At 41.3% G+C, this 133,964-nt stretch overlaps 35 protein-coding genes across 35 annotated transcripts; 19 read left to right on the top strand and 16 right to left on the bottom strand.

The window, feature by feature from the left end:
* Nucleotides 1-32,747: 32,747 nt before the first annotated feature.
* BO87DRAFT_398561 (solute carrier family 25 member 42) lies at nucleotides 32,748-35,678 on the top strand (the record flags this gene model as incomplete). Its single annotated transcript, XM_025625379.1, has 9 exons — nucleotides 32,748-32,780; nucleotides 32,841-33,161; nucleotides 33,286-33,564; nucleotides 33,619-33,755; nucleotides 33,824-34,025; nucleotides 34,653-34,656; nucleotides 35,004-35,108; nucleotides 35,180-35,547; nucleotides 35,601-35,678. The coding sequence occupies 9 exons, from the start codon at nucleotides 32,748-32,750 to the stop codon at nucleotides 35,676-35,678; spliced, it is 1,527 nt and encodes a 508-aa protein (XP_025477786.1).
* A 65-nt stretch (nucleotides 35,679-35,743) lies between these two features.
* On the bottom strand, nucleotides 35,744-37,387 carry BO87DRAFT_440314 (glutamate-5-semialdehyde dehydrogenase; the record flags this gene model as incomplete). The annotated part of the gene is made up of 2 exons (XM_025627959.1): nucleotides 35,744-37,039; nucleotides 37,087-37,387. 2 exons carry the CDS (start codon nucleotides 37,385-37,387, stop codon nucleotides 35,919-35,921), a joined length of 1,422 nt encoding a protein of 473 aa, XP_025477787.1. The 3' UTR covers nucleotides 35,744-35,918.
* A 754-nt stretch (nucleotides 37,388-38,141) lies between these two features.
* On the top strand, nucleotides 38,142-40,299 carry BO87DRAFT_378189 (putative COP9 subunit 3). Its single transcript, XM_025623745.1, has 5 exons — nucleotides 38,142-38,370; nucleotides 38,481-38,717; nucleotides 38,777-39,229; nucleotides 39,292-39,444; nucleotides 39,503-40,299. Exons 1-5 carry the CDS (start codon nucleotides 38,218-38,220, stop codon nucleotides 39,992-39,994), a joined length of 1,488 nt encoding a protein of 495 aa, XP_025477788.1. The 5' UTR covers nucleotides 38,142-38,217; the 3' UTR covers nucleotides 39,995-40,299.
* A 67-nt stretch (nucleotides 40,300-40,366) lies between these two features.
* On the bottom strand, nucleotides 40,367-43,998 carry BO87DRAFT_378190 (DDHD family phospholipase). Its single transcript, XM_025623746.1, has 5 exons — nucleotides 43,735-43,998; nucleotides 42,862-43,598; nucleotides 42,093-42,810; nucleotides 40,738-41,955; nucleotides 40,367-40,663 (listed from the first exon to the last, which is right to left on the bottom strand). The coding sequence occupies exons 2-5, from the start codon at nucleotides 43,529-43,531 to the stop codon at nucleotides 40,540-40,542; spliced, it is 2,730 nt and encodes a 909-aa protein (XP_025477789.1). The 5' UTR covers nucleotides 43,532-43,598; nucleotides 43,735-43,998; the 3' UTR covers nucleotides 40,367-40,539.
* A 307-nt stretch (nucleotides 43,999-44,305) lies between these two features.
* Nucleotides 44,306-47,117, top strand: sac6 (fimbrin). Its single transcript, XM_025623747.1, has 5 exons — nucleotides 44,306-44,713; nucleotides 44,787-44,997; nucleotides 45,071-45,753; nucleotides 45,846-46,828; nucleotides 46,892-47,117. The coding sequence occupies exons 1-5, from the start codon at nucleotides 44,691-44,693 to the stop codon at nucleotides 46,924-46,926; spliced, it is 1,935 nt and encodes a 644-aa protein (XP_025477790.1). The 5' UTR covers nucleotides 44,306-44,690; the 3' UTR covers nucleotides 46,927-47,117.
* An 897-nt stretch (nucleotides 47,118-48,014) lies between these two features.
* BO87DRAFT_427706 (RNA-binding protein) lies at nucleotides 48,015-49,105 on the bottom strand (the record flags this gene model as incomplete). Its single annotated transcript, XM_025627421.1, has 5 exons — nucleotides 48,015-48,067; nucleotides 48,123-48,498; nucleotides 48,546-48,645; nucleotides 48,698-48,754; nucleotides 49,023-49,105. 5 exons carry the CDS (start codon nucleotides 49,103-49,105, stop codon nucleotides 48,015-48,017), a joined length of 669 nt encoding a protein of 222 aa, XP_025477791.1.
* A 673-nt stretch (nucleotides 49,106-49,778) lies between these two features.
* On the top strand, nucleotides 49,779-50,216 carry BO87DRAFT_313019 (PaaI family thioesterase; the record flags this gene model as incomplete). The annotated part of the gene is made up of 1 exon (XM_025619601.1): nucleotides 49,779-50,216. One exon carries the CDS (start codon nucleotides 49,779-49,781, stop codon nucleotides 50,214-50,216), a length of 438 nt encoding a protein of 145 aa, XP_025477792.1.
* A 1,059-nt stretch (nucleotides 50,217-51,275) lies between these two features.
* On the top strand, nucleotides 51,276-55,247 carry BO87DRAFT_388316 (PX domain protein; the record flags this gene model as incomplete). Its single annotated transcript, XM_025624852.1, has 4 exons — nucleotides 51,276-51,832; nucleotides 51,884-54,277; nucleotides 54,699-54,966; nucleotides 55,092-55,247. 4 exons carry the CDS (start codon nucleotides 51,276-51,278, stop codon nucleotides 55,245-55,247), a joined length of 3,375 nt encoding a protein of 1,124 aa, XP_025477793.1.
* Nucleotides 55,248-57,328: 2,081 nt separating this feature from the next.
* BO87DRAFT_106761 (uncharacterized protein) lies at nucleotides 57,329-61,517 on the top strand. Its single transcript, XM_025617828.1, has 4 exons — nucleotides 57,329-57,356; nucleotides 57,424-58,669; nucleotides 58,729-61,177; nucleotides 61,235-61,517. Exons 2-4 carry the CDS (start codon nucleotides 57,794-57,796, stop codon nucleotides 61,420-61,422), a joined length of 3,513 nt encoding a protein of 1,170 aa, XP_025477794.1. The 5' UTR covers nucleotides 57,329-57,356; nucleotides 57,424-57,793; the 3' UTR covers nucleotides 61,423-61,517.
* An 8-nt stretch (nucleotides 61,518-61,525) lies between these two features.
* On the bottom strand, nucleotides 61,526-64,142 carry BO87DRAFT_460595 (putative C6 finger domain protein). The gene is made up of 2 exons (XM_025629022.1): nucleotides 63,744-64,142; nucleotides 61,526-63,636 (listed from the first exon to the last, which is right to left on the bottom strand). Exons 1-2 carry the CDS (start codon nucleotides 63,849-63,851, stop codon nucleotides 61,879-61,881), a joined length of 1,866 nt encoding a protein of 621 aa, XP_025477795.1. The 5' UTR covers nucleotides 63,852-64,142; the 3' UTR covers nucleotides 61,526-61,878.
* A 208-nt stretch (nucleotides 64,143-64,350) lies between these two features.
* BO87DRAFT_378200 (uncharacterized protein) lies at nucleotides 64,351-65,750 on the bottom strand. The gene has a single exon (XM_025623748.1). It carries the CDS (start codon nucleotides 65,693-65,695, stop codon nucleotides 64,454-64,456), a length of 1,242 nt encoding a protein of 413 aa, XP_025477796.1. The 5' UTR covers nucleotides 65,696-65,750; the 3' UTR covers nucleotides 64,351-64,453.
* An 852-nt stretch (nucleotides 65,751-66,602) lies between these two features.
* Nucleotides 66,603-68,495, top strand: BO87DRAFT_378201 (uncharacterized protein). The gene has a single exon (XM_025623749.1). It carries the CDS (start codon nucleotides 66,984-66,986, stop codon nucleotides 68,475-68,477), a length of 1,494 nt encoding a protein of 497 aa, XP_025477797.1. The 5' UTR covers nucleotides 66,603-66,983; the 3' UTR covers nucleotides 68,478-68,495.
* Nucleotides 68,496-68,602: 107 nt separating this feature from the next.
* Nucleotides 68,603-70,284, top strand: BO87DRAFT_106833 (aminopeptidase P family protein). Its single transcript, XM_025617830.1, has 3 exons — nucleotides 68,603-68,893; nucleotides 68,986-70,018; nucleotides 70,070-70,284. The coding sequence occupies exons 1-3, from the start codon at nucleotides 68,727-68,729 to the stop codon at nucleotides 70,268-70,270; spliced, it is 1,401 nt and encodes a 466-aa protein (XP_025477798.1). The 5' UTR covers nucleotides 68,603-68,726; the 3' UTR covers nucleotides 70,271-70,284.
* On the bottom strand, nucleotides 70,179-70,677 carry BO87DRAFT_106827 (uncharacterized protein). Its single transcript, XM_025617829.1, has one exon. The coding sequence runs from the start codon at nucleotides 70,560-70,562 to the stop codon at nucleotides 70,299-70,301; it is 264 nt and encodes an 87-aa protein (XP_025477799.1). The 5' UTR covers nucleotides 70,563-70,677; the 3' UTR covers nucleotides 70,179-70,298.
* On the bottom strand, nucleotides 70,352-72,031 carry BO87DRAFT_338502 (uncharacterized protein). The gene is made up of 3 exons (XM_025620592.1): nucleotides 71,607-72,031; nucleotides 71,375-71,510; nucleotides 70,352-71,319 (listed from the first exon to the last, which is right to left on the bottom strand). Exons 1-3 carry the CDS (start codon nucleotides 71,849-71,851, stop codon nucleotides 70,792-70,794), a joined length of 909 nt encoding a protein of 302 aa, XP_025477800.1. The 5' UTR covers nucleotides 71,852-72,031; the 3' UTR covers nucleotides 70,352-70,791.
* A 1,019-nt stretch (nucleotides 72,032-73,050) lies between these two features.
* Nucleotides 73,051-75,869, top strand: BO87DRAFT_378204 (bifunctional aminopeptidase/epoxide hydrolase). Its single transcript, XM_025623750.1, has 10 exons — nucleotides 73,051-73,618; nucleotides 73,688-73,772; nucleotides 73,876-74,098; nucleotides 74,158-74,275; nucleotides 74,321-74,440; nucleotides 74,502-74,627; nucleotides 74,701-74,714; nucleotides 74,767-74,995; nucleotides 75,054-75,541; nucleotides 75,594-75,869. The coding sequence occupies exons 1-10, from the start codon at nucleotides 73,154-73,156 to the stop codon at nucleotides 75,718-75,720; spliced, it is 1,995 nt and encodes a 664-aa protein (XP_025477801.1). The 5' UTR covers nucleotides 73,051-73,153; the 3' UTR covers nucleotides 75,721-75,869.
* A 25-nt stretch (nucleotides 75,870-75,894) lies between these two features.
* BO87DRAFT_417378 (uncharacterized protein) lies at nucleotides 75,895-77,171 on the bottom strand. Its single transcript, XM_025626808.1, has 3 exons — nucleotides 76,992-77,171; nucleotides 76,589-76,925; nucleotides 75,895-76,504 (listed from the first exon to the last, which is right to left on the bottom strand). The coding sequence occupies exons 1-3, from the start codon at nucleotides 77,058-77,060 to the stop codon at nucleotides 75,987-75,989; spliced, it is 924 nt and encodes a 307-aa protein (XP_025477802.1). The 5' UTR covers nucleotides 77,061-77,171; the 3' UTR covers nucleotides 75,895-75,986.
* Nucleotides 77,172-77,846: 675 nt separating this feature from the next.
* On the bottom strand, nucleotides 77,847-78,787 carry BO87DRAFT_312806 (TIP41 family protein; the record flags this gene model as incomplete). Its single annotated transcript, XM_025619596.1, has 3 exons — nucleotides 77,847-77,960; nucleotides 78,035-78,425; nucleotides 78,492-78,787. The coding sequence occupies 3 exons, from the start codon at nucleotides 78,785-78,787 to the stop codon at nucleotides 77,847-77,849; spliced, it is 801 nt and encodes a 266-aa protein (XP_025477803.1).
* A 317-nt stretch (nucleotides 78,788-79,104) lies between these two features.
* BO87DRAFT_106997 (aurora family serine/threonine-protein kinase) lies at nucleotides 79,105-80,744 on the top strand. Its single transcript, XM_025617831.1, has 3 exons — nucleotides 79,105-79,372; nucleotides 79,430-80,386; nucleotides 80,437-80,744. Exons 1-3 carry the CDS (start codon nucleotides 79,277-79,279, stop codon nucleotides 80,575-80,577), a joined length of 1,194 nt encoding a protein of 397 aa, XP_025477804.1. The 5' UTR covers nucleotides 79,105-79,276; the 3' UTR covers nucleotides 80,578-80,744.
* Nucleotides 80,745-80,835: 91 nt separating this feature from the next.
* Nucleotides 80,836-81,697, bottom strand: BO87DRAFT_312727 (mitochondrial inner membrane protease ATP23; the record flags this gene model as incomplete). The annotated part of the gene is made up of 3 exons (XM_025619591.1): nucleotides 80,836-81,063; nucleotides 81,128-81,387; nucleotides 81,472-81,697. 3 exons carry the CDS (start codon nucleotides 81,695-81,697, stop codon nucleotides 80,836-80,838), a joined length of 714 nt encoding a protein of 237 aa, XP_025477805.1.
* A 178-nt stretch (nucleotides 81,698-81,875) lies between these two features.
* On the top strand, nucleotides 81,876-83,646 carry BO87DRAFT_338516 (glutamate 5-kinase). Its single transcript, XM_025620593.1, has 5 exons — nucleotides 81,876-82,061; nucleotides 82,136-82,323; nucleotides 82,385-82,495; nucleotides 82,550-82,645; nucleotides 82,707-83,646. The coding sequence occupies exons 1-5, from the start codon at nucleotides 82,025-82,027 to the stop codon at nucleotides 83,523-83,525; spliced, it is 1,251 nt and encodes a 416-aa protein (XP_025477806.1). The 5' UTR covers nucleotides 81,876-82,024; the 3' UTR covers nucleotides 83,526-83,646.
* A 330-nt stretch (nucleotides 83,647-83,976) lies between these two features.
* BO87DRAFT_312768 (putative beta-1,6-glucan biosynthesis protein (Knh1)) lies at nucleotides 83,977-85,007 on the bottom strand (the record flags this gene model as incomplete). The annotated part of the gene is made up of 3 exons (XM_025619593.1): nucleotides 83,977-84,042; nucleotides 84,136-84,544; nucleotides 84,622-85,007. The coding sequence occupies 3 exons, from the start codon at nucleotides 85,005-85,007 to the stop codon at nucleotides 83,977-83,979; spliced, it is 861 nt and encodes a 286-aa protein (XP_025477807.1).
* Nucleotides 85,008-85,336: 329 nt separating this feature from the next.
* On the top strand, nucleotides 85,337-87,186 carry BO87DRAFT_378209 (signal recognition particle receptor subunit beta). Its single transcript, XM_025623751.1, has 2 exons — nucleotides 85,337-85,841; nucleotides 85,942-87,186. The coding sequence occupies exons 1-2, from the start codon at nucleotides 85,629-85,631 to the stop codon at nucleotides 86,689-86,691; spliced, it is 963 nt and encodes a 320-aa protein (XP_025477808.1). The 5' UTR covers nucleotides 85,337-85,628; the 3' UTR covers nucleotides 86,692-87,186.
* On the bottom strand, nucleotides 86,947-88,352 carry BO87DRAFT_312801 (putative short chain dehydrogenase/reductase; the record flags this gene model as incomplete). Its single annotated transcript, XM_025619595.1, has 5 exons — nucleotides 86,947-87,006; nucleotides 87,074-87,696; nucleotides 87,802-88,038; nucleotides 88,142-88,166; nucleotides 88,275-88,352. The coding sequence occupies 5 exons, from the start codon at nucleotides 88,350-88,352 to the stop codon at nucleotides 86,947-86,949; spliced, it is 1,023 nt and encodes a 340-aa protein (XP_025477809.1).
* Nucleotides 88,353-88,691: 339 nt separating this feature from the next.
* On the bottom strand, nucleotides 88,692-90,711 carry BO87DRAFT_362820 (cystathionine beta-synthase CYS4). The gene is made up of 4 exons (XM_025621652.1): nucleotides 90,325-90,711; nucleotides 90,215-90,249; nucleotides 89,474-90,150; nucleotides 88,692-89,418 (listed from the first exon to the last, which is right to left on the bottom strand). The coding sequence occupies exons 1-4, from the start codon at nucleotides 90,582-90,584 to the stop codon at nucleotides 88,792-88,794; spliced, it is 1,599 nt and encodes a 532-aa protein (XP_025477810.1). The 5' UTR covers nucleotides 90,585-90,711; the 3' UTR covers nucleotides 88,692-88,791.
* Nucleotides 90,712-93,797: 3,086 nt separating this feature from the next.
* On the top strand, nucleotides 93,798-97,047 carry BO87DRAFT_398584 (hydrogen/calcium exchanger domain-containing protein; the record flags this gene model as incomplete). Its single annotated transcript, XM_025625380.1, has 7 exons — nucleotides 93,798-94,258; nucleotides 94,315-94,611; nucleotides 94,664-94,957; nucleotides 95,300-95,479; nucleotides 95,543-95,794; nucleotides 95,883-96,360; nucleotides 96,415-97,047. 7 exons carry the CDS (start codon nucleotides 93,798-93,800, stop codon nucleotides 97,045-97,047), a joined length of 2,595 nt encoding a protein of 864 aa, XP_025477811.1.
* A 102-nt stretch (nucleotides 97,048-97,149) lies between these two features.
* On the top strand, nucleotides 97,150-97,616 carry BO87DRAFT_107217 (uncharacterized protein). The gene has a single exon (XM_025617836.1). The coding sequence runs from the start codon at nucleotides 97,252-97,254 to the stop codon at nucleotides 97,492-97,494; it is 243 nt and encodes an 80-aa protein (XP_025477812.1). The 5' UTR covers nucleotides 97,150-97,251; the 3' UTR covers nucleotides 97,495-97,616.
* Nucleotide 97,617: 1 nt separating this feature from the next.
* BO87DRAFT_107216 (putative cyclin-dependent protein kinase complex component) lies at nucleotides 97,618-98,721 on the top strand. The gene has a single exon (XM_025617835.1). It carries the CDS (start codon nucleotides 97,888-97,890, stop codon nucleotides 98,635-98,637), a length of 750 nt encoding a protein of 249 aa, XP_025477813.1. The 5' UTR covers nucleotides 97,618-97,887; the 3' UTR covers nucleotides 98,638-98,721.
* Nucleotides 98,722-99,035, top strand: BO87DRAFT_107110 (uncharacterized protein). Its single transcript, XM_025617832.1, has one exon. It carries the CDS (start codon nucleotides 98,806-98,808, stop codon nucleotides 98,971-98,973), a length of 168 nt encoding a protein of 55 aa, XP_025477814.1. The 5' UTR covers nucleotides 98,722-98,805; the 3' UTR covers nucleotides 98,974-99,035.
* A 1,987-nt stretch (nucleotides 99,036-101,022) lies between these two features.
* BO87DRAFT_107188 (DHHC family palmitoyltransferase) lies at nucleotides 101,023-102,496 on the top strand. The gene is made up of 3 exons (XM_025617833.1): nucleotides 101,023-101,340; nucleotides 101,396-101,508; nucleotides 101,561-102,496. Exons 1-3 carry the CDS (start codon nucleotides 101,156-101,158, stop codon nucleotides 102,208-102,210), a joined length of 948 nt encoding a protein of 315 aa, XP_025477815.1. The 5' UTR covers nucleotides 101,023-101,155; the 3' UTR covers nucleotides 102,211-102,496.
* Nucleotides 102,497-106,402: 3,906 nt separating this feature from the next.
* On the bottom strand, nucleotides 106,403-108,618 carry BO87DRAFT_408180 (lysine N(6)-hydroxylase/L-ornithine N(5)-oxygenase family protein). The gene is made up of 2 exons (XM_025626131.1): nucleotides 107,411-108,618; nucleotides 106,403-107,353 (listed from the first exon to the last, which is right to left on the bottom strand). Exons 1-2 carry the CDS (start codon nucleotides 108,274-108,276, stop codon nucleotides 106,720-106,722), a joined length of 1,500 nt encoding a protein of 499 aa, XP_025477816.1. The 5' UTR covers nucleotides 108,277-108,618; the 3' UTR covers nucleotides 106,403-106,719.
* An 8,873-nt stretch (nucleotides 108,619-117,491) lies between these two features.
* BO87DRAFT_107287 (tyrosine protein kinase SWE1) lies at nucleotides 117,492-121,187 on the top strand. Its single transcript, XM_025617837.1, has 2 exons — nucleotides 117,492-120,101; nucleotides 120,173-121,187. Exons 1-2 carry the CDS (start codon nucleotides 117,642-117,644, stop codon nucleotides 120,902-120,904), a joined length of 3,192 nt encoding a protein of 1,063 aa, XP_025477817.1. The 5' UTR covers nucleotides 117,492-117,641; the 3' UTR covers nucleotides 120,905-121,187.
* A 4,599-nt stretch (nucleotides 121,188-125,786) lies between these two features.
* On the top strand, nucleotides 125,787-126,782 carry BO87DRAFT_378218 (cytochrome b5-like heme/steroid binding domain-containing protein). The gene is made up of 2 exons (XM_025623752.1): nucleotides 125,787-126,268; nucleotides 126,488-126,782. The coding sequence occupies exons 1-2, from the start codon at nucleotides 126,092-126,094 to the stop codon at nucleotides 126,563-126,565; spliced, it is 255 nt and encodes an 84-aa protein (XP_025477818.1). The 5' UTR covers nucleotides 125,787-126,091; the 3' UTR covers nucleotides 126,566-126,782.
* BO87DRAFT_107335 (putative nuclear migration protein) lies at nucleotides 126,708-131,249 on the bottom strand. Its single transcript, XM_025617838.1, has 3 exons — nucleotides 131,151-131,249; nucleotides 127,797-131,033; nucleotides 126,708-127,735 (listed from the first exon to the last, which is right to left on the bottom strand). The coding sequence occupies exons 2-3, from the start codon at nucleotides 130,807-130,809 to the stop codon at nucleotides 126,918-126,920; spliced, it is 3,831 nt and encodes a 1,276-aa protein (XP_025477819.1). The 5' UTR covers nucleotides 130,810-131,033; nucleotides 131,151-131,249; the 3' UTR covers nucleotides 126,708-126,917.
* A 41-nt stretch (nucleotides 131,250-131,290) lies between these two features.
* On the bottom strand, nucleotides 131,291-132,372 carry BO87DRAFT_107374 (uncharacterized protein). The gene is made up of 2 exons (XM_025617840.1): nucleotides 131,706-132,372; nucleotides 131,291-131,615 (listed from the first exon to the last, which is right to left on the bottom strand). The coding sequence occupies exon 1, from the start codon at nucleotides 132,285-132,287 to the stop codon at nucleotides 131,745-131,747; it is 543 nt and encodes a 180-aa protein (XP_025477820.1). The 5' UTR covers nucleotides 132,288-132,372; the 3' UTR covers nucleotides 131,291-131,615; nucleotides 131,706-131,744.
* Between the last annotated feature and the right edge of the window lie 1,592 nt (nucleotides 132,373-133,964).

Below are 133,964 nucleotides of genomic sequence, written 5' to 3' on the forward strand. Positions count from 1 at the left end.
GATAAGAAATTAATTATTAAATATAATAAATTTATTTAATAATAATAAAGATAGCCTATATCTATAAGATAAACTAATTCTTAGGGAATTAGTAATTCCCTGCAGAGGAATTAGTATCTTATAGATATTGATAAGATATAGAATTATTATTAATGATCTCATAATTTCTAGGACTATTATAATATGTCATCCCGATGCCCAAGGCTCCGACAGCTGGGTTATTCTATCACAATTTAATATAGGATTTGAATACAAGGCCGCACGGAATATGATATAAGATAGTAATTACTAGTTAATTAATAATATAATATTAAGTTAATAAGATAATTCTGAATAAAATATTAGATAGGCAGCTACAAGAAACATACAATAAGAATAATAAGATTAATAAGATTAATAAGATATTTAAAATCTTGTAAATATATATATTAGATAAAAAATACTAAGATAATTATATACTACTACTGCTGTCTGTATAGTTTCTTTATATAAAAAAGATTAAGATAGCTACTACTATATCTGAACAAATCAGGTAGGGTCATGTGATCTAGCTAGGATCTCCGGCGTAGCCTGCAAGACACTGGAATAAAGTAAGGAATAAAACAAACAAACAAACAAATAAATAAACAAACACATGTCTTAGTCACATGGCTCGCCATCACACTCATATTATATAAGGATGAATATAATGAGATAGTATGAAGAGTATGCCTTATTCGCGAATATAAATGTGATAGAACAGATCGGTGAACCGGCTGACTGCAGCCAAAGGCATTAGAATAATGTATTATAGGGGTCATCAGGATCATAAGATTATTAATAATAATTTTTAAATATTCTATTCAATATATAATAGTAATCTTTATTAATCTACTACTAATTTCTAAGAAATCAGTCTACTCTGTGGATATAGACTATCTTATTATTATTTTATAAATCTATATTATTTTATAGTAGATTTCTTACCTGGTTAACAGGCTTTTTATTCTAATAAATAAATTCTATTATATTCTAATCTTTTCTACTTCAATTATCTAAAAAAAATATTATCTTTTAAAAATAACTCCGAACCAGAGATAAACCATAAGTAAACTAATCTTAAATAATTCCCTGTTACTATTCTTATTATTAAAAAAATATAGTTATTTTAAAACCAGATCTACTAATTTAAAAAGATAAATATCCTAAAACAGAAAATTATTTATTTATAAAGAAATTAATCTCTTACTAAATTATTTATAAAATCTTTTTAATTATTATCTGAATTATTCTCGAAATAAGATAAGAGCAAGATTAAATTTAAAGATATTTCTTAATTTATTCTATATTTTAATCTTCAGAAGTACTAGAAATAAATTATTAATCTAGAATATTTATTTCAGGATACTTCCAAGAAATATACTACTAAGAAATAGAAAATAATTATTATTATTATATATATAAATTAATCCTGTAGACAGAGATAGTATTAATATATTAATAAAAAGATATTTAAAAAAAAGTAAAATTCTAAGACTTTATAATCTAGATTTATTAAATAAATTCTTAGTTTTATTAAGAATACTGCTACCCTGCAGTCTAATATTATAATTTAAATAAAATATATTTATCAGTAATATAGTTAAGATCTATAAAAATTTTATATTTATCTTAATATATTAGAGTAATATTTTTCCTGTTAAAAAAAGAAGAAATAGACTTTACTTTATTTTATTAAATTATCTTTTAATTTTAATTAATATATTTATAAATATATCTTCCACCTCCCTGAATAACAAGATAATATAATAATATTAATTATATATTATTATAAATTCTAGAAAAATTAGAAACAGAAATAAAGTGATATTTTTTCTACTAAGTTATTTTTTAAATAATTAAATAAAAATTAATATCTTCTGCTACAGGAGAAAATATTATTAAATTAATTTTAAAATTTTATTAAAAAAGAAAGGAACTTATTATAATACTTTATATATAATAATATTAAATATCTTGTAAATTAATACTTCTGGAAAAAAATTAAAAGATTCAATTAATAAAAATATCTTAATACTCTATTAATCTAAAGAAAAAAATAAAAGAATTAAAATAATTTCTATAACTTTAATTTTATTATCTGAAGTAGAAATTATATATTATTTTTATATTTTTATTTATATTTAAGAAGCCCTCAAAACCTTTATAAATTTTAATAATTATATAGAAATAGATATTATTAGCTATTAATTTATTAAGATTTATTATTTTTAATATACGCCTGTCATAGCTTCCAGGATTAAAATTATTAATTAAATTTTTATTCTTATTTATAAAGTATAGAAGATATCTATTACTACTATAAATTTATAGAATATTATTTGTATCTTTAAATACTATTATATAGAAATTAATAGAGATCTGAGACTTCAGAATAATTCTATATTATTATTAATAATTATTATCTGAGATCTGTATATTAATTTATTATTATAAAATTATTAATAATAATTTTATATACTTTTTATCTCTTTTTTTTTAGTTATTTAATTTACTAAGAAATCTTGTAACTATGTATAAGTATATATTATAATTAAATTTTCTAAAAATATCTAATTACTAGAAAAAAAATAATAATAAGTCTCTTGAACCTGATATAATCTTTATTAAATTATAATTATTCTAAAATATATTCTTTATAGATTTCTTATAATAACTTTTTTTTAAGAACCAGTAAATTATGTTATTAATCTTAAATCTAAAGAATTATTTTTATATAATCTAATTTATTCTCTTTCCTTAAAGAATATATTAATAAAAATCTTTATTTAAATTATATCAGATTTTTAAGAGCCCTGCAGGTATATCTATTTTTTTTATATTTAAAAAAAATAATAATTTATGTCTCTGTATAAATTATTAAAAATTTAATAAGATTTTTATTAAAAATTATTATTTTTGATTTTTTATTTTAAAGATATTAAATTAAGTATCTGGGGCTAAATACTTCTCTAAGATTAATATTAAAGATAGATATTATTATATTTATATTAAAAAGAAGATAAATAGAAGACAGCTTTTTATATTTAATATAGTTATTTTAAATATATAATTATATTTTTTAAACTTACTAATACTCCAGTTATATTTTAAAATTATATTTATATAATATTATAGGAACTTCTTAATAACTTTTATATAGCTTATTTTAATAATATCTTTATTTTTTATTAAATTAAGATTTTTATATCTATTATATTCAACAGGTATTAGAGAGATTCTAGAATATTTAATTTTATATTAAATTCTTTAAATACTTCTTCTACCAGTCTCAGGTTAAATTTTTAGATTATATTATTAATATTTAAGATATTTCCATGGACTCCTAGTAAATAAATAATATTATTTTATAAATTTTATCTAGAAGTTATTATAATATCTAAGTCTTTTTTAAATTCTGTAATTTCTATTAAAGATTTATTTAAAATTATTTTTATATAATTTTATTTTTTATATCTCTACTTCACAGAGCAGTTAATAGATAAAAATTAGATATTTTATAATTAAATCTTACTAAAAAAATAGTATTTCACAAGTTTATTATTATATTTTAATAAGTATTTCTATTAGTTTATTTTAATTCTATTAAATCTTACTATTTTAAAATTAATATCTTAAATAAAAATATAAGCAGGATCTTATTTTAATCTGATATAAAAAATATATTCTATTCTATTATTTTTTAGTTTTATAAATTCTCTAGTACTGAGCTAAATTATAATACTTTAAATTAAAAATTTTTTATTATTATTTATTTTTTTAAATAATAGCGACAGTATCTTAAAGAGTTTTTATAAATAATTAAGATTTTTTCTGATTATTCTAATTTATAATTATTTATATAATAAATTAAGATTAATAGAAGATAAGTCAGATAGCTTATTCTTTTTATTTTATTTAATTTTATTATTAAATATCAGACAGGAAAGTCTAATTCTATAAATAAATCTTTAAGAAAATCTTTAAAAATTTAAATTAAATTAATTTAAAAAAAAGCTTTTAATCCTGATTTAAGAATATTTTATAGATATATTATCTTTTCAAATAAGAGATTTTACAAAATTCTAGTTTAAACTTTATGATGTACAGGGATATTCTGGATTTATTATTTATATAATATTAAGTTTAAAGAATTTTAATAATTAAGTTAATATAAAAACAGTTAACTAAATTATCTAGAAAATTTTATTTAAAGAAATATTTATTCTCCAGTCTACAGTAATATGAGTATATATTATAGAAATTTTATATTTAAAAAATAATAATTCTAAGTTATAAGAGATAATTTTATAATTATAAATTAAAGATCTAGAGATATAAAAATAAAAAACAGTTATTAAATAAAAGTTATTTAAAAAATAAGTATTAGAATATTATTTTTTCTGAGTACTTATATTTTAAAAATTATTTATATATTCTCTTCTCTGAATTATTAAAATAATAACTTATTAGACTATATTATAATAATGTTTTAATAAAATATTTTAGAAAGACTTATACAGAGAAATTATTATAAAAAAAGTTTTACTAAAGTAGATTACAGTAAAATATTATTAAATATATTAAAACCTGTTTAATCTATCAGGGAAATACTGTTTTAAAATATTAATTATATAGAATTTTTTAATTATTATTAATTTTATCTTATTATTTTTAATTATTATTAATAGATTTTATTATAGGATTATTATCTGTTTTATAATATAGAATAAAAGTTAATAATATTCTAATTATTATTAACTGATTCTTAAAATAATATTTTTTTTACTGTTCTGTCTATAATTAATATTTTAAATTTAATAGAATTATTTTATTATAAAGTTAAACTTATTTTCAGATCTCTAAAAGAAATTATATTTAATTAAGATTTAATCTTTATTAATAAATTCTAGTCTATCTTAGCATATAATAATTATATAATCTTGAAATTATTAATTATATTTTATTTATAAACTGATGGCTAAATGCAACGTGCAAATCAAATTCTAAAATATTATTTAAAATATTATTTATATAAATTTAATATAAACTAGCCTATAATATTACTATTCACTTAATTTATTTATAGTAATATAAATAATATAATTACTGGATAAAATCTTAATAATATTCTATATAAATATTCTCTAGACTTCTATATTAGAATTAAAAATAATTTTCTAGAAAAAAAGATTCTAGCTATATAAGATAGGCTATTCTAATTTTAAAGAATCTGAAAATAACTATAGAATATCTAGTAAAAAACTATAGAAAGATAATAGAAATATTATAATAAATATTATAAACTATTTTATTTTAATAAAAAAGATTTAGTAAAGTTATTAATCTAGAATTTATAATTTAAGAAATTAAGAAAGCTAGTCCCAAAGTTTATAAAACTTTTTTAAATTTTTAAATATATCAGATTTTAAGTATATTAACTATAATTATCTAAGAAATATAAATAGATTTATAATATTTTTTATATTTTTTTTTAGAATTATAGAATACAAGTGGAAATAGTTAATAAATATTACTAATATTTAATCTTAAGAATAAGAATAAATAGAAAATTAAAGAGATTAAAGATTATTAATAATATAAGAACACGGATTATTATCTGATTAAATAAAAGAATTAACTAAGTAAATATAACCAATAAATTTCTAGTATAGATACGTTTAATATATCTGAATTTATTACAAATTATTAAAAAAATATAAAAAGCTGTATACAGCCAGAATATAATATTAAAATACTAAAAAATAATTATAATTATATTATTTATTATCTTTAGATTTATTTAATTATATTAAACATCGTGAATTCCTATTATCTATAATTAAATATATTAAAAAATATATTGAAAAGCCCTGTTATAAGATAATAAATAATATTTATATATATTTAATTAATATTTTTTTAATATATTCTTAAAATATTCTTAAAATATTATTAAAACCCAGGTATCTATCACAGATCTGGAAAATAGATAAAAAAAAGATTTTAATAAAAAACTTAAAAATCTATATTTAATTCTTTATTATTATTTTTATTATCTAAATTCTCTATAACTTATATATCAGGATATTAGATATATACTCTAGTCTTAATAATATTAATAAAGTTATAAAAAACTAAGATCTAACTAATATATTTAATATCTTTAGAAAGAAAATATAAAAGTAATTCTATCTTATATTATTATTATATTTTAATAGAAATATTTAAACCAGGATAAGGAACTGACTGGACTAAAAAAGTATAATATAATATAAAAAACTTAATATACTCAGTAATATATTTTTATAGAATCTTAAATAATTAATTATTATATTTTATAAATTCTTATCAGATCTTATAATTTATATATTTAATAATCTTAGAATTTTTTAGATTAAACTTATAAGTATAGACCCTCTCTATATTATTAAATATAATAAATAAGGTAAGAATTATTTTAAAATTATTAATTTTATATTCTTATTCTAATACTCCTGTTCTAATATATTAACTATTTATTTAATAATTATTATTAAATTATAAATATTTTCTAGGATTCCTGCTATTGCCTAAATATATTAACTAATAATTTCTTAAATAATTATATAAAATATACAGATTTATATAACTTCTTTATATTAAAATAAAAATAATATAAGATAAAGATCTGCACGTTTATAAAACAGCTAATATTATAAATTATATCTTTAATTAAATTAAAGTTTTCATTAATATATCAGAGATAATGCATGCAGAAATTATAATAAGTTTTAATAAATATATATTATATTAAACAGTAGAATCTACCAGGCATCTCAATTAAAATATAATAGAAATTAATAATAATAAAGAAGTATTAACAAAAATTAAATTATAATTATAAAATATTAATAAAAATAAAAAAAATATAATAGTAGAATAAACAATATAATAAATAAAAAAAGAAAATAGGATATAGAAAAAGAAGATAAAAAAAGATAAAAAAAAGATAATATATAAAAAAGTTCTTATTTATATTATAAGATAAATAAATAATATAAATCCTAATATAAACTAGATTAATATTACTAATATATACAGACTCTGATATATTTTATATTAATATTATATTAATTTTATAAGTTTTCTATCCTAGTTATCTTACTATTTGATAATTCCCTGTTATTATTATCTTATCTAGTAATTATAAAATTATTTTTATTTATACTAATTTAGATAGTTCAGCTCAGCAAGAGAAATATTATTTATAATAAAATAAATTAATAAACCAGCTAACTACAGCCAAAGGTATTAGAATAATATATTATAAGAATTATTAGAATTATAAGATTATTAATAATGATTCTTAAATATTCTGTTCAGTATTGTGATAGGATCTACTTGTCAGGGTAGAAGGCCTGTCAACTAGGTAAGGAATTAACCACTAAACACAATGGAATTGTCTAGTAATGACAAAGATAATCTATATTCACGAGATAAACTGATCCTTGAGGGATCAGTAGTCTCTTATAAAAGAATTAATATTTTTTAGATATTAATAAAATACAGAACTATTATTAATAATCTCATGACTCTCATGATTATTTTAATATATTATTTTAATGTCTTTGACTGCGGTTACTGGTTTATTAACTTATTTTATTATAAATAATATTTCTCTTGCTGAGCTGAACTATCTGGATTAGTATATATAGAAATAATCTTATAATTATCTGATAAGATAATAATAACAGAGAGTTATTAAGTAACAGGATAATTAAAATAGAAGATTTATAGAACTAGTATAATATTAATATAAGATATTATAGAATCTGTATATATTAGTAATATTAATTTAATTTATATTAGAATCTATATTATTTATTTATTTTATAATATAAACAAGAACTTCTTTTATATATTATCTCTTCTTTCTCTTTATTTTATTTTTTATTTATATTTTATTACTTTTTTTTATTTATTGTGTCATTCATTCTATCTTTATATTTTCTTTTATGGTGCTACCAGTGCGAATGATGAACAAATTGTAGTATTGTATTTCCTTAGTTGTCTCGTTATTCTAAACTATCAGCAGGGAGATTGGCCTTCCTCGTAAGGTGGTTGCTGGTAGCAGAACCATACAGCAGAATCTAGCAGGTTTATCTAAGTTATTGATAGCCAGTACTAATAATTTCCTCTTTATCAGAAATAAAAGGAAAAGACAGGATTCATGCAGTTAATTTATTAATAACTGTTTATCTAGATAAAGCAGCTTTATTTAATATAGTCTAGCTGTTTACTTAATTTAATAAAGCATATATTAATAATTTCAAACAGGTCTAGAAATTATATAGTTATATTATCCTGGACAGGCTGTTATAGTTTAATATTATTAATAAATGCTTAAATTATAATGATATTAGTAATAAGATATAATTTAATAATAATATTATAAGCAGTAGTCAAGTCTCCCGTGGTATCTGTCTAGTAGATAATTTATTATAAATAATATATAATACAGTCTATAATAGATATCTTATATTATTTACTTAGGTTAGTAGTATATTTTGTAAAAGAATTAATATCTTTAATAATAGATTTAATCTTAATATTATCTTTGATAGCAGGTTTAATCTTAATATATAATATAGTAGATTAAGTGATAAGCAGCTTAATAATTAGTCCAGTAATAGATTTAATAACTAGTTCTGTAATAGATTAAGTAGTAAATAGTTTAACAGTAAATAGTTTAATAATTAATTTCTTATTCTTAGAGTAATTAATCAAATCTAAGAATATAATATTAGATATATTATATATAGAGGCAAAATCCTGGATTAAGATAATAGAATTAGATAAGAATTAATCTAGTAAGGCAGCTTGTCCAGTAACAATATTAATTATTATAAAATTTATAGTAGAGTATCTGATAAAATATTAAAAACTATTTTTTACAAACAGAGAATTATTATTTAATAAACAGGATAATATAATAAATAAAAATATTAGACTAAGATCAGAGAGAGAACTATGAATTAATATAAGAATTAGACTAAGATTATAAGATAATCAATAATTAATATTAATTAACTAATAGATTATAAGATAAGTGAATATAATATACAGTTTATCTTTATAAGTATTATTAATTTTAATTAATTAATAAATTATAGGCTTGGTAAGAGACCGACATAGTTTATTTTTATTAGTTTTATTAGTATTATTATTGATTTTATTTTTATTATCTATGTCTGTGTTATTTTCAGAGATAAGAATATTATTCTAAATTATAAGTTATAATTCTATATTAATTCTTATAATAATAGATCTTGCTTTATTAATCTTGAAAAATAGTATAATTATTATTAATCTCTTATACCATATATAATTTAAGGATTAAAGAGGATATTTATTATATATAATTTTTAAATATTAATATAAATAATTCTATACATCGTGTTTAATATTTATTATAATAATTATAAGTATATCTTTATTAATAATCCTTAGCTTACGGATTAGGTTAAACTTCTATATAATCTATTTATATTAGAAGTTGTGTATCAAGTTTTTTATATAAGTTTAAATATTAAATAACTGAATAAGATAAATAATAAAATTATTTTTAATAAACTGGAGCTTTGCTTCTCTGCTTATATATTTTATTATTAATTAAATTATTAATTCAGTAATTATTTATCTATTAATTATAGTGAATTTCTACAGACTATTACTTATTTCAGACTTTAAATCAACAGGCTTGAAGGCTTATATAATAATAATATCTGTATTTATTAATATCTTTAAAAATAGATTTATTATTTATTTAATTTAGATAGATTTATTTTTTATCTTTATTTCTTTAAATATTTTTAAAGTAACTAGCTTAGTATTCTAGAACTAGTTTTATATATATACATGCTAATTCAGTTATATATAAATTAGTATATACAGAAAACAGAAGATCTTATTCTTCTTAATATTATAATCTATTATATCTAGTTTATTTAATATTAGTTCAGGTATGGCCTTGTAATAATATTTAGATTCTAGAAAAAAAATATATTTATATATTATTAATTATAATATCTTATCTTTATTAAGATATCTATAGGCTTTGCTTTTAGTATTTCATAGATTTTACAGAATATTAAGATATCTACTCTATATTTTCTCTTAAATTACTAGACTACTATTTAAAGCTCTTATGGAGTGTTGTAGTAGTATTTATATAATATATAATAAAAATTATTAATATATTATTTAAAAGCTTGAATATACATAGCAAGATTTAAAGTATTATTTAATATTTTATTTAATATGATCTTTTCAGCTTCCTATTCAGGGATATCAGTATTAATACTTATAAATATAATATTAAAAAAACAGTGTAGTGATTATAAGATAATAAGATATTAAATACTAAGAAGATTATATTATAAATTAATAAAGTTATCAGATAAGAAATTAAGATGGATATAGTTATTATTTATTAGAAAAGAGAGATTTATATAAATAATAAGATTATTGAGTATAGTAATATTAATAATAAAATAAAAGAAAAAAAAATATAGAAGCACGTCGGTAGGCATGATAAAGATAAATAGATAACTAAGATAAGAAATATAGATTAGATAATAGAAAGTATTAAAAAGATTATTAGTAAATAGTCTACTATTTATAATCTTATAAACAATACTTTGACTGAAAAAGATATTTTTAATTAAAGTTATAAATTAGATTTATCATATTATAAAGTTAGTTTAATAGATATTATTAGTTATACTAGCTATTATAGTTTTTTTATTTAATAAGATAGAGATATTTTTCTTAATCTGCTTTTATTATAGTAGTTTTCCTATTAAGCAGTATTTTAATCTTATATAATTTAAATTTATCTGTGTTGTCTTTAATGTAGATTAATCCTAGTTTTTTTAATTTTTTATTAAATAGATTAATCCCGGGATAAGATTCAAGGTAAGTTACTGAGGTAATAAAATATAATTTTTAGTCTAATAGAAAATTAAGTTTATATACCAGTTATCTGATCTGCTTAATAATTTTAAATAGTCTGGTATACTGGTTATTTAATTCATAAATAAGAATAGTTTCTATAATATATTCTTTATATAGCTTAAGCATGACCAGATTATTTTTAGTAAAGATAATAAATTTATATTTTATATTATAAACCCTTTTTATAAATATTACTGTAATTTATAAAATATTATAGATAATAGCATGGGATAGTATATCTTTATTAGAATTATCTAGTAATATAAGATTAGAGATTATAGATAATTAAATACTATATATTAATTTATAAGATAAAGTATTAATGGACATATTTTAACTACTGTTAAGAATTAACTGAATATATAATAATAATAAATATTATTTAAAGAGATCTTGCAAGCCAGCAATCTGGTAATATAGATAAATCTCTATAAATTAATTAGTTATCTTACTCTGGCTGTCTGTTTAGCTATAATAAATTATAAAATATCAGAATTTTATTTCTAGATTTATTTAAATAATATATTAGAGTTTCTTTAGTTATTTAGAATTTCAGTTACTGATAATAACATGGAGTATACTCCAGTCATTTATTATTAAATAATTTAAAAATATTTAAGTTTATTAGATTATTATCCAGTCTTTACTACCAGGAATAAACATTATTTATTTAATAAACTTATCTGTGATTAAATATACTATATTATATTATCTATCTGATAAAGCAAGAATAATATTAATTATTATTATATAGAACAGTACTAATAGAGATATAATTAATTAAAGAGAACTATAAATAAGATAGTAGTAAGTATATTTTTTAATATATTCTGAATAATAGTAAATATATATTTTTATCTAATATCTAGTATAGTTAAAGATAAGATCTCAGAGTTAATCTAGAATATATTCTAGATCTAGATATTTTTATTAATTATATACCAGCTTAAGAATCTCATAGAGTAGTATATATAGTATATAAAGACTGTTATCAGAATTATATAATAAATTATTTATTTTATAGAATAGTAAGATAAGTAAATTAATAATATTTTTATTTTTATATAGAATCTACAGAATAGCTGACTACTATTTATCAGTTTTATATTTTTTTTGACTTTTTATTTAAAGTCCGGGTGTAGCTGGACTGTACAGATTATATAATTATTATAATAAATAATAATCAATTTATTTCCTGGATTAATCTCAGTTCCAAAGAGTACTTCTAGAGAGTAAGATTCTGGTTTATTCTTATAATATAATGGAAGATAGAAAAATATATCTAGAATCAGATAGATTTTACCAGGCTTGTAATAGATTTCTAACTGAAATAACTATAGATATTATAATATATATATTAAGCTTAGATTTAACTTCTCCAGAGAGATTATTATTATTAACCAGGTTTATTTAATTATATTAATTATTCTAGTATAGTTTATGTAGATTACTACTTGACAGATAGCTTTAATATAATATTAAACTTTGCAGATAATTTATATAAGACTAAAAATCTCCAGTTTAATCAGCCAGTAGTTTTATTCAGCTAGTATTAGCTATTAAAATAGAAAAAATATTAATTAAATAATATCTTAATCCAGCGGGTTTTTTAGATTCTAATCTTTATTATATAACTTATTATTAGAAGTATTAAGAGTCATGTAAAAGAGTATACCATTATAATCTTTTTTCTTTAAAGAATTAATATTAATATACAGGATACATGACTTATTAAAATAAATTAATAAAAAAAAGTCAGTAAATAATTTCTGAATTATTTAAAAAGTCTTTTTTTTTATTAGAGATGGTTATATTACTAATATAATTCTTATTTATTATTTATAAGCTTCTTTAGTAATGCCAGCAGGTATTATCATAATAAATAATATTTTATAAACTTATAATAATTTAATAATAATAATATATATTAGAATATATATACTCAATCATTAAATAAGTCTGATATAATAGTTAAGATCAGATAAATTAATAAGAAATATTATATTAAAAATAATTTTTAATTTCTCTTCTGTAATAATTATTTCTAGACTATTAATATTTTAGCTAAGTAGCTGGATTATTAGAAAAGTAATATAAAACTTTTTTAGTACTAAGATAATCTGTATTTTATTATATTTATAAAATAATTATTTAAAATATATAATATAGTTATTAAATGACTTGCTATAGCAGAGGAAATTATTAATATAAATATATAGAAAGATATATATATACTAAAATATATTATTAACTTGATATTAGATATATAATATACTATTAAAAAAGTCTATTAATATAATTTTAAGAAATTCTTGACCGTGATGGGTAATAATACTAGTATATTTTCAGGGTAATAAATATATTAATTATTAGTAAAATATAAATATTATATCTATGATAAAAAAATATATATTTCTAGTTATTTTAATAATAATCTCCTGTTAGAATGGCATGGGGTATATATTAGATATAATATTATTATTAAGATTATAGATATTAATTACAGGTCAGAATTTAACTTTAAATTAATCTTTATAATATATAGTCTTGATTATTATAAATACTGGGATATCTATACAGTAGAAGTTTTTTAAGTAATTTATATAATTAAGATAAATTAATTTATTAAATATTTTATTAACTGTATCACAGTATAATTTATTAAGATTATAAATCTTAGACTATCTTCTCAAACAGTCTTTCTAGCCAGATTTTATATAGATCTTAAGTTATTTATTTATAAATATTTTAATAATATCTTTATTTATCTAGATATCAGGATACAGGTTATATACTTATTTAAAACAGTCCTGTTTAGTGGGGGTACTATAAATAATAATATTATTTAAAAATTATTTATATATCTTAAGATCAGCTTTTAATAATTATAATAATCTATTTTCTACAGGCCAGACTGCTGTAAGAATTATCAGATTCTTTTTAAGATTTATATTAAATATATAATAGATATTAATAGCTTTAAATTTAATAATATTATCTAATTATATATAGCAGTTGATTGTAACAGGATTAGCTGTATTATTATATACTATTATATAAGAAAAATAAATATTAACTATATATATAAATAATATAATATTATAAGATTATTTTTTTAATTTAAATAAATAGTCTTTATTAATAGATAAGTCCTGGTACTGTTAGATAAGAATTATAGTTTTTAAATATAATTTAATTATAAAATATTTACTAGCAAACACCGGTCACAGTTAGAAGTAATAATTTAATTTAAAGATAATAATAATAAGAATTATTATATAGTTACAGCTAATAATAATTGCTTTCTATTAGTTATAATTAATAATAAAATCTTTTAATTCTAGTATATTAGACTTGATTAACAGATTTATCCTTAGATTATCTATCAAGTAAATCTTTAATATAATCTTTATAAGAATTAGTTTATTTTATTATCAGATAATAAAGTAAATATTAAATAATATATATTCAGTACTTGTAAAGCTGTCTGTAATATTATAAATTAATATTAGTATATATTTAAGAATATTTAGATTTAGAACTGATTTTCTTATGAATTATCAGTCCATGATGTTTATTATATAATTAATATCTAAATAAATTAATTAGATATTATCTGATATAGAGATAAAAACTATTTTTATAATAATATATTACCAGTTCTTAAAGAAACAGCTGTTAGTCAGATTTAATAGATAATTAATATTAGACTTAATAATATACATGAAAGAGTTAGTATAATATATTTATATTTTTTCTAAATAATCTTTAAGATAGGTGTGCATGGCATTATTTAATAGGAAATTTTCTGTATAATAATAATATTGGATATTATCTTAATTATTTCTATTATTAACTAATTCAGGTTCTCAGCCTGATTTATTATTATTTTAATAATTCTTATTATATTTATCTGGCCAGTAACTATTATTATTATAATATTATTATTCTATATCTATTTCTTTCTTAGTCTTATTATAATAATTATCTTTTTTGTAATCTTCCATGTCCGCGTTATAATATACTCTCTGGTATTATTAATAATAGTTATTATTATTATTATTATTATTAATAATATTCTTATTACAGTTGTTTTCTTGAGAGCAGAAGTAGTTTACAGTATTATAATTTTATTAATTATAATTATTATCTTAGAATAATATATTATTTTACTGATTTTATATACTTCTCTAATTATCTTATTAATTTTTATAATTTTACTGGTTCCTGTTTCATTGGTTATAATCCTATTATATATTATTCTATTATTAAGAATACTAATTATTATTATTCTGTTAATTATCATTATTTTACTAGTTTCTTTAATTACTATAGCTTTAGTTTATAGTATATAAACAGCGGTTATTATAATTGATAGAATTAATATTATTATTATTCTAGAAATAATAATTATTCTGGAGATAATAAAATATAAAATTCTATTTATTCTTCCAGTTTGTTAATTTATTAGTAAAAAACTAGATGAACTCCGGGATAGTTATTAGAGTAAAGAATTTATTAATTAATTTTTAAAATTAGATATTTATATATCACCAGACATGTAGAACCAGGGAATAAGAATTATTATTATTATATTAATAAATAAGCTTTATTAATTAAAAAATATAAGCAGAAGAGGGGTAATTTATTTAAATATTATTAATTATATAATAATAATTTTCTAATTACTGTTAAATATAATTAAATAATAAATAAAATCTGTCTTCTAGCTGTTTATAAAGTAAGTTGATATTATTTAATTAAAGTAAGATTTATTAAATATCTGGATTTAATTTATTTAACCACCAGCTGAGAGCTTCGCCATGGAAATATATATTAATATTCTGAATAATTTTCTAAAGGTTCTTTGTGATTGCTAATTATTATAGATATTTAATAAATATATAGACTGATTTATACTAGATCTTATTATTCTTATTAATAATATCTCTATATTTCTAGTTTATAAATATATTAGAATAAAAATAACTAATATCAGCTATATATTAATGGTTAGATCTTTAGCTGTTATTATATTTATTACTATTATTATTATTATTTCTGTCATTATAATTATAACTATATTAATTAGAATATCCATTATTCTGACAATTATTAATCTGGTATAATTTATAAAAATAAGTTTAATATTAATTATAAGAACAGAGTGCCGGATATTAGTAAGATTAATAGAATTAATAAAGTAGTATATAATAAGATATATTATAAATATTCTCTGGTTATATACAGGGATCAGGTATAGTATCAGATCTAATTATTAATTTATATAATAAATATAATTATCTTTACACGCGAGCCAGGATATCAATAACTACTCTAGTTATTATCTGCTCTAGATACTAAATCTAAGCTAGTATAAAATCTTTATATTTATAATCAAGAACCTGTATTTATATAAAAAATAGATTTAATAAAGAATTATTCTGATTTTACTGTAGGAGTTGTGGAACAGCTGGTATTTAGATTTTTATTATATTTATAAAAGTTATAATATAAGTATTTAAATAATTATTACTTATAGTTAAATGATCAAAGTCAAATAAGAGATTTAAAATTAATATTAATAAAATAGACTCTGTTAATAATTTTTCAGAGGAATAGTAAGATTAAAAAAGTATTCTGATTTATTATTAAATAAAATCTAATAGTTCAGCCAGGTTATCTTATTTAACAGTATTTTCTAATTTAATATAATTATCTGATTAAATAAGATTTTAAGATTAGATAGTATTCAGGCTCTGATATTACTGATTCTCTTATAATCTTTTTTAAGAAAATAAATTTATTTCTTAGATATAGAATTTATTAAATAGTCATTTTTTTTATTATATAAATACTGGTTGTAATCCTGGTACTACAGTAAATATATTTACTAATATTATTAATTATTTAAATAGATGTTTTCCAGGAGCTGTATTTTATAGTAGTTTAGTTAATAATTTTTATAGTATATTTTATAATAGTAATATATCTATATATCTTACAGGTGTAGTAGTTAATATTATTTAAATATACTTTCTAATTATAGTATTAAATATTCTTTTTAAATATATCTAATTATTTAGATATAATATAAAGTTCAAGAGAAGAAGATATTATTATAATATTTTATTCAAATAAAGAGCAAGATTAGACAGCTACTATTTTATAAAACTGTATTTAATATTAATAAAAATTTATAGTTAATAGGCTAGGAGAATAGTATTTAGATTTATTAAATTATACTAAATAGATTATTAAATAAGAGATTAATCATGGTTATTCCGCTCCGTTTAATTTTTTTATGCGGATGGATAGTTTCTGGATCAAAAACTAGAACATGCTATTATATTAATATTACCAGTGTGAATAATGAATAAATTATAGTATTATATTTCCTTAGTTATCTTGTTATTTTAAACTATTGGCGGGGAGGTTGGTCTTCCTTGCAAGGCGGCCGCTGGTGGCAGAACCACGCAGCGGAACCTAGCAGGTTCGCCCAAGTCGTTGGTGGCCAGCACCAACATTTTATTTCTGTTAATATTTTGTAATTATAATCTTATTCTTATTAATATCTCTTTATTATTATCAGTTTTTATTATTTTTTAAATAAGATATCTAGAGAAGTCTGCTGCCTGACATAATATATATTTATTAAAGTCTATTATAATTTCTGTATATATTATCTTTAATATATTAATAATAACTTTAATCTAATTAAAGATATAGTCTATAATATCAACTGTTTTATAAATATATAAATCTTTATCTTATATTACTTCTATTCTGATATTAAGAAATTATATAAACCTGTATATTTTCTATAATTAATTAAGAAATTAATAATTAATATATTTAGATAATAGCAGGAGTCCTGGAAAATACTTATAATTTAATAATAATTATTAAATAAATAATCAGTATATTAGAACAGGAGTATTAAAATAAAAATATAAAATTAATAATTTAAAAGAAAGTTTTTATCTTATTTATCATGTTTAATAATATAGAGAAAGTCTATATTTATAAATTTTATATAAAGAATTCCAAGACCGCCAGACATATAAATTATGAAATTTTAATAAGAATATATAGAATATAATAACTGATTATTTAGAATACTATAGAAATATATTACTAAATATAATAAGTTTCTTATATTATATTATTCTCTTCTAGCTTAATCAATTTTTTATTTTAATTTAAATATTTTTATTAAGATATAGCAGTAATATAAGACAGAATTACTTTTATATTTTCTTTCTGGTAATATTAATTATATTAATTAAATTTTAGTCTTTTATAATTTTATTAATATTATTAAGATTATAATATATATCTAGTATTCTAATATACAAGCTATAGAAGACTCAGATAATAAGAATAGTAATAAAAAATTAAATATAAATTCTTAAATTTTTTATCTTAAGATCTTCTTCTTTATTTATATTCTAGATTTATAATGGATGCCTGGATCCTAGTAATATTTTAAAAATATATTAAAAAAAATATTAGTTAGATATATATAAATACTACCTATTATTTTATAATAGAAAGACTTTTTAATATATTTTTTAGTATATTTAGTTATAGTTAATAGAAATATATAAAGTTTAATATAATTAAACAGGTCTGAGAATAGTAAATAATATAATTATAATTATTTTTTAATATTTTAATGTTATATCCTGGCTATATATAATTTTTTATACTTTTTCTAATAATTTTTTATAAATTCAGATATATTAAATATATTTATACTAGAGATCTATTAATTATATTTATTTAACTAGTCTTTCTATTTAATCAGATAATAATCTTAATTATTATAATATTAATAATCTTTAATTTTCTTAATCTCCTATTTATCTTTATTATCTAATTCTAATATTAAAAATAATTCTTTATATTATCTTCCAGTATTCCACAGCTCTAATAAAAAAATATAAAATATATTATAAATTTATTTATATTTCTTAGATAGACATAAGTGATACACCTGGAATCTAATATATTTAAAAATTTAAAAGAATTTTATAAACTTTAGAACTAACTTTCTTGACTCTTTAAATTATAAATTCTAGATTAATAATTTTATTAAATCTCTTTTTTAAAGAAGAATAGCCTTCTATATTTATTATAATATTTTTTTTATTTTTTTATAGCTATTTACTATATTTTTTATAGTTATTTTCTTATTTTTCTAAGCTTTTTAATCTTATTCTGTACGGCTGGGACCTTTTACTATTAAAAATTATTCTTAATTCTAAGATAAAAGTCTGGTAAATAACTATATAAGATATTATAAAATAATAAATCTATAGTTATATTATTTATATTATTATAAATGAATTAAGTAATTAATAATATAGCAGGCCAGTTAATATTAAATTAATTAGAATAATATCAAAGATAATATTTAAGAATCTGATTTATCTGTTCTATTTAATTATTAGTTTATAGATAGAATACTGTTAAAAGCTTTAAGATTATATAATTATTATAAATTAAATTTAATTAAAATTTATTAATAAAAATTAATTATTGATCAGATATAATGCCTGTTAAAAATCTGAAAACTAATTTAATCTATTTATAAAATAATTTAATAAGATCTAGAGCAGTTATTATAAATAGAATAATAAAAAAAACAGTATTTCAAGAATTAATTAATAATAATAAGAATAGTATTAACAGTTTTCCTATATTAAATAATTAAAGATAATTCTGTAATAAAGTCTATTATTAATTTAATGAAAAGATAAGATAAAATTAATAATAATTTAAAACTGCTATATAGTTAATACTTTAAAGTAATATTATCTTAATATATTAAATAAATCTAAATATAATCAGCTATATTATAATATAATTTATTTTAATAGAATTTTTTTTATAATAATATTTCTATTTATATTTTCTTAAAATATCCTGCTAACAGGTTGTCATAATATAAATAAATAAATATTTAATATAATATCTTAGATAAAGAAATATAATAACAGTTTTTAAAATAGAAATAATCTATAGTTTTGATTATCCAGTACTTCTAGTCTAATTATTTTTACTAAATAATAAATTTTTACTGTTATATCTCTAGATCTTTATTTTATAAATATAAGATTATTTTTTAAAACTCAGAATTATATATATCTGAGTACAGAACTTCTATAATATATATTTATAATATTATAGATTAGAGAATAAATCTCTTTTAAAATAAATTTTTCTAAATAGTCTAGTCAGCTGTTTCTATACTGGCTTAATTATTAAAATTATTTAAACTTAATATAATACAGGTATTGAATCCAGAATAATTCTGTATATTTTAATATTTAAACTAAGATTTCTTTTTAATTAATTTTTTTATTATCAGGGATAATACATCTATAAATTATTCTTAAATTAAGATTAATAATTCTTCTTAAAAAACAGGCTTTATTTAGAATTTAAAAAGTATTCTAGAGAATCTATTCACTGGATTTAATTTTTCTATTTTATATTTAATAATAAAATTATAAAAAATTAGACTTATGAATTATTGGACTTATCTTTTATTAATTTTAGTTTAATATATAAAAAATTATAAGTTAGAATAATTAAATAAAATTTTAATAATTTAGAAAGTATCTTCAAAATACTATTACTATTGTTTAAAGAAATAAATAATAATAAATAATTCTTGATCTGAAATATTATAATTTAATTTAATATTAAAGAATTTACAAGACTAGAAAGTAATTAGATAAAATATATTTTTATTATTAAATTAAAATAAGATACTACTCATCTCTTTCTTTGTTATATCAGTTTCTAAATATTAGGATTTTATAAAATTAAAGTATATTAATAAAGATACTTATTAAAAAATAATAATTAAATAATAAAAGATAAGCTGCTCCTGTAGATTTAAACAGATTTTTCTAGATTTTTAATTATTCATTATTCTATAAAGTAAAGAGATAAAAGATAAGATAATTTATAAATAATTTTAAATAAATTAATAGTAAAAGTTACAGAATTCTAGAAAGACCTGGATATTATAATAACTTTCAAGAATTAATTATAAAATAATATTATTTATTTATTAAGAATCCAAGAATACTCTATCAGTATTAATAATATATTCTAGAAATTTGACTTAGGATTAGTAAAATAAATACTTAAATAATTTTATATAAAATTAAACTTTTAAAATCTTTCTAGTACTTAATAAATATATCTTATATAAAATTCTTTATTTAGTAAAAAGATAAAAATATTATTTAAATATATTATATAAAAGTCATTAAGAAGTCCACAAAGTATTATATATATATAGTTTTAGAATATTATAAAAATATTAATTAGCTTAAATAGTTTTAGAATATTATAAAAATATTAATTAGCTTAAATAATATAATAATATATTTAAAATTAAAATAATTATATTAAGTATAAAATACTATTTTTTATTTATTATTTTTCTTAATACAGATTTGGTAGTAAGCATTCTTAATATTAATTTTTAAAAAATATTTATTATCTAAGACTTTATTAAGAATCTCTAAAATAAGAAATAAAAAATAATAATTTTTAATAAAAACTTTATTAAGATCTCTGTAGTTTATATAAAAATATAAATTATTATTTTTCTTAAATATAAAGAGAATAGAGACTCCTGTAAAACTTTTTAAAGATTAAATTTAATTTAATTTCAAGTTCTTTTTAATATATTCTTATAAAATCTTAAGTTCAGTCTCTGATAGAGAGTAGAGAGTATATAAGATTATAAGAAAATATTTCATTAGATTTAATATTAATAGTATAGTCCGCAGGACTATAAAAAGAAAGTTATTAAAAAAAATTTATAAAGAATATATCTTAGAATCTCTAGAATTTAATTAGAATTATCTTTAGATTTAGAGATAAATCAGAAAATCTTTTTTTTAATAGCTAAATATCTTTAAAGAGCTTAATAATAATATATATCTTTACTAAATTCCAGATTACTTTATTAAATTAGATAATAAAAAAAAGAAAAATAAATAATATATTAAACTACTATTATTGATTCCATGTTGATAGATTAATATAAAGATCTTGAAATATAATTATTAATAATAGAATCAGGCTATTTTCTAAGTAAGAATCTTAGTTAATCTTTATATAATATTATTTAAAAGTACGGGTGCTTCCCCGTGAATTAATAATAATAATAAAGATTTTTTATATATTATAAATAAAAGTAATAATTTAATTTATAATTTTAATTCTAGATACAGTGACTAGAGTATATTAGAAATAATATATCTTAGTAAATTAATAGCTAATAATATCTACTTTAGTATAATTATCTAAATTTGTAAATATTTTAAGACTGTTTTAAATATAAATAAAGATATAAAAATAATAGATAATTTCTATTATAAATAAAAAAGTTAAAATTATAAGATTTATTTTAATTTCTTTATTTTTCTCTCAGAATCTGATAAATATTAGCAGGTTTTAATAGATTAAATCTTTTTACTTTTAATAAAATATTAGTTTATAAGATACTAAGTATTATTATATATAAAATATTATAATTAATTATTATCTTTTCCAGTAGAATTTTTCTTATGGTTTAATGTATCTTCTTTAATTAGTTTATTAAAATAATCTTGAAAATATTTATATAGTTTATAAATATTAAATTAATTATTTTTTTACTTATATTTCTGTTTATTATTCTATAATTTATAATAATAAATAATAATAGCTATTATTTTATTCTATTTTTCTAGTAAATAAAGAATATGCTCTTGAATATAATAATTAAAATTAAATAATAATTTAATAAAATATAATAAAATTCTTTCTTTTTCTATTTAATAAAGAAAGTATTACTCTAAAATATTAAGATAAATATAAAATTCTTTTAGATCTTGACTGTATTACTAATAAGTCTATTTAAATTAAATTATAATATTAGATTAGAAAATAATAATATTCTAGATTAAAATAAGAATTTAATTCTTGAACTAAGATTATAATTTCTTAAAAAATTATTTTACTTTTAGATTTTTATTATTAATAAAATAAAATTATCTTTATTTATATATAAGATCTATATAATTAATAATAGCAAGAATCTTGTATTCTTTTAAAGAATATTTTTCAAAAGTCTCTTAAAATATATATTCTAGATTAATAATTTATTCTTGATATTTTTAAAGATTAAAGTTTAATATAAAGTAGGAAATATCTTTAAACTTAATCTTTTTCTTATCTTTTTCTGATTTGGAAGAGGATTGATAATATCTAAAAAAAATCTTATTTAAAAAATTATTTCTCTGGAAATAAGTTATTCTTTTCTATAAATTAATAATTTATTTTAATTAATAAATATAATCTTCTAACTATTAGATTTCCTCAGTAGTAGGAACAGTATTTAATAATAATTTTAGATTAATATAATTATTAAATATCTTTCTTTCTTTACTGTCTTCAAGGGGTGGCATCTTCCTTAGATAATTAAAATAAAAAAAATCAGAATATAATAAAATCTACTTATCAGGGTAGAAGGCCTATTAATTAGATAAGGAATTAACCACTAAATATAATAAAATTATCTAGTAATAATAAAGATAGCTTATATTCATGAAATAGACTAATCCTTGAGAAATCAGTAATTCCTTACAGAGGAATCAATATCTTTTAGATATTAATAGAATATAGAACCACTATCAATGACCTCATGACTCTCATGATCACTTTAATACGTCATTCCAATGCCTTTGGCTGCGGTCACCGGTTTACCGACCTGTTCTATCACAAGTATATAGTAGTAATTCTTATTAATTTATTACTTATCTTTAAGAGATCAGTCTACTCCGTAAATATAGACTATCTTGTTATTATTCTATGAATCTATAGTATTTTATAACAGATTCCTTACCTGGTTAACAGGTTTTCTACCCTGACAAGTAGATCATATCACAATAAATATAGAATTAATTTTTTTAAAGTATTATTATTAACTATCTTCTTCTCTATCCGTGAATAGTAGAATATTCAAGGGTAGCCTGTGGGTCACGTGATGAATACTAGCTAAGTTTTATAGTAGAATTATTATTAGTATAAATATTCTTTATAATTAAATTATCGCGAGAATTATAAGAATTTATATTCTTATAATTATCTTTTTTTTGTAAGGCCTTGGCCCCCAAGACCATGAGTACTAATAATAATTATAATATTATTTTCTTCTAGATATACTTCGTGATAGCCGGTAGTATATAATACTGTTTATAATAGATTAAATGCTATTAAAATCTCTATTTATAAATTTTTACAGGAAAAATTAAATAAAAAAAATTATCTACTCTTTCTATCTTATAGTATTCTTTATAAGAATTTCTTATATTTATTATTTATAGAATTTTTCTGTAAGTCCTTGTTTATCAGATCTTTTTATAAAATATATAAAATATTATTTTTTATATACAGAGCTTTAAATTCACTGTAAAGTTTTTTTTAAATTCCATATATATATTAATAGTAAATTTATTTTTAAATAGAAATTAGAATTCAGGGCTCAGGATTTCTAATAAAGTTTTTTATAAATTTTTTCTTACTTAAGATCTGATTCCTTTTTCTTTTATATTTCTTTTTTTTTTCTCTGTCTCTTTTTTTTTCTTATAAAAAAATAAGTAATTTTTTTATAGATAATTATCACAGCTTATATAGTATAATATTCTTATATAATACTTTTTTCTTTATTATTATATATTAATATATTATTATTATTATTAAACAGGTTTATCTCATAGCTACTGTTATAGTTTTATCTTCTATTAATTTATTTTTATTATCCGCGATTTTCTTTTCTAATCTTCTAATTATAGTAAACTCAGGTCTTTTTATAAGTATAATTAAATTTATAGTTAATTATAGTAATTATTTATTATTACTACTATTATTAATATAATTTTTTCTATTTCTTTAATAACTTTATCTACAGTTTCTGTGTTTTCTATTACAGTAAATTATTTTATTCTTACAGATATCCGCGTGTGTATATAAATATTAATTTATAATAATTTATATTTTCTATAAATATATCTGGTACTGCCTAGTCTTTTATAATATCTATTATTAATAGCTTTTATTAAGAAAAAATCCGCGGTAAATAATATATCTTAACTAATATATTAACAGCTTTAATTATAAGAAATTCTTATATTTATAAACTATCTTTATTTCCCGCGGGTATTTCTAGGCTTATTTAAGACTGGTTAATCCCGCAGGTAGTAAAGCTTATAATTTAATTATTATATTAATTTATAAAACAATCTATAGTATTCTAATTTATTAAAATATTTATAATATATTTAGTTATTCTGTCTGGTCTTTCTTCCTGGAAAAAATAAAAAACTTTTTCTAGCTAGAAATATTACATATCTATTCTCTGTTTTATACTTTTTATTAGATATATTTTATAAAAGTAATTAGAAAAGTATACCCAGTTCTATAAAATTATTCTTTAAAATAAAAACCAGATTATAAAAATTTTAATTAAATAAAAAAAATATTCTAATAAAGATAATATATAAAAACCTGCTATAAATCTATATTATTTATAATTATATAAAAGATTTATGGCCAGGGGACAGTCTTTATTATTAAAATAAAAAAATAATAAAAATTATACCGCGAAGATAAAAGAAAAATAATTATTTAATTTTTTATAAATTCTAATTACTGGATATTTTTATATTATATATAAATAATGTACTGCCATGAGACTAGAAATAGATTATATTAGTTTTATAATATATATATTTTAATTAGTAGAATAAGTATATCTAGTAACTAATATAAAAGTAGTTATTATATTTCTAATTATAATTATTATTAATATATATTATAAAAGCCAGGGTACTGTCCCGGTTCTTATAATATATATTATATTTTTAATTAGAAAAAATAATATTCTAATTTTAATTATTAAGATAAATAATATCTCTGGATAATACTTACAGGTTTTTTTTATAAATAAAAATATTTCTATAAATTTTTTTAATCTATTTTATAGTAATTATAAACTAAAAATATATAAAATATATTATAAATTTAAATATTTATAGATAATTCCTGTCTGTAAGCTTATATATTTATTTTTTTTAATATATAATATAATCTTTTATTCTGCGGGCCTAGTTTCTTACTAGTTTATTTTTATAAAAAAATATTTTATAAATAATTAAATTTTTTAGTTTACTGTGAAGCTCTTAAACTATTTTATATAATTATAAAACTTTTTCTATTTTTTCTAAGTAGTAGTCAGATTCTTTTTAACTTTTTTATAAATATTTTTAATTCTTTTAAATCTTATAGAAATGTCTGTCTTCTTCTGGATTTCTGTATAAAAATCTAGTCTGATTATTTATAAATATAATATAAAATAATATTTTCTTAATTAAGACCTGTGAGAAGTTATTATATATAAATACTATAAATAATAAGAAAACTACTTAATTATCTTACTTAAAATTTATATAATTTTATATGTATTATTTAAGAATATTATTCAAGTATTCTATTTAACTGTTTATTTATAAATGATAAATTATATTTAATTCTTACTTTATTATAAAAATATATATAAAGTTTAATTAAAATTTCTTTATAAATATACTACTTTAATCTGTAATAATCTTTACAGATATTTTATATAATTAAAAAATCTTTTTCAGAAAGATTCTTGCAAGATTCTTTTCTATTAAACTTTTTTATAAGAAAATAAAGTAGGCTATTTTATTATATTTATTTATTATTATTAAAATATTATTAAAGATTTCTTATAAGTTTTTTATAGTACTAGTACTTATAGATAAATTAATAATAAAATCTATTATAATTTTCTTTTATAGCTTCGCGGGTATTATAAAGAGTTCTAATAAATTTTATTATTTCCTGTGAATTATTCTACTTTTTTAGTATATTTTATAGATTTTATAATATTTTTATATAAAATTTCTAATTCCTGTCTACTAGAATCTTTATAAAACTAGTATTATTATCTTTCTACTTATAAAATAACTTGTAATAGAATTATTGTATAATTTTATAAATATTTATAGTTTTAATTTTTATTTATTCAGAATATATAACTTTCCAGATTTCCAGAGAAGATTATTATAATTCTTTTATTTAATAGATTTATTTATTTTCTTATTCCTCGCAAGTCTGAAGCTTATAGAATCTCTTAATTTTTAATAAATTTTCTAGGCCTGTTTATCTTGAATTAATATTTATAATATTTTTTTAAATAACTCTGCAGATGGATCTTTATAGTAAAATATTTTTATAAAAATAATATTTTTTACTTTTACTTTCTCCGTGAATTATTCTTAGATTAGGATATTTCTATAGATCAGGATTTATTCAATTATTATAAATTCTCTTTTTCTATAATATATCTCTAATAAGTTAAAGAACTGTTATAATATTACTTTTTTTAATTTCTTATAATCTTCTGTGAGTTGTTCTTAGATTAAGATATTTCTATAAATTATAATTTATTTAATTATCACGGATTTCTTCTTTCTGTAGTATAGTTCTAATAAATTAGAAAATTATTATAGTATTACTTTTTCTAACTTCTTATAATCTTCCGTGAGTTATTTTTAGATTAAGATATTTTTATAAATTATGATCTGTCTGATTATCATAGTTTTCTTTCTTTTAATAATATATCTTTCATAAATTAGAAAACTATCATAGTATTACTTTTTCTAATTTCTTATAATCTTCCATGGATACTTTTTTTTATAATCTAGATATTATAAAAGAATATTTACAGGATTCTAAATCTCTGGGCAGTGTATAATATAAAATCTAAATATTATAAAATATTATATCTATTATATTTATCTCTGCAATAATTTTTTATTAATTATAAAATATTTTAGAATTTTATAGTCTATTATAATCTCTACTATAAAGTCTGCTTTTTATAGCTAATATTTTTATTTTTTAAAGAATTTAATTATTACAAGTAATTCCTGGTCCAGAATTCTATAATTTTATTTTATTATAATTATCTTTTATAAATAAAATATAACTGGTGTTTACTTAATATTCTTATTTTTCTATAATAATATTTTACTAATTATAAATATTGATGTATTAGTCTTGATATATATTTATTTTTTTCTTAGAAATAAATTATAATAATATTCTCTGTGAATATATCTTTTAATTTATAGAAATTTTTATAAATTTTTTATTAGAAAATCTAGATTTAACTTTCTTTTCTCTTTTTTATAGAATTTCTTAGTCAAGTCAGTGAGTAGACTAGATAATTATAAATACTTCTATATAAATTAATGATATTAACTTATAAAATCTATAAATTATAAAATCTTTTTTATATTCTGTAACTCTGATTATTTATAAATTATTTTAATTTATTCTGATTCTATTTATATATCTTTATAGTTAATAATAAAATCTAGAAAATTAATCTCTGATTTTATAAAGTAATATTTATTTTATTTTATATATAATTTTATTTTTTTTAGAATCTGTAGTATCTCATAGACCTATTTCTTATATATTTTAAAAACTTATAAATATATTGTAATATTATTTAAGTAAATAATAATAAAATAGTTCAGGTACTCTGTAAATAATAAATTTATTAAATTCTAGAATTCTGCGGGTATATTAATTAATTTAAAAAATATAATTATATATTTAAACAGCCTGTATTTTATATAGAATACTGTTTTTTATTTATAATTTCTTATAATTTTTATTTTATAGTAAGTCTCGCGGAGATCAAGCTAAGTAAATTATAATATTTTTATAATATATTTAATATACTTATTAATTTACAGTAATAGATACTTATTTTTAATAATCTATTTATTTAATTTATAATAATTAATATATATTCTTAGACTTTTATTCTTCTTCTTTATGAATAGAACTGGGATATTTATAAATAATTTTAAATTTCAGATTTATTTTTTTATAAGATATTTTTATAAATATTTTTACAGGGTCTTCTATTCTACAGAGAATATTTTATAAATTATATTAATTTTAAATTTATAATTCTCCGCGAGCTTGATTTCTAAGTTAATTTCTGGCTATAAGAATAAATATAATATAATTTTTATAATTACTTAGACAGTTCTTTTTTCTAATTCTCATGAATTTTTTAGATTACTGTAATATATATTTATTTTATATTTTTTTATAAGAAACTTTTTTATGGATACTTAGTTTATCTAAATTATCTAGATTTTATAGAACTTTAGATAATAATAATTAAATTTTATAAAGGATTTTATGGAATAGATTCAAGATATTTCTAGTATAATATTTTTATATTATATATTATAATTATAATATCTTAATAGTTCTTACAGTTTCTTTTTATTTCTTTAAGATTTATTACGAAGATTACTGTCTTTTTTAAGTAAATATTATTTTTATTCAAAGATTTTATAAATATCTTTATAAATACTAATTTCTAATTTATAGTCTTTATAAATATTATAGAAATTAAATTTACTTCTGTTTTTATATTTATTAGTATTTCTATTTTATAAAATATATTAGAATTTTTTTTATAAGTAATTTTCTACATATCTATAAGCTAGAATATATTATAAAAAATATTTTTTCTAATTTTTTGTACTCTGTATAAGTAACTAGTTATTTTTCTATAATAATTTTTTTTTACTGTATAATAATCCACTGTAAAATAATTTTATTTTTATATTTAAAATAAATTACTATTTTAAAAGCTGTCACGGGTTTAATTATTAATATTTATAAAATTATATTTTAGTTTTCTTTTTTTTACAGATAGTAATTCTATAAGTTTCTTTTTTATAAAATATATTTCTGGGATTATTTTCCCCTGTTTATAAAAATAATAATTCTTTTTATAAATAATTAGATTTCTTACTTTACTAGTTAAGACTTAGCTATATTTTTATAAGAAATATTATTAAATTCTGCTTACTTATAGAAAATTTTATTTATTTATAAATCTTATATTTTATTATTATAGAAAATAATTCAAAGAATAAATAAAGCTATATTATATCTAGTTTCTAGATTTTATAGCTAAATTTTATTTTTATATTTTTTATTATTAAAAATATATAAAGTTCTTTTCTTCTTTACAAAATATAGTTTTAAAAACTTATAATTAAATTTTCTATCTTTTATTATTAAAATTTTCTAGTTAGAATTCTAGAAACTTATAGAGACTTTTTTATTTATAATTATAATAGATACTTACAGTTTCTTTTTTTTAGAGATTACTAAGTATATAGTCTAGATATATTATTATAATATATATTTTTAATTTTTATTTTAGTTATTTACTCCCGCGGTTAACTTTTACTAAGTAATAAATAATTAATAGATAGTATAATTATAGGTATTATCATATTTACTATTTTATAAAAATAAATATAAATAATAAAGTATTTAAAACCTGTAATAGAATTTTTAGAGTTACTTAGATTTTTATAGATTTTCTTTAGTCTTGTAGTAATTCCCAGTTTTAACTTTAGATTTATAATTTATTTAAGTAGATTAAGCTGTTTATAAAGATTATTTAACAGAATTTATATTTCTCTGGATTATTTTATAATTATTTCAATATTAGTCTCATAAACTAGTAAATTAGAAAATTCAGGAGACTTCTTATAAAAGCAGTTTCTAGTATTTTATATAAATATAATTTAATAAATTATCTCGCGGGGTTTGAGTAACAAGATTATAAGAATAAATATAGTAAAATAGTATAAAGAGTATGCCTTATTCACAAATATAAATATAGAATTAATTTTTTAAAAATATTATTATTAACTATCTTCTTCTCTATCCGCGAATAGTAGAATATTCGCGGGTAGCCTGTAGATTATGTAATAAATACTAGCCAAGTCTCACAGCAGGACTGTTATCAGTATGGATATTCCTTGTGATTAAGTTATTGCAAGGGTTATAAGGATTTACATCCTTACATATTATAGATATTAGAATCTTTTTTCAAGATACTTTTATTTCAGGTTTTTGATTAGTCCTCTAAATAATTACACAATAAAAACTTTTCTTTCTAAGGAATACTTAAGATATTTATTTATATAATAATGTACTTTACCATAATCTATTCTAAACATTTTTGATGATATGTGATAGAATAACCCAGCTATCAGGAATAAGATCATCAGGATGACATATTATAGGGATTATGAGAGTCATGAGATCATTAATAGTGGTTCTACACCTTCCCGACATCTATAAGATGCTGATTCCTCTGTGAGAGGCTACTGATCTCTTAAGAATCAGTCTATCTCATGGATATAGACTACCTTTGTCATTATTATATGAATATACAGTGTTTAGTGGCTGATTCCCTACCTGGTTGACAGGCTTCCTACCCTGACAAGTAGACCCTATCACATGATAATACCTTTCAATAGAATTTGGAATTTCTCTGTAAATAGTTGAATAAGAAAATCTTGATTGTTTTTATAATTTAAAAAGTATGAAATTTAATAACTAATAAAATATAATTATATGGCTGTTATATGATCAATACCTCTAATTGATAATGAATTTAGTCTTGTCATTTGTATTAGCATATATTTTAAAAGTTTATCATAATACATTACTAGTAAGTAGTAATGCTTATTATTGTAACTCAACTTTAGTTTAATTAATGATTTAAATAGAAGATGATTTAGCTGGGGCTGTTTGTTTATTTTCATTATAAAATCTATAATAGGAATAAGATTTAGCATTAGAAAATTTCCGACTTACTCCGTTTATATTAGGATTTCTTATATAGAATTCTGTATTAAATCTTTTATAGAAATCTCTATCGTTATTTTCTTGGATTTTAAATTAGCCTGTATATTAGATCTTATATAAAATTCATGTATAAATGCTAGTGAAAATCTCCTATATATAGAAAGATTAGGTGGTGATATCGAGTTTAGGATAGTATCTTTTTTAGGGCAGGAGACGGGTGTCCCCGGTGTGAATCCTCGATTTCCGCTGCCGTTTCTCTTCCCGGGACTGACCCTCTTTACTCCACAACAACACAGCAGTGACCAGCAGTGATTTGTTTGGCAATCCAGCCTGCTAGTGCCGGACTTTGGTTTCGAACTATTCCAGACCACATTGTCTTGCATTCTTATTCTCATTCCACCTATATCTTTTGAACTATAACTATCTGTGGGTGATTCGTTAAAGGCTCGCTATCGCTGTAACAAAGCCTCTTGAACCTCCATTACACGTATGCAATAGCACCTTCACCAGCTTTTCTCTCATATGTGGCCTTGGCCCGTCCTGTTCTTAGGACAACGGCAGGGGGCACTGGGTCCCAACAAACCACCAGAGACCATTATCCCAAGGCCAATAGACAACATACCGAATGAATGATCCGCAAGCACCCCATTTCGATCGTCTCTCCATAGGTACTAGTATTTCGACCCCTCAAGCTGCATCCATTGGCTGTTATTTAGTTTCAATGTTGCTCATAACAGCCCCTGGATAGGCCTGTCCAGTACGTCTGTCACATACTGGCTTACTGAACGTCGTGTTCCCCGCATCCTGCTACTACCGGATTGATTCACCTCGGTCTCTTATCAAGGACCATACATAACATCAGCTTGGGCCGTCACCGGTCAGGTCGATGTATTCAATCGAACGGGCAAAGTGCAGACTTCAAAATGCCTCAACCACCAATGTCCAACATTATACAGGTATGGCTACTGGAGTTATCATGTACATCTTCAAGCTCACGACTGTTGTCGCCTTAAAAGGACCATTTCACGGAGAAAGCGCCAAGTTTTATCAATAAAGCCAGGTCCAGAATTGCCGAACCCGTTGTTGCTGCTTTCATAGCCGGAGGAGTAGCGGGTGCGGTGTCGAGGACACTTGTATCACCACTCGAACGTCTCAAAATCCTCCTCCAGATTCAGAGTGTCGGCAGAGAAGAATACAAATTATCCATATGGAAAGCGCTCGTCAAAATCGGAAAGGAGGAGGGATGGAGAGGCTTCATGCGCGGAAATGGCACGAACTGTATTCGCATCATTCCTTATTCAGCGGTTCAATTCGGCAGCTATAATTTCTACAAGAAGGTGAGTTGAAAACGAATCCGTACAGGCTTTGAGTTTATACGCCTCGAGTGTACAATGCGTTTGAAGTGCGAATATAAGCCATAGAGGGCGACCGGGTTGGAGGTTTGATTAACGTAGACTCTAGTTCGCGGAATCTTCGCCAAATGCCGAATTATCAGCCATGCAGAGGCTTCTTTGTGGTGCCGCTGCCGGCATCACATCCGTGACAATTACTTACCCTCTTGATATTGTCAGAACTCGACTCTCTATCCAGTCAGCGTCATTTGAAGCTCTCAGTCACCGAGGGGTTGGCGAGCAGTTACCGGGCATGTTTACCACAATGGTCTTGATATATAGAAACGAAGGCGGTATTGTAGGTCTTTACCGTGGCATTGTGCCTACCGTTGCTGGTGTCGCCCCCTATGTCAGTAAGCCCGGAACGCTCATACTATACCACCTGTGACTAAGTGCATTTTAGGTTGGCCTCAACTTCATGACGTATGAATCGGTCCGCAAGTATTTGACCCCTGAAGGTGATGCGACACCAGGACCCCTGCGTAAACTACTTGCCGGTGCAGTTTCTGGTGCAGTAGCACAAACATGCACATACCCATTGTAAGCCCCACCAGGAAACATCGATTGCTCCTCGTTATGATTAGCTAATATGGAGGCCACGGCTTCAGTGATGTTCTCCGACGGCGCTTTCAGATTAATACAATGTCTGGGATGGGATATCAATATGCATCAATTACGGACGCCGTAAGGGCCATTGTGGCGCAAGAGGGCTTGCGTGGCCTGTTCAAAGGAATCGTGCCAAATCTTCTCAAAGTGGCTCCCAGTATGGCTAGTAGTTGGCTCAGCTTCGAGTTAACCCGGGACTTCTTAGTGGGATTGGAGAAATGATAGATATAACATCAGTAAATATGGCCACGGCACCCCGATGAATACAAATCACACCTGGTAGATAGAATATGTTCCAACTTTTCTTTTTTACCCAAAAAGGATTTCTTTGTTAGGTGATGGTACGTATCATATACCCTCTTTGACCCTGCCGCTATGAATTGTGCAATTTTCCCAATGTCGGGCGATGGCTATGTTCGGCAGATTGTTCTCGATAATTACGCATGCGAAATAAATAAAATATGTTACATAGATATAAAAACCTTGTAGAGCACTTGTTTGATGTAAGGACTTTGATTTGTATAGAATATAATAGTTGACACGGTAGGTCAAGCGAGCTGGAGTGGGTTATGCTAGACTGTGCGGGGTAAAAGTGGGAAAGATGCAACATATTTATGGATCATAAGCCTACGGACTACGGAGTACACTATAGAATTTGTTAGAGGAAGGGCACACGCCTACAGATAAGAAAGATGTGTGGTCCAGAGGGGAACCGGAGGGATCGCTCATTAATGAATCAACAGTATGTGAGGTCAACGTCCAATGATAAATGATAGCAGGATAAATGGAGCTCCCCACTAAAACTATAATTTATTTAGCACACAGTGCTAGGATAGTCAGGATTTAAACTGGAGTAACTAGTACAATGAATGATGCATGCCTTGAATATTGGGCATCAAATGATCTTGGCTACCGTATTGGGACTAGTGTAGGGCTCAACCCGCACACACCGTGCATCTGAAAATCGTAGATTGAAAACCTCACCAGCTTCACCTTGACTACGGGTGCGATAGCCAGCCAACTTTCAGGTGTCCCATCAATAACAGCAGCCATGGGTACGTTCAATTGACGTGGTGATATATTCATTCGCCGAAGAATTTCGCGGGTTGCGACTTCTCTTTTTGGCTCAACACCATGGACAGTTCCTATTCTCACTTGGCGAATACTGATTTTGGGATACAGGTATCGACTTGGACCGCCACCATGTGCGCGGCACCCATCGCAAGGCGCCCAAGAGCGAGAACGTTTACCTGCAAGTCTTGGTGAAGCTTTACCGCTTCCTCGCCCGTATGTCTCCGCCCTCTATGTGCAACCGATTTTCAGCCATGGGAAACTGATGGGTGGTGGAAATTTTGCAGGTCGTACGGAATCCAACTTCAACAAGGTCGTCTTGCGTCGCCTTTTCATGTCCAGGATCAACCGCCCCCCCGTTTCGCTCTCGCGCATTGTTTCCAATGTGACCGACTCCCACAAGGGCAAGACCATCGTTGTGATCGGCACCATCACTGACGACAACCGTCTTCTTACTGTCCCGAAGCTGTCCATTGCAGCCCTTCGCTTTACTGCTACTGCTAGGGCCAGGATTGAGAAGGCCGGTGGTGAGACCTTGACTCTGGACCAGCTTGCTCTGCGTGCCCCTACTGGAGCGAACACTCTCCTCCTCCGCGGACCCAAGAATGCTCGGGAGGCAGTGAAGCACTTCGGTTTCGGCCCCCACAGCCACAAGGCATGTTATATACTCTGCGCAGAAATATGGTTTGCATAACTAACCTTGATCAGAAACCCTACGTCCGCAGCAAGGGACGTAAGTTTGAGAGAGCCCGTGGACGCAGAAGGTCTCGCGGTTTCAAGGTGTAAGGAACGCTGGTTAAATATTTTCCGTTTCTTGTGTCTGGTCGCGGTTCATCGTGCTGGTGATGACGACTTGCGGAATCATGCATACCTAGGGGTCTTGCCGGCCGTTGCTCCAACGTTTATTAGAATGCCCGATGCCAGACCGAATATTATGAGGGTTCCAGGCGAGCTTAACTGGATGAAAATGAAAATGGAGTTAAATCATTGAATACCTATAAAGTTTCTCTATTATTGTTCTATATATTACAATGGTAGAGCTTCATGTTTCCACTTTTTACCCCCAACACCATCGAAGTAGTCTCCTGCTCTATGCCCATCACCCCGAATCAGGTACTTGTAAATCGTGAGACCATCTAGTCCCACGGGACCTCTGGAATGGATCTTGTTGGTGCTGATCCCGACCTCTGTGCCAAAGCCATACCTCATACCGTCTGCAAATCTTGTTGAAGCATTCCAGAAAACACCGGCACTGTCGATGCTGCTCATGAAGTAATCCGCAGTGGCCTTTGACTTGGTCAAGATTATGTCGGTATGTTTTGAGGAATGGGTATTGATGTGGTCGATCGCTGCATCAACACCTGAACCGGGAGCAGATGCAGGTATCGTTTTGATAGCAAGGATCAGATCCAGAAACTCTGTATTATAGTCGGACTCGACGGCATCCACGATAGAACTCATTTCCGCAGAGTCTAAAGTATCCGCCAGCGCACCTTTCGAGGGTTCGTCACACTTCAAAGTAACACCCTTCGCCACGAGGGCCTTGGCAACAGTAGGTAGTATGGTCCTCAAAACAGCTTCATTCACCAGCAGGGTCTCCAGAGAGTTGCAAGCGGCCGGATAATCCGTCTTGGAATCGACGAGCACTTTAACGGAAACGTCCAGGTCCGCGTCATGATGTACGTAAGCGGAGCAAAGGCCATCTGCGTGGCCTAATACTGGAATTTTGGTGTTGTCTTTGACGAAGCGAACAAGGTCATTCGACCCGCGAGGGATGACTAAATCAATCAAAGTATCTTGGGCCAGCAAGGAAGAAACCACGTCTCTGGTCTGTACGAGCTGGATAGAGGACTTGGGAACGCGGGTGCTCGATATGGCTTGAGAGATCACCGTCGATATTGCGACGAAAGATTCAGTTGATTCTTTCCCACCTGTTATTATGGTCAGCAATGCATGAAAACCTAGAGCGGCTATGTGACTGAAACCTTTTAGGATAGCTGCATTGCCAGACTTGATAGACAAGGCAGCAATATTTGCGATCACCTCAGGGCGAGCTTCGAAAATTATCAACAACACCCCAATAGGACAGCTCACCCTCTCCAAAGTAAGTCCATCATCGAGCAGTGTCCTCAGAGTCACGTTTCCAACTTTGACAGGTCAGAACGCGCACACTAAAACAATCGAGTATTCTTACTTGGATCGGTCAAATCCCGCACACTGAGGATTCCTTGCAACATATCATCATATTTCCCCGGCCTTGATAAGTCAAGCCTCTTCAAGACGCTAGAATTCAAATCCCCATCCTCCGCGGCACGGCTTGCCAATGCGACATCCTTTGCGTTGGCGGCTAGGATGGCATCCTTATTAGCCAAAAGACCCTCATACAGCGCCGTTAATGCTTCATTGCGCTCAGCGTTTGATAGGACCGCTAGCCGTCTAGCAGCTACGGATGCAGTGCTTGCGATACTGCCGGCAGAAGACTGTGTAAGCGACATTTGCTAGATTTCACTAAGGACAATGTAAGTATTGGGTAAGAACACAGGAAGTGAGGGGTCACGGATTGAAGTCGGTAATATTACCTAAGCAACAAGTAGACTTTCAGTACTAGTATGTACCCCGTGCACCCAGAAAGTATCCGTTTCGGTCTCTTTGGCTAGTTAATGTTTTGCCCATACTCGGCATACCGCAATTCATCAGAAATTGTCCAGCACATGTGTTTTACAAATTAGGCCTGATGACCTCGGTGAATGCCCCTTTCAACAGGTTATTGCTTGACATCACGCTCAGTAGCTTTCTACTGTCAGTATAATGTCGGCCCGATGCCTACAACAACTGTTCTGTTGTGCTGCTGTAACAACCAATTCTAAACTACAGCATATCATGGTTGAATGTTAAACTGATATCAAACTCTTTTCCCTTGCTCCTTGAGTACTAGTAGTATTCCTAGTCTCTTTATATTTGAATCTGGCTGGGGATATGACATACTCAGTGCCTCACGAACCATGAGTGTGGCTTTTGGTGTTAAAGTGATCGGTCATATTGGTGAAGTGAAGTGATGCAGTAGTGAGTATTCTACGTATGTACTACTACTTCTGTATCTTACCCTTGATTTGTACTGAGGCAAGGTGGTTGCGAGTAAGCTAGTCTGCTCTAGTTAGCTGTTGTAGCTAAGGGGCATGCACCGTGTATGAGGTAATAAGTGGGTGGTACTGTCAAGTGCTACTACTACTACTTCCCCCTTCAACAACCCGCCGCGCTCATCTTTCATCCTTCATCTGCACTCAACTGGCCACTACTCAGCTACAGGTCGTACAACCCACAGAAGATGGCAGAGATTCTCGCACATCTCACTTCGGCGTCATCTGAACTTCGTGCAATAAATAATACGCGCGATGAAAGATATGACACACAAATCCGTGACCTGGTTGCATACATTAAGAATTGCGATAAGGATCTTGACACTCAATATCTCCTAGATGTAAGCACGGCCAGAATCTTCGCGGGTGAGGGTGGAAGAGCATGGCTAGTGGATTCTTATGCAAGATGGTATATAAGGCATGCTTACGAATATGACCATTTACTTCGCAGAACCTCGATCCGTCACAGCACACGTTATGCTACCTTTTGATTCTCAATATTCAAGTCGACAGTCTACAAAAGCGGACAAAGGAAAATGTGCCAGACGAAATCAAGCCAGGGAATGATTTATGGGCTGGAGTGGCCTATTTTCTTCAACATTTTGATCCAATCCAGGTCCGGTATGCTGGCTATGAGTGGCGCCGACTTGTTGAACTCCTGGCACATGCTGCTGAAGTTACTGCGAAGGTAAGTGCTCTCCAAGCCAACATGAATTGTTTAATTGCTTTATAGTTGACCTCCAATAGCCGTTCCTAGCGGTCCAAGTGATAAAGGAAGCATTGCTTCGACTAAACTCACCTGGTGTCCTTACATCATTGCATGTTACGTTCCTCAGACTTACTCTCCTTTCCAAGTCTTATCATCATGCTTTACCGGTTATGGAAAGATGGGTTTTCCAGTTTCCTACCAGTTCAGTCCAAGCCTACCGCAAGCATATCAGTCGTCCATTGTGTTCCGAAGACACTTTCGGCGATACGTTCATCTCCGATGCATCTGGCTTCTCTGCAAAGCTGACATACAGAGATCATATGAGATTTTTCCTGTATGGCGCAATGATTTACCTGGCATTAAAGGAATGGGATAAGGCGTTACATTGGTTAAGCATCGTCATATCATCTCCTGTCAATGACTCTGTCAGCAAAATAATGATCGAAGGCTATAAGAAGTGGATATTAGCTAGCTTGCTGGCGCACGGAAAGGTAGTCAACTTGCAACGAAGCACCCGAATTATGCTTTTGACTGACATACGCTACTGTTATAGTTGATCTCATCGCCTAGAGTGATCTCTGCACACGTTTCGAAAGTATATCAAACGTTAACAAAACCCTACGCATCCTTGGTCGACGCTTTTGAGAGGGGCGACTATCCAAGGTTGAGAGCTGAAATCGACATTGGTCGGTCAGTTTGGCGTACTGTACGTTAGCAGATGGGAGTACAATTGTCACGTATCGGTTAGACTGACATTCTTCTAGGACAATAATGAGGGCCTAGTCTCTCAGCTGTTCTACGCTTACAATTCGTTTCTTGTTATCAAGCTAGGCAGGACTTTCTCGGCTCTCACTGCAGCGGATGTTGCACAACGCACGCTTGCACCATTGGCATTTTCTGCAAATATCGAAGACTTCGTGGCGTTGCTCGTAATGTCTGGCACCCTCAGCGCTACGCTAGTGCATCTGCATGGTCAAGCAGATGCAACAATGCTTCGGTTTTTTGCGCGCCGTGAATCGTACCTCAATAGTGAAATACTGATGCGAACACGATTGGTCGAAGAGGCTCGGGTACTAGGACTAATAACGAAAGATGCTAACCAATGTAGCAGTGAGTTGCAGCTGGGAAATGAAAGTCTTCAAGTCTTATATAGAAATCAGAGGTGGCCTGATGCTTCAAGGGTCAGTGGCGATGCTGTTGGAGAACTAAATGGTGGTCTGGAAATTGATGAAGACATCATGGGAGATGGTACCTGAAGTATGAGGAAACATCGGTGAACGTCATGCCCAACTTGCCCATGTCCAATAGCGGATCTAGAAACAGGGCTAAGGTAATATGTACCCCAAGCCGACTTTTCCCAACAGTCCTGCATTTGTAAGGCCCGCCCATCATGGCGCGTTCGATACATCAATTGATGATTTCCTTTCTTGTTCAAATCACTGCCTCCTAAGGAATATGCCGGCATTATCATCAACAGCTAACATATAAGCTGCGATGTCTACCATATAGCTCTTTTACCACAGAATATACTAATTAGATATAAATATGGTCATAGTACGGGGCACGCATCAAAGGGCCTAGCTCAAGAAATTTAGAGGAATCCGCGTAAACAGTGAATGATCTACGCCCGTAGCTCATGCGTTCGACGCTTATGTCTCAGGTTACATAAGTTGGACATCACGCGCTGGCATTTAACCCTTCTCTTACATGTCCTGGTTAAGTGCGAAGCACATAGAACTACCGTTCATTACATGTAGGTAGGTCGAACTATGATCAGCATGCAACACTATGTCCAAATTTGCTATGCAGCCCCCCCGGGCCTCCTACAAAGCATTTGCGACATCATGAAATGGCACACGTCTTCATCAGACCAATAGCTGAGATGGCTAGCAATACTAGCAATCATTGATATATCGAAGGCCCCCCTGTGACAGATCAGCGTTCTGTAATTACATTTGAGATATTGTAAAGCATCCAAAGTGATAAGCAGGTGCCTTACTCTTGTATACTATAGTCAACCCTTCCATTGGAGTTCAAAGTCCTCACTTTCGCATCTTCAATCATAAGTCTCCTCCCATGATGATCGGTCCCAAGTGATTCAAAAGAGTCCCCTACGTTGCTCTGAGAATCCCTCGGCTTGCCGCCCTCCCCGGCCTTACGATAACCCTCATAGAGTGTTTCTAAATTTGAGTCAATGAGAGTAGGATTTCTGATATCTTCTGTTTGATGAGAAGAGCCGGGGTCAGAAGCTGATGATTGTGATTTATGGGCATGCAGAGTTGTATTAAGGCCTACTTCGGAGGATGCAGTATCTTCCGAAGTAAGACCAAGGCTTCGGTTAAGCAAACTGCTTGCGACACCGGATGTGAAGTTCGTCCACAATGACCCCACACTTTGTCCGACACGACTGCTAATCAATGATAGACTCTGACCCGATGTCGTCCAAATTCCTCTCTTGACTGACGGCAATGGCTGAGGTTTGAGTGATGACATTGCTGGCGAAATGAGAGGCTCTAGACGGTAACTAACCGGGTCAGAAGGATGGAAAATATTGAACAATTGTCGGCATTTTGGAGAGGATATTGAAGTCAGAGTGTGATGCTGAAGCTTGTCATTTCCATAATCATGAAGCACAGAAGAGCTAGATTGCGACTTGACTGTCCCAATTTCACCTTCGGGACGGGTTGATGATGCATGTTGCCTCTGTGGTCGCCCAGCAATGGTTTTTCCCTTGAGCATCTGGAACAGTGCTATTGGAGACCCCAAACAGAATAAATCATCACAATTAAAGTCCAAATGATCGCCTTGGATTACTTTGTCACAATTCTCGTCATAGCCACAATGCGAGGCTTCAGTAGGCCGTGAATTTTGCTGTTCATGACAGAGTATATCAAAAAGGATGGCGCTTCCAAGTGAATGCCCACAAAGGCTTACAGAGCCACGGAAAGAAGGGTTTCGCTTTATGAAAAGGTCCAAAATCCGGTTGCACTCCTGCTTGACTATCCGAGAGATATGCTCACAGTAATCACTTTGGTAGAGAAGCACATCCATCGCCAAATCTGAGATGAGGCCTCGAACTGCAGGAATATTGTCAAGTGTTATATCGGACAAGCTCGGATATGGGGTACTCTCGGAGCCTTTCGCATCACCCAGATCGAATTCTGTACGGGATTGGTGCTCCTTTTGATATGGGAAGTCCAGAAGATGTCTCCAGCACCTGGAACCTATTAGCCCTGGCACGCTAATAGTCTTCCCGGAAAATTAATTGTGAAGATGGAGAAAATGTCTAATGGGGGTGGGACAAAAGTCAAAGCACATAATCAACTTTGAGACACAAGGCAGGGTGCTACTTACACCGGGAGAACCTGGATGCGGCAGTTTTCGTGCTTGTCCGGAAAATCAGAGTTAAGAGCCTGAAGATCAGGAGAGGCTCTGTACACACTCTTTAGAGTTTTGCGCAAAACGTTGATGTCGTGTATGAAGTTAACACTCTCTAGACGCATGCCAAGTCGCTGACCGATTCCATGAGTGACCAAGACTAGGTGATCGATTTCCCGATCTTTATCCTCAACCTTTCTGGAATCCTCCATTTCCCTTTGTGCTTGCTTGCGTGCTCGCTCTTCGAGCTCAGCCATATCCGTTGAAACGCGTTGCTCAACAGTCGGTTTTTCCTCGACCGAGATACCTTCATCGTCCGATGTTTGGTAACGAGACGTCAATGGTCCACCCATCTGTGAAACTGTCCTTTCTTGAGTATCCCCAGGCAAGACCTCTTGTAATTCTTCCCCAGATGATTTCATTTCGACGCAACTCTTATCCTCCGCCTCTTTCTGTTTGTTCGTTTCGTTATAACCACGTACGAGCTTCGTCCCTGGAATGCCACCAAGCTTTTGATAGACCGTTGTGCTCACCCTGGACATGAAATCGTCGTTCACCAGTAACGCTGTCTTAGAATCCTGATAAGTCACTATACTATTCATATAAGCACCAAACAGACGGTACGTTTCAGGTTCATTCCTAGCCACAGGAGTTGTATGCCCCAAATTCTCGGACTCATTGGAAGACCCGGGTACTGTAGGCAAAGTAAGCCTCCAACTTCGCGAAGACATAATTTCAATATCACCTTTTTCATTGTCATTTGTTCTCACAGGAAACTTAGCAGAATAGGTAGGGCTTGTATACCGCCATGGCTTTGACTTGAGATAACCCTCTTCAAGCTGGGTAGCCAAGTTTTCTTCACATGGTTTTGTTGACGACCCGTCTTGAAAAAACCAAGTTCCGCGACGAACTTCGTAGACGGGGCCTATCCAGTAGGCCGGCCGAAGCTCCCTTTGTTCAATAATAACATCAAAAAGCGAGTCTTCATTCACAGGAACCTTGGTCGGCTCGGACGACGCACCTCCTACCGACCTGCTGTATGAGTCATGCTCGTTCTCGACATCAGACTGTAGAAGTGCTTGAAATGCATCTTCGACGGCTTCAGAGTCTCTGGAAATGAACGGGACAAACTTCTTCGGGGGCGCTAAAGGTTTCGAGTCACCCTTTTGATCGCGGGGCCCGGGCTTCCATTTGGGCGAATCCACAGCATAGAACCACCTAACCTTCAGCGGAGGACAGTCTTTGGGGTAGCGACGCGGACTCAACCCATGTCTATGTGACACTGTATGGTCCTCTCCTCGAGAACGTTGTAGGAGGTCTTTCGTACCGTTGTCGGGCTGCGGGGTCGTACTTCTAGGGGGTTTACCCGGAGTGAAGGCCCCAAAGAAAGTCCCCTTTTGACTGTCTTTTGACATCAAGCTCTTAAGAGCCCGGTATGACGGAGCACGAGCCAATGCGTTTGGTAGCGAGCAAATGCGATGGCTATTTAATATGGTGGCAAGGCGGTTAGCATAGAAGAAGGCCACGTAGTTAGACAGCGCGATGGTGATATAGCCAATAGTTAAGGTAGACCAAAGATGCTTCAGAGGATCAAAGCGCGAGGTTGGTGTAAGCTGACCAGATATAGATCTATTCACCGTTGTTCTCCTCGTGCTTATACTGTCTTTAGCGCGTGGTCAAATAAGCATCTCAGAGCCTAGACAACGTGAAGCTGCACCGAATTCTTGGCAAAGCCGAACTCCAGGGTTGCAAGGAAACGACCATTTAATCGGGACACATTTACAGTAAGTCGCCGGCGTGGCAATGAGGAAACCCATGAAGCGGCCATCGACCGACTGGACTGCATTTAGATCCTGTCAGGGGCTACGCTACTGTATATCTACAAGATAGGCTACCCCATGTTCGACCTAGGATCACCTCAATAGACTTAGCAGGAATAAAACTGCGTACGGACCGGTAACTACTCACTACTTACTAGTACTGACCACTGCAAAGACCGTAATTACCATATAATACAGAAGAAAGTATGGCCGTGCTGATCATCGGGTGCCAAGCGATTTATTTTTCATCCATCCATGACCATGATGGTGCAAATAAGCCGTAGAATGACCAGGACTACAACCTTCAGATCCATCCACGTCATGGAATAATTTTGTACGTATTCATATTGCTAACTAATGAAGAGATCTGAACATACAAACTGATCGACCCTTACCTGTCGGCTAATAACGACAAAGTACTGTACTACAAAAGCAGTACGTAGCAGTACTACTCCGTATTCGCAACCCCCACCTTTATTTCCCCACTTTCCTAGTAGGTAGAGGAAAATAGCGCAACTACGTACCTAGGTGCCTAAGTACGCCGTGCTTACTCCATTATAATGGTGCCGAGTGAAGACTGCCAACTTCTTCTTGTACCCATCTTTGATTCGAATTACATCATCAGATCGGTGACCCCTTCTATACTGCTATATTCATACGCTCACAAACCCTATTGTAATACCATTGACGTCTCCTCACCAAGCTCTTAACTTGCCAGTCTGTATTGGAAAGTACCTGAGCAAACCTCCTGAGGATGAACGTGATCAAACTCCAAAGGCAAGTCGATGGCTCCGATAGAAAACCCCACCATTCGAGATATTGCCCGGCGCCGACTGACTCTGCAGCGCAGAAAATATCCGCAGTTCGAGCAGTCGGAGATTTTCTCTCTCCAAGATGCTTTTCGAAAGCTGGATGTTGATGATAAAGGCTCCTTAGACGAGGCAACCGTTATTAAAGCCACCCAACAATCAGAACGAAAGCCCTATGATGTTGTGCGTCAGGCCTTGAAAGAAGTTGAACTCGACAGCTCTCGCCGAGTCGAGCTCGAAGATTATGTGGACGTCAGTATGCCACTATTGCTGTGCTCTTTTGGTCGTCCCTCTGTACTGTGGTCGCTAAGACAAATCTCAACAGCTTATTTCTAAACTTCGCTTTGCCTCGACGCAAAACCAGGCGGCTTCGGCTCCTGCACCAGTCCTTCCGGGTAATGGAGCCGGCCCGTCTCGACATGTCTCCAAAGGCAGTATAGGAGGCAGGATTCATGTCCAAGGTTCCTCGGCGAATGTGACACATACGATTAACGAGGATGAGAGAACAGAATTTACTAGGCACATAAATGCTGTTCTTGCTGGTGATCCAGACATTGGTCACTCCCTACCCTTTCCCACCGACACGTTCGAAATGTTCGATAAATGTAAGGACGGCTTGGTCTTGGCGAAGTTGATCAATGATAGTGTCCCGGACACTATTGATGAGCGCGTTCTGAACAAAGCCGGGAAAAAGATCAAAGAACTGAATGCATTCCATATGACGGAAAACAACAACATCGTGATCAATTCAGCCAAGGGTATTGGCTGTTCTGTTGTGAACATAGGAAGCGGCGACATCATAGAAGTGCGTGAGCACCTTATTCTGGGATTGATCTGGCAGATTATCCGCCGCGGTCTTTTGGGCAAGATTGATATCAAATTGCACCCTGAACTGTACAGGCTCCTGGAGGATGATGAAACATTGGAGCAGTTCCTACGCCTTCCACCGGAGCAGATTCTTCTCCGTTGGTTCAATTATCATCTGAAGAACGCAAAATGGAACAGAAGGTACCTTGCACTATCCTGGCAGGAGGTTTCCAGCTGTGAAACTACGACCAAACCTACAATCCTAGAGATGCAACCGACTAACTCTGTTATAGGGTGACAAATTTCTCATCTGATGTGAAGGATGGTGAAAATTACACCGTGCTTCTGAATCAATTGGCCCCGGAGACCTGCTCGCGGAGCCCTCTTCAGACCCAGGATGTTCTTCAGAGGGCAGAACAAGTCTTGACGAATGCGGACAAACTGGGCTGTCGGAAGTTCCTGACACCCTCCTCGCTCGTCGCAGGGAACCCCAAACTGAACCTTGCTTTTGTGGCGAATTTGTTCAACACTATTCCAGGCCTCGACCCAATCACCGAAGAAGAGAAGCTTGAAGTAGAAGATTTTGATGCTGAGGGTGAGCGGGAAGCCAGAGTTTTCACCCTGTGGCTCAATTCTCTCGACGTACAGCCCGCTGTCAATTCTCTATTCGATGATCTTAGGGATGGAACTGTATTGCTGCAAGCATACGACAAAGTGATGCCTGGCAGTGTCAACTGGAGACACGTCAATAAGCCTCCGGCTTCCGGGGGAGAAATGATGCGTTTCAAGGCAGTTGAGAATACTAACTACGCCACTGAGCTTGGGAAACACGTGGGATTTTCCTTGGTAGGTGTACAAGGAGCGGATATTACTGATGGTCAACGAACTCTCACGCTTGGTTTGGTTTGGCAACTAATGCGCCGGGACATCACAAATACACTCTCGGGCCTAGCCAAACGTATGGGCAAGCGCGAGATAACAGATTCGGAGATGATCAAATGGGCAAACGAAATGTCGCACCGCGGTGGCAGATCCTCATCGATACGCAACTTTAAGGACCAGTCGATCGCTTCAGGCCTTTTCCTCCTTGACGTGCTCAATGGCATGAAGAGTAGCTATGTCGACTACGATCTCGTAACGCCTGGTCGGAACGACGAGGAGGCATACGCAAACGCTAAGCTGAGCATCAGCATAGCGCGAAAGCTAGGTGCCACAATTTGGTTGGTACCTGAAGATATTTGCCAAGTGCGCTCTCGCCTGGTTACTACTTTTATCGGTAAGTTCCAAAAACTTTGGCCTGTGGCGAGCAGCATCTATCCTACTAACACCATATGACTAGGCTCTCTGATGGCCACATACGAAAAGATGCAGTGATGGCTCGGTAAAGATGTACACCAGCGGTGCACCGCGCTTTTTCCTATCTACTCCTTTGTGAATTCTTACTGTCCTCAAAGTATATGTACGTACTAGTCATGATGCAGACAATAACAAGATGCTTCAATCCCCACCAACTTTCGTCTTGGAATGGCTGTATGTAAGACAAAATTGTGTACGAATGTGGGCATTCCCACATGCCATACTTCCTATTGCCTTGATAGCCGATAATTCTGACTCTACAACTGCAAAGTCGTCCTAGTCATTCCACCAAGTGCAAGGAAAACATAGACTAGAGTGTAGCCTTCAGTCCAGACTCGTGATACGGCAGGTCAATACTTCATGAATATCTTCCGGATTTCTCTTACCTTGTATTCTCCCAACAAACATGACGACCAATTCTACAGACTACAGAGTTACAATCGTTTTCGAAGCGGTGTTGCAGGATATGCACGAAGTCGACCGGTCTTCCGAGACGGTAAAGGTCAATGATCATCGACTATATTAGAATGCGAGCTCAAGACGGATAACGGATCGCTGTTGATCGTGACGAAAGGACGAAACAGTCTGGCGATACGATAAACAAGAAAAAGGCCCGCTCGACGTTCGTTCGGTCATGATTCGAGCTGCTGACCATGATAAATACCAATGTTAAGCAATAGTACCAAAGCCCCAATGCCTCGTATCTTTGCGCCAGCACTTCCAGGAGTTGGGCCCTTCGCGTTCTCTCTCTGCTAATGAACACTGCAATTTAGAAGGATTGAATGGCAAAGGAAAGCACATAGGAAGAATTAATGCAAAGGAAAAATGTGGAAAGCAAGACAAGAGAGCAATGGAATGAAGAGAAGAGCGCACGAGCATGGGGGGTGGAAGAGGGGAACGGCAGCTTGGGGGAGGGGTCAGGAAAATAGCGCCAGTATTGAACAGCGATAGAGCGAATTAAACATCCAGGTCGATCACCAACGTGCACTGATGACATCTTAAGCTTCACGTTATACCCCTCGGGCCTTGAAAACAATCCAGCACAGATTGAGGTCTTTGGCCAAGTGTATGGTACGAGATCTGATAGTTCATGAAGCCAAAATAACCTACTCGGCTGTATCAAGCTCATCATGAGCGGAGGTCAAGGGTTCTAAGGGGACTGCGGCAAATGATCAGCCACGACTAGAAGTGGGTGCATGCATCAATGAGCATACCTTTCCTGTCTTCACCATTGGGGATATTCTCCCGCTCGTCCTCGCGTCGTTCACGATCGTCATCACGGCGCTCCCTTTCATCCTTGATATCGCGGTCCCTCTCATCAGGGCTTCGAGAGCGGTCACGGGAACGTTCACGGTCCCGGTCGCGGCGATCATAATCCCGGTCACGGCGATCATAGTCGCGATCGCGGCGGTCATAGTCGCGGTCATGTCGGTCATAATCCCGTTCGTACCTGTCATCCCTTCGGGGAGAATAGTCGCCACGACCACGTCTAGGAGAAGGAGAGCGGCCACGTCGTGGCGGAGTACGGTCACGTCGCCGGTCCCGGCCAGAGTCAAAACGCCAAGAAGCAGATGGAGGAGTACGCGCCCACTTCAACCATGTCAGCCAAGTTATGGAATCCATAGTCTTCTACTCACCTCAATTTTCAACAGATCATCGCGGCCAATCCGCTTATTATGCATTTCATGGTATGCATCATCTGCGTCGCGGCGGCTCTCGTACTCCACAAAGGCAAACCTTAGGTCGTGAGCAAGTATCATTCAGGGTTCGAAGCCTCGATTAAACATACAGTCTGCTGGAAGGGGTACGCGGCGCTGGGATGTCACAGCGGACAAGACGTCCATATCTAAGTCATTGTTAGAAGAATTTCCACATACATATCAATCATTAAATATATGGTGCAAGGCAACTGTGAGAGGAAAACTCTTTCGGAGGGTCCCCCTTCAAGGAGTCCCCTCTCCAAGGAAATCGGATAAACAAGCAAATCTCTATCATAGTATGATATAGAGAGCGGCACCGACGTCGGTTTGCGGGACTCAGCCGAGGTGAATTGCGAGAATGGACACGGGTCGTATAGTCATGGTAGCGCGTAGCAATCGATGAGCGGCACGTACCGTTCGAATTCGTAGGCAAGGTCGCGAGCTCGGGTCCCGTGCCCGAAGCCGGTGACATAGAGTGTAGTACCAGGTCGAGACATTGTGTGTCAGCCAGTGAGGTTGTGTGGTTGTATGCTGAACTGGGTAGGCAAATCAACAATGGTGGTGTGGATGCGAGTGAAGCAAGAATGGGCAGGATGTAAGGAAGTCAGAGACAATTCAGGAACTACAGCTAAGTTTGTATGCCACAAGCGAAGTATCCAGGGATGCTCTAGTTGCCTATTACATAATGTCTGAGTCAGTAATTTAACTCAGAAACGGATACAATTGATATGTTACTTGCGATAAATTACATGAGTAACATGATATGTCTCTTGATATAACCACGCTGCAGATAAATAGAGAGAGCCCTTTAGGTTGAGTATATGCAGGATGTTGCCTCGTTTCTTACCTGAATGACTGAAGCCTCACATCAACTAAATAGTCAGTCTAACACCTGAGGCTAGGACGCTGATAGTTGCCGGGATATTAATCATCATTTACTGCAGCACGTCTGTATTGTATTATTAATACAATATGCTTCTCATCACTTTTGATTTGTAGTTAGCTTGGGACTGGGTTATTACGTACTCAATGTTACTAGTGTCTAGTTAGTCAACAGCTATATCAAGCTAGCATGCCGCCCTTGCAAAGAAGCAAAATTTTTCGTCTTTCGGAAATTTTCTTGACTGCACATTCTTTGATTTACTCCAAAACGCGACAGCCTCTTCCAAGATGAATGCTGAACTACAACAAGTTCAGAAAGTGTGGGAGCGTATCCGCACTAACAGCCCAATTTATGCTTTTCTACTTCAGGACATTGACATCTATGATGCTGGAAAAGGTGTATTCAATGCGAGACTCCAAGTCGGCCCTCAACATTTGAATTCAAAGGGTACCTTACATGGCGTATTTTCAGCCTGTGTCACTGACTGGGCGGGTGGGTTAGCGATTGCATCGGCCGGTCTCGATTCAACAGGTGTCAGCACGAATATTCATGTCAACTATCTCTCAACAGCGAAAACTGGAGACTGGCTAGTAATTGAAGGTCGCGCCGACAAAGTCGGGCGAAACCTTGCTTTTACAACTGTGACAATCTCAAAGCAGACTGACTCTAATGGGAGTACAGTTGTTGCACAAGGATCTCATACCAAATATATCAAGACACAATGACGGATTCAGACAGGCTTGTGAATGAGTTGTGATCGGGCTAGCAGGGAGAAAAACACGGTGGTTTCTGCATACTTCCATATAAACCGCAGTCTTCTTTGCATCTGGCATGAAACGCATATACTTTGAATGCTGGATTCACTCGGATTGCGCATAGCAATGTCCATCCTTGTTTGCTTTAGATACCTTGTCTTTTACTGGTGATGCAAGGTAATTCCGGATGGGTACACAGCACTATATAAATAAATATAATTCTCACGGTTCAACTACAAGCAGAGTTTCCTTCAGTTTTGTTACCGGAACAGGATTTGGTACTGCTACGCATGATTAGGCTTATCACTTATCCCAAGCCCTGAACTTCTTTTGGATTCTGGGCCCCAATGGTTGACAGGAGTACGGCACCACCAGAGTGTCGTCTCTCCAGATGTTGTGTTTTGTTTTCCGTGCGCAGAACGTATCTTAACGCCGTCTCCAACAAGGAGCAAACACTCAAGCCTCACCACATCCTAGTATCCCATACGCAGCGTTGACATCGGCTGGTTAAGTTTCTGATGGCAAGTTCTTATCAAGTACGGGCCAGGGACTTCGCGTACTGTGTCCATCGTACGGAGTACTGGTACCACTAATCCTGCTCCTATGTTAGACCGATATGCGCAGGTCGCATTACCTATTTTAGCTACTATATATGGCGGACTTTATCGACGATCACAAACCTATTTGGAAAATATTGATTATCCCATTTAATGTTACTGGTACAAATAGATTTAAATTGATTTGCACATTCAGAATATACATTACTCGTGGTTTTTATTTACTACTTGGTAGGCAAAAGTGCTAAGTATGTAGTAGCACTCTATAGCTATACAAGCTCGTGATTCCCCGGCCGGTTGTATTAGGTAACCAAGGCGGACATGCCGATCAGATAACCAGATGTTAAAGGACAACCGAGCTTCCTGACGACGCGCAGCCTTGATCATTCGCGAAATCTTGGTTTTCCTTCTCCTCAATAAATCTGCAAGCCTGCGTTACGGTCAATGCGATCATCTAACAGAGCCAATCGCCATGGATGAGACTTCCAACTGGGCGGAACAGTCACAGCCCAAGAAACCCGAATTAGCTGAGACTTCTAACATTGGTTTGCCGACGAGCTACAGCGAGCAGGCTGCGACGGAGAGTTTAAACCCTGTGCGATCAAAAGGAGTCATTGAATCGACACTTCAATTTCTCTCAACGGCTAATAGTGAGACTCTTCTGGGTGTCTTCGCATGCTTGGTAGGCGCGACGCTCGTACTTTTTGGAAGACTAGGTTTGCTCTTGATCGGAATTGCTAGTGGTATCATCTTGCACGCACAATGGGAGGCAGTTTATGAGGACCCTATCCATCCATTATCCAATCCCCGACAGCGAAGGAGAAAGGAGCTCGCCCTGGACATATCCAGAAGACTACTCGATTGGCCGAAAAGTACGACCTTGGCTGCCGATGCTGAACAAGATGACACTGGGCAAGTATTCCTCTTCGGGGACTCTTCCTCTGCTGATCTTGATTATTCTGCTCTTGGCCCCAAGACAGCGGATGCCCTGAGATCAATCACCGATGCAGTTATGAAGGACTATGTGATGTAAGCTCTCGCCTATAATGCTACTTCGTGAGCTTACCAGACCTCGAAAAGCTCCTGGTCTAGTCCAATATTACCGCCCGAGACAACATTTCATCTGGCATGCAGGAAGTTGTTGGCCGAGTTTATCTCGTCCTTGTCATTGCACCTCTCTCGTAAACGCTCTGCTGACACCTTTTTGGAACTCCTCACTAACTCATCCTCACTGATCATTGTGTTTTTGAATGAGCTTTCTGCAGCATTCGAGTCCGTCGGCTCCACTAAACCGCCGGAAGAGGTAGTCTTGCGCTACATAGAGACCTCCCCTGAAAGTGGCCTGGCGAATATCTTAGCCAACGACCAACAGAAGAAGAAGCTCGACATTATAGCGGACGATATTTTGGCCAGATTTCTAGACCCAAATGTCTATGGATGTCTGCTGCTCAGAAATTTCATGCGCGAAATGTTCGTGAGCGTTCTATTTGAGTCAACCGTTTCGAGTCTTTCGAGGCCAGAAATCATCAATGGCTGGATTATATATCTTTTTAGTGAAGGCAAGTCAGAAATAATGACTGCAATAGACGCCGGTGTGGAAGGGGCCCAGGAACAAGTTGTGACAGCAACTAGAGAACTCAACAGCGTAAATGAACTTCCATCCGATACAACGCGCAACACGAGCCCAGACTTCGATATCACTAGGGATATAATACAACATGAAATGGCAAATGTTGACAGGGCAACAGTGGAAGCCAAAATAGAGGCGAAGCGACTCAGTGACATGATCACGGCGCATGATCAGCAGAAGCAAAGCCCAGAGAGAGCACTGGGAAACGATGTGCAGGAGGTGGCATCGGATGACAAGATTGATCATAGAGAAGTCTTGCCTGCAGACGAGATCGGAGACGGAGCTTTGCAACGCAAAGTCTCAGGTTGTGATCAAGCAAAGCATATTGAAAATAATATCGATTCCAACGTAGAAGAAGATAACAGCTCGTCTCCTTCACTCATGCAATTCAAGAGTCCAACCGCACCGACTTCGCTACCGGAACCAGCCATCCTTCATCGTGCATCCATAACGGTAGAAACCGAAGCTTCAAAGGCCACATCGAAAGGCCCACTCCGCTCAAAGCCAACGTCGGACTATTTACTGCAAGTTGAACCTGTATCGACACGGTCTACTGGGTGGATGGTTTTCCGAAAATATACCGATTTCGAATCGCTTCACCAAACTTTGGAGGCTATCTCGAGACTGCACAAACTACGGAAGTTCGCAGACGATCACCCAGTTGTACCCTCGTGGAAAGGCCAGACAACATTGGAATTGGCTAAGAACTTGGAATGTTATCTTCAAGATGCTCTTAACCACGAGTCTCTGGCAGAGAGTGAAAAGATGAAACGATTTCTTGGCAAGGATGAACATCTTGGATCGGACTTCAGTAATCCTTACGGCAGGACTGGGTTCCCCTTTCCAAGCCAATCTGCACTCGAGAATGTAGGAAAGGGAGTGTTGGGCGTATTATCCAATGCACCCAGAGGCGTCTCGGGAAGTGGCAAAGCCATGTTGGATGGCATGACAGGGGTGTTTGGTGGAGGCAGCAGTAAAAAGCAATCACCGGATTCAGTGGTAGGCGATAAAGCCAGGCCACTAAATCCTGTCAACCATAATGGGTCAATCGATCAGGTGTCAGAGGGGAGACTTCGGAATTCTACGAGGATTGGCTCGGCTTCCCCACCGGACGGATTTCACACAGACAAGACATTTGGGAGGCCAGCTCCCCCTCCTGAAGAGGCTTTTTCGAATAAATTCGAAACGGCTACGGACTATGCAGGATTTCCCGACAGCTCAGCTCAGACGACGGATGTAGGATGCATTGTGGCTTCTACACAACTGTCTCCTTCAACCGGGCGCAATACTTCGGCTGACCTACCCCGGTCTCCTGGCGGGACGCAAGATAATTCTCACGCCAACAGCGAAGGGCAAGCACCAGACGCTGAATTAAGCGAGTACAGAAGTCAAGGCAATCCTATCACGCATGAAGAGACGCGCATAGCAGTGGAGCTCATATTCGCGGTAATCAATGAACTATACACCTTGTCTTCGGCATGGAACATACGCAGGACTCTACTTAATGCGGCAAAATCGTACATATTACGCCCCGGAAATCCTCATTTGGAGACGATCCGTGAGCTGCTCCAGGTATCGATGATTGATTCGCATACGTCAGATGAAGCAATTGGGCTATATCTCAACAAGTTACGTGAAAATGCTCTGCCAACGGAAAGCGAGTTAGAAAACTGGCCGCCGCCATCCACTGATGCTGAGAAAGAACGGCTGAGGGAGACGGCTCGCAAAGTCTTCGTTCAGCGAGGCTTACCCCAGGCTCTTACGAGCGTTATGGGAGCAAATGCCAGTAAGGAAGTTTTGGGGAGAATCTTCGATTGTCTGCAGGTTCAAAATCTCGCTAGGGGGTTTGTATATTCTCTTTTCTTGCAGGCTCTCAAGACTGCTATCCTCTAATATTAACATCCGGGCCCCGACTCGCTGAGTATTAGCGATCGTTAGCGATCACAAGAATCCCGTCGCATGTATAATACCAAGATTAGTTCCTTTTCGCATCTCTAGTTAATTGAACATCACATGTTGTTTCGGTAATATAAACTTCATTCATTGTATGATGACTGTAATTGAATGTTCACTATTTGATTTGGGTCACGTGATATACGTACCACATTGACGGTCCGTTCCCCCATACATATAGTTAATGGAGAGCTTGTCCACTTTGAGCTTCCGAGAGAGATATCATTGACACATCATATCAATCTCAACACAGTCAGTGGTAAAGTTACGTTCGCCCCTTCCTTTGGCAGCAGACATAGTTATGTCTTCCAGAGCCAGAAAACGCGAACCAGACGCTGAGAGTGATTCTATTGACGACCATCGGTCATCAAAAAGGACGAGGGGCAATGTCTCGAAGGGAAACCCAAACCCTAATCATACCGATTTACTCGCTGGCCAGGGAAAGCTTGACTCGAATGGAGACCTCTACTGGGAAATCTCCAAAGCACGCCGTCTGACCATCTCATCTTTCCGTGGAAAGACCCTGGTCAGTATAAGGGAATACTACGAGAAGGATGGCCACGAGCTCCCTGGGAAGAAGGTTTGTCTTCTATGTTCTAATAGGCCTCGTCACGAAACTCATCGTTTGCGCAGGGAATCTCTTTACCAATTGATCAGTTTTCCTCTCTTGTGAAATTATTACCTCATATTGAAACCACTCTTCAGAATAAAGGCGAATCAATCCCCCGACCACAGTATGATAGCGATAGTAAATTGACCAGTGAGAACAAAGAGGTCGGTGATGACTCTGGTGAATATTCGGATGACAAGGATACGCGCCGGAATATCGAGGCGACGAGTGAGGACGACAGCGATGAGTAGGCATACCCACCAAAGGGGCTAGAATCGTCGTGAGGCAGAGGGTATGGGTTTATCAACAAAGCCATTATTGCTTATCTATCCCTGGGCTTCACTGACGCTGAATTATAATGAAAATGATGAGTGGACCTGTTGGATTCGTTATTAGTAGGTATGCAAGTCGTCGAATATACCATGGATCCCAAACCACGAGAGTACGTATACAGAGTTTTGAAATCGCATCCTGAATGCACTCTAGCTTTCATGAACACCATATCCAGCTAGTCTCTTTGAGTCCCAGTTGGATTTTACTAGATGTCCTATCAGAATTTCCCTTATCACCTCATCGCTAGATCTCGGTCACTCTTACACTTCTTACAACTCCAGTAGACCTACTTACCGATCGGAGCCTTGAGCACGTAAGTGCATTCAACCGAGTGTTTTGGGGAAATAAATGTATGATTTACAATAAAATGGTTTAAAATAAAATAAAAGGCACTTGTTACCTATGCGTCTCTTTATTGTATCATAACTAGAAGAACACTAGCTACGGTACCGTAGAATAAGTATATTGAAACTGTTTACTGCGTGTCTGGCATGGTGAAGCATCTAGCTCCTCATTTAATCTTTTTCTTTGAAGTTGCTTATACAGCAACACAAAGCCTCTGGGGCACTAGAGAGTGCCTTGGCAGTCATCTAGTAATGGTGCCTTTGCCTAGATAGTGAAGATATCAAAGCAATTTTAAAAATTCGAGAGAGGTTGGGGGCCGGAAGAGAGACTTGTTGTATGAGAGGGTACTATCCATGAGATACGTGTAAGACTAGCCAGGGTGTTGAACTACTAGAAGTTTGACGTCTAATTTCGATCCGAATACAAACTAGTTAAGTTTATATAGTATTATTATGAAAAGACTGGCTATTGACTATACCGTCATGTTGTGGAGGTTCAACCCAAACGATTACAGATTAAATCTGCATACAACCTTGTAACCCTAGATGTATGTAACAATTAATCTATGGGTTCAATACTATGATATAACTGAGTACTCGGGTTAGCCATACTTTGTTCATCAACTAAATTTTTAGTACCACAAGATGCACGCTATATTTGGCATCCTAGAGACCCGCATTTGAATGCACAGTCTTTGGGGTAGATAGTCACAATTCAGAATCTAGTATGTATTTTTGGCTATGTACAGTGTGACACCTATTGAGACATTGGAAACTCTGAAATCCCTTTAGAATATGCATTAAGTTATTTATGAAGCCTTTTTGTGCTGGGTATTATTTATGGCTATGCGAATACCCTACAAGTAAGTACTTGATTGTGATGCGTTATGCCCCTTACAATGTTACAAACTCTGTACTCCGTACTATGGGGCAACTATGGTTGTTGTCCCGTGGAAAGTTCGGTGGTTAGCTAGCAAAGCAGATCCATGGCTAGTGAGGGACTTCCGTCATATCAGACCAGAAAATGGAAAACACAAAAGCCCCTTCCCCTCCCCCTTTTCCACCCTTTCCCTCCCATATAACGCTACAGTATAATACGTGCTGCTTGAATATTTTCTTGACCTGAATTATTAAGATACCCACCCGCACAAGCCCTGGCTATCAACCTGAAATTACTGGTTTTCCCTGTCAGCCTGGACGTATAGTCCGGTTTGACCTGTCTTATCCTCCTTGTGACTTGATTGCTTATCAAAAGAGTGCTTTTGGTATGTCCTGACACAGTCATTTGGTTACCTCTAAGTATCAGTATTCAGAAGAGTGAAAATCTATCTCAAACCATTACAACTATGACTTGCACCACTGGCTATTTCCTACTAACAACTAATTACCCCTCTAGTATGCTTGAAGGCCTGTGTGGACTAGAGTTCCGGATCCGAGTTCAATCCCTACCGTCGGGTTTATCGAGCATCCTACCAGCGCATATCAACCAAGAGAGAGCAAGTATCCTGGTCTGTCGACCAACTTTGTCTATTATCATCTCGTGCATACACTACCTGTTGTGCACCAGGTCTGGGACAAACTTGTCATGATTAAGGGGAGAATGCGCATTCTATAACGCCAAACCCGCCAATTGTATTGTCAAAACACACGCGCGCACACACACACACACACTATGCAACCGGAGTGAGTACTCTGGTATGGGTGCAAGACAGCAATCGAGCTGACAAATATCTTGTGTGGACTATCTCAGGCTGCAGAAATACTGTGGACACATCAGCTTCCGGTAAAAAGGATCTTCCTCGTTGGCCAAGCCATTTTCGGCGGTGCTATACTACCTATCTGAAAGCCGAAGCTGGGAAGCTTCATGACTGGTTCTGCCACTCTATATACTGCTAGTCTTTAACTGCGGTCACGGTATCGCAACATCGGGATTGTGTGAACCAACGTTCCCGGATATTTCTGGAAAACGTCTTGCGCCCGTTGGTATCTCATCCAAGTCAACGTTCTAATACATACTGGCATATGCTGAACGCAATCGTACACAGTTGAGGAAAGTCGAGTTATAGTGACCTGATAGACAACGCCCACGTTCATCCATCCCCACAATCGCATTACAGGCTATGTCTACATTAAAGGATTCGGATACCGCGGATTACATTTCCAGAATCGGTTCAGGAACTCCGGCAAATTCTGCCTCGCCACAAGCTGCTGTGTCGCTAGACAAGACGGATAAAGGTCTCATCCGTGAAGGACTAGGCAATCTAAATCGCTGGTCGCAGTCTACAACATCTAGCCAAAATTCGCCGGAAAATAATCGTCGACTCGATTTTACCAGAGTGCCTAGATCACCTTCCCCAACCACTGGCCATGACGAACACATTGACAATAATGACGGCTCGGAAAATCAAAGTCGAATAGCTTCCGAAACTGGCATTGAAATACATGACGGATTTCACATGCCGGAGACATTTGATACTTATGATGAATTGCGCACGCATCGCCCTTTTCAAACGTCGATCACGTCGAGTTATGGCGATCCTGCACCAAATCACCCAGTCGACGTTGTAGGAGCGACAGTGCCACAGAGTAATTGGATATTTTCTGGGGCCACTGAAATACCCCATAACCTTTTCCAAGACCCCTGGGTCAAGGAAAACGGTCCAGGACCTGATTCTGCCCGGGGCAAAAGTAGTGTGGTTCCTACTCGCCCAGTTCTAGAGGCACACAGTCCACGTGAATCAGGGCCTAACGCACCAGCAGAGGAAGGACCGCAGTTGATCTCTGAGGGAGATAGGAGTCAGGGGAAAAGAAAGCGGGGTCAGTCACAGAAAGCAATGCTTTCCAAAGCGTTGCAGAAAGCGAATACCGCAGTTCTTCTCGACAATGCGGCGAACTTCGAAGGGGCTATGGAGGCTTACAATGATGCGTGTCAACTCCTACATTTGGTAATGCTTCGGAGCGACGGAGAAGACGAGAAACAAAAACTTCAAGAAATAGTGAGTTTCTAACTGAACTCAAATTCTCTTCATTTCTAAAACTGAAATTTTTCTTTTAGCGTGATACATATATGGTACGAGTCACTGAGCTACAACGTATGGATTTTTCAATTCGAGATTTGGATAGCAAAGCCCTCCCTGAGCGTCCGCTAAGTCAAGAATCATATGGTGAAATATCTCATCCAATCGTTGATGAGAACGATGTAATGGCCAGAGAGAAGCGTGTCTCTTTGCAGCGCAGTTCTATGGTCCAACCGTTTGATCTGGCGGAAGGGCTAGCGTCCAGTTGGGATCACCAACCGCGCCAGTCATTATTACCGTCACCGCTAGGTGATCGTACACCGACTACAACCCAATCGTCTAATTCGGTCAATTTCCATCATCCTGGATCATCCCGGCGTATATCGAAGTTTGATTACATGGGTGCTTCAGACCCCTCGGAAACAATAACCTCAGGAGTAGATATCACTCATGCTGCTGGCCAGTCTGACCTGTCCTCTTTCGGGGATCATAAGAAGGACGTGAATGAATCGACGTCTTGGCTCGACACCATTGATGAATCTGGCGCATCTTCCCCAGCTTCGATACGCTCAGAAGTGTCATCAATATACTTGCGACATAGAGGGAGCTTTCATCATGCTGTCGGTACCGAGGCCGAATTTGATGCTGCCCTTGATGCTGCTGTGGAAGCTGCATATGATGAAGGTCTGGAACCAGCTGTCGATCTAGATGATAATGGTAGCAGCAATGACATTGTGGCCAATGCTCGGAGAAATGTCGAAATCGCGAAGCAAAAGGTGAGAGAAGCTGAGCGGGAGGCTCAGATAGCATTGACACGCGGGCAAGAAACACAACGTCTTCAAGAACAATCCGCGTATGACGGTGTCAATGATATTAGGACCGATTATCTAGATGAGGAAGCTGAAGAAGAGGAGCGATTGCTGGAGGAGATGACCAGAGGCTATGTTATGGATGACTTCGAATTTGGCATTCAGTCCAAGTCCGCTCTTCCCCGCCAGTCAAGATCGGGTAGCCTTTCTAGCAAATTGCGGGATGGCTCGACTGCTTCCAATACTATGACAGCCCTAAGCCCCCTCGCAGAAGATGCAAGCCTGCCCTTCACTGATAATACAAACTTCGAGCCTAGCGGGTCGTCTCCCCCAAGTCACGGCGCACTTTCGGTTTCGACAAATTCGGGACATGCCTCAATATCAACGCCAACGGTGCGAGCACGGAGACTATCGGGTCAGTATGCCACGGAACTAAAGATCGAAACAAACACGGACCCATTCAGTTTTCGGCCGCCGCCAGTTCCAAAAGATAGTACCGCTTCAACCTCTACTATCAATCATCAGCCAGGTCGAGCATCGGGTCCTGCTTCTGCTCTACGATCAGCCGCATCCGTGAAGAATCGAAATGTCTCAATTGGATCGTTTAACGAAGATGCTCTATCTAACGCAATCTCAGAAAAGATGCCTCACCAGGACGATGATGGCCGTGAGCTCTCCAAAGTTCCATCTCCAACACGTCCCATCGGCAAAGTACCTTCAGCACCGGATAATCTGGGCAAGCTCAATACAGGACTGGGAACTTTTCGTCTGAGAAATATCTCAGTTTCGGGGCCGGAACCGTTCGTTGAGTCCCCAAACAGTCCGTCAAGCAATGCGTTTCCTGCCGTCGATACCCATAAAGTGCCGATGACTGGTTCAATACCTATAATCCCCACACCCACTACTGCCATGATGTCGGCGAATGGCTTGCCAAGTGGAGGACTGAATATATTCGATAGCCATATACATTCCCCGACGAGCCCTGGCTCTCCAAATTTGTTGGCCACCGATCCTCCTCTTCCATTGGAGCCGTGTCCTGAGTCATTTCTTCTGCGTCCATTTTGGCTAATGCGCTGTATCTATCAGACAATTTCTCACCCACGTGGTGGTTATTTGTCCACGAAGTTGTTTATTCCTCGAGACGTGTGGCGCGTGAAGAATGTGAAAATCAAGGCAGTCGAAGAGAAGGTGTCTAACTGCGACTTGCTAACCGCAGCATTACTCAAGTTGGCAAAGGTTGATACTTACGATGCTGATGCTGTTTTGGAAGAAATGCAGTCTTTGGAAAGTGTACTTGACCAGGTTCAGATGTCGCTGTCCAAAAAAATAGGGAGTGAGGTCGGAGTGCAGGGCGCCATGCCACTCTTCAAGTCGGCTCAATTTTTCGAAGACCCAGCAGCCGTCGATGCGCCGCCCTCAAAACCATCGAATGTACCGAGCAAATCATATCTGACCTCCTGGCGTAAGTTACGGTCAAAGAATTCCGGTGTCAATGCGACGGCTTCGCTCCCTGCATCAAAGGACACCAATAAGGACAATGCGACCGTTAGCACCATTCCGATGACGTCTTTGCCCACTTCCCAGCCATTGAGGCGCAGGGTATCTCAATTGCACTACAATGGATCTAATAACTATATGGGAGCCTTGGCACGGCTTTGCGATGCAGCTCAGGTATTGGGTATGTGGCAGGACTTACCCCACTATCGTTTCGGCAGTGTTAACCCCGCTTGCTTAGATCAAATTGCTCAACAAGTCGAAGATCCTGGCCTAAGGCATTCTTCGCCGACGTTAGTCGGCCTAGAGTTAAGCACTCGCCATGCTGCAGAGTTCTTTGGACTCTACGTTTGTCGGTTTGCCCTGAACGATATCGGTATGATGCTTGATAAGTTTATTAAAAGAGGCAGTGAGTGGGTACTGATCTGATGATATGGCTTTGACTTACATGTATCATACTTGGAACTTCCTCTTCCCCTTCTTCATGCTTATTCTATTACTATTTTGATTCGATTTTGTTTCTCCCATCATCATTCTTTTATTCATTATTATCAATAATATGCTTATTGATCGAACTTGAGCATGTAAATTCACGTGTACAAGTACCTGCAAGATCGCATGTTTTCTTCTCTTTATTCCTTAGCTTTTCCAGTTGTGATGGTTCTCGATAAATATACTGCTGGAGTTACCATTTCGCATCTGTCTTGGGGAGATATTCAAACCCCGTGCATACCCTGTGTTCCCTGTCGATTGCTTCTCGATGAATGCGGCGATGTTTATCGTTTCCATGGACTTACAATAGGCGTATGACGTATGAGGGTCCCTGGCGCTTTTACACGGAGCAGATATATGCAAGCTTTGGAACCTGCAAGTCGAATACCTCTTTCAACCTCGCCTGGCTGCTGACGCAAGGGACATTTGGCGTCTCTTTTCCGCGTCACGAATGATCTCAGCAGATAACTTCAGGCTTGGTGCAAGCCGCGCATACCTGCCAACCTCCGTTATAACGTTAGATATGATCCCGTCTAGCTGAGTCGCTGGAGGCAATAGTAATGAGAGAGTCGGTGACATGGTTGCCCCCATGATTAACAACGCCTGTGAGACCATGGAAAGAGCACCTTGCCAGAGGTACGGCAGGTGGCCCTCACGGTGTCTGCTTATATGCTCGAGTTGATTCAATGTCGCCTCCAAGCACCGCAAGCAGCAATCTTTTACTGTCGGGTCACCGCATGCATACTCATTCTGGAAGACCGCCAGGATGTAAGGCCGGTAAATTATTGTACGGCAGGCGAAGTAGCGAAGCCTTAAAACAGTCTGAATGGGGCTTGATGTCGGCCCCCCAAGGGGGAAGCGGACAGGCTGAGGAAGGCTTTCATACCATTGAGAAAGCTGGAAATCTAGCTCTGAGGCGATAGGACCGAGTGATGCGAGTGTCAAGATGCTGTCTTTTTGGTAGATCATATGACTGACTCTGTTGAGAAGCCTTCTTAGGGCTATTTCAGCCAAGAAATACCAGAGCTCATCCTGACCTATCATCACATCTACTATCTTCTCTCCAAGTTGTATGCTTCCTTCGTCTTCTTCGTCTTCTTCATCTTCCAGTTCAAAGCCCCCAGGGAGATCGACGAGCTCTTCAAAATGCACAATACCCGAGTGTGGTAGGTCTAGTTCTGCAAGCAAATCGCTTTCAAATAGTAAGGTGTTCCAATACACTCTTGTGCTGAGCTCCTTCCATTGCCCTGGAACACGAGAGGGGTTGCCTAGGAGCAGCTGCAACTTCATACTGGCATTTGATAGTAGAGTCCACGCCTCGAGGGGCCTGACCATGTAAAATAGATATGCAGATGCCAATATGACACATTGCGCTGCGAGCACCGAATTGCGCGTCATGACAGCCGGCAAAAGAGACCAGGCTGCGGCAAAATATGGTAGTCCTGGAAGTTCTTCATCTGCAGAAAGGCACGATATACTCCCAGATTGGCTGGCACTGCCCAGTGCCAAAACCAAAAGGACGACGCAACTCTCCGGCCCTCCCTCGAAGTCCAGAGAAAGAGCCTTCTTGTAATAGCGGGGCCATGTCAGTGGGTTGACACAAGCGTACCAAACATTTACGCGTTCGAAAAAAAGTTGAGCGTGAGTAAGTGCGTTTGATACATCTAGGTTCACGGGAGGTTCGAGCCGAAGTGGCTCACGGGCCATCTCTAACTGTAGAAGGGTATGAGGATCATAAGGGACAGCGACCAATTCTCGGATTAATGGCCATTGTAGAAGGTGTAAAGCTGGTGTAGTATGTACTCTGGGCATAGTCGAGATACTCGTCGGTGGATTTGCCCATGAGCCAAGGCCCACCGCGATTGACCTTGTAGGTATGTTGGAGAAACTGACAACATCATCACCACTTATTTGGACAAGGTTGGCAGCTGTGGAAGAATTCGATGACAGCGGAGACTGGCCGATGGGATCTGAGAACTTCGACTGAAGCAAGTCTTCTATCCTGTTCAGCTTCTCGATAATCAGTTTGTCACCGGCATCTAGTTTGATGCCTGGCTCACGATAAACACAGTCTGCATCTAGGTCTACGCAGAGCTGGCATCTTGGGCGGGCTCCGTTACATCTCGTTTTCCGCAGACGACAGATCTGGCACTGAAGCAGTGCACGCACATTAATTAGTATCACTTGTGTTTGTAGCAGAGCTAGTACCAGGGTGGTACTTGTTCAAGACTATAGAAGGGGAGGGGCATCCAACATACGGCTATAGTTGCGCGCCTTCGGGGATACTCGGTTACTTCAGAGTTGTTGCGCTTTCTTGCTAGGGTTGAATCGAGAGTAGCATCGTTATCGGGTTCTTGAGAAGACATGGTGCTTTCAGCCCTCGGTGCATACGAAAACGCTGATCCCGGACAGGGTATGGCTTCAGCAACATGAAGCCAATGGTAAGGCCCAAAGATGTGTTGTTGTGCTCAAGGAGGCACAGAGAATGCCGCCCACGCGGCCACTGGCAGCTGTGAATTATGTGACTAGGGCTGTAAAATGGCAAAGATGTCAATGGGCATTTCTCAATCGAAGTGCATCGCAGTACAAGTAGAGTTGCAGATACGAGGCAATAACGTTTGATAAAATGCGGGGAAGAGACTCGCAGGGGCTGGCAGCTGGCGCCGACATGGGGGAACATAAGACAGTAATCTCTGCCTATAACGAGTAACTCAATCAATGCTACTAGCTAGTATGTGCTTTACCTACTTCGGCACGGAGCCTACTTGCCGCCCGTCAATGCCACTAGCAGGTAATATTTCGGACAAATACTGTTTATTGGTGGACCGAGGCATGGAACCCAGCTAGAGTGCTTCGCTATGGCTGTCCAGTAACTAGTCACGGGAAATAGTATGTGAAGCTTTCTACCTCACGTCTATCTCCCTACATGTTGATTCAATGTAAAGTCAAACGCCATATCCCAGCAGGTTTATACCGCACTCCGAGATTCAACACTGCGGACTTCGTCTAGGCCTGTGCCTGAGCGGCTATTCTTCCCCAAGCCAGTGCCTCTCTCTGGGTTGGCGCTTGTCTGTTCATCGCTGCTTCTCAACGTGTTGTAACTGCTGCCGGCAGCATTGGATTGGCGAGCTGGCGCCTTTCGGTCTTCGCCGTCATTACCTATGGACGCTGTTGCAGAGACGTTGTTACTGGTGTTGCTGAGCTCAGCATGAGGGTCGAAAGTTTTAGTAGTTGTTGGACCAGCACTGCCAGATATAGGGATCACGCCCGCAATACCGTTGACTTTCTCCCCAGTGATGTCGTCATCTTCATTCCCTTCGAACCTCTCGCCTTTCTTTTTGTTGGTATCAGTGGTACCGCCATTAGCATTGGTGTCACGACCGCCATCTACGCGCGATTCAGTCGCGTCCCTAGCATTGCTCGCCTGGGATTCGGTGGCCGTTGACGGAGGAACTTCGGTGCCATGTCTAGACTCAGCAGGGTCTGGCATACTGGTCTGAGACTGGTGCATGGACGAGCCATGTTGGGGATAATGATCTCCTGTGCTATGGGCATTGCTAGCCCTACAGCTACTGTCTATGCGCGGCTCGGTGTTGTCATCAATGTTGTCAGGCTTGAACTTATTGGCCGTCGATGACGGAACTCTAGACCCATGAGATGACTGGGTAGCAGCCAGCATGGTTTCCTGGGGCTGATGGCGAGGGGAGACATTCTGAGAGCTCTGGCCGGGCTGTTCTCTTGTGTTTGAGAAGTTGGTGTTATCATATTTGTTGTCCATTTGCGGGCCAGATTTCTCAACGCCGCTCGACTGGAATTCGGCAACTGTCGGCGTCGAAACATTGGTGCCATATGATGAGTCGGTTGAACCCGGCGTGTTGTATTGAGACTGGTGGAACGGTGACGCGTGCTGCGTGGGTTGTTCCCTTGTGTTGCGTAAATATTGTTTCTGGGTCGGGTTTATAGCACCTTGGGCGTAAGGGCCAGTACTAGGTGAGATCCCCGAAGTACGGTCGTATCGATCGCCGGTAGCACTCCGATCAATGGAGTCAGTGATACTGCTTGGGTGGCGGTTTTCGGATTGCCTGGTGTGGTTCGCATTGTTGTAGGTACTGACGTTGGGACTGAGATCTGTCGCGCTTGTACCGAAGGCACGTTCGGTTGCTTCGACATTGTAAGATGGATCATCAATGGGGTTCATGATGTTGGCCATTTTCGACAGTCAAATCAGAGATGTACACGAGTGTCCTGTTATATCAGGTTTTGAGTCGGAGTTGAGGCGGGAAATATAGGCTTATACACTAGATATATATAATTGATTGTCTTGTGGAAATTGACCATTGGCATGGTCTGAAGGCATGACCGTTTAAGTATTTCTCAACCTCCCCTGCGTAGTGCGTGAGATGACGTCGATAGCAGTAGGCTATCTTGATTAAACCTGTAATAATCATGATATCTCACGATGAGCTTTTACGTAGTTGTGGATGTCGATCCAGACAGGGACCATGACGTAAGTCCATGGCCACGGTAAACAATTCGCTATTGATCGGTCCAAAATTCTAGTTAACAATTTCAAAGATTTATCAGTAAATACTAGCCACGGTGAAACAACATCATCCTAAAAAAGTATTACTGTCTAAATGTGGGGATTAACTCTAGCATGCTGTCATAGCTCCTGAGCTCACTTATCGACGTTGGGTTTCCATGGCCCCCTCCCTACAAATGGGATCGGGATGACGTGCATAGTAATGATTAGATACTTCAGTAGACTAGTTCATAGCATTATGTACTTTCATGTACTCCACAATGTGATGGAAAGGACATCTCGAAAGCCGAGATTGGAATAACCATCAGTCAGAAGGTTGTACAAAGTACAATAATTATTCGACTAACCAACCATCAGAGTCAATTACGTTGTAAGTAGGTGACGATTGAGTCTGAAAGCCACATGAGTATAGTTATTTGGTAAGTAAACCCCTGCCCTTGCTGTACTGGACCTGTGAATGCGAAGAGTGAAGTAATACCTCACAACATTAGAAATCACAGAAATTGGGGAAGCTTGATTGTATTAGAGGTTAGTGGTTAAATCATGCCAAAAGAAGTAGGTACGTATGGATCCACCCAACGCACGTACGTAGTAGCACACACGCGCGGCGCGCCTGGTTTCCCGCCAAAACAACGGGACGCGCAAAAACCTCCATGGTGATTGCGACTGTTTGCAATCTATTAAACAACCTCCCCTATTCGTCAAATACAACACAGGGCCATTCTCGAACTTGTCGCATACGTATCGCCTGTACACACCGTATTATCCCAGATTATACCTATTTCGAAGCCACAGAAGACACTCTGTAGGCGTTATCTGCTTACACGAAGTCCCGTTCCATACACAGGTCCTTCGTGTGGTTAAGCAGGGCACAGCACCAAATACAGGCCCGCCTTTCCCTCCACTTCGACCTTACCACTCACAAGTCTCTACAGTTCTAGACACAAATCGCAGAATGCCGAGACCGCCCACAAAACGCAATCGCTTGACATCTAAGGCTCCGCCAGCCGCCGAGAATGATAGTCAACAGGGCCCCGGACGGCATGGCATATCCTCAGAAGCAAATAGCAAGTTCACAGAAAATGCAAACCAGATCGTCACAGATTTTCCTGAGGTGGGCCAAAGCGGCCAAGCCTCGGAAATCAGGCGGCAATTGAGGAACCAGACGCCTTTAACGAGAGCACAAGAACATGCGATCGAGTCCTCGCCCATTGGGGACCGTGAGACCACAGGCAGTCGCCCGGCTACGAGAGCTCGAGGGTACTCGTCAACCCTCTCTGTTGTCGGGAGAAAGGGCGATACAGGCTCTAAAGTTCCAGGAACTCCCGCATTTGAAAGCTCGATATTAAGTAACTTTAGAAGGAGGCCCCGGCAGCCAAGCATCATGCAGATGATGCAAGCAGAGGACGGTTCCTCTGACCTTGATGATGATGATGATGTTTTCCTCGGTAGTTTGAGTCCGGAAGATGAGTCCACCCCTTTGAATCTCTCAAGGAGTAGGCCCCTCCCAATCCGACAAACTGCGTCACCATCGCCTAGGCATCCAACTCCGTCCAGTGACGGGTCGCGCAAGCGTAAACTGTCTGGCGAAACACCACATGCTTCTCAATCGGACTCGGAAGTTACCGAGAATTCTCCTGCTACATCGCCTACATCACAACGGCGACAAAGCGGGATTGGTGTGTCAGTTGGTCATACTCAAATCCCGGATTCGCCTGGTGCACTCAGCCAAACGCTGGCCCCTCCCATGAGCAGCAGCCCGCCACTCAGCCCGACACATACGGAGTCACCACGTGGATCAGCCCAGCAGAAGCATATAGACAAGCCAGCTGAGCCGGCAACCACTAATAAGCTGGTCTTACCAACGTCAGCCCTTCAAGATAGGCTTTTGCCTCGGAGAAACCGCTCACAACGTAAACGCTTTGGTATGGATGGTTCTGAGATCCGAGAAGATCCAATTGATGGCGATCAATCCGCCACTGAGCAGGATGACGACGATGACGAATTGTACTACCTAACGCCCAAACAATCATCCCGGGCACCAAGAAAGCGCCTGGTGGAACAGAAATCTGCAAAAAGTACCAGGACTGTACAGGGGGCGCAACCAATGGCAGATAGTGTCGAAGGACAAATAATAGGCGGCCAGCACCCTGCTGCTCAGCCGAATGCCACGGCCAAAAAAACAGGAGATAAAAGAATGACATACAGAACTATGGGACCTAATACAGAGAACGAGCCGGTCGATACATCACCTTTGTCATCCCCTTTATCGTCCCCGCCAGACTCAGAGGAGTCCGAGTCCGAGTCCACTGCAGAGTCTCCCCTGGGCAGCCATTTCCTTAGCGATGAATTGAGGTTGCAAGCAAAGAAGTTTGCGGATGTTGATAAATGGGAGTTAGAATTCGAAGACGTGGCACCTGACAGCCAAGGCAGTGAAGTCTTCAGATAGCGGACACCTCTATAATTGTTGCTCACGAGATTAGTTCCGATTAGTTATGGGATCAACTAGTTATCTAAGCGAATGGTCAGATTTGTCTGAGTAAGGAACGAGATAGCCGCGCTATTGCGATGATAACCGGCAACAGAGTCCGCCAAATTAAACCCCGCAAATTGACCCCGCCGAATTCAAATTCTTCGACGCCCATGGTTTTCCTCCTAACAGTCATTTGATTTGAACATCCACTTGGAAATCCCAGTCATGACTACCTTGAATTCCATTCTGGCAGGACGATACCCTGCCAAAGCCCATGCCCGCCGGGTTGCCGAGCGTCTTCAAGTGGGCGGCTCTGCCCGGCATGGGATTATTTACCTTGAAGCACAGAAAACTCGACTTATCGAGGATAATGATGAGGCGATGCACTTCAGGTATGGCAGCTTATATTAACTCTATTCCGATGCTCTCCTGTTGCCGCTTGATCGCTTGAAACTTGCAAAGCTAATCAAGCTTCATGGCCCAGACAACGCCGATCCTTTTTTTATTTGTCGGGCTGCCCGCTCCCAGATTCGTCTCTGATCTACAACATTGACTCTGATAAATTGACCCTGTTCATCCCACCAATTGACCCAGAGGATGTGATCTGGTCAGGTCTTCCCATGTCTATTGCAGAGGCACTGAGACTCTACGACGTTGACCAAGTGCTATACACTACCGATGTCAATGCCACGTTGGCCTCGATCGCCTCAGATGGAAATGGTAACTCTGTTGCCTTTGTCATCGAGGGCCAGATTACAGAAGGAATCAAATTCGACTGCTTTCACGAAACCAATACCTCGGTATTGAAGGGAGCCATCGACAGCACGCGTGTGGTCAAAGATGAGTATGAGATCGCGCTCTTGAGAAAGGCAAATGACATCTCCGCAAAGGCGCATATTGCTGCCATTGAAGCATCCAAGACCGCCACCAATGAGCGTGAGATCGAGGCGGCTTTCATCGCAACCTGTATTGCCAATGGTGCCCGTGATCAAGCTTACCATCCCATCGTTGCCTGCGGCCAGAACGGAGCCACTCTTCACTATGGAAGAAATGACGACAACTTGGATGATCCAGCCACCAAGCAGAGGAAATCTAGCGTTCTTATCGATGCTGGGGCGGAGTACCGAACATATTGTGCTGATATTACACGTGTTTTCCCTCTGGGTGGAAAATTTACCTCGGAAACACAGGAAATATACAAAATTGTGCTACAGATGCAGTTGGAGGCCATTGCAATGTTGAGAGAAAATGTGCAGTGGGAAGATGTCCATGCGCATGCCCATCGCATCGCAATCAAGGGTTTGCTAAAACTGGGGATCCTACGTGGCTCTGAAGACGAATTGTTCGAGAAGAGGATTAGCGTCGCCTTCTTCCCCCATGGCCTAGGCCACTACCTGGGTATGGACACCCACGATACCGGTGGTAACCCGAACTATGCAGATAAAGACGCCATGTTCAAGTATCTACGCGTGAGGGGCCGTTTACCCGCGGGATCAGTTATCACAGTTGAACCAGGTGTAAGATTTCCTCACCCTTTTCGATCTTTTACTTGCTAAAGATCCCTTTAGATCTACTTTTGCCGGTTCATCATTGATCCGTACCTTACCTCCCCTGAGACCAGCAAATACATCGATACGAACGTCCTTGAGAAGTATTGGAACGTTGGAGGAGTACGCATTGAAGATAATGTCCACGTTACTCAGCAGGGTTACGAGAACCTGACCACAGCGCCAAAGGCTATAGAAGAAGTGGAGGTTCTAGCCAATTAGGGGTTATTTGATGTATTCAAGGTTATGGCTATCTTGCTTCCTCATAGTCCATGAGATAAAGCACACAGTTTAGAGAGTCCTGTAAAGTTTGACTTTCGCTACGTACTAATTTTAGTAAATATACATCATATGTTGATAGGTAACCAGCAGAAGGCCAGGAATGATAGTGACTGCGATGGTAGCAAATCACGACTCGGAAAAATTCCGGAAATATGCCTCTGGACAGCTGCATAGAGCTGGCATCTGGATGGGCACCAGAGGCAAAGATACTCGAGATTGGTAGAAGTACCATAGTCGCACTGAGCCCTGCGATAAAGTGCAATATAGCTGAAGGTTGCCTGTGAGGCAATGCTAGGAGCTCGTTGGCGACAGATCGCGGGTAATTAGGCGAGTTCTCATGTTATACAAAATGACGATGTACCGCTTTGGCTTTCTGCTTGGAGCCGTGCAGAGGGTTGCGTCAATTCTTATCCCCCCTTATCCGGTGTAGGATTCAATCAAATCTCTAAAATTTTCGTTTACTATAGCCCACTCCGAAGTCGTTTCCGTCCGCTTCCTTTCACGGCCGACTCAGACTCAGCCTTGTCCTGGGCACGCTTCTCCTTCTGATCGAGAACAAGACTAAGAACATCGAAGCTGAATTGGGGAACCTCAATACACAGCTTTCGGAATTCCTCTTCAGCCTCGTGGCGGAGAATGTGGCTCCTCAGGGCCCAGAAGGTGGCCACTGGCTTTCGAATAGTAACATCGTCGACCGGAGTGTTCATGTAGACATAGCGAGCATATGCGATTTCTCCATGCGAGGTGCTGTTGATACGGTGAATCTTTGAGTGTGCTAGTGTTTTGAGCGCAGGGATCCCCAACTTGTCGGCCAAGGTGTATACTCGCGCATGCTTCAATAATTGTTCGCCACTATCGTCTATTTCGCCGGAGACTGCTTCTTGTTCGGTAGGTGTTTCGAGCTGGGAGGCCAAGTAATCGCGGGTATACTGAAATTGGAGGAAATAACCAAAGGCTTCCACATTCTCCTCGGGAAGCTCAATGCGACGCTATCGGATATCAGAGCGTGGCTATGCAGAAGAGTAAATCGCATCAATTACTTACAGCGCTCGATTCACCCAAGGCAGTGACCTTCTCTGCAAGAATAGGCGACTCCAAAAGCAAACTTTGATGTGCCGACAAGCCAGTTTTGCTCTCTCCAGTTCCGACGACCAGTTCCACGATAGGTGACTTCAGAAAGCTGGAATACTGTAAGTTTAAAAGATCATGTAGAGAGACAGAACATGCAGGCGCGGATATCAAATAATTGCATTGAAGAAAGGATACGGGCCCTTACTCAAGGAATTGGAAGCCAGGGTTTTTCTTGGGGGGTGCTGGTGCCGTTTCTGGCTCAGCTGCGCCCGCGTCTGGCAGATCGATGTCTTCAGTGGAGTCTGCCTGGCCTTCGTTCACACCACTCGAAGGCGCAGTTACATCCACATCACGGTCGCCAGTTTTCTGTGTAGTGTACGTGCTTTCGCTTTCTTTTCCGACGTTCGAAGAGGTCTCCGGCGCGCCCACTTGAACCTGCGGCGCGTCCATATCTCGTAGAAACTTAGATGCGCGTTGGGATATGAAGTTCCAGCTACTGCGGCTAGACAAAGAAGGAAAGGGTAGGTATTTGAAAGGACAAGTAATCTGCGGCTGAGCAGCAGAGACCCAAATGCCTCAACAAGACGGATAGTAGAAGTGAACGAGCGGTTGTAGCTCTGGGGTCAGGACTATGACAGGAACCATAGTGTCAATCTTATCCGTCAGTACCTAGGTCACCTACTACTTTGGTACTAGTAGTACGGATGTGGTAAGGTACGGTTAGCAAGCTAAGCTAGGCCTGAAAGGGACTTTTGATAAACATGATAAGTAAGTAGTAGGTTCCTCTACAGTAGACGAAAACAACATAGTAGTCATTTCCCAATTTGTTCAGTCTGAGACATCCATTTGCTAGTACGTAAAAAAATATGCAAAGAAAAAAAGACTACATTTTGTGCTGTAGATAGTAGATAGGGTAGGCCACGGCTCAATGGTCCCTAGTACATGGCTTACCGTGCAATTGAATCGATTTGGTGGATTTGGGTTCCACTTGGGAAGGTCTTCTCCAATCTCCAAAGTATGGACTCCGTGCGGACTCCGTACCTGCATGGTAGGCAAAATCAGGCATTTAGCAGCGACTGAGTTCCACGCTTTACAACTCTACTCCGTACAACTCATGGCCACATAGGAATTATTAGTAGCACATCGTACTAGTAATACGTACCGGTTAAACGGTAGTTACTACCTTGCAATGGTTAGTGGTACTAGTAGCCCCTTCTGTTGCCAAAATGACGACTCTGTTATTCTTTGGAAGATGGCGTGAAGTCTTAGTCCTCGAGGATGTCTCTTAATTGACAGAAAAGTCTATCATTCTCAACATATCATTGATGCGATGTGATTATAGATATAAAATATAGAGAGAGAGACTTGTATAGGTAAACACGATTTTAACACCAAGAGTAAGTCCAGTTATACACTGGGTACAAAAGGGTATAAACAGCAAAGGAAGGCGGAGGAGGTAATACATAGTAGTATCATCATCATCAAGTGCGGGGCAGGAATAATGTCTTGGAACGTGAATGTAACAGAAATTGAGAAAGAGGCCCAACTTGGGAAGGGACCCGAGTCTTCCGCCCGCAGAAATCGGGTTGATAGGATGGTTTCCCCCCCTAGTAGTCCCTCTAAGTAGCTAAGCTAAAAATCCCACCCGAAATAATTACAATAATAATAATAAAAGAACGGTAGGAGGATAGCGAAGAATTTTACGTTCTCTTTTCCCATCCAGTCGTGCGGCCGGTAATATAAGAGGGGCACATGCAACCTACTGTTCCTTTCACTTTGTTCTGGCGGATTAGCTCCCCACGAGTTCCCAGCTTTACCGGTCTGAAGGCCAACGTCAACTTCTCGACTCAAGTCCGGTGGTCTTTCCGACTGCCCCAGATTCACAGACGTAGTATGGCGACTAGCATCAACCCCCCCAGGGATCCTAATACCCTGAGCAACTATAACAACTGGATATGCACCCACATCACTGCCAACTTCGACATCCTTTTTGATCAGAAAAAGCTCGTGGGAAATGTCATCCACAAGCTCAAGTCAACTACCAACGGTGATTCGAAGGAGATCATTTTGGACTCTAACCATGTCACAATCGGAGACGTCAAAATTGATGGCAAGCCTTCTGACTGGGAGCTTCTCCCTCCGTTGGAACCTTACGGCTCTGCCTTGAAGATCAAGCTCGATCAGGGAGTGAACTTGGACGAAACCATTGACGTTGAGGTACATCTCAAATTCCGAATACCAGATACCTTCCTCGCTGTTACCTGGCCTAACACTGCAGACCATTAGATCTCCGTTCAGACTACTGAAAAGTGTACCGCACTCCAGTGGCTGACCCCGGCTCAAACATCCAACAAGAAGCATCCATACATGTGTAAGCCAGTTCAGCCTTTCTCCCGCCCAATATCTGTGAGAATTCTCAGACCAGGCGTGATTGTTATAGACTCATTAGAGCTGCTTACAAGAGTCCAATATAGTTTCCCAGTGCCAGGCGATCCATGCACGATCCATATTTCCCTGCCAGGATACGCCGGATGTTAAGAGTACCATCGACTTCAACATCTCGTCCCCCCTTCCTGTGATTGCTAGTGGCTTGCCTGTTCGGGATGGCCTGGGGGTCTCGAAATCTGAGGGCAGATCTTTGTACCAGTTCCATCAACGTGTCCCAATCCCGAGCTACCTCTTCGCTCTAGCCAGCGGGTAAGCTTGTCGTCTATCTACAAATTCCCATCACCACCACGTTGGCTCACGAATGACAGTGACATTTCAGAAGCTCCAATTGGACCCCGCAGTGTTGTGGCCACCAGCCCCGACAAGGTCCAGGAATGCCAGTGGGAGCTCGAAGCAGATACAGAGAAGTTTATCGGTGCAATCGAGGTTTGTGAGCTGCCTGGTGCAATGGACCATCTCTGACCAAGACAGAAAATCGTATACCCTTACGCCTGGGGCGAGTATAATGTCCTGATTCTCCCACCAAGCTTCCCTTACGGAGGAATGGAAAATCCCATTTTCACGTTCGCCACTCCCAGTATTATTTCTAAGGTACGTATAGGAGCTGTCTTGTGCAATGAAATGCTGTCTGATGCTAAATGAGACGGGTTAGGACCGGGAAAATATCGATGTCATTGCCCACGAACTCGCGCACAGCTGGAGCGGCAACCTCGTGACCAATGCATCCTGGGAACATTTCTGGCTGAACGAAGGCTGGACTACCTATTTAGAGAGGCGGGTAAGCTTGTTTTCCCTGCCCCTTCCCGCCGGCTGAGGCAGCTAATCCTTTCTTTTTGCTGACAACGCTTCAGATTCTAGCTGCCGTGTGAGTTTAGCATCATGTCTTGCCGCTGTAACCAGTTACTAATCGAAACTAGACATGGGGAGGCATATCGACACTTCTCCGCCATTATAGGTTGGAAAGCACTCGCTGACTCCGTGGAGCATTTTGGGCATGACCACGAGTTCACTAAATTGATCACGGACCTCAAGGGCAAGGACCCCGATGATGCGTTCTCCAGCATCCCCTACGAGAAAGGATTTAACTTCCTTTTCCACCTGGAAACACTTGTAGGAAAGCAGAAATTCGACCGCTTCATCCCTCACGTGCGTTACCTAGGCTCATAAGCAAACCGAACCCACTGACTCAATTTTGATCTTTTAGTACTTTACGGTGTTCAAGGGGAAGTCACTAGACTCCTACGAGTTCAAATCGACTCTCTTGGATTTCTTTGACGCTGACGCAGAAGCGTCTAAACTACTGAATGATCTCGACTGGGATACCTGGTTCTATGCCCCTGGGCTACCTCCAAAGCCTCAGTTCGATACATCACTTGTTGATGTTGTTTACGAACTTGCCCAGAAGTGGAAGTCCCTTCCGGAGACCTCCTTCAAGCCGCAGCCCAGCGATATCGAGAACTTGAGCGCAAACCAGATCGTCGTCTTTTTGGAACAAATGCTTCTCCTTGAGCAGCCGCTTACTCCTGAGCTGTCGAAGCTCATGGGCGAAGTTTATGGACTTTCCAAAAGTGAGAACATAGAAGTCGCCAATCTGTATTTCCAGGTGGGCCTGAAAGCTGGCGATGAGAGTGTTGTCGACCCTGCGACCGAATTACTAGGCAGAATTGGAAGAATGAAGTTTGTGAGACCATTGTAAGCTACCTTGCACCGAAAAGACAATCTATGGCGCTGACAGAGAAACCAGGTTCCGGAGTTTGCAGAGAGTCAATCGTGAGGTTGCAGTCGCAACTTTCGAGAAGCACAAGGACTTCTACCACCCTATATGCCGAGCAATGGTCGAGAAGGATCTCTTTGGAAAGAGGGACGTCTAGCGATATAAACGAACCCATCGCCCCCTGACTGATTCACATAATGGACCAAAAAATGAAGTTGAACTCATACCTGAAATAATCTTCCGGCAATGTCAACTACGCTTATTAGCCACGATAGTGATAGCAAATAAACAATTACTTCTCCACAATACATGGAATTATGCAAGTTCAAGCCCAATATGTTACATTATAATCAATAGACATGATAGTTATACGTACAAAAGGCGAACAAAAGAGCGCCGACGGGTAGTTTCTAGCTTACAATGTCACCGCTTGCTATCGACCATCTTCTGATCGACTTCGGAATGAGAGAAAATACCCGGCTTCCCGTTCCTTTGCCGGTCCAGTTGGAAGACCAAGTCCGCTTCGTGCACCTGATTGAGTTCGGAAAGTACTCGCCGCATATACGCAACGACCTGAGCTATCTTCGACCAATCCAAGTCCTTACCGTCTGGTGCAGTATGGCTCGCCTTCCAGAGGTTTCTCCAAACGGCAGCTCCCAGCACTGCATCTCCCTTAATTAGGCCTTCATCGTAGGCTGCCAAAACACCGCGCCATTGGATAAAAAGATCCTTGAGGAACTTATTGCGTATACCGCGGCTCGTCAACCCGTGAAGCACATCCATGCGATGCTCGGCACTATGTGAGAAGTGGTCGATCAAATGACGTGAGTAGGTTTGAAGGCTATCGTGCGACGGCAAAGCGCGCAACCGGACCGTCAATAAGTACATGTGCAGGAATGTAACCTGCGACCATGTTGAGAAAGTAGGAACGAGACCCAATTCTGTTTGATGATATTCGTTAGCCACGCACCCCATGGTACCACGCCACACCATCCATGAAGACGAAGACACCTAAGTAAACTTACCTTCATACCACCATCCTTCACCTACTCCCAAGTCTTCCCCGGCACTTGTCTTGGGAACCTGAGCTCCTTTCTGAGACAACTGAGGTATCTTGTAGTCTGCTTGTCTGGAGCAGGCCTCGAATAGCTTTTGCGTCATTCCGTAGGCGACGTAGGTCTCTGCTGCAGTACCAGGGCGCGGCCCGATCGCGCGAGCTAGCTGGGAAGAATTTCGCCGACTTTGCGAAGGAAGAGCGAAGCATGAGGCCAGCGGTTGTTGCTGATGGCTAGTGCAGCGGTGAGATACCGAGGGCTTCGAAGCATGAATCGATGTTAGAAGTGACTGATTGTACGCCTGTACCTAATGGTATTGCCTTGTCAGACGAAATGTTATTCATGTTGTCCTCTGTGCCAGATGAGGCCGTACCTGAGACCGCGGGCATTGAAAATTGTAGAGCCCCCGAAGGGACAGGTTCTTCGGGCCTGCGGAAGGCATTGTTGATTGTCTGTATAGCACAACCCCCTAGTTGGTTCTAGCCACTGTTTATACCCGTTTGGATCGTACGGGGCCTTGTTGCGTGGAAATGTTAGATGGGGGTCTTCCTTGATTACAATCCGAAAACTTGAGACTGCTCCATACTCCGGAGAAAGCTAGAAGCCCGCGAGATCAACGATGTTTGCACTGTTTGCCGCCAAGCGTTCCCAGTTCATCTAACTAGCTAGTACGTCACGACTACTTCTTATCAACTACGATCCCTACCATATATTTAATGGAATGTGACAAGCATAGGTAGGAGCGCGGTTTTAGGCCGTGAGCAGGATTGTCGAGAGTCTCCAGAAGGATAGCAAATAACCATTCTGTCTATATCACCTACCCCATTACTATGACGCTCTTTCGTAAACAAGGCCATGGTATATGAGCACTACCATGATAGTATCGTCATATATCATTCAACGTGAATCGCCGGGCTTCGATCGATACTATCCCTAAGGGCCTTGTCTCACTGAGTGAAGATTATCGCAACCTGGTCACCGCGCGTGGTGTTGCCTCGACCGCGCACTTCATTTATCCAGACTACTGCTGGCATGAGTTGCCCTGAGTAGCACTGAAACGACTCAAACTACTGAAGTAGGCGGCATAAATCTATGTGGTGAGATAGAGCGGTCATCCATATTCCGGTTGCACTTCCTACAACCAGTTGGAGCCGCGACTGTGAGCTGGGCCTCAGTGCGTGGTAGATGGGGGTAGACTGTGGTAGTGAGTATCCGTTGTATTGGTGCTTCATTCATTGAGAGCCACCCTCTCTAAGCGCTTTTCGACAAGCGGGAGGATTTCCGAAAGCCTATTAGGGTCTCTCATGACGGCCGGCACATCGTCTCTGGTCGCTGCTAAGGTCTGAAGACTGATTAGTTCCCTGAGCCACTCAAATCGGATGTAGTACCCGAAATCAGAGAATGCAACAAGCTTACCCGTCTTACCGCCTCATATTCACATTCTCTAGACTGATATTCTCTGATGATCTCCATCTCATCGAAGTCAACGTAGACTCTCGTGTCCCGAAGCCGGAACAGAACGTTGTCTAGCCGCATGAAGAACCTCGCAAGGAGAAGCAGCCTAGATGGCATGACTCGGATCTTGCATGAAAACATAGTAATGCCGTTATCAGCAAGTTCATCCTCGTAAAGAATGACGTCGTCATAAAACAAGATAGGGTCTGGCCGCTTCAACAGTTCGATAGGAATGGGCTTCGTTGTTGCTGTGAAAGGCCGACTCCCAGGTTTCACTGTGCCCGCGTAGTCCGTAGTGTAAGACCAATCGAAAGGTTTGACAACTTCTTTGATTCCTTCGTGAGTCTTCTCCCTAACAACCAGTCAGCCACAAATATGTGCGAGTTGACCTGTGAGGCAAGCAACGATGATGCAGTACCTGCTCTTCTGCCATTCTCTCGAGTACGCGACTTTGAGCATCGATGTACCAGTTTTGTCCACACGATCTAAGGCGTCGAAGGCGTTGAAAGCTATGCCCCACGGGCTTTGTTCATGTTCAATCGCAACAAAATTGTCACCGAAAATCATTTCTGGTGGGGTTATTCCTAGTTCTTTCGTCATTTCCTCAATTGGATCCGCCTTGAGTATTGGCAGTTTCTGAGTGCTGATCTTGAATCCTTTGACCGTCACGGAATTGGGCTTCTGAAAGCTGGGCGAAGTTGCGGTACTCGCCATATTTGCTGACGCCGTGTTGCTACGTGAAGTCATGCTATATTATAATGAGTGGGTGGCAAGCGACAGTGATGGCATATACACAGGCAGGAGAGAGAATATGAGGATATGAAAGGAGTCAGAAAAGAGAGAATGGGACCTTTTGATTCACAGGTATGCATCGTCGGCGTTCCCCATGGCCGGCCGATAGATCATACCCCGCGGTGTCGGAGAAAGAGGCGGTCCGAACTGTTGCTGGGGTGATGTGTCTGGAAACCAAACCGGATAAACATCCGAGCGTCGCTAGAGAGCTGCCAGTTCTCCCCAACCTTATTTATCTACTCACTCGTTCTCCATTATCCTCTTCCAGCTCGTCATCTAGACTGCTTTCTCATCTATAGACTCTCTAGGGCCTGACTATGACTTTGTAAGGCACGATAGTCCTGATAATTACCTGCAAACCTCGTTTAGCTCTTTTCCCGTCGCCAAACACTGTCAATTACATTTTTCTCCATGGCCTCCAAGACATTGGAAGCGCGCCTCGAGCGCCTTTCCGTCAAAGACGAAAATGACAGCGGACACAATGGCGGCGGCTACCCGAAACCTAAGGTATGAGTCCTGGAGTACGCCTTGTATAGTACATGGCCTGTTAATGCCGTACATCAGAGCTCCCTATCAACAGCTATGTCTCTTTCGGGCCTTGGAGCTGCAGGGCAATATAGCGGCTCCAATCGATCCAACCTGCTGAAGCTGGCTCTTCAAAATACCAATGACAACAAAGTCAATGCCATGAACGTTGCTCAGTCCCCTACAAAGGGCTCCCAGAACACTTTACCGAGTCGCAACCTAGACGAGAATGGAGAACAACGACACCCAAACCCGCTATATGAGCAACCGGCACCCAAGAAACTGCACCTTGGGATGTTTGAGATCGGAAAACCCTTAGGAAAAGGAAAGTTTGGTAGGGTGTACCTGGCCAAAGAGCGGTCCTCTGGTTTTGTATGTGCACTCAAAGTCTTGCACAAATCTGAGTTGCAGCAGGGTGGAGTGCAGAAGCAAGTCCGCCGGGAAATCGAGATTCAGAGCAATCTTCGTCATCCGAATGTTCTAAGGCTTTATGGGCACTTCCATGACAGCAAACGGATCTTTCTGATTCTTGAATTTGCCGGTCGGGGAGAGTTATATAAACACCTTCGCAAGGAACATCGATTTCCTGAATGGAAAGCTGCTCAGTACATCGCCCAAATGGCTGCTGCTTTGAAATACCTCCACAAGAAGCATGTCATGCATCGTGATATTAAACCCGAAAATATCCTAGTCGGCATCCACGGGGAAATCAAAATAAGTGACTTTGGATGGAGTGTACATGCACCCAACAACCGGAGGCAAACAATGTGTGGAACACTGGATTACCTGCCTCCCGAGATGCTCAAGCCGGGCTCACAGGACAATTACTACAATGAGAAAGTCGATCTGTGGAGCTTGGGTGTCTTAACCTACGAGTTTCTTGTTGGAGAAGCTCCCTTTGAGGATACCCCTGTTATGACACAGAGGCGGATTGCAAGAGCGGATATGTCGGTTCCATCATTCGTGAGCCCTGAGGCAAGGGATCTTATCAAACGGGTATGTGAGGCCCAGCCGCCCCTTATGGAGTAATTGCTAATGCCTTCTAGCTCCTTGTTCTGGATCCTGAGAAGCGAATCTCTCTTGATGAAATCCAGCGGCATCCCTGGATCCTTAAACACTGTGTTAAGGATGAGCGAACCGTGAAGCGCAGTTCTGGTTCTGCTTCGTCAAAGGATACCAAACAATAACGTAATACTTATGCATTCATGGCGCTTTGGTGTTGGGACGTGTGGTCTTCTCTGCCACTTCAACCAGTGGCCTTCTTGTGATTGGGTTTCGTGCGGAGTGCGTTGAGCATGCTGGAGTTCTATAATTATCTGCTTTTTGCGGCGTCCGGTCCTTTGGCTCTATTATTTAATAATATATCTTTGCAGGTGGCGTAACAAATACTATATACACATGAGTGGCCTTTATCGCAGGACTGCAGCGCTCGAAAAATAGTAGTATCATCGGTAGATCTCGTCGAAGGGTCGGGTGTCTCTAAAACAGCTGTCCCATACTTCATTTACAACCTTCTCTGCATGGGCTTCATCCTTGCATGTTGGCCTTGCTCGCACAGACAGGATAGCTCTTCTTCTAACACACTCTTGATGCTGCTGTGTAAACTTCCACTGGCCCCTCCGGAAGAACTCGCGCGCCCACCGACATTCACCGCTGAGGGAGCTGGCTCGAATCTGCCTTTTACATCAGCCAATGGCTGCCAATTTCAGGTGATTATGATCTTGGGAGAGTAAATACCTCGGTACAAGCTGCGTGCCGCAGATTGTCCATCCAGTCAACTTTGAATCTGAGGTGATCATAGGCATGGACCATTTCATGAGCCATTGTATCCTCCAGATGTCCCTGGTCCTTCATCTCGTTCGCGCAAATTAAAATCCCATAATCGGGGTCGAAGCCTCCAGCTTTTCGATTGGTACATCGGCGACAATAAATATTGTGGCTATGAAGGTCTCCCCCAAGCTGTCGAATGCTGTCACTCATGAATCGGATTATGGGACCTTGTGATTCCTTGGATTAGCTGTAACCCTGACTAAGTACCCAAGCCCTGGGAATCCGCGAAGAGGCAAAGGGAAATAACTTACTGAACTGTAAGAGATAATCGCGCTGATCCTCGCAACGTTTACAATCGGCGGCCTCATTCCGGATATCTCGAGCAACACGGAATTGTTCTTTCCCTTCATCTGTCATTCGCCCTGCTAGGATGGAGAAGATATTGCGCCATTGCGTCCAGGTATCGTCGCCCGGTATGTAGCCCGTATCCTGATTGCCGGGTTTCGAACCGGTATTGGGAGACTCTGAAGCCGACATTTCGCCTAAAAATACAAGGACGAGAAGCCAGCGCAGTGAAATGGATACGGAAGAAGCGCTAAGCACTGCGGAAAGATCGTCCAGGCCGATTCCGCCATCAGCTCTCCGCATTGGCGGTGAAAGATGTGCCTGGCAAAAAATAGATATTCCCCGGAAAATCACACACGGCAAATGGGATGCCCGATCGAGCTACAAAGACTAGCGCAGCCTGTCTGACATCGTCGCGTCTGGGAGGGAGGTCGGATACCGCCAATTGCCAGTGTCGCCATCAGATGGGTGATTGTGTGAACAACATTCCTGATTAATCAACTCCAACTTCACTTCACAATGGCTTCCAAACCTCTCACAATCGTCATCAAGCTAGGTGCGGGGTATCCAACTACAAGCCCGGGCATTTACTGTTACAGATTCGCTAACATTCATTCTGGTTACAAACAGGGACGAGTTCCATCGTGGACGAGAACACCCATGAGCCTATACTGTCGATATTGACATTGATTGTGGAAACTGCCGCCAAACTTCATCGCGACGGACATAATGTCGTGCTCGTTTCATCCGGAGCTGTCGGCGTCGGTCTACGGAGAATGGATATTGAGGAGAGGCCCAAACACTTGCCCCGTATACAGGTAATAAGACACACAATGCTACGGATCGCCAGATATCCAGGAGCTGATTTATGAACTTTAGGCTTTGGCAGCAGTTGGGCAATGCAGACTGATGAGTCTTTGGGACGGTCTTTTCTCGCATCTCCGTCTCCCCGTCGCACAGATCTTGTTGACCAGGAACGACATTGCGGATGTAAGTGTTCATTCTGGTTCCTGGAGTTACGTTTCACATCTGACACTGGTACAGAGGACACAATATCTGAACGCTCAAAATACCTTCGCACAGTTATTTGACATGGGTGTGATCCCCATCGTCAATGAAAACGACACCCTCGCAGTCTCGGTATGCTTCGGCTAGTTGTTCTATGAAGCGAAAAAGCAAAGCAAAAGCTTACTCTAACTAGGAAATCAAATTCGGTGACAATGACACACTGTCGGCAATAACAGCAGCTATGGTCAAAGCCGACTACCTCTTCTTAATGACGGATGTCGACTGTCTATACACGGCTAACCCACGCCACAACCCGGATGCGAAGCCTATCGAGGTCGTCACGGATATTTCATCTTTGGAGGCTGATGTTTCGTCTGCCGGATCCTCTTTAGGGACAGGAGGCATGAGTACCAAGATCGTCGCTGCCAAGTTGGGAACCAGTGCGGGCGTGACCACAATCATCACCAAAAGCTCCAAACCGGGTAATGTTCATGAAATTGTCAGATACCTTCAGCAAACGGAGCAACTTGACCTGGGGTCCGAAGAGTCTTCAGGCTCGCCAGACTTGCCCACTCCGCCCCCACTACACACTCGATTCATTCCCTCGGAAACCCCGATTCAGTCTCGGTCTTTCTGGCTTCTTCATGGCCTGAAACCTCGAGGTACACTATATATTGATCATGGCGCATATAGTGCTCTCCAGAAAAAGGCTGGCTTGCTTCCGGCAGGTGTTTTAGGGGTGGAAGGACATTTTGGCCAACAGGAAGCAGTGCGCCTGGTTGTGGTAGAGAAGATCTCTCCAGACGCTTTGAATGGGGAGTTCCTTCATCATGGCCAGGAGCCGAAGGAAGTTGGGCGTGCCCTAGTCAATTACGGCAGCAGTGAAATCATCCGCATCAAGGGCCAGAGAAGCACACATATTCAGTCACTACTTGGTTATGCAGATAGTGAATATGTGGCTCTTCGAGAAAACATCTCTTTCACACAAAATAACGATAGTCCACGTCACTGAAACGCAAGTGCTTCTAACATTCTGCTATCTTGAGAAGGAGAAGGAACGATCGATGAGTAACAGACAACTATATAATTAGAATTGCATATAACAAAAGTATAGGCTAAACAATGGAAGAGACTAGAGCTTTGCTTATTTTCCAAGAATTTAAACATACACTATGGTATATGTAGTAGGCTTGGTGATTCCGATAAACTTCAAGAGGCCAGCGTTGACCAATATAGTAACCACTTTAGTGTAAACATACATAGCTGGGAAATGCCTGGAGTTAGGTAAGACTCGTATTCCCGAGCTCCAGTCTGCCAGTCCGGAAACGCCACATACAAGCCATCAATATGTAGAATCATTGAGACATAGGACAGGGAGCGTGCTAAGTACGGAGGAAGCCATGGGATGATCGAGCAACAAGTATTGACAGTCCAGACCTTACAAGCCAGAATCGTCATACGCCTCAATCTTTCCATCTTTCCAAAAACCGCTTCATTTTAGTATCTCCAGCATGTGGTGCAGGAGAAGCCTGTGGAAGTGAGTGCCATTAGCCCAGTTTCGTAAACCTTGAGAAGAGAAGAACAGAATCGATATTGACAAGACCCAGCTACGTTATACTTACTGTATTTTCAATGCTAACGACGGAGTATGTTTCTGAGGCGGACAGTGTCATCTGAACGGTAGCCTGAGGTAGATAAGTTGTAGCAACGGAATACGCGCTCGTTGGATATTGGGGTGTTGGTGTTCCCGGCGGAATTGTACTTCCAGGCTTCTTAGCCATGGGTGCGTATCTTGTAGGTCCAGTCTGCAACTGATAGGGAATCGTGAAGGGCCCAGCCACCTGTCTCTTTCGTAGTTCTTCGTGATTGTCATCCTCAAGGCTCGAAGGGAAGGAGGCTGTAGGGTACATGGCCGAATGAATTTCATTTAGGACAGTCGGTGAGAATGAGCCGGTCATGTTCGTGAGGGTGAAGCGATCCGAGTAGTTGACAACAGAGGTTTCAGGACCAGAAGCGGCAATCCTAAGAAAGCTGCACGAGATGTAATCGTCAGCAGTAAGATCGAAACCCTCTATCGTGTTTCAGGGGAGCATTGGAGGAGGGCTTACTATGCGTTCGCATCATTGCCGCCAACCTCGGGATCAATATTGAATGAAACTGAATTGCCCCTGGTAAAGAGCGCGTCTTTGACGAGGAGAGCTACATCCTCCTGTATCGAAGATCTGGGTATTAGTAGGGTTTGAACCAGGGGCGAGAACATTGATAGAGCACGCACATTGGATCCTGCTGTGTCTCCGCCTGCACAAAGATAGAGGTCATACTGTAAGAGGGAAGCAAGTCGAGGTAATGCGCCAGAGTCCCTCCAGTGAGCAGTAACCACATCCCCAGCTCTGATGACCGCACCGGCTGCTGGTTCGATGAACTCGATATCTGCGAAAGCAGTTGAGAGAAACGATAGCGCAAAGTATACTACTGGGCGCGCGAGTCTCATCATGGGAAGAGCGAGAAAGAGGGGAGGAAAAAGAAACACAGATGCCAGAAAAAGCGAGCGTGGACAAGTAATTCAAAAGAAGGAAGATGGCCAGAGATGTCTGTTGACACCCTCCCGTCACCCCCTGCAATCAACGGCATGCTGGGAAGCCTGCTGTGCTACCGAAGTATATACCTGTATGTCCTAGTCGGGAACTATAACGCACGGGCCATGAACCAGGCATTAAGGCACCACGGCATCAAGGCAAACACCAGCTTCGGCCAGAATCCCGCTCCGAAGGTGGCATGATCCGTCTGGCCCACCCGCTTGCTGGTTTCGTTGTCACCGCTGCAATTTCCAGCAACCAACAAGCAACAACTTGGACGTCAGCCAATTTCTGGACAGGATCGCAGCTCCTAGGCTTTGGTTTACTAATTGGCTGCGTCAGGATTGTTGCCCTAACCAGACTTGGGGAAGACGAGGGACAAGAAGTTCTGCGCTTGCGGATTGGTAGCTTCTTGAATACATACTGCGGAGCTCGACCTGTTCATGCCCTACACAATTAATCCCTTTTCACTACTCACCGGATAATTGAAGAACCTTTTCGCATCAGTCCCCCGTGCTTCACGTGGGCATCTGTGGAAGATGCAATCTCATGCGAACTGGAAGACCCTTGAGGGAATAGCTACCAGTCTGCTTGACGGCAGCCCCATTGCAATTGCAGTCACAGTCTTCATTGCATTTGGGCTACCTATTCTGCTGCACCTGATCTTCTACCGAACAGTTGCTTCTCCACCCTCCAGCAATTTCCTACTCCTTGGTCCCAGTGGGGCTGGCAAGACCGCTCTCTTAAACCTGGTATGTTCAATCTAACTTGGCCTTGCTTTGTGCATTCCTCTCTCCACCCCTCCTGCCTAAGTTGTAGCTTGTGCTAACGGTCCTCTTTCGTCTACAATAGCTTGAGACTAAATCGTCACGTGTTCCTCCCAAAGACTCTCGGCTCACACATACCTCGCAAACGTCTACTGTAGCTACCATCAGCCTTCCCGCCTCCATCCAGACCGCTTCGAACCGCTACCGCTCTGTCAATGACACCTCCCTGAAGGATATTTCCAAGAACCCTGTCAAGTACCGCGTGTGGGATACTCCGGGCCATGGAAAATTGCGGGTATCTCAGGGACTTGCGACATTGCTGTCAATGTCAACGTCCAAGGATGTAAAGTCCAAGTTGCGCGGAGTCCTCTTTATGGTCGATACGGCGGCTCTTGTCGAGGCTGAGACTTTGCGAGATACAGCTTCATATCTGTATGATGTGCTTTTAGCCCTCCAGAACCGAGCCCTTAAGAAGGGCAAGAATTCCGCGAAAGCAGCCTCGGAGATCCCCGTTCTCGTGGTGGCCAACAAACAAGACCTTTTCACTGCCTTGCCTCCAGGGTCAGTGCGTGAAAAGCTGGAGGCTGAGATTGACAGAATCCGGAAGTCCAAGAGCAAAGGTCTCATGGATGCTAGCGCTGACGCTGGAGTTGATGAGGGCGAAGACGATATCCTGGGAAGTACTGACACTCGGATCAAGTTCACCTTCCGAGGCCTAGAAGATGAAATTGGTTTGACTGTTGACATTGTCGGTGGCGCAGTCAAGAGTGATGAGGAGGGCAACCTCGGGGCCGGCGTCAGAAAGTGGGAGGAATGGATTGGCCAACGCCTCTGAACTGGATGTTCGTATATTACTTGGGCCAGTGACAGTGCTACTGGCCCTAGAGATGGGATGAAACGATACGAGATATATCTTGAAAAATTGCATAACTCCTACACACAATCCAGACAGTCCATATAAGCCCTATGCGCCGGAACGATCATCATGAGCAGAAAGTGGAACACTAACTATCACGATATACCTGGAATTCAGCCAAAAAGGTTCGATGACCGTATTAATTCTGACGGATACAGCTCGGAGCAGCTGCTATCAGGTCTCTTGTTGCCAATGAAGGCCCAGATGCTCTGTCACCTTGGTATCTATCCAATCCTGTACGCAATCAGAAACGCGAGGAGAAGAGGCAGGGTCAGAGAGGGCAAAACGTAAGAATACGTACCCAAAGGTCGCGGGCGAGAACCGGGTCCTTACCAATGTCAGTCGTTGCGTCTGGCTTGGCAATAGGAATGTAGTATTGGCCGCGAATCCCATCAACACGAATCCGATCACTTGTAGCCAGATAGACGGCGGTGGCAGCGCCGTCTTGTGTACTTTGCCCAATGATTGAAAAGACATAACGGAAAACTGCACCGAGAGTAGTTCCTACATACTCGTCCCAGGCTTTCCATTGCTCTGTGACAATGTTCCCAGGGAAGAAAACATTCACGTAGATATTGTTAGCGCTGGGGCCTTCTTGCTCAACTCGACGGGCGAGTTCTCTCGTAAAGAGTATGTTTCCCAACTTGGAACGACAATAACGCCAGAAGCCATCAATATACGGATGCATAGGCATCACACGTGTAGGCGTGGTAAGCTGGTTAAAGTCCAAAGTACGGCATACCGAGTGCAGCGAGGAACTAGTGACAACAATCCGGGCTTCTCTGGATTCACTATGCTGGTTTGCTGTGCGTTTCAGTAGTGGTAGGAGCAGGGTGGCCAATTCCTGATGGCCAACGCAGTTTGCCGCAAAGACCACTTCCACTCCCTGGGGTGATCGTTCGTAATTGGTTGTGACACCAAGGCCTATAGAATTTGTTCTGAATCAATACATTTATTGTCGCTAGTTCGTGGTACTAGTATAATAGTGAAGGGAAGAGTGATGGTATAGAAGAAGGTATCATGTCATACCGCCATTGCAAATAAGGATATCTAGTCGTTCTGTTATACTTCTGATCTGAACTGCTGCTTCCTTCACAGCGAAGATATCACCCAAATCACATTGGACGAAAGTGACTCTTTTGTCGTCCTTGCCTAGGTTGATATGACGACGTTGCCATTCTTCTTTGGCTGCTAGAAATTTGTCACTATTTCGACCGAGGATCAAAACTCTGTCTATATTATGAATAAGAAGCTGGGCGGTGATCTCTAAATTAACATCATTGAATTAGAAAAGCTGATTGAAGACTCGGCGTGGAAGGAGAGACGAAATTGCAGCGATAAACTAGTAGGGTAGAGAAGAGTTGGGTACCTCTTCCTATGTCTCCGTGACCACCCTATTAATTGTCATGTTAGCGATAATCTCCTGCAGGATTGTGATATGTTGATTTCTCGGTTATACTGCATGTTTCTTACATGTTTCGGTAAACGAATAGGAGACATACTGTTACCAAAGCCACCTTCCCATCCAACGGTGGTGTGTCCCGTAAGGAGAATTCTCTATAGGTGAATATTCCTGTCATTATAAATGTCTAGTAGTATTTAAAGGAAGAGACGATGTATAGTTAAGAGGGATCTCCATTGCTGGCCATCCCTTGGGGGTACAATTTGGATTCATTGTTAATTAATATCGAAACCGGTGATTTGAGTTACAGAACAGTGGACCGGAGACGTCATTCCGGGCCTCTGTTATATACGTCAGTCCTACACACATGTCAAGATGCGCCAACTTAATGGTAGTGTTTGATTGCTCGTTTGACCTGAACTATCTAGCTTTGTTCCAATTAACTCCATACCGCCCATGGCACAGCCTTCGTTATATGACTGGATGACTCGAGAACTGTGTGCCGGAGGGCATCCGCCAAAAAAAAAAAAAAAGAAATTTGAAGATATAGTTGATACTCTCCAGATTATAGCACACCGGTTGAAAAGTCAAGTTGCAGTCGCTAGAATATTATAATCTTAGTTACCCGAGGTGCCATTGTTGTCGTTGTGAAGCATCCAGGTGAGGAGATCGACCTTGGTCGCCACCGCAACCGGCTTCATGGCGCCTTGGTCGTCTCGCTCAGTAACAACAGCTGCGCTGTTCCATTCAAGGAATCGGTTGAGAACGCTCAAAGGCGTATCCATGGTGATCTCCACAAATTTCCGATCTCTGATATGGGGCTTCGCGTTAGCACTACCGTTCTGGCCGGCCTGCGAGCTGGCAAGCCCCATATCTCTGGGATCGGTGACAATTTCCGGGATCTTGCTGAAATCGAACATAACATCAGCAACCGGGCTCTTCCCGGTAGCACGTCCATGGGTCAGCCGGCTGAGAACATTTCCAAGGGTAAGCAGTCCGACAAGCTTCTTGCCGGAAGGAGCAAGAACGGGAAGTTGGTCGAATCCTCTGTCGCGCATCATTTCAATGGCAATTTCACAGGGGATGTTGGATCGGACTGTTGTGATGGGCTTCAGTCTCAGGGCCTTGACCTGCGAGCCGGCGAAGGCATCGCTCTTCGCCTGTGGCTGTAACGCCGGGAAGGATGTGGGTTCAGGGGTCGATGACAGAAGACCATTCGCAGCGAGCCAGTCGTCATCTGCAAACTGTACTAGGTTAGACGACTCGTCAAAAACAGCCTAAGAGTACATGAAGACTTACTTTGGTAAGATAACTCCTGATGCTGTCGGGCAGGACGACGACAACCACGTCATCCTTCTTGAATCTATTATCCTTCGCGGCTTGCGCCAAAGCGGAGATGGCACTTCCACTGCTTCCACCAACAAGAAGACCTTCCTCGGCGATTAGCCGCCGAGAGTATTGGAACGACTCTTTGTCGGCGGTCTTGTACCACTTGTCAACTGCCTGGCGATCCAAGACCTCGGGGATGAAATCATATCCGATACCCTCGACCTTGTAAGGCTCGTTCACATGCTCCTCGTTCAGCGCAGCAGGAAGTGCCAAGATAGATCCATGGGGGTCTGCTGCAATGACTTGGATATCGGGGTTGTGCTTCTTGAGGCCGCGAGAGATACCAGTAATCGTTCCACCAGTGCCAGCACCGGCGACAACCGCACTAATCCGACCTTCTGTCTGAGTCCAGATTTCCTCTGCGGTTCCAAACTCGTGGGCAAGGGGGTTGTTCACGTTCCCATACTGGTCCAGAATGTGCGCATTGGGAAGCTCTTTCTCCAAGCGCTTTGCGACGCCAATGTGAGATTCCGGAGAGTCGAAAGCCGCTTCGTTGGGAGTACGGATGATAGTAGCATTCAAAGCACGCAATACGGACACTTTCTCAGCGGACATTTTTTCAGGCAGAGTTATGATAGTCTTGTAGCCTGCATACTCCGGGAAGATCATTAGCCGAAAAGATCCCAATTTAGAGACTCTGGATCAACTAACCCTTGACGGCCGCAACAAGAGCTAGACCAATACCACTAGTGATAGGGAAATTATGCGAGTTAGAACATCTGCTTTGAGAACATCTGCGTGATTTGCGCAACGGGACCTACGTGTTACCGCTAGTAGGTTCGATCAAAGTATCGCCCGGCTTTATGCGCCCAGATCGTTCCGCTTCTTCAATCATGCGCAAAGCGATGCGATCCTTCACGCTCCCGCCGGCATTGAAATATTCACATTTGGCGTAGACGGTGGCTTCGATTCCCAAGCTGCGCGGAATCCTGTTTAGCTTAACCAACGGGGTATTGCCGATATTCTGGGTAATCGTATCAAGGGCCACCGGAGGACCGGCCGGGGTGGTTTTCGTGGACATGGTAGGTATCGGAGAGAGCTGATTTTCGTAAGCTGGGTTGACCGTGAGGAAGAGGAGTTATGAAGAGCAATTGAGGGCCGTGTGCGACTATATTAGGGGTATCAGAAGTGAGGAAATGAGACAAGAAAAAAGAAAAAAAATTTGGCAAGGCAAAAAATCTCGTAACAGATTGGTGGTATACCCCTCCCGACGGTAGCCGTTTACGATTGTGCCAGTGCCACCCAACCGCATTCGCCATATCGCTCGAGTTCACGAAATTCCTGCATAAGCACCACGTGATCGATGCATGGTCTGACATGTAAAGTTAGTTAACTAGTAGTTGGGCTACATGAGATAATGTCATCATTAGGAGTTGTCGTCATTGGAGGCTTGGAGTATGGCAATTGTTCACTTGACACAGAAGGATTATTGATAACGGGCGATCTCCCTCATCTCATGGATTTTAGCTTCTTCCATTTCTTCCACAACTTGGTGGAGGCAAGGTGGGTATTTTACACGCACCACCAATCAGAAAACACACCCTTCATGTAAGTACCATGTACAGAATATCTACCTAGTACCTAGAACCATAATCACATACCAGACTAGTAGTTAGCAGATCCCCAAAGAAAATAAGGTACTCCAACAGTCACCACATGACGACAAGTCCCTACTTTGTACTTACGTACGTACTTTGGATATAGAGTATCTACGTGGATCAGATCAGCAGGATTGACTCCTGTCAACCAATTTAGTAGATACCTTCAAGATATTTGTTACGTACCTTTCTACTCGTATGACTCTTACAAACGATTCTCTGAAGCAAGTAAAAAACAGGCGCTGCTACTCGGATCTATGTCAGATTCAGGATCGAGATGTGTGTAGGTAAGCCTTAAAAACAACATCGGTGATGGAAAACTAAACGGCATTTTGACATTCTTTCCTTGCAACCAGCAGTAGCATACCTTTCAGTCCCGAAGAAGGTACTGACGAATAAAAAATGACGTCTTCTATCTGCGGGGAAGTTCTCTCAATACCTAATTCCATGTGAGAGATAGGCATTGCATTAGCCTATATTCTTATTTTGCTGTCAGTGATCGAAATAGAGAGTAAGTACGTAAGAGAGCAGGGAAGAGGACACTCGGAGTGACTGCCCGCTGTGCGGCAGGCACTATCACTTAGGATATAGTACTTGGGTTAAGGGCCGCGGGTCCTAGCTGGGCCCCTGATCCAGGACAGCGGAGTCCTATTTAATTGTTTAATTTGCCTTTTGTCGCAATTCCGGTTCAATGCTGGGGTCTGTTCTAGGTTCCACTCTTTTACTCTACGTACTTACACGGAGTACTACTACAGTACTCATAATATATTTGCTTTTAAAATCGCGATGAGTCCTTCCACTGCATCCTCCATCCCATTGATACTTGCATCCACATCAATTGAATAGTTGTAAGTAAGATAGGGTTTAGTGTTTACTACTATCTATATCGTTGTGTGCTAAGTGAATGCACGGTTATAGATTTCGAAAAGGAGGATATAAGCTGTGTCGAGACTCGAGACATTTTGTCAAGCCAGCCAACTGCCGGGAAGTTTGCGGGAGCCCGCCAAGCTAGGCCATGTTTACCGCTTGCTCTCAACCTTCGGTGAGTCCCCACCTGGAGGAGGCGAGCTGCAGGATTCGACGCGAGTCAATCGTGGCTGTGTATCCGGTATCGACAATGCGTGAACCGGCCCCTCCTTACGATACAGAGCCCAAGGTCACTAAGTCAGCATGCTTGAGACAACCGCGTTGTCAGAGGATACAGCAGATCTCTCCTAATACATACTCTATATTATGTATATCTAACACGGGAGACACCGGCCATATCCGACAGATTAGGAGCAAATAATGCTCTGGAGCTTACAGCGGGATGATAATCACCCAGCAGCTGACGGGTCTGTTGACAGCTTATTTTTTTTTTCTGGGTGAGCCTTTAACAGCTCACCTGCCGAAGCGCCACGGCTCCATCCAGAGGCCGCACTCCGATGCTCATAGGCTCGCCAAGACCACAGCGTGGGCACAATGTTTCGAACTTGGACAACCCAAGGGTAAACTAAGGAACTCGGGGATCGCCTCAGCTGAAGGGGCCCAATTCTCCTGAGTGTCTGTCTTTGCAGATGCACTCTGGTGATGCGCAGCGAAATACCGTCCAGTATTTCTGTAGAAGTCCGAAGGATGGCAGTCCGCAAAAGCTGGCATACAATACTGCCCATATGCCATACTGTGTAAAATCTTGGTTGCACTGCTTGCATGGATTAAGATCTCCAGAATAATCGCGATCATGATTAGCGGGAAATAGAATATGTATGATGTTCGCTGAAGGTGGTCTGGTCTACATATCAACTTTTCCTTCATGCAGACAGTCCCAGCCCCAGAAATTCCCCTCGTGTCTTTCACTTTCTACTAAAGGAATAGTACACAATGACACTCGTCTGCCACATCTGCAAAGCCAAGCATATCCAGCTGAAACTCCTGTTATTTTTTTTTTCTCTCTCTCTTTCTTCTAATGCTATAGATCCACAGTTATTATCCCCCGTACATAATCTCCGGTGTCCATGCACTATCTTGCTTGTCCTCTACTCCCGTTCTCTTTCGTCTATCCTTGGCTTTGGGCCTCAAGTCTCCCTCTGACTATGCCCATGTGTGCCTGAGCTTACTAGAGCATGTATGCCGGGATAACCCAGCTTTGCTTTATCTCACTACTGGTTTCATTGAGGGATTTGTCTACCTTGCTCTCCAAACATACCTTATAGAAGCCAGTGTCCGACCAGTAAGAGCTTGATTCTGGCCGGTCATCGAGTCAACCAACTTCGCATTCCCCCCAGACAATGGCCTCCAACATGGATGGTGACAGACGGAGGTCACGATCTTCTCAGAAAGGAGATCTTTCACAACATGATGGAATTTTGACACCGGATGCTACGCGATCGGCTTCGAAGTCGCAGAGCGGTACAATACTACCGACTCACAATGAGAAAGGACACCGACGGCACCATAGTCTGTTTCGAATCGATACTGCTGGAGAAAGTGGGAGAACTGGCGTCCATCCACTTCATTTCCTGCGCGTTTGTTTTCGGAGTACCTGCACTCTTTCCATGCTGGTGAACGTCCTCTGGCCTTTCGTCCCAGCTGCAATTGCACTTCACTTCGCTCGACCGGATCTTCATGTTTGGGTATTTGCCCTCAACTATATCGCAATGGTACCTTCAGCGAACTTGCTTGGCTTTGCGGGTGGCGAGCTAGCCAAAAAGCTGCCCAAAGTATTTGGCGTCCTGCTGGAGACGTTTCTCAGTTCTGTCGTGGAAATAGTCCTTTTCATGGTCTTGATCCACAAGGACAAGGGAGGCAATCTGATCCCTGTCATCCAAGCCGCCATTCTAGGCTCGATCCTGGCAAACCTCCTTCTCTGCTTAGGCCTATGCTTTTTCTTTGGAGGCATTGGGCGAGAAGATCAATCATTCCATGAGGCCGTCAGCGAAGTGGGCTCAGGACTCCTTCTAGTGGCAGGGTTCGGCCTTCTGATCCCGAGTGCTTTCTATTCGACTTTAAAAAGCAATGCATCGCATACGCATGTACAAATCTCGACAGAAACACTGAATCAGTCTACACTGATTATCAGTAGAGCCACAGCCGTCATACTCCTAGTGGCTTTCATCATGTATGTTGTCGTCTCCCAAAATACGCCGATAACTCCTATTTACTCATGTGTCCTAGGTATCTGTTCTACAACCTCCACAGCCATCATAGCATATTCGACGAAGTCCTTGAATTCGATGAGCATCTGGATGAAGATCGTGAACGGGAAATGAAGCGCGCAAAGCTTACGTTGATTGAATGCTTTGTGGCTATTGCAATATCTCTCGCATGCGTCTGCATGTCGGCCGTCTTCCTGGTGGAGGAAATAGAGGATATTGTCAATGAAAGAGGTGTATCTGATAATTTTATGGGCCTTATTCTTGTGCCACTTGTTGAGAAGGCAGCAGAGCACTTGACTGCTATTGATGAGGCTTGGTAATTACATCCATTGGTGACTGCCCAATCTTCCCTTGCTGACTCGAAACAGGGACAATCAGATCAATTTTGCACTCTTTCATTGCCTGGGTCCTTCAATCCAGACTGCGCTGTTGAACGCGCCGCTCGCAGTCATTGTCGGCTGGGGTATTGACAAGGATATGGGTCTGAATTTCGAGATCTTTATGATTGTTTTGGTCGTTTTGTCCATCCTAGTTGTTGGAAACTTTCTTCGAGATGGCAAGTCCAACTATCTGGAAGGGGGGCTCTGCGTTCTGGTCTATGTTATTATCGCCGTCACTACATGGTACTACCCTCAGATTGTGGCGGAGGGTGAGTCTGAGGCGTGAGAGACGAAATGGACTGACTCCGCTCGGGTGGGTACCCGTGTATCAACAGTTCCGATATCGTAATGTATAGATAGTAGTGGGTATTCTATAAACTCCCCTTCACTCACGAGGTAGATATTGGTGAATGGACAGAGCCTTCAGTAGACCTGGCAGTCTGTGTTTGATCATTACTGTTTGTTGAAAGTATCATAATCTAGCGCTGTTGAGTAGTGTGATGGAGTTCAATTCCCCAAAGTGGGAGGGAGGCTGAAGTGGATTATTTGTTCAGGTTGTCCTGAGGCGGCAGCAGAAGATTCCGCGCGGAGCGCCGACAAACCATCATCACGACCCAACCGCAGCAATCATTCAATGGACCCATCATCGACCATTATCTCCGCTCTCAAAGATCGCGAACTCTCGATCAATCGCGATCATATCAAGTCCGCCCTCGTTGAGAGGATAGAAGGTACTGAGATTGCAAAATGGCTGACGGAGCATCTCAGTACCGACACACTGTTGTCGCAAGAGGAGCTCATACTGTATTTCTAATCCCGCTTCACAACGGACCTTTCCCAGTCACTGATTGCTTTGCTTACTATTAGGTACTCGAAACTTGAAGAGTCCGGTGCCTTGCAGAGCCTTTTCGCCAATCCTAATCTCAAAGCAACTCGCCCGCTTGTGGATGATGACCTTCGACGCGCGATTGAAACACTAAACGCCTCCACGGCTGCAATACAAAGACAGACCAAAACACTAGCATCGCAGTACGAGAGCTTAAACAGGTCTATCACCTCGGATGACGAACTGGGGCTCAGACAAATTCGGGACAATGCACGATTGCGCCAGAAGCATACGTCAGAAAGACAAAATATAGCTGCCGCGGTAGTGGTTCCTTTTCTTGATTCAGTCACAGAGCTTTGCTGAGTATATGACACAGTCCAGTGACTTGGCTCACGCATTGGAATCAGAGTTGAGAGGCGTATCTGAGCAAGCTTCAGCAGACGCCAAGAGGATACTTTCGTCTCTGACAGCTCGATTCAAGGAAGATGATAGGTTGATCGCGAACCTGGAGAGGCTGGCATCCGGGATAGAAACGAGCCAACAAGATGAGAACAGTGCAAAGATAGCTTTGGAGAGATGTACTGCCCTTGCTCAATGCCTTGCCGATGAGATCAGGTGTCGACTCGATCGGTTATATCTGGAATCGATACAGGCAGGACTAATGATAGCGCGAACTGAGCCAGCACCCGCTGAAAATGAGCCGTTGGCTGCGCTGGAGGAAGAACTTGAATCCCTCTATCCCGAAATCGAAATACTAGCTGAGATGTCCACGAAACAACAGTTCGCCGAACCTATAATAGGCGAGTTAAGCAGTCACCACGAGGAGCTGCAAAATGCCTCACATGAAACGTTGGACTATGTAAGAGACGGATTCCCCCCCTCCCCATCAATATGCCGCACTGACACCGTCCAGGTTTTGGACGTAGTATCGGAGATGACATCGTCTACAAATGGCCTTGTCAAGTGCCTGCAGGACAGGGAGTCTTACTGTGGAACTCTGGAAGCTATCGCTGCTGCGCACCGATCAGAGATTGGCGATATCTTCTTGAACCCGCCTGTTAACAGGAGAGAGTCTTTGAGACGTTCCTCTGTACAGCCCGTTTCGGTTTTTACTTCAGCACAAAAAGACAATCGGCTCCATGATTCTCAATCAATAGCGAAAGTGTTACGCCGAGTAGGATTATCTTTGGATTCGGTGCTCCATGCCGACGAAGCCAGTGAATGCGCAGATAATCTAAAGGAGAAACGATATCAGTTGACTGAGAGCCTAAATGACCATGGTATTGCCGCAGACTCGCCGCTCATGGCTGAGTTACTCCCGACAGACCGGGCGATCCAGCTTCTCTCCACTTCCTTGCACGCCGATTCTGAATTCGAGACCTCACTTGCGAATCTGGACCACCAGAGGAAGCTATCTAATCTCGAAGACGATTTGAAGGGTGTTCAGAAGGGGCTTGAGGGACTCGACATGAGCGTGGTTCATAGAAGAGATAGAGGGCAGGAGAAATTTGTGGAGATGTGGGGTTCGAAGGCCGTGGACGACTGAGCCCTGAGCGGCCTGAAGTACATATTGTGAACATTAAGATACGCTGTTTGCGCCTGCTCTTGAAATGCCATGTCTACTGGAGGCACTATAGATAGTTGCGCCACTGTATTTGTACTGCGGGAGTGTGGTAGGTACTAGAAAATATCCTTAATGTCATAGTTGCTTGATAGGAGGCAAACCGCTCATGAATATCGTAAGTGACGCATGTACTTGGGTATTTGCGCTGCTTGGCTCGCAAATTCGGAGCTCCTTTGTTTTAATGAAGCTAGTATGTCACACTCTGCATGGAAGCAGAATCGATTGCCTGTTTTGATAAGGGTAACGAAAGAAACGGTTGGGTTGAGATCGGGCGCACTAATATCCGGCCAACTCCATTCCTCGCCTTTCACATTCCACCCTGTTAATCTGTACACCTGGAAATCAATCCCTTTCCCCGTTAATGTATAGTGATTCAGCAGGCAGGCCTTTCTTGGTGCTTTCTCAAGTCGTCTGCTGCTGCTACTGACCGGCTAGTGAGCTGATCTCGACCCCAGTCACATAGGTAAAGTGAGCAACCCAAGGAATGTTTACTGATAGCCGCCCACTGACAGATCGCACAGATGTTTCCTCCCTAGTGAGAAAATTAAGCACCGCCGTGTTTAATTCGAGCTACAGGCTTTTTATCTCAGACTACGCAGCCGATTCGACTCGAATCTATTGCAGATATTTCAGCATCAATTACATGCTGGGCAGTGTCCCGACCATGCGATACCTATCGGGGAAGTCAATATCCGCCTGTAGGTCCAGGGCCATCTGTGGCATTATTACCCTTGGTTACCCGACAACGTACAAGGTCTCGCGATGAACAAGGAGAGCCCGTCGACTGTTGCGAGCCTTACGGAGGCAACTAATCCAATCCGCTCACCGAAAGAAGATGAATCAACATTGGGGTCCAACTACCCAACTGATGTCTTCCAGATCTCGCCTACGGTAGCACTGGGACTGCTGTGCACAGGTGTTGAAATGCTTGTGGAATCGTCCGCAGAAGAAGTGGGTTATTCTCGAGGAGCTGCCGTTCCTGTTCCCGGGCCCCTAGTCCATAGCGACAGTATATCTAGCGGGGAATCTACGCCAATAAGGGTCACTGGGTTATATCGCTCCACAGACAGCTATGATGAAGCAGGTCGTCACCTAAAACAGCAGAGTGTGCTGTCAAAACGATTCTCTTCGAAACGCCAGCCACCGATCACGCTGCAGGAGTATTTGCTGCGTATGCACAAGTTCTGCCCTATGTCTACAGGTGTTTATCTGGCTACAAGCATGTACATCATGAGGATGGCGACTATTGAACGGGTGATAGTCGTCAGCCGGAAGAATATGCATCGTCTGGTGCTTGCTGGACTTCGCGTGGCGATGAAGTCCTTGGAAGACCTCAGCTATCCCCACAGCCGCGTTGCTAAGGTTGGGGGTGTGACTGAGCGCGAACTGTCGAGGCTCGAAATCAGTTTCTGTTTCCTTGCGGATTTCGAACTACGAGTCGATGCGGATATGCTCGTCGACCAATTAAGATTACTCCGAGAGATAGGCTGTCGCGGGGATTCCCTCCGTTGAAATTAGCCTTGATACGTTCGTGGAGCGAGCATAGACACTTTTATCTCCCACTAGGCGAATGTGCTTTGGAGAGGCCTGCAAGCGCCTTGGGAATGGCGATGGCCTTGTAGTTCTTGATTAAACTGGAAAGGTCCTCCGCAGATTGGTCCGGGGTGAATTGTGGGGCGCATGGTTGGACTGTGGCCTTTCAACTTGAGCATCATCTTTTCTGGGATACTCTATTACGTATCTACCATGAGAACGCCAGATCGAGGGACTTTTCTTGCTTCCGATTTTGGAGAAACAATTCTGTGTGCACGTATTACAATGCGGCTGCCTAACCGCCCCATCAGTTAGCGACTGGTGTATTGTACTAGTGAGCTAGACAGCTGGGCTGAGTAATGCCTGTCGGGCGCAATTCGTTATTATACTGATTGTCGGACGGAAATTCTGTTCTCAGGGTACGTTAGACCCTCTACCATCAAGGTGTACCTCTATATCTAAGGACCGGGCTTTCAAAATAGTATGATAGTAAGAAAATTGCTGAGTCCCATGTAGCCAACTCGAATGCTCGTTCCCAAGTCGGCGAGGGAGTTCGTGTTCGCATTAGTATTAATGCAGGGAAGTTGTGGGTAAATGTAGACCACGTCGCGAAAGGCGGAGTGGGAAGACGATCCGTCAGCCTTTCGGGAAGGGAGAGGCTCATCCCCGGGGCTTGCCTGCTGCGCCATGGTTTGTTGCTGATACACTCAGCTGTTCTTCCGCCCCCATCTAATTTTCGGTCTTCTCTTTCTTCATCACAGCGTCGAAGGCCACCGTTGCCTTTCTGGATACCACAGTACCGGCTTCAAGACATCCCGTTCACTTCGCAATGCTCCTCTAAGTCGGCCTCCGCAAGACTACTCAACTGACTCGTGACCGCCGACCGCTTCAACGACTACGTCCTTCTTTGCGGCGGCAATTCTCTGTCTCCCCTTCCTCTCTGTCTAGTCCAGGAACAGTCGCGCGCGTGCTGGACTCAATTTTTGATATAATCCCGGTTATCTTTTCGACATGTCTTCCGGGACTCCGAGCAGCAGCAGCTCTGCTGGTTTGGGACAAAGTCCGCACTCCCTCCCCAGCGGCAAAGGCACCACCACTCCCCCGAAAGTGACCCAGCATGATGCGACCGTTGAACTTAAAGACATGAAACCGGAACGCGCTGGTGTCAAGGGCTCAATCCCCATTGGGGAGGATGTCATGCAGATTGCCCGTATAGGAGAGATCGCAGTTATGCAGAAAATGTTTGATGAGAAGAAGTCTCACCCCAACTATAAGGACGAAGAAGGAATCACCCCGTTACATGTGCGTGTTACCAATATGTCTTTCGCACTTGTCTTTTGTATTGATTCCGAACTAACAACGCTATTTTCCTCTTCTAGTGGGCCGCCATCAACAACCAATATGCCATGTGCAAGTTCCTACTCGACTCTGGCGCCGACGTCAATGCGAAGGGAGGCGAATCTGTCGCTACACCCGCGATGTGGGCAGCTCAACGTTGCCACTATTATATTGTGCATCTTTTGCTTCAGCACGGCGCGGACCCTCTTCTTACCGACGTCCAAGGCTACAACATCCTACACCTAGCTACTATCGACGGAAATGCCTTTCTGCTTGTGCTTTTACTTCACCAGGAGATCCCGGTGGACGTTCCCGATCAACAAGGTCATACAGGGCTGATGTGGGCGGCATATAAGGGATTCCCCGCCTGCGTGGACCTATTCCTGCGCTGGGGCGCTAATGCCAATGCCGTTGACGACAGCGGCTTAACTCCCTTACACTGGGCTCTGGTCAAGGGATCGTTGCCTTGCGTTCAGAAGCTCATTGAATATGGCGCTGATAGGTTCGCGAAGACCAGGGATGGTAAGACCCCAGCGACGGTAGCGAGCGAAATGAATACCACGCGTGTGTGGTATCGTGCTCTGGACGAGTGTGGCTATGACTTCGATGGGAACACGAAGGTTCTTCCCTTCGGATTGACGCCTTGGGTGCGGAACAAGAGCACCATGTCTAAGTTCTTCTTCTTGTGGCCTTTCTTGATGATTTTCGTAGCCGTCTGGGTTCTCAGTAACTTAGTTGTGTTCGCTGCTATCCCTATTATGATCGCAACAGCTTATGGACTTCAATGGTTGGCCCAGAAAGTGGCCAGTCAAAGCATTTCAGAGTATAGGATACTGCAAAAGACGGTACGTCAACGGTTACCCCTTGCATCTCCTCACTCTGTTCGTCACTGATCCGCAACCCAGCCTTACCTATCGGGCGTTTTTGCAGGCTCTTTGTTCTGGGTTGGTGTGAGATACATCTTCTACGTGCTGCCAGGTGAGGCTTTCCCTGCTCTTCGTATACATGTTTTGAATCCGATTTCCAACGGGATTATGCGAAGCCCCAGCCAAGAGTTTACTAATAGTCACTTTTGCCAGCCACATATACCACAAATCCCATCTCGAATATCTGTTTTGCTCTGTTCTTCTCAGCAACAACATATTTCTACTTCACCGCGATGATTGAAGATCCTGGGTTTGTCCCCAAACTTGGCAGCAGAAACCAGCAGCGAACAGTTATTGCGGAACTTTTTGAGCAGTGGAAATTCGACGAAGAGAACTTCTGCGTTGCGTGCATGATTCGAAAGCCTTTACGGAGCAAGCATTGCAAGCGCTGCGGGCGCTGCGTTGCAAAACATGACCAGTAAGACCCTAATTGAGACTGGAGTTAAAAGCTCAAACATTGACATCCTGAATAGTCACTGCCCATGGATTGATAACTGCGTAGGCGCCAACAATCTGCGCCATTTTGTATTATACATCACGTGTCTTGAAGCGGGTATAATTCTTTTCGTGCAGCTGACATACTCCTGTAAGTATCAACTCCCCTTCTTCTCCGGATCAAAGACTAACGGCTAGTACAGACATCAATGTCTTGCCAGCACCCGTCAATCCTACCTGTAATGTGATTAACGATGCGCTATGTGATTTTGTACTTCGTGATACATTCACCCTCGTCCTTGATGTGTGGGTCATCATTCAGCTGGTCTGGGTCACTATGCTCTGTGCTGTTCAGCTTGTCCAAATTTCGCGGAATCAGACGACATACGAAAACATGAGGGGCCATTCGATTGACAGAAGCTACCCAAGCTCTCGTGCTTTTGCTTCGGCTTTGGCTGCAGGAACTACCTCACTCGATGCTGCTGGCCTTTCCTCTGCTGGCCAGGGACCGAATCCAGCTCTTGCCCATGGCCACCGGCACCGGAGGGGCGGTTGTCTGAAGCAGTGGACTTCCCTTCTCGGCATTGATGCCTTCTTTGCGACAGCAAGGGATGGGTTGCGAGATGGTCCACGTGCTTCTCGGGCGAAGAATCCCTTCTCTCGTGGTGTAGTCACCAACTGCCGGGACTTCTGGTGCGATCCGGCTCCATACTTTGGACAGCGGGAGGCGGGATCTGGCATGCTCGGTGGTGAAGCAATCAACTACAACCAGATGTACGAGATGCCGTCACGTATGCACAGCGGCGGAAGATATCGGAGCCTGGCAGACGAGGACCCGGAACGGAATGCATAGATGCGTTCTTGTGTCTTCGATTGACTGACCATTTAGGGTTCTCAATATGCCCTTCAGACGACCAATAACTTCCGAGGAGATGTTTCGATCTTCTATATGCGATCTAATGAGTACCGGATGAGCCTTTCCTTCTGATGATATGTTTGACTGGAATAGATGGTCATGGATTCGGTTTTGACCCTTCATGCCCTCACATAATCTTCATGTATTATCTTCTGCATATAAAGATCATGATATATTAGTAGATACCTTTACTTTAGACCAAATATAACCTGGCAGATTACTGAATAGCATACATTGCAGGCTAATCTATCCAACCGGAGAAAAAGAAGTGGGTGTAATCATCACCTTGCTATGAAGCTAGAGGGTGCTTTTTCGAGATGACAGGGAACGGTGTAAGGACCGCCAACCAACTTGAAGCCCATAATAGCGCAATGCACTGAGTACAACTGCTTTGATTCAGCCTAAGAACTTAAGGAGTGGATAAAATTACAAAGAGTGAAGTGTGAGACGGGGGAAAGGGGAGAGAGAGAGAGAGAGAGAGAGAGAAAGAGAGAGAGAGAGAGAGAGAGAAAGAGAGAGAGAGAGAGTGAGTGAGTGAGTGAAGGATACATACCACTGCAAAAGGGTAATAATAGAACAGGATGAGGATAGTTAACCGTAAGTAAGTAACGTACATACAGCGTCTATACAAGGTTCATACATACGAAGATAATCTCCACACCCGCGCCCCATACTGAACCAAGCTTCTGAAGCCGAAAAAGCCGATGTCGCAATAATAAAAATTACAGAGTATGCATGCATGTATGCATGTTATGTATGTATTCTTCGTTTTTTCTTCCGTGTCTAAACCTTGGAGAAACTTTTTTCACTTTGGAGTAAGGGGAATGGGAATGATTGGTCTGAAACCTATTTTTCGTCTGGTTGTGGCTTTAAAACCTTAGACCCAAAGTCAAAATGTCACGCTAAGATCTTATCTCGGCAGGAGCGGTTTCATTGATTGATTTGATTGTATTTTTTTTGCTGGACGTACTTGACGGTAGGTGCCCTTTTTGACTTTCAGACTTTTGTTACTCCCAGAGTCGTTTTTTGAGTCGTGGGGTGTATGTCTTCCTTCTGCCTTTCCTTTTTTTCTGTTGTAGGTAGATTAATCAAGTATGTATCTATCTACATCGATACATATCCCAAGTTCAAAAAAGTCCATCTAGGCAGACAGCCACCTACCTAACTTCCCTCGTAAGTAACCGCAAGCCTGTGCGGTGGGTCTGTCTGTCTGGCTTCCACACACACGCTTGCAATCCCGGACTTTTCAATTTCATTGGGTATCTACATTATGGTATAAATGTTCCCGGGACCACTCTTCGTCACGACCTGAAGCTGGGCACTACATAATTAGTAGAATAGAAAGAGATTTAGTGGCACCAAGTTACGAATTAATATGTGATATGATCCATGGATCACGGATCCAATATATTATTATCTGATTGAAGCGGTCAGGCCACCGCTTCGTCCAAGGCAAGTGGGCTGTATGTTTTTTATTTCCATCTGATAATGATATGAAGAAACCATGGATCCATGGAACGGTAGGTGTTGGCCTGATTGATTAGGGCAAGGTGGTGAGGTTGTTGAGGATGGGTTTGATGTTTGCTTCCTATTCGCTTTTATGCAAGGGTATATAGGCTACAGTGATTGTTGACTCGAATTTTGTTGGTTGTTTTGTTCGTTACGTATTATATGGGGGACATGTGTAGTGGTTCCTAACGATTAAGTTTTTTGCTTCATAGTATGTAGAATATAGATTCATGCATCAGATGATCAGGGTCTTTTACTTTTTTTTCCTTCCCTTTTTCTATTTATTGTTTCTGACCTTGCTGATCTCGCAACATCCCACGGATGATATTCCAGATAAACTCGTGTGCTTTTTTGTTGGGTTGCAGGATGCAGTGCAGGCTGGGATTGCAGATTGTTCGATCTTCGCCCTCCTGACACAACTAGTAGTATCTAGATGGGGGGGGAAAGAAGAACAGGACCCTGGAAGATGGAACACCGGTCGCCGGTACCTGGCATAGCCGGCCTTTCCACAAGCGTGGACCGTCTGATCGGGTCACACAGCACAAGCATGCTACATGGTAGTAAGTACATCCGAAGTTCATATCTAGCTAGCTAACTAGCTATAAATGCATCCAAGCTCGGAAGTCCTATCTGATTAATTCAGGTGGACATTCTGTGACAAACCTACTAGACCTGATACGGATGTTTTTCTCTCCTTCTCGTGATATACGCGTGGGGCGAGAAGGGAAAGAGGCACCGGAGTTCGCGGAAACGGCGAGAGTACTTATTTTGAACATTTGGTGCTGACTAGCTGGCAAGCTGGTCAATGTCTGCCTGCCTGCCTGCCTGCCTATCCAGGATAAGTAAGTAATTTCAGCTGCCTGCTTGCGATTTTCTGAGCAGGCTGCAGCCGAAAACTGTGTTGTCAGGGACAGGAGACTAACAACCTTGACAATTTTTTACGATTGGCGGAGTGAGGTGAATAATACTGGCGATTATTATTATTACCATTATAATAATAATAATAACTGTGGACATGCCACTGGCCCAGACCTGAATGGAGATCGGCGCATGTCTAGGGAGTCGACTGTTCCAGGCGCCCGTTCCGGTTTCCATGTCGCATGGTTCCGCGTGTACTGCTTAGGGATTAGTCTCGTCTCGCCTCGTCTAGTCGCGTTGTCTTTGCGCCAGTAGCAGCAAAGGTTGTTCAAATCAATTGTTGCATTATCCAACAATACGAGATTCATCGACAGATCGTCTTTCAGAAGTTTGAGAAAGTAGGAAGTAGCGTGGTGTATAAATACGTAGGTAGGTAGTTGAGTTTGAAGACGAATCCTGGAGTAGGAAAGGAGGCTAAGTACTTGCCTTGACTGTTTCAAATTCTTCTCCGCCCGTTAAGTGTTAGCTACTCCCCAGACAGACAGAAAAGTACGTACTGTGTATAGCTACTTACTAGCTAGATTAATATTACGGCAGCAATTGTTCCTCATGGTCTGACCATTGCACCGGAGTGGCCTCCTTATCTAGCCGGGCCGAACAGCACGATGATTTTTTCTTCTTATTTTTCATTATTTTCCTTGTTGTCTTCGTTATTTCCCTCACCTCCAAGTCCCTAGGGCCTTGGTATTGTGGGAACGAAGGAAAGGGAAAAAGCGGGGACGCTAAGAATTTATCAATCACTGATCAAGCTGTTACCTGATCGATCAAAACTGACTGGGAGTTTCTCGTTGGATGTGTTTCGGAGAGGTCCGTTTTTAGTGCTACCGGTATAGGTTTAAATCCGAGAAAATCCCTCGGGAACCGAGACATAAGAAGGGCTGGTGGCAGCTATGGTCGGGGAAAGGGGGCCAGAAAGCAAACTAATTGAGTAACCCGTATACCGAAGCGAGAGGGTAAGTTAGTGTGTGCGTGCGTGTGGGTGGATATGAAAAAAACGAGACCACACGGATCAATCTGCATGGTGCCTCATCGTAATCAATCAGTGAGTGGGTCTCTCCATCCACCCAAGTGGTCCCCTGGCAGCGAATGGGCGTGGAGAGCGGGAACCGCAGCGGAAAAACAGCGCGCCTGGCTCGGCCATGGGCGCTGATGCGGTTGGGGGATGGCGCCATCAGATAACGTGCGAAAATTTTTATCTGATCAGATTATCAGAATCCCTCCCCGACCCTCAACCAAGGTTGAGAGCCAGCGAGTCAGCAACGCCCACCCGCTTCAATTTCTCTTGCTCGGAGTCCAATTGACAATTGTGTTCAATTCCATGGACCCTCCTCCTGGGATTTATTCCCTCACTTTGTTTCCCTCGTGTCTGTTCAGGTGTAGAAACCCCGTTTTTTACCTTGTTGCGTATTCCTGGCGGCGGTTAATTTGGTCAGGGCCAATTAGCCTGGTCGCTTGACGTCAGCGGGTCCGTGCTAGACCGGCGGTTGTGCGACCAGCCCACTCGCTTTTCCCTCCTAGGCACTCATTCTCGTCCCCCTGTCGGTTACAGGCGCATGTCAGAGGGGGCGGATAAAGTTTGAGGAGAATGAATAACATCTGTAGCAGATAAAAAAAAAAAGGAGCAACGTGCGCAATTCGCATGGCCTTCTCCCTTAACACAATGAGCGGTGAAATTTAATCAATAAAGACAGACTTGATGCATTCCGATCTCTATTCGTTATACAATTCCAATGTGGCTGGCTATATAACTCGCAATGGGGTACTTGGGGAATCAGATGATGGGGCAGTAACAATAGTAACAAAGTATAGGTAATGAAACAGAGAATTGAACACAGATACAGTCAAGTAGATGATCGCAAAAGAAGATATCACCCCCTACCAATTTGTTTGGGGATATGCACGCTCATTTTCCGGGGCATTCTTTTGCTGCAAAAAAAAAGAAATGTCCGCCCTAGCGCCATCATTCACGCGTCTAGAAAGCGGAAACCCCTCCTGGGTTTCCGATCCGACGTAAAGCCTTTACAGCATAGCGCGCAACTTCGTGACCGGCACCGTTGCACCCGCAAGCTGCTCGCCAAAGATCGACTCCACCATCTCTCCACCGCGTGCTGCCAGCACCGACAGAAGACTGTCGCTCAGTCCGTGTGTCTTCTCGTTACAGCCCTGCAGCCAAATTCCAGCATAGGGGCTGACCTTGCTGGGATCCATCTCGACCCGGTAATCCCGGCTCGGCTTCCATTCCTCCTGGCCCTCCGGTCGCAGATGCTGCACATTGCTCAAAAGCTGTTCATGTGCGTTGCGGTAGTAGCCGGTCGCCACCATGAGTGCATCCACCTCCAGTGTCTCCTTGCCGTCGCCAACAAGGCTGTCCGATCCATCCTTGGTCGCCCTCACGTGGATCCGCATCCGACTCTGAGGTCCATGGTGTTCGACTCGCGTGATCTTGCGTCCGGGGAGGATGCGGTGCTGCCATTGCTTCTCATCGGGGTTCTTGACCCGCTGGACGTACATGTCGTGGTAAATCTCCTCAATGAGTTCAAGGCGGACCACACTGTAGTTGGTGGCCTTGTCGGCCTTGAGGGAACGCTGGCGCTCTTCGGCAGAGAGGTTATAGAACTTGTCGACACGTTCGGGGTTGAAGACCTCGTTCACACTATATTATTTGCTGTTAGTCGCGACATGATGGGAGTGCGAAAGACATTATACTCACAAAGGAGAGTCGTCACTAGGCCGCATAGCCGAATCTCTCATGATTAGTGTTGTCTTCGAGTTGGGGTATCTCTTTTGCAAGTCGTGGAAGATCTCAGCAGCACTCTGGCCACTTCCAAGCACGGCAATGTTGTAGGGTTCGTTCGGGTTCTTCAGCAGGTGGGGCAGGTTGGTGCAGTACTTCGAGGAGTGCATAATGCGGGGGTCCTGGGGCAGGCCTGGGGGCATCTTTGCTGAGCCACCAAGTGCAGTCACCACCTTGCGCGCTCTTCTCGCGATGATCTCACCCGTCTCAACGTTGCGAGAGCGGACGGTGAAGAAGTCGACCACCGAGCTGGTAGGGTCCGTCTTTCCGGGAGTCACATCGACAACTTCCTCCCCATAAGACACGACATCGGAGAACTGTTGCGCACACCACCGCATATAGTCTTCGAACTCCAAGCGGGCCGGAAGGAACGTCCCCAAATTCGTGAAATGGATCAGACGATCCTTCTGGTGCAAATAGTTGAGGAAGGTGAAGCTGCTGCGAGGATCACGAAGGGTCGCCAGATCCTTGATGAAGGAGATCTGCATCCTGGAACCAGGGACCAACATGCCCGAGTGCCAAGCGAACTGCTTCTGGCGCTCGACAAAGCAGACCTTGGGCTGCGATCCAGGCGCAGGAGCGGACTTGTTCAGACAAGGGTCCAGAGCATCGTGCAAGGCAATTGCGATCGCCAAAGAGGCAGGACCGAAACCCACGCAAAGCAGGTCGTGAAGCTCATCCCTGGGGGTGGCCTTGAGCTTCGAGGGCACTCGCTGCTGCTTGGAGGGCATGCTGCGCTGGCTGTGGAAGCTCACTTCTGGCTTCCGTACCGCAGGTTCCATTGATGCAAGCTTAGTAGGAGAATAAGAGAGGTAAAAAAGGTGTGATTGAAAGGAGAGGTAGAAGTCCCGTGCTCAGAGTTCGGGGAGCAGGAAGATGGGAGGAAGACGCAATAATGATGGGATTCTGAACGAAGGTGGGAGAGAACCGCGGCAAATGGTGGGAGCGATGGTCGTAGTTATATCCCCCGGTGGATAAACAGAAATGGGGGGGAAGGACAGTAGCTTCGAACTTAGTAGACACTGGAGACCTTTGCGCCGTAAGAGAGAAAAGAAAATAATAATAAATTAAAATAGAATAAAAAAAAAATCAAGGTACCAAAAGAGTAAATTCGACAAAAAAAAATTAAAAAATGTTCAGAAAGTATGACGACCGTAAAAAAAGGAAAGGGTATCAGCGCCGAGCCCTTCTTTTTTTTTTTTTTTTTTTTTTTTTTTTTTTTTTTTTCCCTTCTCAAGCAGCGGATCCGTAAGGACGGGTTTTTTCCAGACCACCGAGTAAAAGCAGTAGCCGGTGGTGGTTCTTCTGACAGCGGGCCGGCATTGGCCTATTTGATAGGCACTCCTCGGTTCCACCACCTGCTACATGAGAAACGTGGTTGTTGCTCCTCTTTTTTACGTATTGTTTTGATGCTGGGACACCGAGGCTCTTGACGGTTGGCGATGTAAAAGTACGTATAACAAGTAGACTATTAACGACACTGAAGCTTGGTCAAGCAGGTTATCCAAGAGAGGATTGGTGGTGTCTCAGCGTTGATCTTGTAAGGGGAGGTGAGTCTTCACATATTAGTAGTATAACTGAAGAAATCCAAACGCCATATGTCGAAATCTCAGGCATATATGGCAGTTCCCTCGGAGATAAGATGATGTTTGATCAGGCCCAGAAGAGCCACTTGTGGTTCTAACTTGTAAACGAAGTGCTAACCGTAGCCCCTCCCTTTCTTGCCTTTCCTCGCCCCAGATCCGTTTGCACCCTGGGAAGTTGAGGATCACGCCACAATTACCATCACCATCACCCGCAGTGACAATTCATCCGAGCATATTCAGCCAGCTATACCCATGAATTATTAAATGGGATTTGAAAAAGCAAAGAAAGCAAGCAATAAACCAGGCTGCCTACTCAGTCTCCGAGCCCCGAGAGCCGACCATGGGAGCCCCGCAGCATGATCCGGTGTGTGCAATTGTCCAGGAAAAGTGGGATGATGGACGCTTAGATTAGATCCGCAGTCGCCCGATGTCGGGAAATTTCACGGCGTTTCAAAACTGGGCTGAATGGCGGTATCCGTATTGTATTGACGCCCAACTTACATTACTTCCTGTGGCCGCTTAGACTGTTCAGGTACCAATCTTGATAAGCTTTCCCTCAACACAATTGAAAACCAGCATAACCGAGTATAGGCTCTTGTCCGTCAAAAAGCCGCTCAGGCATCAAATAATTGGTCGCCATTCTCTTTGGGATCGCACGATATCTCATCTTTTTTCTTTTCTCCCTAGGCCGCCCGGTGACCATTGGGGGCGTACATTCATGCTAACCCCCAAACCTTGGACTGGTGGCGTACCCCAAATGAACATCCAGGGACCACTCCATGCATTGGAAACCTTTCCCGCTGCATTTCCATGTCGGCGATCAGTAGTAAGGTTTGCCGGTCAGCGGGCCTCAGCAGAAAGTGATCGCATGGATACGGTGTCCCACACGCGCATGCGAGATCGCAATCTGTACGGAATGCGGCAAGCTCCATTAGAAATTGACTGTACTCCTTCACCTCTCTGAGGGCTTCCTACACCGAATGATCATTCGAATGACCAAGATCATCTACCTGTCGAAACAAGACTAGTAGTCTGCGGTGCCCATCTTTGCTGGCTGATCATACGTTAGTTGGTCTCAAGGACCTGCGTGAATGTGATTTGCTTCTTCGGCTGTTGTCTGGACCTACCAGATATCACGGATTGCTAATCTACTCGGTTTAGACCATCCTATGCCCTACCTTCTTCGGAGAGCTCACTGCTGCCCTGATCTTCGCACCGGCTTCGACCTAACAATCTACGGTTCGCAGGAAAGAAGGAAATTAAAAAAAAAGGAAGGGACCCCCCTCCATCGCCCCCACACCACAGCAATACGAAGTTGTAAGTATCCCTGTTCGATAGATGTCCCATAGCCCCATGCAAGCATCCAGCAGTTCTACTCTAGTACAATGTGGTGGATACTTACTGTCTCACTTGGAGTGACTATCCAAGTGCTGCCCGTCTATACACAATATATCAGAGGGAGTTTGTCAAGGAGGGGGGGGGGGTAATCTCCCACGACACTTTTACTATTGAACCAGTAACAAATGAGCAAATATAACCAGAGCCAGACTTTGAAGCACGTGCTTTTTTACACTTGAAACATATAGAAACATCTGATCGCCAGACCTTGTAGTGTGTATATGACATGGGAACATCATGGCCCGCACGGTTACCCCGCCGCAAAATCCCCCTCCTTTGGAACTCGGACGTGAACAGGGATCATTTGTCTGAATTAGAGTCCACTATGGACGATCTTATTTTCTCCATTACTCGGCTTAGGTCCTGTGCACTTTCATTTTCATTTGACGAAGAGATATTTGAAAGCGTGGGTCGACACTGGCCAAGGCTAAAACTGGATGACTATGACTATGAACTGATTTGCCCGAAGCTTCGGCTGGCCGATCGCGGTTTTGGTCTTACTCATTTTCCAGCGCTTGCCTCGACTACTAGTGCTGCTGTGTACTTGTGGGTACCTTGCTCCTTTGATCGTGTGGTAAATCTCTTTCAAGTACCTAGTACTACTTACGTATGTCCGAAGTCGATCCATGAGCCTGTCGACCCTCACCTTGTTTTTGTCTCCACTCCAATGCAGCAGCCCCCCCTCATCATACGAGAGAGTCCGCTTATTTACCGCCATAATCGAGCCTCGAGCTTATGAATATCTAAACCATGGTTGGCTCGTGCAAGACGCTACCTAGGCAGCTAATCTCGTCCACGCTATGGGGGTAGCAGGTTGGGTATCTTGGTCTAGTTCAGCCTCGAATCATGTGCCAATATGCCAGGATCAGACGCCATTGTTAGGAACAAATGCAACATTCCTCTTTCAATGGCATTCTCCAGCCACCCACTTGTTCCTTGAGGTATTTCCCCTCTTCCATAAGATTTGCTTATATCACGCGACCTCTGACTGGCCGTGCCCCCGCACGATAGATTATTCCATACAACCCCCATCTCTTACCAAGGAAATGATAGACAGACCTTCTCTCAGATGATGCAAACCAATGCCACTGTAGGAGATCTCACTTTCCGCGAAAATACCTATGGAGCTCGCTTCCTGCTTCTATTACATAGTAGTAATGGTGGGTCCCCCAAGAAGGTAGTTGATAGAAATCAATATGTTGTTGATTTCCCTCGTGTTAGCACACAAATGAGACTCGGTGCTTTAAAAAGCCACCCAAGTGTCCTCACAAGTGATACTCAAGTATGCCATGTATCACAACTCGACAAATCAGTTACTCAAGGCGATACCTCTCCCCTTTATTTACATGTGAGCTGCCGCACGCATCTTAGGCAGAGACTATGAGAATACTCGCTACCCAGCAATACTATGCTCAATCATCATCAATCGTTATGTCACAGTACAGTCCTGTTCGAAAAGCCCTAATGATTATGCAAACCTATATTCGTGGGGCGTATCTGGGTGACGCAATCGCTTCATATGATGTACCCTATAGTGCAGCCTGCACTTTGACGAACCCACCGGTATACTGCAGATATAGCGGCCTGTACAGTAATTCGTGAAGTCCTTTGGGATTAGCCTTCGAGGATGATCATCGAGTACTCCTACTGTGACTAGTTGATGACACAATAGAATGTAGTGAAGCATGGGAGTCTTCTCAATAATAAGACAGTTGCTACCTATGTAAGAGCCTTCAATGTATATGGCCAACAGCCCTTTGCATGGTTTCAGAAACATGTTGTCTAAATCAACTACCAGGCCGTCTAGGATGGAGAAAGTGTACCGATACCTTGGTCCGACGTACCCTAAAGTCACACCACAAGGCATTATCATAGAGAGAATACTCTTAAACAAACTTCGCATTTATACCATGGCTCAGTATCCCAGACCTAAGCCGCTTGCAACAAGAATTAAGGGTCATAGCTGAATTTTAACAGCGACGCCAGTCGGTCCTCGTAGTCAATTACTCGAAATAGCACTATACTAATATTGCGCTTATGTTAGTGTGAGATGATACTTTCTGAAACTGAAGGGGCTTCCTGAAGAAACATCCCATTGAACTTGTATCACACCTCTGAAACTTGTCATGCCTCGAGCAGATGGAACACGCTGTCAGAGCACGTCCGAATCCAGAGTGCAGCTGCCTACCTATTGTAAAGGCAGTTGCGCAAGTCCAGCACTATCTTTGGACAGCCATCCCAACAGCACCGTCTTTGCATGAAAGCTTTGTAGTACCTACCATAACATTGGCACGCATGGTTTAAGAGCCCCACGCTTGTAATTCGAAGCACTCCCTTTATCTGTCATGGTAAAACTCCGAACATCATTCAATATAAATTCTCCTTCCTGCCTGTCTGATGGATATCGCCGGCTGAATGCTGCATGCACTTGCACAGCGCATTTCTCCAGTCCCCTTGCTGCAGAATTTTCTATTCCATGCGAGATAGAAGCAAAGATTGCATGCTCTTGCTGCTGTCATTCTGATGCACAGTGCCGTATACTCCGACATACTCAAATATCCGAATGGGAGAATAGGAAGTTATGGGCGTAAATGCGCATTTAGACACCTTCGGGATCCTTCTGTATCTATAACATCTGAGAAGCTCAGGAACTTGCTATTCATAATTTGGTGCTCGGTTCAAGCATCTACAATCTTCTAGTTGTACTAAGCAAGTGACTATCAGAGAAAGTATGGAAGCGACCGTTTTCATCTTAGTAAAATCATAGAATAAACCTCCACTTGGGCGGCGGGAACATGGGAGATACTAATATCACTGAGCTCCAATTCAACAGAAGCATTTTACCAATGGCTATAGCTTTGTTTGTGGCTTATCAACCGTAAAAGTGAACCTGACGCACAAATCCAGTTCTTGCTTCTCTGCACTAGCCCCGATGCTAAACACCTTACGCAAAAGTCCAGATGTGTGTTGGCGACAATGGACTCTGAAGCCCAGGATATTGTCGCTATACCTCGTTTGTTCCCTAGCAGAACAACTAGTATGCTCTTGTTCTGTCACGAACAGCTAAGGATATCCCGCAATCCTCGAAAGGCTGTATGTTCAAAGAGACTCCAAACAAGCCCGGCTAAACTAAGCATGTTGAATGAACATGTACGATGGTAGTAGGACAAACTAACACTAGACCTACAGTCTCTTCTGCATCCGTTTCCCCAAATACTAGTGAACGCTTAATGCGACCGCAATAATCCCGCAACAGCCAGAACTTGTTTCACACAGCTATAGAGTTCCGCAATATGTCGTTTGCTGAATACCGGATTAAGTGAGTGCATTAATGCTCCCTGAGGGTATTGCTGCTAACTCACCGACCCAATAGACCAAGCCACTACGATTTTCTGAAGATCTGAATGGCTGAGGGACGATTGCAGGGTAGGTAAATCAATACTATCGAGCATCCCGTGCAGCAAAATCGGGATTTGGTGCAGCCTCAGCTACTGATGAGACATGTCATATTCAGCTAATAATGGCCGTGGCGATGTAGATCATGGGCGACAAGATTAGATTTGGGGTTCATGCAGTAATACGATATCAATTACCGATTTAGTCGAAGATGTTGCGGACGGACCACGCCGAGAAACGGCCAAAGTGGCTGCAGAAAGGTTATGGGGTCTTAAGGGCTCGGCGTAAGGGATAAGATCACTGCATGCAATCTATGCATGATTGCTGAGTTGAATCTCTATCTTTACCTTGTTTGGGCTCACGGCGACATAACCTGAAGCAGAGCAGATCTTTGCTGAGTCATGCTGTCGACAAACGCTTGGACTTCTAGGGATGGATGAAATCCAATAAATCGAATCAAGGGTTAGAGTAATGGCCTGGATCTGCCAAATAATTGCCTATGGCCATGATAAAATAGTGCCTGAGGCGACTTTCACGCAAGATTAGTATGTGCAAGGAACTGGGTTCAGGTGTTGACATTGGCTCGTTGAGTGGTAATACTCTTAGTTGTGGTTGTTGATTGCGCTACTATATATTTTGGGGATAGTGCTATCATTCGAGCGGACTAAATCTGCGCTTTACCAACAACACCATTTAACACCAGTAAGTTACTATCGTGATAGCGCAAGATACTCCAGGGGCAAGGAAGAAAACATCTCATGGAAAATTCGCATCAAGATCCAGGTATCTGGTATGAGAGCACAGCCAACGTCATCGATGCCCGATTGTCGGCTCAGGACAATAGTCTACCCATGTTCACTTTGCAAGTTCAGTCGCCTGAGGCAACGAGACCGTTTCATTCCTTCAGACGCTAGAGCACGGAAGCTGGCAATCTAGATGGAGATCGTGTGGGGTATACGCCTTATGTCGAGAATTATGATTTTATCCATCATATTCGGGGTACGTCAAGGTCGGTTGACTGAGTATCTTATGACGTATGTACGAAGGGGTTTATGGAGAGGAAGTTGGTGGTATGTATCATACTGGGAATTGCACGACAGAAACGGTAAGTACTAGGGATATCCATCCACCTGAGACTATGATCTGCGACTGGGGGCCCTCCGACGTCAGTATCTCTCGATTTGGACACGTCGACAATGAGGGACAACACGTGGTGCTGAGGGGTTTGGTCCGTAGGGTTGAAGTTGGGCCTCTCAAGATAATAGTGGCGACAGCGTGGTAAACAAACGCGTGAGTGAGACTTGTTGGCTACCCTGGCATCTAGGTACAAATCACATTGTTTACCTAATGTCAAAGTGGCAAGTTATGAGGTATTGGATCTGCCTACTACGCCTATGCCGCAAGTTTGTTTGGAGAACAACTAGAAGGATGATGGAAGCACGGGAAGATGGGGCGTCGGAACCCAAAAAGATGCCTAAGCCGCGCCGTGCCTGACTCAAGTCTTAGTAGTTGAAAGGTGTGGAGAAAAAGACAATGACCAATTTGAAATAAAACCAGAACAAACGAGAAAGAAAGAAGAATAGTTTCACACTGACGAGATCTTTGCCACTATCATCTTTCTATTGGCATACTCTGGATACTACTAGTGGATATAGCACGAGACTTGGAAGCAGAAAAGGATTGGTGGCAATAACTCAGGGAAAGATTACTACTACTTACTACATCGTACCAACTAGTAGATTGGCAGCTCTTAGCCTGGCAAAACCTAAGCGTCTCATACGTAGTTGGTGGCCGGATTGAACCAAGCGAATACTCGAATTTTTGGTTTCATTTTGGCGCACATGCAAGGGAGCAGGATAAATGAGTTGATCCGGTTCCCCCGCGGTGCTCTTATCAACCATTATCGATATGATATTGTTTAACAATGGGGGAGGGGCGATGGCGGATAGAACCCGAAATCTTGTCTTGGAGCGAAAGAGCCGGTACGGGAGAAATTACTAGTACCGCGGGATGGATGCCTGAACATCATCCAAGCCAGGCTAGCTAGTCAGCCAATCAAAATTAGACCAATAAAGGATGATTTAAATCTTTAGACATAGGTTAGAGGAATGTTAAGAACTCTGTGCTGCTTTTATGTGAACTTGGGCTTAACTTGCTTCACTGTAAAGTGTGGTAAAGGGGCCTCACAGTAAATGTGTGTGTGTATATGTACGGTAACTAACGCGGTCTGTAATCGTATGATCCACGGGGAGGGAGGGGCGAACCCTGCCTGGGGGTGGGAAAAAAGACGCGTGAGACTTCCGGCGCTAAACCCAAAGGAGCGGGGCAAACAACAACAAACGACGCGAGAGTCGCGCGTGCGACAGAAACATCAAGGTTCCCAAGGCGTAACTGGCTGGGTACCTGAACCTGAACCACTCAAATCCTGCCGACAGAATCGCTAAGTACCTAGTAGACGACCTTAGTAAACTACTAGTCGTGGTCACCTAACTGACCACTATGTTCATTCGCTTCTTTTTTTTTTTCCTTGCCAACCTCTCCCAGTGTGTTGTGTCCCCATCATCACCTGTCCTCTCTCCAGCCATCGACTATCCACCTTCCCCAACCTTAACCGTCGAAACTCTCCTCCCATAAGGGAAATCCATCGGACGATTGATCTCTCATTATTGAAGGTTGGCTCTGCATACCGCAACTTCCGTCTCCAGTCGCCAGCCCCTCCGTCCGGCCGCCCATCCTATCTCCCACCACTATCTCCACTACGTCCGACTACTGCTGTCCACCACTGCCGCCTCCCCATCCCTTTCTTCGTTTCGACTCCTCTGCTTCGCGTGGCTGTCTGCTTCTTTTTTTGGGGTATCATCTCGCGTCACCCCTTGCGCAATCAGTCCCTCTGCCGGAGAAGCGCAGTCATTCAGGTTTTAAAGGAAGAAAGGGAGACGGAAGGGAGACGAATCTTGCTGCTGCCGGTGTCCTTCTATCAAATCAAAATCATCCCTCTCGCATCCCTCTCTGCAACTCGTTACCTCTTCTCGCGCATCGCTTGCAGTTATTCGCAGTTTGGGAACTTTCTCGCGTCCGCCTCGTCGCGCCTGTCCTCGTTCCTGTCGCCGCTGCATCCTCGCGCGTCGCGCCTGCTTGTTTTGACGCCTGGGTTGTCACCCTGAAACATTCCGTCTTATCGAACGATATCGCATTAGGCGCCGAGCGACACTGCGAAGCTCCCTTCAAGGATATTGCGTGTTTCAGGCGCGTGGCCCCGTGCCTCAGCGCGAAAGAGTCCCCGCTTGTGCTTGTGCTTGTTCCTGCCCTCTCCCACACACTCTTGGGGTGTATGGAGGCTTCAACAAGCGCATTCGAAGCCCCCCGTGGTCTCGGAATAGGCTGGTGATGTACAGCCGTCGTTTCGCATCTTCGACTTGTTTTGGCTGCACCCTGCCATAGGCGCGCAGCCTTACTTTTCCTAGCATTCCACTGCGGTCAACAACAACTTCCGACCCCTGTCACTGGCTAGACCGACAGGCGGAAGAAAACACCGCCACACACACTCTCTCTGTTGGGCCCAGAAGACTCTGTTGTTGTGTACGCCCATCGCGACTTGAGGTCAACTTGTCCCGCGTCGTGTACTCTATACTACCTTACACTTTGTCTAGCCGGCCTCATCACGACACAAACCTATTATTGACCGTTCTAGTGAGCTTGGCCTCACCTTCAAAGGAACTGAGAGCTAGCATCTCTGTTTTATCTTCTACAGACTGATCGTGGTCATCATGGTCGCGACATTTTCGCCGCACCGTGATGCGGGTGGCACACTACACCTGCCTTCGCACACGGGCATTCACCATATGGATGCTAACTCGGCCATTCGACAACTGCGCCGGTCACTATCTCGTTCACCTTCGAAGAGCTCCAACTTCTCCTTGCTCGCTTCTCGAGGTCATTCGCCGTCCAAGACAACGCCATACATCTCGTCGCCTTTGTCACCTTCACGAAGATCCACCCAGAGCAACTTTGTCCTTTTCCCCAGTTCCTCTCACCAGTCTCCATTCGCAGTCCCATATCACCCAACCGGAAAGATCACGAGGCCAACCATGCGCCGTGTGCGGACCTCTCCGAGGAGCCCCGTGAAGCGTGCTTTGAACGTCTCCACGGACCAGGGAAATGCAAAGCCTGCGCCGTCAGTCCCAACAACACCTGGCGTGGAGAACACACCCTCAACTCCTGGACTTGTTCAACCCGACAACACGGCTAGAGACATCTGTCCAAGTGACACGCCTGCATGCGCAGATTCCACCTTGGGACCCCGCCCAGCCCTTTCCCGCATTGAGAAGCGCAGGAGTGGCACGTTTGGCTCATATGCCACGGTTAGCCCGCTGAAACGGAGCGACGGAATTATGAATCTAGATCGAGTGTCTCGCGGCAGTCCATCGGCTAAAAGACGAAGCGTCCAAGCAGCAAGTTTATCGGGCGAATTTAGCATCTTTGATAATGAAGTCACACCGAACGCTGCTGAAGAGCCTGAAGAAGAAGCTTCCCCAGAGTCGACCACACCTTCCTTCCCTCCCCCCATCACACCGTTCAGCCCGTTTGCCACCATTCCCAAACGGTCCTCTTCTCTACGGCGGTCAACTTTACAGCAGCGTCAGAGTGATCGCTCTCTTTTTGCTCGGGCGAAGGCTATGGATGATTCACCAGACGCCCTAGACAATGGGACCCCGCCCTCAGTCCGACCTCGCATGTCTTTGGATCAGAATCTTTTCCAGCCAAACCGGGACAGTCCGTTCTTGTCACGGCCGTCGCCAGGTACCCCATTGTTTGCGTCGACGGGTAACAACGCCGAACAGCCCCGACCTTCTGCTCATCCCCTGTCCAGAACAATCACACAATCCTCCTCAAGTTCGAGTCTTGGAGACGACTCTCCGACCCACGAGCCTGTTCACAAGGGTGATCGTCCCAGAGGGATAATAAACTTCTCCAAGTCTCTCCCCGCGGGGACCGCTCGGCCTGCGCCGGTGCGGCATCTTAACCGCGAGGATTCGACCTCGTCCTTCGACTCCTTTGCCACGCCTGAGAACTACAAATTAGTCAAGCCTCTCCCAGCGGCGTTCATGTCGACTGGTCTCATATCCAAAAAGAACCGCAATGCCGACGATCCCCAGAACACGCTAGGGTTTAGCAAGAATATGCCCGACACCCCATGCAAAAGACCAATTAACCTCTTCCCTACCGGTGGAAGAGTACAGCCAGAACGGCCCTTGGAGATGTCAGGCTTGGTTCGGCAATCAGACACAATACCCCCGTCACCCTTCAATCCTTCTAGCACACGCCCTAAATCCGGACCTTTTGCGCGAGGCATGGGGATTTTTGGAAGTTCCTTCAACAGGCCCGAGGTTTCCCGACGCGGAAGCTTTGCTAGCATCGACGGCGATGACTTATTACCATCTCAATCGCCCTGCGGCCGCAATAGCCAACCACTAAGCGAAAACGACTTCCCACCAACACCTACCAAGCAGAGCCTTTTCCCGTCTCGAACCTATCCGCCTCCAGTCTCGCAGATTGCCTCTCTTGAGCGATTGGCGGAGGCCAAAGGCACCAATTCAAGTCCCTTGCACGACAGGTTCCAGCGTGGCTCTCCACGTACGCCGCAAGACCATCTATTCCCCGATCCAAGTGGACTATCAATCTCGAATGAACAGCAATCGGGTCAGCCCGACTTCAATTCTTCGAATCTGCCAGCAACTCCAACTGGCCCTCGTGATTCCTTCCAGTCTGGAAAACGGCCCAGCCTTCCGTTGGCTGGTTACCATGCGCCAGATGTCGATCCCAGTCTAACTTCACGGTTCGAACGCGTAGAACTTGTTGGAACTGGTGAATTCTCTCAAGTATACCGTGTTTCTGAACCTCACGACACATCGATCTCTACTTACCCGAGGGAGATGTTCCCTCCCAAAGTGGTGCCCGAACAAGTATGGGCTGTCAAGAAATCGAAGCAGCCATATTCGGGTCTCAAGGACCGCGAACGCCGTATTCGTGAGGTCGACATACTCAAGTCGTTGACTAACTCGGACCACATCATTTCCTTTATGAACAGTTGGGAGGACAACGGCCACCTTTACATTCAGACAGAATTCTGTGAAGAAGGCAGCTTGGATGTCTTCCTTGCGCAAGTTGGGCTCAAGGCAAGGCTGGACGATTTCAGAATCTGGAAGATAATGCTGGAACTATCAATGGTAGGTACTAACCTTTGGATGATGGTTACAGTCACCCAGCAGATGTAGGATGGTGCTAACCGTTGTGGCAGGGTTTGAAACATATCCATGACATGGGATTCATTCACCTTGATCTCAAGCCAGCCAATATTCTAATTACCTTTGAGGGCGTGCTCAAGATTGCCGATTTCGGTATGGCCGCACGCTGGCCAGCAGAAGATGGCATCGAAGGCGAGGGTGACCGCGAATACATTGGACCAGAGATCTTAATGGGCCGCTATGATAAACCAGCGGACATCTTCTCTCTGGGTCTCATTATGTTCGAGATCGCCGGCAATGTTGAGCTGCCTGACAATGGCCTCTCGTGGCAGAAGCTCCGCAATGGAGACATGAGCGATATCCCCAGCTTGACCTGGAGTTTTGAGACCAGCGTCTTCCGCGATGCGTCCGGTAATCCGATTTCGGAGGAACCATCGTTCGAAGAGCTCTGCACCTCAGACTTTGGCGAGGATGATTACGGCGTGGACAGCTTCCTCGGAGGTCGCACAAGCAAGCGGGACATGACCTCTACTGCTCGAATTGGCGAGCTTGTTGATCCCCCTAGCTTCATGGTCGACGCTGGCCATGAGCAGGCTTTGGACAATATTGTGCGCTGGATGATCTCGCCTGAACCGCTTGACCGACCCACTGCGGACCAAGTGCTAGAAACGTACGGGGTCCAATTCGTCGCCCGCCGGCGTCGTGCGGGTGCCACCGTTTACGAAGGCAACTGGGGCCCTGCCGATGAGGTCCTGGCGGAAGACGCCGAGATGATCGATGTTTAATCACCACGACTTGACATATCTAGTGCATTTGGACGGAGTTGGCGCTTTCCCTTTACAGTACCATCTAATGACGGCGTTTATGCGGAGAACCGAGCTTTTGATATTAATGCCTCTTTTCTCTCGATGACCTTGATGTGATCGGGATGTTTTACCGACCATCCTTCATGATTTGGACGATGTTGATATGACCGATATGCTAGTCCCATGGAGGGGTGGTTGTCCACTCATTCCTCAAAATTTCCTTTGTGAACATGACTCGTTGATTTAGCGATGATGATAGGCTTCTGTTCCTTTTTGTTCTCTTTCTACCTCCCTATCGCGGTTCCTTCCCTTCATGTACCTATGTCGTCACTGCAGGTTGAAAACCTCGTGACGCAGGATGACCGAGGCGACATGTCTATAATCCTATGCCTGCCATCTGTCTTTGCTTTTCCGCTCTTGATTCCCACTACACTTCTTCTCTTCACCACCTTTGTTTTATTGATGCTTCATTTCCTTTGTTGGAGTGACTCGAGAGCACTGGAGTAGTTCTTGCTCGTGCACTTTGGGCGTTTGATGGCCTCTACTACCCTATTTCTAGATGTCTATGTATTAAATATCCTTGGCGTGTGCGCCATTTTCTCTTCGACATTGTGTTCACTTGATTCGATATACCTTTTCTCCTCCCCGCGTGCTTTTGCCTTCTCCTATTGTCCTCACTACTCCATTCTATGTGTCCTTGGCAGACGAGAAACCGCCTCGACGTGATCAAGCCGGCTTGAGAACAGGATAATGCTTGTGAATTAGATATTGAAATGTACATTTGAATTGGACGAAGCAAAACACCCAATTAAGTATCGCGTGAATAAATTAAAATCATCCGAATAGCGTATACTTTTGTATGCAAAAAGGTAGAGAGAGTTGGAGCACCTTCGTCGGAGGCTCGCCACTGGCCGACCTAAATTCGGTCTTGGCGCCCGCCGCGGCGTTCTTGCAGTTCCTCGCCGCGACCTCCATCTTGCCTGCGTCTCCCCGACCCTCCCCAACGCCTTTGTGTCCCGAGCTTTTCTCTAACAACGGCTACGGCCGACTTTACAATAACAAGTCGCCGATTCTATATTAAATCCATTGGATAATTACGATCCCCTTGTTGTTGTTGTTGGCCTTATTCTCAATAACGCGGCGACGATGTGCGGCTCGGTTTAAAGCCCCATCACTGAAGTATTCGAACTGGAAGTTTCTCACCACCGAATGCTAAAGTCTTAGACTTTGCTATCATAAAGCTCTTCCAGGACCTACCAGTATCTGCGATTCTATTTTACTTCGGCTGTGCAACCTCGAGAAAACTCACCCTCACAACATGGATCATCGAACATTCGTGTCGGATTCTCTCCTCCGCCTTACGAACGCGTCGGACCCTACCGTCGTCGACTTCGTGCTTGCCACCGCCAGTTCCGCCAAGTCAGCTTCTGCTTTGCAAGACAAGCTGCTCCCTTTTCTGGACGGTAGCTCCGATGACATTGGTCCGTTTTGCGGCGAACTTTACAAACGGGTTGGGGTAAGGGCCGGGTCCAGCGCTACCAGTGCCAATGTAGCAACCAAAGAGCGCAGTGATGCTGCTTCATCAAAGAAGAAATACCGACTGCTGGAGATGGAGGATGATGACGTACCCGAGGCTCGGGGGTCACTAGGCCCTGCGAATGTCGAGGCCGAACGGGACAGACGGCGACGCAGAGATAAAGATCGGAGCACTGGAAGAAGCGGCAAGGACAGCGAGAGTGGTCGCAGCCGCTGGGAGAAGGATGATAGCCGCAAACGCGATCGCAGTCGGGAAGAGGAATCTCGCGACCGACCCCGGATGAAGAAGGTACGGCGACGGAATGCCGATGACTTTGATGATCGCTGGGGAGATGAGGAGATACCTGAAGATGAGCTATACGAGGATGAGGAGCAGACGGGTGAATTTGAGGAGTCGCCTTCCAAACGGACTCGGTTGGAGGATGGATCGGCGTCGCCGCGGTCGAATGCCTCTGAAGAATTGGATCCAGAGACGAAGAAGGAACAAGACCGGAAACGCGACCTGGAGGAGCGAGATGAGTTCGCGAAACGCCTTGCTAAGAAGGATGATGGCAAGACGAAGAAGATCGTCGAGGATCGGACAAGGTCTGGTGAGGCTGCGCGGCGACGAGCATTGGCGGATGATGCGTCTGCGCGGGCGGCTGTCATGCCTGACTTAAGGATGCGCTCGCGACAGGAGTATTTGAAGAAACGTGAGACGGAGCGCTTGGCCCTCTTGCGCAGACAGGTCGCCGAGGAGACGGCAGAGTTGCGTGATAATCCCCATTTGACCCGCAAGGAGAAGGAGGAGTTCGCGCGTAACCGAGAAGTTCTGCGGATTGCGGAGGAGCGGTTGCGGATTGATGATTATCGCGATGGTTATATGATGCCCGAGGACTATATCACAGAGAAGGGCAAAATCGATCGGAAGAAGAAGGAAGACGCGCTCTACAAGCGTTATGTGGATCGCGATGACGCTGGTCAGGAGCGGTTCATTACGGAGCACGAAGAATGGGAGATGGAGCAGACAGCCAAGGCTAAGGCACAGATCAACCGGGCCGAATTCGTTGACGAGGGCGATTATGAGTACGTGTTTGATGATTCGCAGAAGATCAACTTCGTTGTGGATGCCAAGATGGAAGGCACTCGAAAGCCTATGACGCAGGAGCAGCGCAGGCTTCAAGAGCAGATTGATGCGGCCGAGAAGAAGGCACAGTCGATGGAGGACACGCGGAAGAGCCTGCCCATCTACCAATTCCGAGATCAGATCATTCAGGCAGTGCACGACCACCAAGTTTTGATTATCGTAGGAGAGACTGGTTCTGGTAAGACGACGCAGATTCCGCAGTACCTTCATGAGGCTGGATTCACCAAGGGCGGCATGAAGGTCGGATGTACACAACCTCGTCGAGTTGCTGCCATGAGTGTGGCTTCTCGAGTGGCGGAAGAGATGGGAGTGAAGCTGGGGAACGAGGTTGGCTATGCCATTCGATTCGAGGACAACACCAGCGACAAGACCGTGCTCAAGTACATGACGGATGGTATGTTGCTGCGTGAGCTTTTGACGGAGCCCGATCTCGGCCAGTACTCTGCATTGATGATTGATGAGGCGCACGAGCGAACGGTGCCCACGGATATTGCCTGTGGTCTCTTGAAGGATATTGCCAAGGCACGGCCAGATCTCAAATTGCTGATCTCCTCCGCCACGATGGATGCTCAGAAGTTCCAGCAGTATTTCGACGACGCTCCGATCTTCAACATCCCCGGCCGGCGGTACCCTGTTGATATCCACTATACATCTCAGCCGGAAGCGAATTACCTGGCTGCGGCCATCACGACGGTCTTCCAAATTCATGTCACTCAGGGTCCTGGAGATATCCTCGTCTTCTTGACAGGTCAAGAAGAGATTGAGGCGGCGGAACAGAGTCTCCAGGAAACATCGCGAAAATTAGGGAACAAGATACCCGAAATGATTATATGTCCAATTTACGCCAACCTTCCGTCTGAGCTACAGACTAAGATCTTCGAACCGACGCCGCCAAAGGCACGGAAGGTTGTGCTGGCAACGAACATTGCTGAAACCAGTTTGACTATCGACGGCATTGTCTACGTGATTGACCCAGGCTTCGTCAAGGAGAACGTCTTCAACCCGCGGACGGGTATGGAAAGTTTAGTTGTAACTCCCTGCTCGCGAGCTTCCGCTAACCAAAGAGCCGGTCGTGCTGGACGTGTCGGCCCGGGCAAGTGTTTCCGACTCTATACTAAGTGGGCTTACTACAATGAGTTGGAGGAAAGCACAACGCCCGAGATCCAACGGACCAACCTGAGCAGTGTCATTCTGATGCTGAAGTCCCTGGGAATTGACCAGCTGTTGGACTTCGACTTCATGGACCCTCCTCCAGCAGAGACAATCATTCGTGCCCTGGAGCAGCTATATGCGTTGGGGGCCCTGAACGATCGAGGCGAGCTGACCAAGATCGGGCGACAGATGGCCGAATTCCCAACAGATCCAATGCTGGCCAAGGCGATTCTAGCAGCCGACAAGTACGGCTGCGTAGAAGAAGTGCTGTCAATCGTGTCGATGTTGGGCGAGGCGAGTGCGCTCTTCTTCCGACCCAAGGACAAGAAGATTCACGCGGACAGCGCGCGGAATCGCTTCACCATCAAAGATGGCGGCGATCATCTCACGTTGCTCAATATCTGGAACCAATGGGTTGACTCCGACTTCAGCTATGTCTGGGCCAAGGAGAACTTCCTCCAGCAACGGAGTCTGACACGGGCGCGCGATGTCCGCGACCAGCTCGCCAAGCTATGCGATCGAGTCGAGGTGTCCGTGAGCACTTGCGGCTCCAACAATCTGCAGCCGATCCAGAAGGCCATCACGGCCGGATTCTTCCCCAACGCGGCGCGACTGCAGCGTGGTGGCGACAGCTATCGCACAGTGAAGAATGGACAGACGGTGTACCTCCACCCATCCAGCACGCTGTTCGAAGTCAACCCGCGGTGGGTGATCTACTTTGAGCTGGTGCTGACCAGCAAGGAGTACATGCGCAGCAACATGCCATTGCAGGCAGAGTGGCTGGTCGAGGTGGCGCCACACTATTACAAGAAGAAGGATCTGGAGACGCTGGGGTTGGAGAAGAAGATGGCGAAGGGACAGGGCGCGGCGGGCGAAAAGAGTCGGAATTGAAGATGCGACAGAATATAGTAGAACTATTCTTTATATGTTGATACCAAATGAACAGCTAGCAAATTATAATGTATGTATGCATGCATGTACATCTACTTGCCATCTCAAGTATCTATCCTATGGTCCCATAGTAGTAAGGTACTAATTCCCGCAATACTCGCAGTGCACAGCCGTGACCCAATCACAACCCGCGGATTGCAACACGCGACAAACCGACCGCGGCTTTCCCCCCCCCAAACCAACCTCGGCATCTTCGCATCACCTCCGCCCGCGCCGCCAACTTAAACCACCCAACTTTCCGACCCCGGATTCCAGATTCCAGACTATCCACCCATTCTACCAACAATCACCGCTATTCAACATCCACTACAACCAACACATTAATCCTCCCACCAAACTACCAAACCAAACCAAAGAACAAAACAAAGGAATCGCGAAAAGCGAAAAATAAAAGAATAAAAATGTCCCAAACATTCACCCCGGCCGACGTATCCGCGCACAACAATCCCGACAAGGGAATGTACATCATCATCGACAACAGCGTCTACGACGTCACCAAGTTCGTCGATGAGCATCCCGGTGGCGCGAAGATCTTGAAAAGGGTAGCGGGAAAGGATGCTTCGAAGCAGTTTTGGAAGGTGTGTTTGGATCTCTTTCTTTCTTATTTAGTCCCTCCCTTCTCTGTCTCTATCTTGTCTACGCCGTGTGGGTTGCTTGTTGCTGTTCTTGATAGCTGCTTTTTCTGTTTGATTCTATCCTTTTTGTTTTTTTTTTTTTTTGCCTGGATTTGCCTGGATTTGGGATTATGTTGGGATACTGCAAATGCTAACATCATTATGTTCTTCTTGTTGTTGTAGTATCACAATGAGGGCGTGCTGAAGAAGTATACGCCCAAGTTGAAGATTGGGGAGGTTAAGGAGGCGGCGAAGCTGTGAGATATGGGGGTTTATTGTCTATTTGTCTTGTTGGAATGGGGATCTTTGCTGTTGAAGTTTGATCACGCATATACACTTTAGATGTCGGGATGATGATGCTGCTGCTGCTTGGAGGGGGAGACTGCTCATGGTTCAAACAGTCCTAGACCGTCTATTACTAATAACATTAAACAATAGCTAATTAACTAGCTAAATACTATTCCCGCCAATATAACGAACGAGCAAAGTGTGGTATCCATAGCCGGCGCGCACTTGGTCCAAAGTGCCTTGATAAATCCAAAATACAGATAACTATAGCATCCACTTATGAATCATGTGGGCTTAAAATGTGTTCTAGTTTGGGCCCGCCCTTTCAGAATTCTCCGAACGGATCATGCCGGAGATGCCCGCGGCCCTCTGCGTATGGCGAGTCCAGCTCTTGGTTTGCGCTCCAGGCGCTCGACCCCTTTCGACTGTGTCGCGCAGGCCGCGGGCCCTTGTATCCATTTGTTTGGTCGATGAACGCCTCCATGCGGACCGTGCCAATGGCGTCGAAGAAATTACCAGTCCGCACACTGGTTTCGGACGTGCGGCGACTGACGCTGGCCAGGCTGCCGTTGGCGTATGGCACTACAGGACCGTAAGTGTCTGAGGAGCCGCGCGTCGACGTCGCTGAGGGCATGGTAGCCTGGCTTGAGAAGCTGCGGATGATCGGCATGCGGGGAGAAGTGTTGCTGCGCTTACGCGCATGGTTCGAGAACCGTGGCACTGTCGGCGGGTCTGCAGCATCCATCGACTCGGCGGCTTCTAATGCAGGCGGTAGTTCAGGCACAGGCTCCGGTTGACTGAGAAGGGATCGTTTTCCCTTGGGTCGTGGGCGTGGGCGGCCCTTGGCGATTCGGATAGAGTCCCGGATTGGATTACGGCGCAGCGTGGCCGCGTGGGTGGGTGATGCGAGTTCCTCCTGCGGGACCGGAGGTAGGGAATCCAGGTCATGGAGACCCATGGAAGAGTGACTCAGGAATGACAGTGCAGTCAGCCAGACATAGTGCCGCTCAATGCTAGAGGCAGTGAACTTGAGGGCACGCTGAGGTGTTAAGATCAGAATCGACCGATTGAATTGGTTTTGAGGGTTGAAGCCTTTAGGCAGCGGATTGTCATCCTTGACATCAAGGACAGATTGGATAACCACTAGATTAGGGTCAGTATGAATAAACCAAGGTTAGATAATAATACACAGAGGTTGACTTACATTTCCTACCGCTCTTACCCAACAGGGCTGGCCCGCTGGTCGGTTGTTTGCTGCTCCACATAACTGCCCGCTCATACGGCGCCAGCCAGACCCATCGCTTGTGTCTTGCACCGCTGTTGGTAATATTTGCAGATACCTCTTCTGCATTCCGCCCATCCCAGTTCTCCTTCGGCTCGCCGACACCCCCAAACGACCTCCGTCTCCGGATGTACTTGTACATCCACTCCCCGACCATTGTCTGTGCAATCGCGTCAACAACGCTTGTGGGTTGGACAATGGTGGCTGTAGAGTCCTGCCGTCCGTGCGCAAAGGGGCGAGACGCTGTCGGTGGACGAATCGATCCCCTTTGGACAGCTCGTTTACCTGGAGGCGCAGTGATGTCGTCGTAGGGAAGGGGTGGATGCTGGGGACTGTCTGGCCCACAGGACGATGAGGACATGGTTGGCGACGAGCGGCTTCCGGGACGGTCATGCGGATCTACATGCGACATGGCAGCCGCAGACCGAACTCTGCGCAGGGTCGGACGTCGAACAATAGACGGTCTTCCTCGATCCGAGAAGTTGCGAGGATTGGACGGTGTTGGACTTTGCCGTCCGTCGCTGCCGCCGGGGAATTTCCTGGAACTGAACCGCATCGGCACAGGAATGGGAGGTGCAATGCCATGAGCACCATTACCACTCTCCATACTCGGCTCGCTGGGGCTCCGCTCGCGAGGTATCCGATGTGCTGTTGCCCCGTTGGAGATCATGGCTGTTTTACGGATATCCTGCTGCCTTGCTCCAATGCCGAATCGCTGAGTCCACGAAGATGGTCCAACTACCTCCTTTGAGCCTGGGTCAATCGATGCTTCTGCCAAATCAGCCTCGGCTTCTCGTAGATGCTCGTCAATTTCCGGAAGAGGAGACTCGTCCAAGCTAGGACGTCCGTGCGTAGAGACGAGCTTTCCTCTCTTCAAGGTATACGACGCAAATGGCCGGTTCAAGAAATCATCGTCGGTGAAAACGTCCTTAGGCTGCACAGGGGTCTCTTCATCACTCGCTTGTTCGAAACCAGCAAAGAGGCTACTCGATCGTAGAGGCCGCTTGTGTTCTGACTTGGACCCCTCAGCCAGCGGGCCGTTGTCATTGTTTCCCGGATAGGCTTGCACTGGCTCGGCTGGCTTGGTGCGTACAGATGATTTGCTCTCCCGTCTCTTTGATCTTGGAGGAGGGGCATGATACGGCTGGATAGGAGGATCCTGGGCATTTTCGCCCAGTGGGAGGTCGGGTATCGCTGATGGGAGTAGACTGGCTGGTAACTTGACAGGCCTTTGATCAATCCGAATCTCTTCTGTCTGGATGCCAATGGTTCGACTGTCGATGCTCGGAGTGAAGTTAGCCTGGCAGGAAACGCTCTTAGTTTGGGGTGGAAGAACCACGCTTCCTCGGGGCGAAGGGGGCTCCGAGTGTGGCGGGTGTATGGCGATCATTGGGATATCAATCTCGGGCGACTCCATGTCGTTTGGCGAGGCACTGACTCCCTTGTCATTTGTCTGTGCGACAGGAGTTTGCACCGTCTGTACCGACACAGACACCATCGGGGTCACCTCTGGGGCGGGCTGCGGTGTCTCGTCCAGCTTAGGAGTCCATGGGGGAGTGGGAAGGTCTTCGACAGTTTGACAGGAAGCCGATACCATATCAATTGTAAGCGCCGATGTGCCACTATCTTTACCTTTATAGTGATTCGCAATTTTGCTATCACGGCGCTCTGCAGTCTGCTCCACGGACGGTAGTTCAGGTTTTGATGGTGACACGGGCGACGGGGGAGGCGAATACTGGATGCCTGCGTCGCAGTACACATAGGGTGTCGTGGACATTTTCAAAGGGCTACTGGGCTCTGAGCCCCCATCAGCCTTGAACCCATGGCCATCTGCACTGGTCAGAGAAAGGCCGAGGATTTTCCTCGCCTTGGCACCCATGCTCATTGTGCAAGAAAACTGCGAGTGAACGGAAGCCGGCCGTTCTTCTGGAAGTGCCTCGGGCGACTCTGGTACAAAATCGGCTTCAAAGGACTCGAACTCGTCTTCCTCGTCAAATGCCAGTTCTTGAGCCAAGCTCAGCCCCTCGCTCTTAAAACCATGGGCGGTGGCTACACTCGCGACGGAGTACCGCACGTTGTGATAGTCAGTCTCATCGACGCTGTCAGCACTCACACTTGTGACACTGGTCCGACGATGCCCTTGACTGCTTCTTGAGTCAACACTTGCAGAGTCGCTGTCTTTCCCGACTTCTACCAATGTTGCGGTCCGATCACGACCAGAGTCATCGGAATTCTGGGCTGTGTGAAATGAGCCAGCTGCTTGAGCAGCGGCTACCTCACTCAACACGACCTTCAGGCGCCCTTCCACCACATGCACTTTTCGTTCCAAGTTTCTCCGTTCGCCTTCCCAAGCATCTTTGTCTCGGCTCCAAAGCTGTGCCGTTCTCTCTACCTCCTCTTCACGGCTTCGTGCCTTCTTCTGGGCTTGTTCTAGCTTCTTACGGACATCTGTAATGTTCTCTAGGGCTTCATCACGCTCTCGTGCTAGCTCAGTGAGGGCGGACGAAGATCCACCTTCCAGCAGCTGCAATTGATGCTTGAGCGAACGAGACTCCTTAGTGCTCTTGGATAGACGTTCAGTGAGACCTTCGTTCTCCGTTCGTGATTCGTCTAGAGTCCGTTCGAGTATATCAATTGCCTTTGCTTTACCCTCCACGTCTCGCCGCAGAGAAAGAATTTCGGAGACAAGTGAGGCATGTAGTGTAGGTGTGAAGCGCCGCGGATCTAGTGGCGACAAGTTGTCCTCGTCAGCAGTATCCTCATAGTCACTGCGGGCATCGGGCGAGAAATTCAGGATCGGTAGGGAATTAGGCGAAGACGACAGGCCGGGGGAGGAATCTGCCCGAATGTGTATCGAAGGAGGTCTTTGCGGTGTTGCAGACGGCGTCGGGAAGGCCCTCGCCGCAGGGCTTGAGTAGACGGTCTCAGTGGCCATTGTGTGTGTATGCCCAAGGTCGGTGGATGTTCGACAGCTCAACACATCCCCTCAATTGCAACTGAGCAACCAAAGATTGTAGTACCGCGTCATGCGCTTTCCATGAGCTTTACATATGCTGTGATCCTCGACGTCCCCAGCAAGGACCAGCTCGACTGGCCGAGGCCTGAATGTGCCAGCCGTTCGCCCGTCAAAATCTATTGAAGCGTCGTCTACTAGTCTTTCTGGCGCAAAAGGGTAGACCTGATCAGCACATGGTGTCTGCTTCGAGCGCCAAGGGACGCGGTTGGAAGTAGGGCTGGAGACCAGATAAGGCATGCAGAAACAAGGATGGTACTTACCTGCGATCGAATCAGAGTTCAAGGCTTGCCACCTTCACAATGCACAGGCTGCAGGCGCGTCAATGCAAATGAGTGTGCTAGGGAAGAGAGGCCAGTGAGGGGGAGCAAAGTATGAACTGAGTCAAGGTCTCTCTCTTGACGCGGGGATGGGGAGGAGGGGGGCAGGATGTATGGAGGGAAACAGGATCGGAGGGCGATCAAGAAAGCAGCAGCGTCGCGAAATCGGATCCCAAAATATTTAGTTTTATTACCTGCCAAAGGCCGCGGAAGTCTAGACAAAGGATCTGAGGGGAAAGGGGAGATTGTTTGCCAGACCACCCTCTAGTGATTTGGAGTACACCGGCTCAAGAGCTAAACTGGGCCTTGCACGAAAGAACCTTGTCCATGACCCATACATCGGGCGGGGGACAGCTAGCCCAGTAAATGAGTGATGAAGGTAGGCCCATTCGACAGCGGAGTTATTGTCTGCCAGAACCAGAGCAAACTAGCGCATTAGCTTCGTCCAGGGGTGTTCGTTAGGGGGAAGATGGGGAACCGAAGGCCAACTCCACGCACCCAATGACTAGTGAGGAGAGAAACCACCGAGCGGCTCCACTAGAGCTTGCCACAGCTGGGCTCGAGGATCCCGATCCAATAGGCAAGTGATAGAGGATGTGTCCGACAGTGCGACGGATCGGCCGCCGCCATTGCAGATGAATGGCTGGTGACCGGCGGACTGGTAACAGCCAAACCCTCGTCGGTGGAAAAGCATAGCCAATGAAAGAAAGCAGCCGAGCAGGAAATAATAATATGTAATAAAAATAACAAGAGGCAGTGATACCTGTCTACAGAAGGAAAAGGGACTCGAGTCGAATCTGAAACAAGGCGACATGCATTGATCCTAGCACACCGCGGGAACAGGGGATGGCAAACGCGAAAGCAAAAGCGAGGGGGGCAAAGAAAAAAAAATATAATAAAACTAATCAATATAATCAAAAGGAGGATGGTAAGCTGAAGATCGTCCCTGTGAACTTTGTACTTTCTTGTGCGAATCCGATGAAAGTGTATCCAATGGGAGGGGGCAAGGGAATCCCAGCACAAAGTAGGAAGGGAAAAATGGAAAAAAGAAAAATAATTCAACAAAAATAAAATTGGCATTAATAGAAAGATAAGCCAATTGAATGAAAAAGCAAAAACTTACAAGACCAAGCTAAGGTGGACTAAAACGCGACCGAAGTCGACCAAAAAACACGGCCGGCACAAAGACTGCCGGGCGAAGGTCGTTAAAAACCGTAGTACTTGAACTTGACGGCAGTTCGTGTCAGTCACTAGTCGGGTCCACCGGTGGACTCAATGGGATCGTCGCCTCTCCTCGATTTCGATTCTGCGCCTGCTGGTTGGTGAGATTGCCTTAAACATGACTTCTCTCCGATGGCCAAGATATATTGGTAGCCTCGTTGCCATTTATCGGCCATACCGGGCGAGCGTCTTGACAGTGGATGTTGAATAGTCACTGGGATAAGTGAGGCCAGCCTGCAGGGACTGACTCCAGCCGACGCGACGATGGGTGTACTAGCCGTCGAAGAAAGTTTGCATCTCCCCAATCGTATGATTGAATGGCGAGCGGGAGGCTTCAGAACATCTTGTTCAAAGCCACCAATGGATTTTCCAACAAGCCCGTGCTTCATGTTTCAGAATCCTTTCACCAGCCCCAGAAAAAGCTGCGCAACTTATATTTAGGAAAACCGTCCCGTCACGTCCTGATGGAGCGCTTGTTACCCCCGATCTGCTTTCAGACCCGGAGTAGACTCGGAGTTCCTTCATCAAGTTGGTCGTCCCGGAAGTTGGTGGTTCAGTTGTCAAGGGCACCTAGTACAGCATCTGACATACAATCACATGGGAGGCGTTTAATTTCCGCGCTTTGTACTCCATACAGTGCTACCTGTGCTCGTTGATTCCCGAGCCCAACACAAACCAGAAGGGGTGCACGAGAGGAACAGTCGGGAAGGATCCTTGGGTGCTTCCGTTCAGCTTAGCTCCCCACTTATCATTTCCCCTGTTCCCTGGTTCAGGACCACCTTGGGAGACGGCCCGGCGCTCAACTTTTAGGTAGTGTCTCCAGTCCGGAAATTACATACCAGGGAGGCGGGGAGACTGAATGACCCTTCGCAGACTTCCTTGCTGTTGGCAGCCTGCGAGGGAAAACGTCTCCTCGTGATCACTTCTGCGTCAACGGACGGGATCTATAGTAAACTCGCCTTTCCTGTCACCAACTCATCACGGACCTCTGGGGTGGATATGTATTCATATCGAATTCACTTAATGGCTTGGCGACCATCGATGTTTGCCGTCTGCGATCACCTTTCGCGCGCGGTCCGTGTGACGCAAGGCGATGATGTGCGTTAGATCGTAAAGGAATGGAGCAAAAAGGACTTGTCGCCAGCTAGTATCTATCTAGTTATCAATCCGGTATTGCTCAGTCAAATCAGCATCCGACATTCGTCCCTGGCTCAATTAAGAGAACGTGAGCAGTTACGTACCAAAGCCAATTGGCTTGCAGTCTAATCGGCTGTAGTCTGCGCCGGCTTCAAGCTTGGCGACCCACGCGGCAAGATGGACTAGAATTTGCGCCTTCCGGCCTTCGTCTCAGGGGTAAACCGGACCTGACAGGTCGGCCGTGCGTTACCTGAACGGCTGTGCAGGCTGCAGTGTGAAGTAGACAGGGATCATACTTAGACAGTCCATATTAAATTGTTGTATACAATAATAACTATAATACTAGTGTTAATCTCCTAATATCCAGTAGTGACTCGTTAATACCTCGCCGGAGAACAT

This window comes from Aspergillus neoniger, assembly GCF_003184625.1.
Source record: "Aspergillus neoniger CBS 115656 unplaced genomic scaffold BO87scaffold_24, whole genome shotgun sequence".
Lineage (NCBI taxonomy): Eukaryota > Fungi > Ascomycota > Eurotiomycetes > Eurotiales > Aspergillaceae > Aspergillus > Aspergillus neoniger.

Coding starts and splice junctions, on each gene's coding strand:
- BO87DRAFT_107188 (XM_025617833.1), top strand. CDS start 101,156: ATGATTGAAGATCCTGGGTTTGTCCCCAAACTTGGCAGCAGAAACCAG. Junction 101,341..101,395: donor TGCGTTGCAAAACATGACCA/GTAAGACCCTAA, acceptor CATCCTGAATAG/TCACTGCCCATGGATTGATA. Junction 101,509..101,560: donor CGTGCAGCTGACATACTCCT/GTAAGTATCAAC, acceptor CGGCTAGTACAG/ACATCAATGTCTTGCCAGCA.
- BO87DRAFT_378204 (XM_025623750.1), top strand. CDS start 73,154: ATGCAACCTACTGTTCCTTTCACTTTGTTCTGGCGGATTAGCTCCCCA. Junction 73,773..73,875: donor CAAGAAGCATCCATACATGT/GTAAGCCAGTTC, acceptor AGTCCAATATAG/TTTCCCAGTGCCAGGCGATC. Junction 74,276..74,320: donor AGTTTATCGGTGCAATCGAG/GTTTGTGAGCTG, acceptor TGACCAAGACAG/AAAATCGTATACCCTTACGC.
- BO87DRAFT_338516 (XM_025620593.1), top strand. CDS start 82,025: ATGGCTTCCAAACCTCTCACAATCGTCATCAAGCTAG. Junction 82,062..82,135: donor CACAATCGTCATCAAGCTAG/GTGCGGGGTATC, acceptor GGTTACAAACAG/GGACGAGTTCCATCGTGGAC. Junction 82,324..82,384: donor AACACTTGCCCCGTATACAG/GTAATAAGACAC, acceptor TATGAACTTTAG/GCTTTGGCAGCAGTTGGGCA.
- BO87DRAFT_378209 (XM_025623751.1), top strand. CDS start 85,629: ATGCAATCTCATGCGAACTGGAAGACCCTTGAGGGAATAGCTACCAGT. Junction 85,842..85,941: donor AGACCGCTCTCTTAAACCTG/GTATGTTCAATC, acceptor CGTCTACAATAG/CTTGAGACTAAATCGTCACG.
- BO87DRAFT_338502 (XM_025620592.1), bottom strand. CDS start 71,851: ATGGACGCGCCGCAGGTTCAAGTGGGCGCGCCGGAGACCTCTTCGAAC. Junction 71,511..71,606: donor CCTGGCTTCCAATTCCTTGA/GTAAGGGCCCGT, acceptor ACAGTATTCCAG/CTTTCTGAAGTCACCTATCG. Junction 71,320..71,374: donor CCTTGGGTGAATCGAGCGCT/GTAAGTAATTGA, acceptor GATATCCGATAG/CGTCGCATTGAGCTTCCCGA.
- BO87DRAFT_362820 (XM_025621652.1), bottom strand. CDS start 90,584: ATGTCCACGAAAACCACCCCGGCCGGTCCTCCGGTGGCCCTTGATACG. Junction 90,151..90,214: donor TCTTGTTGCGGCCGTCAAGG/GTTAGTTGATCC, acceptor CGGAGTATGCAG/GCTACAAGACTATCATAACT. Junction 89,419..89,473: donor TCAGGAGTTATCTTACCAAA/GTAAGTCTTCAT, acceptor AACCTAGTACAG/TTTGCAGATGACGACTGGCT.
- BO87DRAFT_378201 (XM_025623749.1), top strand. CDS start 66,984: ATGCCGAGACCGCCCACAAAACGCAATCGCTTGACATCTAAGGCTCCG.
- BO87DRAFT_107217 (XM_025617836.1), top strand. CDS start 97,252: ATGTACTTGGGTATTTGCGCTGCTTGGCTCGCAAATTCGGAGCTCCTT.
- BO87DRAFT_107216 (XM_025617835.1), top strand. CDS start 97,888: ATGAACAAGGAGAGCCCGTCGACTGTTGCGAGCCTTACGGAGGCAACT.
- BO87DRAFT_378190 (XM_025623746.1), bottom strand. CDS start 43,531: ATGTCAAAAGACAGTCAAAAGGGGACTTTCTTTGGGGCCTTCACTCCG. Junction 41,956..42,092: donor CGCATCCAGGTTCTCCCGGT/GTAAGTAGCACC, acceptor AATAGGTTCCAG/GTGCTGGAGACATCTTCTGG. Junction 40,664..40,737: donor GTTGACTATAGTATACAAGA/GTAAGGCACCTG, acceptor GATCTGTCACAG/GGGGGCCTTCGATATATCAA.
- BO87DRAFT_106997 (XM_025617831.1), top strand. CDS start 79,277: ATGGCCTCCAAGACATTGGAAGCGCGCCTCGAGCGCCTTTCCGTCAAA. Junction 79,373..79,429: donor GCGGCTACCCGAAACCTAAG/GTATGAGTCCTG, acceptor GCCGTACATCAG/AGCTCCCTATCAACAGCTAT. Junction 80,387..80,436: donor CAAGGGATCTTATCAAACGG/GTATGTGAGGCC, acceptor AATGCCTTCTAG/CTCCTTGTTCTGGATCCTGA.
- BO87DRAFT_107374 (XM_025617840.1), bottom strand. CDS start 132,287: ATGCCAATTTTATTTTTGTTGAATTATTTTTCTTTTTTCCATTTTTCC.
- BO87DRAFT_106827 (XM_025617829.1), bottom strand. CDS start 70,562: ATGGTACTTCTACCAATCTCGAGTATCTTTGCCTCTGGTGCCCATCCA.
- BO87DRAFT_107335 (XM_025617838.1), bottom strand. CDS start 130,809: ATGGCCACTGAGACCGTCTACTCAAGCCCTGCGGCGAGGGCCTTCCCG. Junction 127,736..127,796: donor GGGTAAGAGCGGTAGGAAAT/GTAAGTCAACCT, acceptor ACCCTAATCTAG/TGGTTATCCAATCTGTCCTT.
- BO87DRAFT_107110 (XM_025617832.1), top strand. CDS start 98,806: ATGGTTGGACTGTGGCCTTTCAACTTGAGCATCATCTTTTCTGGGATA.
- BO87DRAFT_408180 (XM_025626131.1), bottom strand. CDS start 108,276: ATGGAACCTGCGGTACGGAAGCCAGAAGTGAGCTTCCACAGCCAGCGC. Junction 107,354..107,410: donor CCTAGTGACGACTCTCCTTT/GTGAGTATAATG, acceptor CAAATAATATAG/TGTGAACGAGGTCTTCAACC.
- BO87DRAFT_378200 (XM_025623748.1), bottom strand. CDS start 65,695: ATGGCCAACATCATGAACCCCATTGATGATCCATCTTACAATGTCGAA.
- BO87DRAFT_106833 (XM_025617830.1), top strand. CDS start 68,727: ATGACTACCTTGAATTCCATTCTGGCAGGACGATACCCTGCCAAAGCC. Junction 68,894..68,985: donor GATGAGGCGATGCACTTCAG/GTATGGCAGCTT, acceptor TTCATGGCCCAG/ACAACGCCGATCCTTTTTTT. Junction 70,019..70,069: donor TTATCACAGTTGAACCAGGT/GTAAGATTTCCT, acceptor AGATCCCTTTAG/ATCTACTTTTGCCGGTTCAT.
- sac6 (XM_025623747.1), top strand. CDS start 44,691: ATGAACGTGATCAAACTCCAAAG. Junction 45,754..45,845: donor AACGCAAAATGGAACAGAAG/GTACCTTGCACT, acceptor ACTCTGTTATAG/GGTGACAAATTTCTCATCTG. Junction 46,829..46,891: donor CCTGGTTACTACTTTTATCG/GTAAGTTCCAAA, acceptor CCATATGACTAG/GCTCTCTGATGGCCACATAC.
- BO87DRAFT_378218 (XM_025623752.1), top strand. CDS start 126,092: ATGTCCCAAACATTCACCCCGGCCGACGTATCCGCGCACAACAATCCC. Junction 126,269..126,487: donor CTTCGAAGCAGTTTTGGAAG/GTGTGTTTGGAT, acceptor TTGTTGTTGTAG/TATCACAATGAGGGCGTGCT.
- BO87DRAFT_378189 (XM_025623745.1), top strand. CDS start 38,218: ATGGCAGAGATTCTCGCACATCTCACTTCGGCGTCATCTGAACTTCGT. Junction 38,371..38,480: donor ACACTCAATATCTCCTAGAT/GTAAGCACGGCC, acceptor TTTACTTCGCAG/AACCTCGATCCGTCACAGCA. Junction 39,445..39,502: donor GTCGGTCAGTTTGGCGTACT/GTACGTTAGCAG, acceptor ACATTCTTCTAG/GACAATAATGAGGGCCTAGT.
- BO87DRAFT_107287 (XM_025617837.1), top strand. CDS start 117,642: ATGGTCGCGACATTTTCGCCGCACCGTGATGCGGGTGGCACACTACAC. Junction 120,102..120,172: donor TAATGCTGGAACTATCAATG/GTAGGTACTAAC, acceptor CCGTTGTGGCAG/GGTTTGAAACATATCCATGA.
- BO87DRAFT_460595 (XM_025629022.1), bottom strand. CDS start 63,851: ATGTCTTCTCAAGAACCCGATAACGATGCTACTCTCGATTCAACCCTA. Junction 63,637..63,743: donor GAAGGCGCGCAACTATAGCC/GTATGTTGGATG, acceptor GCACTGCTTCAG/TGCCAGATCTGTCGTCTGCG.
- BO87DRAFT_106761 (XM_025617828.1), top strand. CDS start 57,794: ATGTCTACATTAAAGGATTCGGATACCGCGGATTACATTTCCAGAATC. Junction 58,670..58,728: donor AACAAAAACTTCAAGAAATA/GTGAGTTTCTAA, acceptor TTTTTCTTTTAG/CGTGATACATATATGGTACG. Junction 61,178..61,234: donor CGATGCAGCTCAGGTATTGG/GTATGTGGCAGG, acceptor CCGCTTGCTTAG/ATCAAATTGCTCAACAAGTC.
- BO87DRAFT_417378 (XM_025626808.1), bottom strand. CDS start 77,060: ATGCCTTCCGCAGGCCCGAAGAACCTGTCCCTTCGGGGGCTCTACAAT. Junction 76,926..76,991: donor TTCAATGCCCGCGGTCTCAG/GTACGGCCTCAT, acceptor CAATACCATTAG/GTACAGGCGTACAATCAGTC. Junction 76,505..76,588: donor TGAAGGATGGTGGTATGAAG/GTAAGTTTACTT, acceptor ATCATCAAACAG/AATTGGGTCTCGTTCCTACT.